The sequence below is a fragment of the Cetorhinus maximus genome, unplaced genomic scaffold (assembly GCF_964194155.1).
Source record: "Cetorhinus maximus unplaced genomic scaffold, sCetMax3.hap1.1 HAP1_SCAFFOLD_215, whole genome shotgun sequence".
NCBI lineage: Eukaryota > Metazoa > Chordata > Chondrichthyes > Lamniformes > Cetorhinidae > Cetorhinus > Cetorhinus maximus.
In genome coordinates, this window is record NW_027596187.1 from 248,290 (window position 1) to 392,468 (window position 144,179).

Consider the following 144,179-nt stretch of genomic DNA (forward strand, 5'->3'; position numbering starts at 1 on the left):
CTGCAGTATTTAAAGCTACCCTGCACTATTTAAAGCTACCCTGCATTATTTAAGGCTACCCTGCACTACTTAAAACTGGCCTGCACTACTTAAAGCTGGCCCGCACTATTTAAAGCTGGCCTGCATTATTTAAGGCTACCCTGCACTATTTAAATCTGGCCTGCACTATTTAAAGCTGACCTGCACTATTTTAAGCTACCCTGCACTATTTAAAGCTACCCTGCACTATTTAAAGCTGGCCTGCATTATTTAAAGCTACCCTGCAGTATTTAAAGCTACCCTACACTATTTAAAGCTGGCCTGCATTATTTAAAGCTACCCTGCACTATTTAAAGCTACCCTGCACTATTTAAAGCTACCCTGCACTATTTAAAGCTGGCCTGCACTGTGTAAAGCTACCCTGGATTATTTAAAGCTACCCTGCATTATTTAAAGCTGGCCTGCATTATTTAAAGCTGGCCCGCACTATTTAAGGCTACCCTGCATTATTTAAAGCTACCCTGCATTATTTGAAGCTACCCTGCTTTATTTAAAGCTTTCCTGCATTATTTAAAGCTGTCCTGCATTATTTAAAGCTACCCTGCACTATTTAAAGCTACCCTGCATTATTTAAAGCTACCCTGCACTATTTAGAGCTACCCAGCATTATTTAAAGCTACCCTGCATTATTAAAAGCTGTCCTGCATTATTTAAAGCTGTCCTGCACTATTTAAAGCTACCCTACACTATTTAAAGCGACCGTGCATTATTTAAGGCTACCCTGCACTATTTAAATCTGGCCTGCACTATTTAAAGCTGGCCTGCATTATTTAAGGCTACCCTGCACTATTTAAAGCTACGCTGCACTATTTAAAGCTACCCTGCACTATTAAAAGCTGACCTGCATTATTTAAAGTTACCCTGCACTATTTAAAGCTGACCTGCACTATTTAAAGCTACCTTGCACTATTTATAGCTACCCTGCACTACTTAAATCTGGCCTGCACTATTTAAAGATGGCCTGCACTATTTAAAGATGGCCTGCATTATTTTAGGCTACCTTGCACTATTTTAAGCTACCCTGCACTATTTAAAGCTACCCTGCACTATTTAAAGGTACCCTGCATTATTTAAAGCTGACCTGCATTATATAAAGCTACCCTGCACTATTTAAAGCTACCCTTCACTATTTAAAGCTACTTTGCACTATTTAAAGCTACCCTGCACTATTTAAAGGTACCCTGCATTATTTAAGGCTACCCTGCTCTATTTAAATCTGGCCTGCACTATTTAAAGCTGGCCTGCACTATTTAAAGCTACCTTGCACTATTTAAAGCTGGCCTGCATTATTTAAAGCTACTCTACACTACTTAAAGCTACCCTGCACTATTTAAAGCTACCTTGCACTATTTAAAGCTACCCTGCATTATTTAAGGCTAGCCTGCACTATTGAAAGCTGGCCTGCACTATTTAAAGCTGGCCTGCATTATTTAAAGCTACCCTGCACTATTTAAAGCTGGCCTGCACTATTTAAAGCTACCATGCACTATTTAAAGCTGGCCTGCACTATTTAAAGCTACCCTGCACTATTTAAAGCTGGCCTGCACTATTTAAAGCTAGCCTGCACTATTTAAAGCTACTCTGCACTATTTAAAGCTACCCTGGATTATTTAAAGCTACCCTGCTCTATTTAAAGCTAGCCTGCACTATTTAAAGCTACCCTGCATTATTTAAAGCTACCCTGCACTATTTAAAGCTGGCCTGCACTATTTAAAGCTGGCCTGCACTATTTAAAGCCAGCCTGCACTATTTAAAGCTACCCTGCACCATTTAAATCTACCCTGCACCATTTAAAGCTGGCCTGCACCATTTAAAGCTGGCCTGCACTGTGTAAAGCTACCCTGGATTATTTAAAGCTACCCTGCATTATTTAAAGCTGGCCTGCATTATTTAAGACTACCCTGCTCTATTTAAATCTGGCCTGCACTATTGAAAGCTGGCCTGCACTATTTAAAGCTACCTTGCACTATTTAAAGCTGGCCTGCACTATTTAAAGCTGGCCTGCACTATTTAAAGCTACCCTGCACTATTTAAAGCTGGCCTGCACTATTTAAAACTACCCTGCACTATTTAAAGCTACCCTGGATTATTTAAAGCTACCCTGCACTATTTAAAGCTAGCCTGCACTATTTAAAGCTACCCTGCACTACTTAAAGCTACCCTGGATTATTTAAAGCTAGCCTGCACTATTTAAAGCTACCCTGCACTATTTAAAGCTGGCCTGCACTAGTTAAAGCTGGCCTGCACTATTTAAAGCCAGCCTGCACTTTTTAAAGCTACCCTGCACCATTTAAAGCTACCCTGCACTATTTAAAGCTACCCTGCATTATTTAAAGCTACCCTGCACTATTTAAAGCTGGCCTGCACTATTTAAAGCTACCCTGCACTATTTAAAGCTAGCCTGCACAATTTAAAGCTACCCTGGATTATTTAAAGCTACCCTACACTATTTAAAGCTACCCTGCACTATTTAAAGCTGACCTGCACTATTTAAAGCTGGCCTGCACTATTTAAAGCTGGCCTGCACTGTGTAAAGCTACCCTGCACTATTTAAAGCTACCCTGCACCATTTAAAGCTACCCTGCACTATTTAAATCTACCCTGCACTATTTAAAGCTAGCCTGCACAATTTAAAGCTACCCTGGATTATTTAAAGCTACCCTACACTATTTAAAGCTACCCTGCACTATTTAAAGCTGGCCTGCACTATTTAAAGCTGGCCTGCACTGTGTAAAGCTACCCTGGATTATTTAAAGCTACCCTGCACCATTTAAAGCTACCCTGCACTATTTAAATCTACCCTGCAATATTTAAAGCTGGCCTGCACCATTTAAAGCTGGCCTGCACTGTGTAAAGCTACCCTGGATTATTTAAAGCTACCCTGCATTATTTAAAGCTACCCTGCATTATTTAAAGCTGTCCTGCATTATTTAAAGCTACCCTGCACTATTTAAAGCTACCCTGCATTATTTAAGGCTACCCTGCACTACTTAAAACTGGCCTGCACTACTTAAAGCTGGCCCGCACTATTTAAAGCTGGCCTGCATTATTTAAGGCTACCCTGCACTATTTAAATCTGGCCTGCACTATTTAATGCTGACCTGCACTATTTTAAGCTACCCTGCACTATTTAAAGCTACCCTGCACTATTTAAAGCTGCCCTGCACTATTTAAAGCTGGCCTGCATTATTTAAAGCTACCCTGCACTATTTAAAGCTACCCTGCACTATTTAAAGCTACCCTGCACTATTTAAAGCTAGCCTGCACTATTTAAAGCTGGCCTGCACCATTTAAAGCTGGCCTGCACTGTGTAAAGCTACCCTGGATTATTTAAAGCTACCCTGCATTATTTGAAGCTACCCTGCTTTATTTAAAGCTGTCCTGCACTATTTAAAGCTACCCTGCACTATTTAAAGCGACCGTGCATTATTTAAGGCTACCCTGCACTATTTAAATCTGGCCTGCACTATTTAAAGCTGGCCTGCATTATTTAAGGCTACCCTGCACTATTTAAAGCTACGCTGCACTATTTAAAGCTACCCTGCACTATTTAAAGCTGACCTGCATTATTTAAAGCTACCCTGCACTATTTAAAGCTGACCTGCACTATTTAAAGCTACCTTGCACTATTTATAGCTACCCTGCACTACTTAAATCTGGCCTGCACTATTTAAAGCTGGCCTGCACTATTTAAAGATGGCCTGCATTATTTTAGGCTACCTTGCACTATTTTAAGCTACCCTGCACTATTTAAAGCTACCCTGCACTATTTAAAGCTACCCTGCATTATTTAAAGCTGACCTGCATTATTTAAAGCTACCCTGCACTATTTAAAGCTACCCTTCACTATTTAAAGCTACTTTGCACTATTTAAAGCTACCCTGCACTATTTAAAGGTACCCTGCATTATTTAAGGCTACCCTGCTCTATTTAAATCTGGCCTGCACTATTTAAAGCTGGCCTGCACTATTTAAAGCTACCTTGCACTATTTAAAGCTGGCCTGCATTATTTAAAGCTACTCTGCACTATTTAAAGCTACCCTGCACTATTTAAAGCTACCTTGCACTATTTAAAGCTACCCTGCATTATTTAAGGCTAGCCTGCACTATTGAAAGCTGGCCTGCACTATTTAAAGCTGGCCTGCATTATTTAAAGCTAGCCTGCACTATTTAAAGCTGGCCTGCACTATTTAAAGCTACCCTGCACTATTTAAAGCTGGCCTGCACTATTTAAAGCTACCCTGCACTATTTAAAGCTGGCCTGCACTATTTAAAGCTAGCCTGCACTATTTAAAGCTACCCTGCACTATTTAAAGCTACCCTGGATTATTTAAAGCTACCCTGCACTATTTAAAGCTAGCCTGCACTATTTAAAGCTACCCTGCATTATTTAAAGCTACCCTGCACTATTTAAAGCTGGCCTGCACTATTTAAAGCCAGCCTGCACTATTTAAAGCTACCCTGCACCATTTAAAGCTACCCTGCACTATTTAAATCTACCCTGCACTATTTAAAGCTGGCCTGCACCATTTAAAGCTGGCCTGCACTGTGTAAAGCTACCCTGGATTATTTAAAGCTACCCTGCATTATTTAAAGCTGGCCTGCATTATTTAAAGCTGGCCCGCACTATTTAAGGCTACCCTGCATTATTTAAAGCTACCCTGCATTATTTAAAGCTGGCCTGCATTATTTAAGGCTACCCTGCACTATTTAAATCTGGCCTGCACTATTTAAAGTTGACCTGCACTATTTTAAGCTACCCTGCACTATTTAAAGCTACCCTGCACTATTTAAAGCTGGCCTGCATTATTTAAAGCTACCCTGCAGTATTTAAAGCTACCCTGCACTATTTAAAGCTGGCCTGCATTATTTAAAGCTACCCTGCACTATTTAAAGCTACCCTGCACTATTTAAAGCTACCCTGCACTATTTAAAGCTAGCCTGCACTATTTAAAGCTGGCCTGCACTGTTTAAGATAAAAGCAAAAAACTGCGGATGCTGGAAATCCAAAACAAAAACAAAAATACCTGAAAAAACTCAGCAGGTCTGGCAGCATCCGTGGAGAGGTGCACAGTTAACATTTCGAGTCCGCATGACTCTTCAACAGAACTAAGGAAAAATACAAAAGGGGTGAAATATTAGCTGGTTTAAGTGGGATAAGAGAGCTGGATAGAGGGCCAGCGATAGGTGGCGATAACCAAAAGATGTCACAGGCAAAAGGACAAAGAGGTGTTGAAGGTAGTGATACTATCTAAAGGAATGTGTTAATTAAGGGTAGAAAGCAGGACGAGCAAGGTACAGATAGCCCTAGTGGGGGTGGGGTGGGGGGAAGGAATCAAAAAAGGCTAAAAGGTAGAGATAAAACAATGGATGGAAATACATTTAAAAATAATGGAAATAGGTGGGAAAAGAAAAATCTATATAAATTATTGGAAAAAACAAAAAGGAGGGGGAAAATCGGAAAGGGGGTGGGGATGGAGGAGAGAGTTCATGATCTAAAATTGTTGAACTCAATATTCAGTCCGGAAGGCTGTAAAGTGCCTAGTCGGAAGATGAGGTGCTGTTCCTCCAGTTTGCGTTGAGCTTCACTGGAACATTGCAGCAGGCCAAGGACAGGCATGTGGGCATGAGAGCCGGGTGGAGTGTTAAAATGGCAAGCGACAGGGAGGTCTGGGTAATGTTTGCGGACAGACCGAAGGTGTTCTGCAAAGCGGTCACCCAGTCTGCATTTGGTCTCTCCGATGTAGTGGAAACCGCATTGGGAGCAGCGAATGCAGTAGACTAAATTGAGGGAAGTGTAAGCGAAATGCTGCTTCACTTGAAAGGAGTGTTTGGACCCTTGGATGGTGAGGAGAGGGGAAGTAAAGGGGCAGGTGTTGCATCTTCTGCATATGCATGGGAAGGTGCCGTGGGAGGAGGTTGAGGAGTAGGGGGTGATGGAGGAGTGGACCAGGGTGTCCCGGAGGGAACGATCCCTGCGGAATGCCGCCGGGGGGGGTAAGGGAAGATGTGTTTGGTGGTGGCATCATGCTGGAGTTGGCGGAAATGGTGGAGGATGATCCTTTGAATGCAGAGGCTGGTGGGGTGATAAGTGAGGACAAGGGGGACCCTATCACGTTTCATGGGAGGAAGAAGAAGGTGTGAGGGCAGATGCATTATTTAAAGCTGGCCTGCACCATTCAAAGCTCAGCTGCACTATTTAAAACAAAACCAGAATTACCTGGAAAAACTCAGCAGGTCTGGCAGCATTGGTGGAGAAGAAAAGAGTCGACGTTTCGGTCCACATGACCCTTCAACAGAACTAAGGTATAGTTAGGAGAGGGGTGAAATATAAGCTGGTCTAAGGTGGGGGGCGGGGGGAGAGAGAGGTTGAGGGTGGGGTGGTTGTAGGGACAAGCAAGCAGTGATAGGAGCAGATAATCAAAAGATGTCACAGACAAAAGGATCAAAGAGGTGTTGAAGGTGGTGATATTATCTAAGAAAAGTGCTAATTAAGAATGGATGGCAGGACACTCAAGGTACAGCTCTAGTGGGGTTGGGGTGGAAAGACTGACAAGGTATTAGTTGTAGATTTAAAAGTAAAGGAAATAGGTGAGAAAAGAAAAATCTATATAAATTATTGAAAAAAAACAAAAGGGAGGGGGAGGAAATGGGGTGGGGATGGGGGGAGGGGGAGTTTAAGATCTAAAGTTATTGAATTCAATATTCAGCCCGGAAGGCTGTAAAGTGCCTAGTCGGAAGATGAGGTGCTGTTCCTCCAGTTTGCGTTGGACTTCACTGGAACATTGCAGCAGGCCAAGGACGGACATGTGGGCAAGAGAGCAGGGTGAAGTGTTAAAATGGCAAGCAACAGGGAGGTTTGGATCTTTCTTGCGGACAGACCGCAGGTGTTCTGCAAAGCGGTCGCCCAGTTTGCGTTTGGTCTCTCCAATGTAGAGGAGACCGCATTGGGAGCAACGAATGCAAACACAAACTGGGCGACCGCTTTGCAGAACACCTGCGGTCTGTCCGCAAGAAAGACCCAAACCTCCCTGTCGCTTGCCATTTTAACACTACATCCTGCTCTCTTGCCCACATGTCTGTCCTTGGCTTGCTGCATTGTTCCAGTGAAGCCCAACGCAAACTGGAGGAACAGCACCTCATCTTCCGACTAGGCACTTTACAGCCTTCCGGGCTGAATATTGAATTCAACAACTTTAGATCTTAAACTCCCCCTCCCCCCATCCCCACCCCATTTCTTCCCCCTCCCTTTTGTTTTTTTTCAATAAGTTATATAGATTTTTCTTTTCCCACCTATTTCCCTTATTTTTAAATCTACAACTAATACCTTGTCAGTCTTTCCACTCCACTCCCACTAGAGCTGTACCTTGAGTGTTCTGTCTTCCATTCTTAATTAGCACTTTTCTTAGATAATATCACCACCTTCAACACCTCTTTGATCCTTTTGTCTGTGACATCTTTTGATTACTGCTCCTATCACTGCTTGCTTGTCCCTACAACCACTCCACCCTCAACTTCTCTCCCCCCGCCCCCCACCTTAAACCAGCTTATATTTCACCTCTCTCCTAACTATACTTTAGTTCTGTTGAAGGGTCATGTGGACCGAAACGTCGACTCTTTTCTTCTCCACCGATGCTGCCAGACCTGCTGAGTTTTTCCAGGTAATTCAGTTTTTGTTTTGGATTTCCAGCATCCGCAGTAGTTTTTTGTTTTTATTTTTGCACTATTTAAAGCTACCCTGCACTATTTAAAGCTGGCCTGCATTATTTAAAGCTGGCCTGCACTATTTAAATCTGGCCTGCACCATTTAAAGCTCAGCTGCACTATTTAAAGCTGGCCTGCACTATTTAAAGCTACCCTGCACTATTTAAATCTGGCCTGCACTATTTAAAGCTACACTGCACTATTTAAAGCTGGCCTGCACTATTTAAATCTGGCCTGCACTATTTAAAGCTACCCTGCACTATTTAAAGCTGGCCTGCACTATTTAAAGCTACCCTGCACTATTTAAAGCTGGCCTGCACCATTTAAAGCTACCCTGCACTATTTAAAGGTGCCCTGCACTATTTAAAGCTACCCTGCACTATTTAAATCTGGCCTGCACCATTTAAAGCTCAGCTGCACTATTTTAAGCTGGCCTGCACCATTTAAAGCTACCCTGCACTATTTAAAGCTGGCCTGCACCATTTAAAGCTGGCCTGCACTATTTAAAGCTACCCTGCACTATTTAAAGCTGGCCTGCACCATTTAAAGCTGCCCTGCACTATTTAAAGCTAGCCTGCACTATTTAAAGCTACCCTGCACTATTTAAAGCTGGCCTGTACTATCTAAAGCTGGCCTGCGCTATTTAAAGCTGGCCTGCACCATTTAAAGCTGGCCTGCACCATTTAAAGCTGTCTTGCACTATTTAAAGCTGGCCTGCACTATTTAAAGCTGGTCTGCACCATTTAAAGCTGGCCTGCACCATTTAAAGCTGGCCTGCACTATTTAAAGCTGGCCTGCACTATTTAAAGCTGGTCTGCACTATTTAAAGCTGGCATGCACCATTTAAAGCTGGTCTGCACCATTTAAAGCTGGCCTGCACCATTTAAAGCTAGCCTGCACCATTTAAAGCTAGTCTGCACTATTTAACCTTAGCTTACGGTATTAAAAGCAGGACTGTCCCATTTAAAAACAGGCTGCCCCATTTAAAGCTGGCCTGTCCCAATTAAATCTCATCTGCACTATTTGACCTTAGTTTGCAGTATTAAAAGCTGGACTGCCACATTTTTTTTCTTTATTCATTTAGGGGATGTGGGCGTCACTCTAGCTCAGCATTTTTATTGCCCATTCCTAATTGCCCTTGAGAAGGTGGGGGTGAGCTGTCTTCTTGAACCGCTGCAGTCCATGTGGTGTAGGTACACCCACAGTGCTGTTAGGGAGGCAGTTCCAGGATTTTGACCCAGTGACAGTGAAGGAATGGCGATATTTTGCGCAGTCAGGATGATGACTCATTTGGAGGGGAACGTCCAGGTGGTGGTGTCCCATCAGTGCAGGCTATTCGCACGCGCTCGAAAGAGCGCAGAAATCTCCCTGAGGCACGGAGCTGCCTCAGGGAGATTAGTTCAATAATAAAGCATTGCAAAAAATGAAAAATTAAAATTACTCAGACATGTCCCATCATGTGACATTGTCACATGACCTGGGACATGTTTATGAATTTTCAGAACACATTTTATTTAATTAATAAACACTTCATGAAACCACATCCCACCCGTGGATGAGGTTTCATGAAAAATGCGAAGGCCGCCTGGACTCTTCGCCTGCCCCCCAACCTTAAGGCTGGATGGGCAGCCCTGACAATCAGTTTAATTAGTTAATTAATGGCCTTAACAGGCCTTTGACAGTTTGGCGGGAGCGCAGCTGACACCAGTGCGCACCAGTGAAGATCAGAATGACGCGTGATGACGGGACCCGACGTCACTGCGCGTCATTTTACATGTCGGCATGCAGGTCCTGCCCCCGCATGCCAAACGGAAGAGTCTGGCCCACGTGTCTGCTGCTCTTGTCCTTCTAGATGGTAGCGGTTGCGGGTTTGGAAGGTGCTATCTAAGCAGCCTTGGCGAATTCCTGCAGTGCATCTTGTAGAGATGTTTTACTTGCCATTTGTCAGCCCAAGCCTGGATATTGTCCAGGTCTTGCTGGATTTGGACAGGGACTGCTTCAGTATCTGAGGAGTTGCAAATGGTGCTGAACATTGTCAGCAAACATCCCCACTTCTGATCTTATGATGGAAGGAAAGTCATTGATGAAGCAGATGAAGATGGTTGGGCCTAGGACACTACCCTGAGGAACTGCTGCAGTGATGTCCTGGGACCGAGATGACTGACCTCCAACAACCACTACCATCTTCCCTTGTACTAGGTATGACTCCAATCAGCAGAGAGTTTCCCCCCCCAACCCGCCCCCGATTCCCATTGACTGTAGTTTTTCTACGGCTCCTTGATGCCACACTCGGTCAAGTGCTGCCTTGATGTCAAGGGCAGTCACTCTCACCTCACCTCTGGAATTCAGCTCTTTTGTCCATGTTTGACCCAAAGCTGTAATGAGGTCAGTAGCTGAGTGGCTCTGGCGGAACCCACACTGAGTGTCAATGAGCAGGTTATTTCTGAGTAGGTGCCTCTTGATAGCACTGTTGATGACCCCTTCCATCGCTTTACTGATGATGGAGAGTAGGCTGATGGGGCTGTAATTGGCCAGGTTGGATTTGTTCTGCTTTTTGTGGATGGGATGTTCTTTGGCAGTTTTCCACATTGATGGTGCCAGTGTTGTAGCTGTACTGGGACAGCTTACCTAGGGGGGCGGCAAGTTCTGGAGCGCAAGTCTTCAGTACTATTGCCAGAATATTGTCAGGGCCCACAGCCTTAGCAGTATCCAGTGCCTTCAGCCATTTCTTGATATCACGTGGAGTGAATGAAATTGATTGAAGACTAACATCTATGATGCTGGGGTGTTCAGGAGGAGATAAAGATAGACCATCCATTTGGCACTTCTGGCTGAAGATTGCTGCGAATGGTTCACTCTGGCCTTTTTCAATGATGTGCTGGGCTCCCCCATCATTGAAGGGGCACTATTTAAAGCCCGAATGCACCACTAAAGCTGGACTGCATTGCTTTATGCTGGCCTGCACTGTTTGTTTGGCTTTTGAAATGCAATCATTACCTGGTGTACTACCTGGCTTGCTGTAGTCACGTGACCTCTGCCATGGGGTAATGTCTGGCAGCAGCATGATCCATCCAGCACGCTAAAGACCTACGATGATGAAGCACTGAAGAAGCACAGCTGTCCTTAAACTTGAAACACGGTATCAGGAAGTGGAGGTAAAACCAATTTTTGAACGCTGGAACTGTTGTAGAGAAGACACAGCTCAGAAAGGCAGACAGAAATGTTTAAATGCAAAAATGCTACTGAAAAATGACTAAAAAAAAGCAAACACAAATCAAAGGCTGCAAGTAAATACTGGGTGAGTGAACATGGCAAATTTTGTAAACTTTCCATCCCAGCTCCAATAGCAATGAAAGCGATATGTGGCAGAATTGGCAGTTTTTCCACTTGCAATGGCAAAGCTCCGAGCTAGCAACAGGATCACGTAATAAGCTGGAACTGATGAGAGTAGCCACACTTCTTGCACTGCTGGGGAGGGACTGCTACAACGTGTATACCACTCTAAATCTAACTGACAAAGACAAAAGATGGCAGAGATTTTGAAAGCTTTGAACAAATGCTTTGAACCCCAAGTGAACGTTACTTAAGAACGCTATCTATTCAACACTAGAGCTCAAGGTGAAAACGAGGCCATTGAACAGCGTATCACTGTAGTAACACAGCTTGTAGAATCATGTGAATTCAGACAGCTAACATTCAAATAGTTTTCAGCGTATGAGACCCCACAGTGAGAGAAAGTCTACTGAAAGAGGAACTTAGGCTCAAGAAAATGATAGATGTGTGTAGAAATCTGGGGCTTGTGAAACATCAGTTAGAGCACACGTATGGCAGAACAGGCCAGGAGACGTGTTATGCTAAGAGACCTTCCAGCCCGAAAGGGCAGAGCAATCGCAGGCAAAGGGTAGAATGCAAGCACTATGGACGACATCACAAAAAGGAAAAGGATTGCCTAGTGTGGGGAAAACCTTGTTTTAACTGCAAGAAGACGGATCATTTTGCACACAAGTGTTTGACTCGCAAGAAGCAAAACAAGCCTATACAGACGGCCACTGGAGAGCTATCAGCAGGAGGATCTGATGAGGAACTATACACGATACAACAGGTTGGTTCCGTCAAGTCAATAGCTGACAACTGGTTTGACTGTTACAATGATGACTGCAGAAGGAGAGTATCATTATTCAAAGCAGACCTGCATTATATAAAGCTAGACTGTATCATTTGATGCTGGCCTACATTATTAAAAGCTGACCTGTACTAGATAAAGCTGACCTATACTATTTAAAGCTGGCCTGTAGTATTTAAAGCTAGCTTGCATTTATTTAAAGCTAGCCTGCATTTATTTAAAGCTGGCCTGCATTTATTTAAAGTTAGCCTGCATTTATTTAAAGCTGGCCTGCATTTATTTAAAGTTAGCCTGCATTTATTTAAGGCTAGCCTGCATTTAATTAAAGTTAGCCTGCATTTATTTAAAGCTGGTCTGCACCATTTAAAACTGGTCTGCTTTATTTAAAGCTGGCCTGCACTGTTTAAAGCTGATCTGCTTTATTTAAAGCTGGCCTGCACTGTTTAAAACTGGTCTGCTTTATTTAAAGCTGGCCTGCACTGTTTAAAGCTGATCTGCTTTATTTAAAGCTGGCCTGCACTGTTTAAATCTGGTCTGCTTTATTTAAAGCTGGCCTGCACTGTTTAAAGCTGATCTGCTTTATTTAAAGCTGGCCTGCACTGTTTAAAACTGATCTGCTTTATTTAAAGCTGGCCTGCACTGTTTAAAACTGGTCTGCTTTATTTAAAGCTGGCCTGCACTGTTTAAAGCTGATCTGCTTTATTTAAAGCTGGTCTGCACTGTTTAAAACTGATCTGCTTTATTTAAAGCTGGTCTGCACTGTTTAAAGCTGATCTGCTTTATTTAAAGCTGGCCTACACTGTTTAAAGCTGATCTGCTTTATTTAAAGCTGGCCTGCACTGTTTAAAACTAGTCTGCTTTATTTAAAGCTGGCCTGCACTGTTTAAAGCTGATCTGCTTTATTTAAAGCTGGCCTGCACTGTTTAAAGCTGATCTGCTTTATTTAAAGCTGGCCTGCACTGTTTAAAGCTGATCTGCTTTATTTAAAGCTGGCCTGCACTGTTTAAAACTAGTCTGCTTTATTTAAAGCTGGCCTGCACTGTTTAAAGCTGATCTGCTTTATTTAAAGCTGGCCTACACTGTTTAAAGCTGATCTGCTTTATTTAAAGCTGGCCTGCACTGTTTAAAGCTGATCTGCTTTATTTAAAGCTGGCCTACACTGTTTAAAGCTGATCTGCTTTATTTAAAGCTGGCCTGCACTGTTTAAAACTAGTCTGCTTTATTTAAAGCTGGCCTGCACTGTTTAAAGCTGATCTGCTTTATTTAAAGCTGGCCTGCACTGTTTAAAGCTGATCTGCTTTATTTAAAGCTGGCCTGCACTGTTTAAAATGGGACTGTACTTTTAAAGCTGATTTGCACTAGTTAAAGTGGACTGCAGTCTTAAAGAGCAGGTGTATTCTGCTTGGAGCAAGTTCCAGAACTGTTTATGGAGGAGATTCTGAGCAGCACGAATTGTGGCACAAGAGAGGAGGGACCACACTCTGACACCGCACTAGATGCCTTGGTGGAGGAGGTGGAGAGGAGGACAGATCTGATCTATCTAGAGGGGGTCAGGAGGCAGTCCAAGCAAAACTTGAAAAGGCAGTGGGATCAGATTGCCTCAGTGGTCAATGCCAGGAGTCAAGCACCAAGTACCTGGAAAGAGTGCCACAAAATGTTCAATGATCGTGCAAGAGTGGCCAAGGACATTAAATGCACCTTTAAATGCCATATTTCACAAACTGTACCACTTGCCTCACACATTTGCCTCAATGCACACAATCCCATTACTGACCGAACAACAATCTCTATCATACCTTCACTTATAGCTTCACTTCCCCCTCACACATTTCGCTGCAAGCCACACACCCATATCTCACAGCTTGCACTGTCAACTATGACAGCCCATCCAACTTCAGCTGCTTCTTCATTGACTAACCCTCCATCATAAGATCAGAAGTGGGGAGGTCCACTGATGATTGCACAATGTTCATCATCATTCACGACTCCTCAGGTACTGAAGCAGTCCATGCCCATGTGCAGCAAGACCTGGACAACATTCAGGCTTAGGGCTTATAAGTGGCACACAAGTTCCAGGCAATGACCATGTTACGATCAAGGTGCGGGGTGGGGTTAATTTAAACAGCCCTGATTTCTCCTCTCGCTACCTGTCCGTAGACAGAAAAGTGTTTTGATTTGCTTCCCTCTTTATAAGCGGCGGCATAATTTTCAACCCCACGGTTTTGGTGTGATCCAATTTTTATTAATAACCCCAAGCAAACTCGTCATAGGATGAACCCAAAGGGTTAGTTTATTTTCACACACTCAAAGCGTTGGAGGGGGGGTCACAACGTAGCCCTCTGTGCACTCATAAAATAAAAGAGGGATAGAGGAAAGAAAGATTTAAACAGGGCAAAGACCACAGGGAAAAGAATTATTGTTTCACGTGGGTCTAGAATCCAGAATCAAAGTCCAATGAGGTATATCTTCATGGAGATCAACGGGCTGTAAACCAATGCTGTATAATTCACTTTTCTGGTGGAGTTGACTCCACCCGATGAGATAGGCACACAGAGATGGTATAGAAGTTCCAATAGAAACAGCATAGATGGGACCAGGTATTCAAACCTGCACAGAACCCCTTTTCTGTGCCGCTGCAAGTTAGATGGTAAAAATGGGAGACTGAGCTTTGCAGCTCCACAAGGCAACATTACTGGTTCCACAAGCTAGGTCCATGTCACATGGCTCTCACCTCTCCACATTGTCTTTGACGAGGATAGCTAATTGTCTCACCCATTAAGGATTGAAAGGAAGGTTGAGGATTCCTTTGTCCTTGCAGATACATAGACTCTGGTTGGCCACCTGGGTTATAAAATGCAAATGGCCATTGTATGGTTCTCTTCGAATTTGGTCTCTGCAGCCCATAATGTATCATTAGTGTCTCTTCAGAGAAAATGAGGTGTAAGTTTCTTTGAAACTACTAGGTAGCTCCTTTTGTTCAGGGTCAAGGACAGGTATAGATGCAACCACTTTAAAAGATCTTTGTCCAGTTATTACAATTTTAGAAATAGCCATGAGGATATCTATATCTATTTTATAAAAATATACAGCATGAGGTCTTAGTCCCTCACAATCATCTCCAACAAGAGAGAATCTGACCATCTCATCTTGACTTTCAACAGTCTCACTATCACTGAATCCCTGATCATCAACATTGTGGGGGTTAACATTGACCAGAAACGGAACTGGACCAGCCATATAAATACTGTGGCTACAAGAGCAGGTCAGAGGCTGAGAATCCTGCAGTGAATCACTTACCTCATGATGCTCCAAAACATGTCCACCATCTACAAGGCACAAGTCAGGAGTGTGATGGAATACTCTCTTCTTACCTGGTCCAACTCAACAACACTCAAGAAGCTCGACAACATCCAGGACAAAGCAGCCCACTTGATTGGCACCCCATCCACAAATATTCACTCCTTCCACCACTGGTGTACAGTAGCAGCAGTGTGTGTACCATCTACAAGATGCATTGCAGGGATTCGCCAAGACTGCTTAGACAGCACCTTCCAAACCCATGACCAATACCATCTAGAAGGGCAAGGGCGGCAGATGCATGGGAACACCACCACCTGCAAATTCCCTCGAAGCCACACACTATCCTGACTTGGAAATATATATATCATTCCTTCACTGTCGTTGGGTCAAATTCCTGGAACTCGCTGTCTAACAGCACTGTGAGTATGCCAACACCACATCTGCCTACAGTGGCTCAAGAAGACGGCTCACCACCACCTTCTCAAAGATGACAAGGAATGAGCAATAAATGCTGGCCTAGCCAGCAATGCTCATATCCCAAGAATGAATAAAAAGAAAGGCACCCACCCAAAGACATTGCACCCTACTCATGGACTCAGGTGCTAGCTCAGCAGAGTTGATGCTGCACATGTGTTTTGCTGCAGAGGACCAGGTGAGTAATTCGATGGGGCAAGCTACATAGGAAAGCTGATGGGCATGCAGAATAAAACATTTCAAGAATTGGCTGAACTGCCAGAAAGCCTGTGTGCAGTGTCAAGGAGCATGGATGAGTCCAGCATTAACCTGACACAGGGCTTTGCAGTTATGGGAGTCCACCCTTTTAAGCATTGAAGTCCACTCGCACAATTACAAGCTTAACCATGTTGTAGCATCTGATGGATGATGCAGAAGTCGCCGAATACCGAATGTTCAGACTTCAGTAATGCAAGGCCAGTTTGCTGCCATGAAAGCTCAGACTGCTGCACTCATCTGCAGACATCACATCAGCATTCAAAGAGGCTCACAGCAATCCAGCAAGCTGTCCTCCGCAGGTTACTAGGGTTTCTGAAGTTTCATCCAGAGGATTGGCAGTGGCTTCACGAAGCACAAGATGGCAAGTCTCCCCTTAGGATGGCAGCATTCATCCTCCTACCGCCGGCACTCTGCCAATGTCCCTGTGGGCTAGCCAGCCCACACTGCTGCCGCCCATGCCGAGATGGTGCTGCCCAAAGTTGGGCCTTCTATGGCCACAACCGTTTGCGGTCATCCTGCAATGGCCATCTGCAGCATCCCCCAATGAAAGCCAGCAACCCTCCACTGGCCATGCTGGAACCACGGCGGGGAAGTGCTGTGTCGCAGCACTAGGACAGGCCAGGGCACACTGAAGACAGGCACGAAGCAAATGAACAAGGGTGATTTGCTGATGTTAGTGTATGAAATGGCTTGGCTTGAAATGGAAATTTGGTTTGAAATGTTTATTCCAAAGGGTTGCCTTTCATTTTTGCACTGTGACCAAGCAGACTGTGTAATAGTCCAGTGACAGAGGAAAGGTAAAACGTGGGACTTGGGGGTTGTGTTTACTGGTATCGCACTTGCTCTTGCACTGACCAGAAAGGGATTGCGTTGGCTGCTGCCTTCCTTTTCCTGCTTCAGCTGGTTGCATATAGCTGGGGCAGGGGCTGTGCTCCCATGATGGCGTGGTCGTGCAGTGTACAGCAGCCCACCACCAATCGTGACTGCACTCTGCGAGAGCAACAAAGTTCCTACAGAGTGGAAGCCTTTTTTTAACCACCCCATTGTGTGCAGGCTGCCCACGTGTGCGTGGGTTGCACATTGGAGTTGTGAGCAACACTAACCATAGCCTTTGTCACACAGTAACCCATCTTCTGGTCAGTCATGTTGGCTCAAATGCTGAAGGCACAGCAACCTGGCGCAGGATGAATGCACCATGGCTGCTGCCAGGATATCACAGCTGGACATTGTAAAATCTCTTCCAGTTGCAATACACCTTGGAGTTGACATGTGGCACCTGCATAGTCATTTGTAGATAGTTACTGGCACTCTGCATGATGGAGAAGCTGTGTGCTCACTCTGCCTCATTCTCTCTGGCAAAAGGGAATGAAATGTATTCAGGTCTCTTGGAATATGGAACCTCAACGACATTTCTTATGCAACAGTGGATGGCAAACTGGCAGGTACTGCAAATATTGTCTGGAAGAAGCAAAGCACATAAAAGTTCATGGCCACCATGTAACTATTGCAATGCCACCCCTGCTTTGCTCTGAGATTGCAGTTGTGGCTGCAATCGGTGGCAGATTTCAGTGAGGGCATCAGATATACTGCTTCTCACTGAGATTCGGAGAGGAGAACTGCTCCCGGAGCATGCTAGACAGATATGGCCTCCTACTGCGAGGCCTTCCCCAACTTCTCCTCCTCCATCTTCCAGCATCCTATCCTGCCCTGTGTCACTTCTGTTCATTGTCCCTGTCCTAGTCCAGGAGAATGCACACTACTGCACTTATGGCTGGGAGCAAGTGGCTTGTGCAGAGTCGCTGGAGTCAGGGCAAACTCCTTCAGCACGTGCCACACCACTCCCCATAAACTATAGCAACTTTAAAGGCCTCTGGAGACCACCGAGCATTTCTACAATCACAGCAATAGCTAACAGAAATCAATCAGCAGTTAACCTGTAAACAGTTGATGATCCCTTTAAGTAGAACTGATGGTGGGCCCTTCCCAACATGTTCAGCTATGTGTGTTTAAGAGACAAATTGCCTTAAATGGAGCGCTGAGACGTAAAATTGCAGCACTGGTGCCAAATCATCACTACACCTTCATCAAAAAAGTATTGTGCAGCTCGCGATGTACCGCGGACACCATTTTGGAGGCAAGAATGCACTCACGGGCACCAAAGAGCTAAATTCGGTGGTTTATAAGTTTAACTTACATTCATGTTATAAATTGCATTTAAGAACATTATTTTTAAATGATTTGGGAGGTGAGTTGATTTAAAAGCCACCAATGCATGTCAAGGTGTCGAAAGGCATTGGGGCTGGATCTTTGTGGGTCCTAATCCCGCCATCAGAGGGACATGTTGGTCGGGGCCCAAGTATGCCGGTGCCGGAATGCAGAGGGTTACTTTCGAGGGGGTAGCCAGTTAAGAGACCGCTTCTCGGAACCCCGTCTAATTAAGGATGGCAGGTGGGTGCCCAAGGCTGGAGAGCCAATACAAGCTCAATAGCGCTGAGAAATTGGCAGCCCCAATGTCAGAGGTGGGAGCTGCCGATGTAAGTAGGAGAAAGAAAGGGCGCCTCAAGATGGAGGTGCCCTCTGGAGATCTTTTACAAACTTTTAAAATAAAGAAAGCCACAGCTACTAGGCTGCCATCGGAGAGGGCAACTTCTCCACTGAACGGCCAGCAGCTGTGGCCCTATGGGTGAAGCTGAGGAGGGGGAATTTCCTAGCTGGATGGACCTCTGGCAGCCTGGTCTGCCAGCCAGGATGTTCCCTTCATCCCTTCATCCCAGTCGGTGTGTGCAAAATGTCCTTGACGGATTTCTTAATTGGCCTAATTGGTTACCTACCATCACCCTCCCTCGATCCTGCCTCTATGAAAATTGCCTGGAGGTAGGAACATGGTGGGAAACCAGCCAGCCGATAATGGGAAATTGGGGGTCCATCCATCTTTGCAGCCGAATGAAACTTCAGTCCATTTAGTCAAAGAAAGATCAAGCAAGAAGAGGATCAATGGACCCAGAGTAAGGGTTAATCCAATTCCAGTGTTGCAATTCTAGTGTCACCGAACACTCAGTCATTAAAACATTGTCCAATCTCTCTACCAGCTCACAGCATTCTTCCAAGTTGTAATCATTTGTCATAATTTAGTGGTTAATCACTTGTTGCTCAGAATAATGAAACAAAAGTAATTCCCTGAAAGTATAATCATATTGTTGAAGAACAAGGAAATTGCATTTTTGCAAAACCTTTCACACACTCAGGATGTCCAGAAGTGCTTCATAGCCAAGGATGTACTTTTGAAGTGTTGTAATGTAGAAGATCGTAGAATCATAGAACAGCACTTAAGAACATAAGAAATAGGAACATAGGGCACCTTGAGTCTACACCAACATTCAATGCATAAATATCTGATTTCCTGCCTACTCCCCATATCCCTCGATTCCATGAGAAACCAAAAATCTGTCTATCGCAGGTTTGAATATTGTCAATGATGGAGCATCCACAACCCTCTGGGGTAGAGAACTTCAAAGGTTCACAATCCTCTGAGTGAAGAAATCTGTTCTCACCTCAGTCCTAAATGATCGGCCCCTTATCCTGAAACAGTGTTCAAGATTCTCCAGCCAGGGGAAACAACCTCTCAGTGCCTACCCTGTCAAACCTCTTCAGAATCTTGTGTGTTTCAGTGAGATGACCGCTCATTCTTCTAAACTCCAAAGAGTATAGACCCAATTTATTCAACCTCTCATCTAGTGAACCTTCAATGTACTGCCTCCAGTGCAAGTGTATCCTTTCTTAGATATGGAGGCCAAATCTGTGCACATTGCTCCAGGTGTGGTCTCACCGAAGCCTTATACAATTGTAGTATGGCTTCCTTATTCTGGTACTCCAATCCCCTCATAACAGAGGCTAATATGCCATTTGTGTTCCCTACTTACTTGTACTTGGATGCGAACCTTCTGTGCTCCTTGTATGAGCACACCCAAGTTTCTCTGAACATCAACGTTTAGAAGTTTCACGCCTTTTAAAAAATATTCTGCTTTTCTGTTCTTACTGCCAAAAGAAATAACCTCACAAGTCCCCACATTATATTCTACCTTTCATCTTGTTGTACACTCACATAGCACATAACCTGTTGAAATCGTATTGCAATTTCTATGTGTCCCCTCACAGCTTACATTCCAACCTAGCTTGTATCATCAGCACACTTGGAAACAGTGCTCTTGGTCTCTTTCTCTAACTCATTGGTATATGTTACGGACAGGAGGGGAGTCCATTCAAACAGCACTATTTCTCCTCTCACCACCTGTCCGTAAACAGAAAGATGTTTTGATTTGTTTCCTTTTTAATAAGCGTTTTGTTTTGTGTAATAACCCCACAGTAAACTCAAGGTGAGATGAACTCAAAAGGTTAGTTTATTGCTCACATTCAAAAACCGTGAAAAGGAGGGTCTGCAACGTTCCCCCCTGCATGCATATAGGAAAGAAATGGATAGAGAAAGGAAGGCTTTACAGTACAGAGACCACAGGGAAAATATATATTGGTTCACGTGAGGTCCAGAGTCCAGAATCAAAGTCCCATGAGGAATTCTGTCATGGAAGTCAGCGGGATGAAAACTGGTGGTGTAAGATTCACTTTTCCAGTGATGTTAGCTTCACAGGATGAAATAGGCACGCAGAAATAAATCAGTTTTTTAGGCGATAGTGCAGAACTTTCGGCAGAGGCAGAGTAGATAGGGCCAGTTGTCCAGCCTGGCCAGAGTTCCTTTTTTGTGGCCTACCATTCAGATGTTAAAGCAGCAGACTGGGCTATGCAGCCCAGGAAGGCAAATAGTAAGCTGTTCAATAAGTCAAGTTCTTAGGTCATGTGACCTTGCCTCGCCACAATATCTTCAACAAAGGATGTTTACCCAGTGTCTGGAAATTGGCATTGTGTTCCAGGCTGATAATGTCCCAGCCATTATGGGCTGAAAGGAGTGCTATTTGTTGAGGGTCTGGTGTTTGGGAAGTCATGGTCTTTGTGGACTCTCTGACTCGGCGGGTTTATCAAATGCAAATAGCCTTTGTGTTGGAAGTTGGGCTGTGCAGTCCCAGGTGGTCTGTTAGTAGCTCCTCAGAAATAACAAGGTATGACATTTCCAAAAATGCAAAGCGGCTTCTTTAGTTCTGGTGACTCACAGACAATAACTCACCGACAGAGGGCCTGCCACCTTAATAGTTTTCGTTCAGCCAAAAGGTCTAGTTTAAAATTAATAAACAGCAATGAGGATGTATTTTTTATATAAATATAGTGTTAGGTTCTGCTCTGTCAGGTTGGAAATTACTGAGGCCTCAGCACTGATCCTTGTGGCACTCCACTAGTTGCAGTTTGCCAACTTAAAAATGCCCAATTTCTCCCTTCCTTCCTGTCTGTTAAAAATGCCCCCATTTCTCTATTTCCTGTCTGTTAACCAATCCTCCACCTTTGCTAATACATTACCCAACTCTATGTGGCTTATCTTGTGTAAAACTCTTTCTGCGGAATCTTATTGAGAATGCCTTCTCAGAATTCAAGTACCCTAAATATATTGCCTTCCGTTAACTACACTACTAGCAACATTGTCAAAAAAATTATAAATTTGTCAAACACGATTTCCCTCTGGTAAAGCCATGTTGAGTTTGTCTGATCATGCCATGATTTTCTAACTGCATCGTTAAGACTTCCTTCATAATAGATTCCTGCTCTTTCCTGCTGACTGATGTCAAGCCAATTGGCCTGTGGTTTCCTGCTTTCTCTTTAGCTCCTTTCTTGAACTGCCATGTTACATTTGCTAACTTCCAATCTGCTGGGACCATTGTAGGATCAAGGGAATTTTAGAAAATCATAACCCACACATCCACTACCTCTGCAGCTGCCTCTTTTTGAATCCTAAGATGTAGGCCACCAGGTCCTGGGAATTGTCAGCTTTTAGTTCCTTAAGTCTCTCCAATACCTTTTTTCTGTTGATATTAATTACCTCAAGTTTCTCACTCTTATTAGCCTGCTGGTTACACTCATTTCTGGTATATAAGTTGTGTCTTCTGTTGTAAATACAGGCACAGAATATTTGTTCAACATCTCTGCCATTTCCTCAGTTGCCATGATAATTTCTCCTGTCTCTGCCCCCAAGAGAACAACCCCTACTTTGGCTACTCTCCTCCTTTTTGTACACTTGTAAAAGATCTTACACTCTGTGTTTTTTTATTCTTGGCTATTTACTCCAATATTCTATATTTTTACTGTTTTATAAACATTTTGGCTGTGCTTTGCTGGTTTCTGAAACTCTTACAATCCTCAAGCTTACTAATATTCTTCACAACATGATAAACCTCTTCTTTTAATCTAATGCTATTCTTAACCTCACTAGTCAGACACAGATGGAACTCTCTGGCAGAGTTTTGTTTTTTAAGGGAATGTATTTTTGTTGAACATTTTGAATCATTTCTTTAAATACTGCAACACCTGATTGGAGGCAATGGCAGAGGTGGTAGAGAATAGAACCATAGAACCATAGAAAAGTTACAGCACAGAAGGAGGCCATTCAGCCTATCTTGTCCATGCCAGCCTGAGGACACCCAGGTGCCCTTTCTAATCCCGCCTTCCTGCACCCGGCCCATAGCCCTGCAGCTTACAGCACTTAAGGTGCAGATCCAGGTACTTTTTAAAAGAGTTTAGAGTTTCTGCCTCTACCACCAACTTGGGCAGCGAATTCCAGACACCCACTACCCTCTGCGTAAAAAAGTTCTTCCTCATGTCCCCCCTACACCTTCTGCCACTTATCTTGAATCTATGTCCCCTGGTTCTAGAATTCTCCACCAAGGGAAACAATTTTATCCTGTCCACTCTATCTATTCCCCTCATAATTTTGTACACCTCAGTCAAGTCATCTCTCAGCCTTCTTTGTTCTAAGGAAAATAAACCCAACCTCTCCAATCTCTCCTCATAGCTAAACTTTTCTAACCCTGGCAACATTCTTGTAAACCTAGAATAGAGAGAAATTGAGGGAAAAAGCAGAGGAATCGTGCACAGCTGATTAGAGACACCAGCAATGATGGCAGCAGAGAATAAAAGAAAGCATGTGAGGGTACAGCATGGACCTGATCAGCAGTGTTTACAAAAAGCAAGAAATGATGTCAAAGGACAGTAGGTAAGCGAGTATTCTTTTTTTAAAACTAGGACACTATGAAGTTTCTCTCCCCAAAACCTGTCCACCATATATAAGGTGAAGCTAGGAGTGTGTTGGTATGTTCCATACTTGCCTGGATCAGTGCGGCTCCAACAACACTCAAGAAGCTCAACACCATCCAGGACAAAGCAACTCACTTGATCAGCACCTCAGCCACCAATTTAAACATTCAACCCCTCCACCACCGATGCACCATGGCAGCACTGTGCGCCATATACATTATACAAGATGAACTGCAGCAACTCACCAAACCTCCTTCGACAGCATTTTTCAAACCCATGACCACTAGAAGGACAAGGGCAGCAGATGCTCGGGAACATCACCACCTGCGAATTCCTCTCCAAGCCACATATCGTCCTGATTTACGACAATATCACCGTTCCTTCATTGCATCAAAATCCTGGAACTCCCTCCCTCATGGCACTGTGGGTATACCAACACCACATGGACTGCAGCAGTTCAAGAAGGTGGCTCATCACCACCTCCTCAAGGGCAATTAGGGATGAGCAACAAATGCTAGCTTTGCCAGTGAAACCAACATTCTATGAAAGAATTTAAAAAATAAGTAGTGTATTAAGTTTAGAGCTTATGTTACAACCGCAGCCACTGTTATTTGCTGACCAAGCTAAATCCCAGAGGGAAACTAGTCTTACTGATCATAACATTTTTTTTGTATTTTGAAAATGAGGGGGAAACTACCGATCCCAGAAGCATAGAATCCAAGTAACACTTTTAGGATTTTAAAATTGAAAGATATATTAACAAGAAAAAAACTTAAACAGACAATTTAAAATTACCCAGTTAAAACAGGCTTACAAAAACATTCCCCAAAAAACCCACTTGGTCAGAGCATACAAGTAAACTACATGGCAACAGCTCCCTTATAGATTTTAACGATAAAAATCCAGTAATATTACCCAAGGCAAAACCAGCTGCTTCTTTAATGAAGTATACCGCGTGACTTCTCAGTCTCTTCCACTCTGCTGTTGGAAAAAACAAACAAAGGAAGTTCAGAAACAGACTATTTTCTGAAAACAAAGATTTTTCTGGTTTGAAAATGGATGGCTGCTTCAAATTCATAACTTCCTTCAGCACAAAGCCATTCTCAGGACATCTCCTCTACACAGCCAACCCAACTTAATTAAACATCGTTCTTTAAATATCTTTCTTTCCCCTTTCATCCTAGACTCCATTGTTCTAAGCACCTCTTTGAACTCAACTTTTCCAAAATATAAAAATCTTTCATGTTTTCCTGTTGCCTCCACTTTCCAGTCACTTATGAAATCATTGTAAATTGTAAAAGTCCCTTAAGCTCCCTTTAAAATTTAACTGCTGAAAAGTCAAGTCCTGACCTCCCATATAATGCAAATTTTAAAACTCAACCAATATACTTGTAATTCCAACTTCATCATAGCCTCTCATTACAAATACATGCATCTAATACTTTTACCTTTCATCACTCTGCTCCCACAAACAAACCATCTTTACTAATCTTACCCCAGTTTAAGCACACACACACACACACACACACACGCCTTCTTTACACAGAATATCACCATATTCCCAAAAATATTTTTAAAAACATCCACCTTCACAACTATTTGAACTAATTAATAACATTTCAATCAGGGTAAGTATAACATTAAGGGAATTCATTTTAAGAACATTAATACAGAGTAGGTTTAGAGGCATTAATTAAAATTAATGGTTTACATGAGATAGTAAGTTGATTCTATAAGGGAACAGCGATTTTTCCTCTGATCATGGATGGACAGCTGAGACCTGGCAATTCCTGTGCCACGTCGGAACCTCAGGATATTTCACGTATGTCATAAGTGCCTCCAACTGTTGAGTTTGAGCTCAGTGTTTCCAAGCTTGAAGTGCAGCTGGAGTCACTGTGGAGCATCAGGGAAGGTCATACATTCCAGGAGGTGGTCACCTCACATTCAGTAAGAGTTCTGGATAGTAGATGGGTGGCCATCCGGAAGAGTAGGAAGAGGCAAGGGGTGCAGGAGTCATCTGGGTGTGTGCCATTCTCAAACAGGTACTCAGCGGAGGAGACCCCTGGGCGTGAGATACCTTGAAGGAGTGTGGTCCAGACCATGAGACTATTAGGTACATGTTGGTACCAATGACATAGGTACAAAGAGGGATGAGGTCTTGCATCAAGAATTCAGGGAGTTAGGCAGTAGACTAAAAAGCAAGACCTCACGGGTTGTAATCTCTGGATTACTCCCAGTGCCACGTGCTAGTGAGCTCAGAAATAGGAGAATAGTGCAGATGAATACGTGGCTTAAGAGTTGGTGCAGGAGGGAGGGTTTTATCACTGGGGCCATTCCTGGGGAAGGTGGGACCTGTACAAGCGGGATGGTCTACATCTGAACCAGAGCGGGACTGACATCCTTGCGGGCGGGTTTGCTAGTGCTGTTGGGAGGAGTTTAAACTAATTTGGCAGGGGGAGGGGACGCAGAATGTTAGCAGAATAGGGACACATCATAATACAGTAAAACAATCAAGTCAGAAGTTGGAGCATTAAGCTTCAAGGGAGTAAGGCAAGGCTGGATGGCCCCTACTTTAATGGCAGGAGTATTACAGGTAAAATGAATCAGTTAAGGGTGAGGATTGACACATGGAATTGTGATACCGTAGCCATTACTGAGACGTGGTTGAGGGAAGGGCAGGATTGGCAGCTCAATATTCTGGGATATAGAATCTTGAGGCAAGACAGGGGAGGGGGTAAAAGAGGAGGAGGTGTTGCATTATTAGTTAAGGAGTCAGTTACTGCAGTGAGGAGAGATGATATCTTGGAGGAGGCATCGAATGAATCTTTGTGGGTAGAGCTTAGGAATAAAAAGGGGCAGCCATATTGTTAGGTGTTTATTATAGAACCCCAGATAGTCAGCAGGAAATTGAGGAGCAAATGTGTGCACAATTTGTGGAGTTGTGTAAAAACAATAACAATAGGGTAATTATATTAGGTGATTTCAACTTTCCCAACATTAACTGGGATGGACATACTGTTAAGAGCTTCGATGAAGTGGATTTCTTGAAATGTGTACAGGAGAACTTTTGAGGTCAATATGTAGAGGGTCCAGAGGAGGTTCACGAGAATGATCCCAGGAATGAAAGGCTTAACATATGAGGAACGTTTGAGGACTCTGGGTCTATACTCGATGGAGTTTAGAAGAATGAGGGGGGATCTGATTGAAACTTACAGAATACTGAAAGGCCTGGATAGAGTGGACGTGGGGAAGATGTTTCCATTAGTAGGAAAGACTAGGACCCGAGGGCACAGCCTCAGAGTAAAGGGAAGACCTTTTAGAACAGAGATGAGAAGAAACTTCTTTAGCCAGAGTGGTGAATCTATGGAATTCATTGCCACAGAAGGCTGTGGATGCCAGGCCATTGAGTGTATTTAAGACCGAGATAGATAGGTTCTTCATTGGTAAGGGGATCAAAGGTTACGGGGAGAAGGGGGGAGAATGGGGTTGAGAAACTTATCAGCCATGATTGAATGGTTGAGCAGACACGATGGGCCGATTGGCCTAATTTCTGCTCCTATGTCTTATGGTCTTATGGGACGGCGCAGCGCTGGACCTAATTCTGGGGAATGAAGCCGGATACGTGGCTGAGGTGATGGTGGGTGAGCATTTTAGTGATAGCGACCAAAACATGGCACAGTTTAAGTTTGTTATGGGCAAAGAAATAGATAAGTTGCAAAAAAATGTTTTGGATTGGGGGAGAGTGAATTTTAGTAAAATAAGGCAGGATCTGGCCAAGGTAGACTGGGAACAGCTACTTGTGGGGAAATCTACAGAGGAACAGTGGGGGGTGTTCAAAAAGGAAATGGGGAGGGTACAGGTTCAACATGTTCCCTCTAGGGTGATAGGAAGGAGTAACAAGCCCAGAGAACCATGGATGACCAGAGAAATTCAGGTTACGATGAGAAGGAAAAGAGAGGCTTTTAGCAGGTACAAGGGAAGCAAATCAGAAGAGGCATTAGTGGAGTACAGAAAGTGCAGGGTGGAGCTTAAGAAAGCAATTAGGAGAGCAAAGAGGGGATATGAGAAATTTCTGGCTGGTAAAAGTAGGGAAAATCCCAAGATATTCTATAAGCATATCAATGTGAAGAGGATAACCAGGGAAAGAGTAGGGCCCATAAGGGACCAAGGGGGCAATCTATGGGTGGAGCCAGAGGACATCGCTAGAGTGTTGAATGAATACTTCACATCCGTCTTCACCCAAGAGAATGAGGATGAAGGTATCGAACTCGGGGAGAGAGACAGCGAGGTTCTTAAGCAAATTGATATAGGGAGTGACAAGGTATTGGAAGTGTTGGCAGGCTTAAAAGTGGACAAATCTCCAGGTCGGGATGATTTGTGTCCCAGACTGCTGAGGGAGGCAAGGGAGGAGATCACATGGGCTCTGACCCAAATTTTTAATTCCTCTCTGGCCACAGGGGAGGTGCCAGAGGACCTGAGAACAGCTAATGTGGTTCCGCTATTTAAGAAGGGTTGTAGAGATAAGCCAGGGAACTACAGACCAGTGAGTCTCACGTCAGTGTTAGGGAAACTATTGGAGAAAATTCTGAATGAGAGAATCTATCTCCACTTGGAGAGGCAAGGTTTGATCAAGGCATAGATTACAAAAGTAGGGAGGTCATGTTGGAGTTGTATAGAACCTTAGTGAGGCCACAGCTGGAGTATTGTGTGCAGTTCTGGTCGCCACATTATAGGAAGGATGTGAGTGCACTGGAGGGGGTGCAGAGGAGATCATAGTCAGCATGGTTTTGTCAGAGGGAGGTCATGCCTAACAAATTTGATTGAATTTTTTGAGTAGGTGACCAGGTGTGTAGTTGAGGGTAGTGCAGTTGATGTAGTTTATATGGATTTCAGCAAAGCCTTTGACAAGGTCCCACATGGCAGACGTATAAAGAAGGCAAACGCACATGGGATACAGAGTAATTTGATAAGGTGGATTCAAAATTGGCTTAGTTGTAGGAGACAGAGGGTGATGACAGAAGGATGCTTTAGTGACTGGAAGCCAGTGTCCAGTGGCGTACCACATGGATTTGTGTTCGATCCCCTATTATTTATCATTTATATAAACGACATAGATGACTATATGGGGGGTAGGATTAGTAAGTTTAAGGATGACACAACGATTGGCTGGGTGGTTAACAGTGAGGTTGAGTGTCTTGAGCTACAGCAAGATGGTCAAATGGGCAGATAAGTAGCAGATGGAATTTAACCCTGAAAAGTGTGAGGTGATATGCTTTGGAAGGAGTAATTTGACAAGGAAGTATTCAATGAATGGCATGACACTAGGAAGCCCTGAGAAACAAAGGGACCTTGGCGTGTGTGTCCATAGATCTCTGAAGGCAGAGGGGCATGTTAGTGGGGTGGTGAAAAAAGCATGTGGGAGACTTGCCTTTATCAATCGAGGCATAGATTACAAAAGTAGGGAGGTCATGTTGGAGTTGTATAGAACCTTAATGAGGCCACAGCTGGAGTACTGTGTGCACTTCTGGTCGCCACATTATAGGAAGGATGTGATTGCACTGGAGGGGGTGCAGAGGAGATTCACCAGGATGTTGCCTGGGATGAAACATTTAAGTTATGAAGAGAGGTTGGATAGACTTGGGTTGTTTTCGTTGGAGCAGAGAAGACTGAGGGGCGACCTGATCGAGGTGTACAAGATTATAGGGGTATGGACAGGGTGGATAGGGAGCAGCTGTTCCCCTTAGTTGAAGCGTCAGTTATAAGGGGGCATAAGTTCAAGGTGAGGGGCAGGAGGTTTAGGGGGGATGTGAGGAAAAACTATTTTACCCAGAGGGTGGTGACGGTCTGGTGCCTGGGAGGGTAGTGGAGGCGGGTTGCCTCACATCCTTTAAAAAGTACCTGGATGAGCACTTGGCACGTCATAACATTTAAGGCTATGGGCCAAGTGCTGGTAAATGGGATTAGGTAGGTAGGTCAGGGGTTTCTCACGTGTCGGTGCAGACTCGATGGGCCAAAGGGCCTCTTCTGCACTGTGATTCTGTGATAGGGAAGGGACTGCATAGGAGGAAAGAGCAAAGCATAGAAATGCAGCTGTTATCGGAGATTCCATAGTTGAGGGGACAGGCAGGCATTTCTGTAACTGTTATTGTGAGCCCGCATGGTGTGCTATCTTTCTGGTGCTAGGGAAACAGGCATCACGACAATGGTGCAGAATATTTTGCAAGTGGAAGGGAGTGAGCCAGAACTTGTGGTATGCGTGAGTATCAATGATATGAAGAGGGCAGGCATAGGGAATGCGTCAATGGTTTGCCACAGGACGATGTTATCTGTCAAGTGCAGTGGCATGATCCACTGCCACTGGCTAGCTAACTGCAAAGCAGAAGCCAAGTGCATAAGTCTCTCCTGCCAGTACACAGCCTCTGCATCACCAGTTGTGCCTCCTCATGGGAACTAGGCACTGTACATACCTAGGCTGAACTGCAATTAATCTTTCCCTCACCCAATCATCCTCAGCCCCGTTTTTCAGCATACTTTCCTTGACCAACCAGGAATTCTCATGTCAGCAGCACACCATTGCATGGTTTTAAATTCCACCTTTGTTGAACTGTCTCTTAAGGCTCCAAGGTTCCAAAGTCTTATCACCTGGGGGAGGGGTGGGGGTGGGCAAGACATTCCAATCCTGTGATTTTTACAGACAGAAACAATTCCTGGAGACAGCCTCGAGGTCTCAGCTTTTTCTGCTGCGAGTATGCTCTTTATTATTCTCTCACGGCCCCGCGACCTTGGCACCTTTTCTATGCTGTGCCCTACTTCTGAGTTTTCCCATTCTATTATGCTGCCAAGACAAGTTCCTAATACAGTTAGATTTTCAAAACAATTCGTATTATGGTTAGTACCCTAATAATCTTACAACATTATCTTCTCCCTACATCAGCTTCAAGAGAAGTGCAGGGAACATCAAACACCACTCTGCGTTGCTTTTGTGGACCAGTAGAAGCTGAGATGAGTGAAAATTGATAGGAAGGTTGTACTGGGAAAGCTGGTTAAGCTCAGAGTGGATAAGTCAAAGGGGACTCGGAGAGAGAGAACAGCCTCTGAGATTACTGGGTGGATGACCCAGGGGTGTCCAGCTGTTGCTCCTCCTCCCTTTGGGTGCCCGAGGGCCCTGGCCCTGGGAAGGACACCTGGAGGGGCGCTGTGGTGCCCTGTTTCCCTCTCGCGTTGCCACTGCAAGAGCTCAGCCATGGCTCCCATGATGGAGTGCTGGTCTGAACACATCTCTGCATTCTAGGGTCTCCATGGCACCTGCCATCCTCCCCATGGAGACCTCCATATGCGCACATGTCACTTTATCAGAGAGCAGGCGGATGCACTCCTCCGACTCGCGAGCCACTCTGTTGAGGGCTTCCAACAGCTCTGTGTGATGTTTCCACACCTTCTGCCAACTCTCCAGGATGAGTTGGAAGGCCAAATCCAGAGGTTCGTCATCTGGCTCAGACTTCACAGATGCGTGTTCTCCAGCCATCCTCCAAGTGCCGGGGAGCTCGGCTGAACCTGCCTCCTCCTGCTGCAGACATGCGTCTATGCAGTGGCCACCAGATTGTGAACCCGAGCCTGCTCTAGATCTACGTCTCACTGAGGTGTGTGTCTCTGTGCTGGTGGAGGGTGTGGATATGCGCTGTGACAGGTCTTCCAGGCTGCCTATTTCCAGCTCTTCAATGGAGGAGGTGTGCTTTTGGCTGGAGTTGAGGACCTGCATGGAGCTCAGGGACTGGCTAGCTGAGGGTGTCAGTCGCTTGGCAGAACTCCCTGTAAACCAAAGTAGAGATAATTCGTGCATTGCAACCCTGTCAAAAACAGGAGAGAGGGATGATGTGGTGCAGGATTCTCACAAGGGTGTTCGCTGCTGATCTCATCATCACCGCAGGCATGGTCCACGTCCTCACCAGTCAGTGCAATGGCAAACTGCTCAAAGTGAGAGGCCTAATGTGGGCCAATCTACCACCGGTCTGGGACCTCTTCCTACTGATGTGAGCAGGCTTCTCCTGCATAGAAACAGTTGGAGAGAGTGTGAGCTGGACACATGGCACTGTGTGGAATGTTTGTGTGGTGAGCAGAGCCATGGATGGGATGAGGACACAAGCTCCAGAGGATATGAGCCTGATGGAGATGTGAGGGTGTGTGAGGTAGTGATGTTGTCCCTTGACGTGTGAGATCCCTGTGGATGTGTGATGGATTTGTGAGTTGAGAGTGATGAGAAGAGTGACTTACCCTGGCGGAACGGATGAGGCCATTCATCCTATAGTGGCACTGGGTGGCTGTCCTCTTTTGCAGGGCGTGATGAAGCGCTGAGATGATGGTGTGGCAGGCAAATGAGAGTCCGCTCACCATCGAAACGGCGTGTTTCCCGGGAATGCATCATTGATGCGGCGGGTTAGGGGTGATACGGCGTGAGAAGCCACCATTGCGGCCGGCAGGTAAAACATCCTTTACCCCACCCGCTACCGCACTTAGTGTAAATTTGGGACGATTTTGCCCCATGCCTCTATTTATAAAGCCAAAAGTTCCATTTGCTTTATTAACCTGTCCTTCCACTTTCAAAGATTTACTGGTATGCACAAAGACATCACCCCCATCCCTCTTTCTTCCTGCATCTACTTTAAGGTAGTACCATTCAGCTTATATCGTCTCTCCTCTTTCTTCCTACCATAGTGTATCACCTCACACTTTCCTGCGCTGGATTTCATCTGCCTTGTGTCTATCCATTTAACCAGCTTGATTACATCCTCTTGAAGTCTGTTATTATCTTCCTCACTGTTTATTACACTTCCCAGTGTCATCAGCAAATTTCAAAATTGTGCCTTGTACCTCCAAGTCCAAGTCATCAATCTATTTATATCAAAACAGTGGTCCTCTTCGGGGACTCCACTGAATATTTCCCTATAAAAAATAGCCATTCACCACGACTCTCCATTTCCCAGCTCATTTTGTATCCATGCTGCTACTGTCACTATTTCCTTTATTGAAAGCCTTTTGAAAGTCCATGTACAGATTAACTACATTGCCCTCATCCATCTACTCTTGCCTAATCAAAAAAACTCTATCAAGTTAGTCAAGCACAATTTGTCCTAACAAATTATTAGTCTGTGGTTGTCCAAGTTGCTGTTAATTTTCTCCCAGATTATTATTTCTAAAAGCTTCTCCACCACTGAAAAATGTAGCTGACAATTTCCCACAAGATCCCACGAAGCGTGGTGAGATAAATGATCAAATAATCTGATTGAGAGGGGAATACTGGGAGAATTCTCCATCTCATCTTCCAGTAGTGCTATAGGACCTTTAAAATGCACTTTAAAAAGATGGGTTAACATTTCATCTGAAAGACGATGCCCTCCAGCAGTGCAGCATTCCCCCGGTACTCCACTGCAAGTGTCACCTAAAATATTGGTGATATAAGTATCTGGAATGGGAACCTCAGACACAGAAGGAAGAGTGCGACTAGCTGAACCAAATGACATTATAGTGTAATTTTACCTTTACGGAATTTGTACAGTGCAGAAGGAGGCCATTTGGCCCATCATGTCTGCACCAGCTCTCCGAATGAGCGATTCACCTAGTTCCATTCACCCGCCTTCTCCCTGTAACCCTGCACATACGTCCTTTTCAGATAACAGTCTAAATCCTTTTTGAATGCCTCGATCGAACCTGCCTCCACCACACTCTCAGGCAGTGCATTCCAAACCCTGACCACTGGCTGCATGAAGAAGTTTTTCCTCATATCGCTATTGCTTCTTTTACTAATTACATCAAACCTGTGCCCTTTCGTTCTCAATCCTTTCCTGAGTGTGAAGAGTTTTGCCCTCTCTGCTCTGTCCAGACCCTTCATGGCTTTGAAACTGCCCAACTGGAATGAGGGGCAGGTGGTGTTTGTGTTGGAAACTTGTTTTACCCACAGTCTGATTTTACTCTCTAATGAAGTCATTTCGAAATCCGACTCAAACCTGCCCCGTTCTGAACAAATGGCTTAGCTCAATATTAACATCAAAAATACTGGAGACCAGCTTCTGCTTGCTTCTGCTAGCTATATCAGCACATGCCAAGAACAACAAAAGATCAAAAAATTTTAAACATGAGTCACACCTAAAACTACTTGCGTTCATGTTTTTCTCTATCTTTTAGGATGCCTCAGGGTTCAATTTTCCTGAGGCAGGCTCCGTCCAGAAAACTGGCCATGTCACTCAGATTAATGTTGTGAGATTCTGCCAACTGCCTGGTTGTGGAAGACCCTAAAATTTCTTTGGCAGATGGGTAGACTCTCAAAACTTTTCATGCCGAAAAATATCTAATTTCCTAAGAACCTGACTAATGTACAGCAATGAAACTATTTAATGTTCTAGCATATTTTTAAGCCAATTTCAGAGGATTCAAGTCAAGTTATTCATAGGTGGAACTCTCTTATTAAAAAAGCATCTTTTTGGCAATAAACCCACCATGTATCAATAAAACAATGCCAGGTTTTAATACCTCAAGGAATACTTATTACTGAAAAGATCTAAAAGGAAATGTTTACGTTCTATTATGCTGCCTGCTAGTGCTGACTGGTAGAATATCTGACCTTTGTGATTGCGCAAAATTAATTTTAACGGAAGCCTAAAGTGCAGCCTTTAAAGTGCAATTTAAAGTGCAACTTCTTGATTGTGTGGAAACTATAACCCAAAGTGTTAAGATATAATATTTCAACCTTCCTGGCTCAATAATGGCATGTTAACGATGCACGCCACTACTAATAAGCAAACTGGCCAGCAAGTACAGGGGAGGAAGATTTACATGAGTTGCAAATCACCAGTACACGCTGGTCGATTTACGCTGTCTACAGTTTGCCTCACACAAATGGCATCTTGCTCTTAGCCTCCCTCTTTTTTTTTGGATTTTGCTGGATTTGCATATTAATTGCCTATTAAAATTAGCAAGAAAGATAGAACTCCCAATTACTATTAAGAACTTTTTAGCGACATGATATTTATGAGAGCAATATAAAACAATTTCACCGTCAAAGAAAGGGAACAATTTAAATTGTTTTGTCTCCTTCGTGCAGGTGGCAAATTTCTGTTAGAGATCTGAAAATTGCAAACTTTAATCTTTTACATTTTTTCCTTTCCTTTCATCTTTTTTTTCCCTCTCTCTTAGTTCAAATCTTTCTTTCCCTCTCTTTATTTCTCTTTCTATACCGGATTTCACTCTCATTCACCCTCCTATTCAACCGTTCCTCATTTCTTTTTCAACCCTTAAATTTCATTGGTTAAGGAGATAACTGACCTGTTGGTCCCACTGTTCATTCAGGTTCCAGTTGCCGAAATGTTGCTGCATTGTTATCAGCTCACAATTCTAGCAAATTACAGTACAACTCATTTTCCAACTTGAAAAGCACTAACGGTGCATGTCCTGAGGCACCTTGCTCCTGCAAAAATACTAAGTTCAATGAAATCAATATCGAAATAGAAAATCTTGGTGCCGCTAGTAAGGGAGTTTTGTGTTGTTGGATGTATCGTCGAAAAAACAAACAGATTAACCGGTCGTTCATCTTGATCTTACTGTGAGAAAACTGGCTGCCATGTTTACCTGCGTTTCCGACATAATTCATTGGCTGTGAAGTAGTTTGCGATGTCCAAAAGACACAAGAGGTGCTGTGGAACTGCTTAATGTATCCTGACCACAGAATCCCACTCTTTCTACAATTTCTCAATATTTTCACTGCTAGTTTCAGGGTTTAGGAACAGGAGACGACCATTCAGCCCCTTGAGCCTGCTCCACATTTCAGTCAGCTCACTGATCTGTGCCCCTACTTCACTGATCCAACTGAAAGGTGATTACACAAAAGGTTAGAAGCTAGTTAAATGGATGCAAAAGGTACATGTGGAATATTGCTATGAACTAAACTGGGAAAATTGAATAATGGGACACAAGGTCAAACTCAGAAATGGTAAATTGAGGACTGATATCAGGAAGTTCTTCACACAGAGAATGATCAACACAGGAAATGAATTCCCTGATAGAGTGGGGAAGGGAAAAAGCGTAGGGTCATTCTGGATAGAAGAACTGAGAATGGTCGAATGGCCTTCCTAAGCAGTAAATCTATTGCAATGTGGGAAAGTGTGAAGTTACCCACTTTGGTAGGAAGAATGGAAAAGCAGAATATTTTTTCGAAGTTGAAAGACAAGTAAATGTTAGTATTCCGAGGGATTTGGTTATTCTTGAACCTGAATTCGGGAAAATTAGCTCACAGGTACAGCAAGCAATTAGGAAGGCAAACAGCAAATGGGACACAATTTCAAAATAAGGAGAGGCCACTTAGGACTGAGATTAGGAGAAATTTCTTAACTCAAATCTTTGAATCTTTGAAATTCTCTACCCCAGAGGTCTGTGGAAGCTCAGTCATTGAGTGTGTTTAAGGTAGAGATTAATAGATTTCTGATTAACAATAACACAAAGCGTTGTGGGGATAGTGTGGGTAAAAGACATCGAAGTGTTCGATCAGCCATGATTGTATTGAATGGCGGAGCAGATTCGACAGGCTGAATGGCTTTCTCCTGTTCCTATGTTCCTATGGCATATTAGAAAATGTTGCAAGGAAATTGGAGTATAATCATAGCAAGACTTCCTTACTGTTATCTCGGGCTTTGGTGAGACTGCACCTGAGAGTACCTGGGAGTAATGTCCCGAGAGCATTACCCTGGTCCAGCGACATTAGCCCTACACACCCACCTCCCCATGTTCTCTCAGCACCATTCTGGAATTGTTCATTCCACTGCACATACAGCACTGTCCCCCAACAAGTGCTCACTTCTCAACCTTATCCACTTTCGAGCAGCTCCCTGCATGCTTCTATCAGGCACCCTGTGCATGCACCCAGCTCCTTATCTGGGCTGCCCCAGCCCTTCACATGAAACCAACCCCTGCCCAAGCAAGAAGCCACACCCCACCCCAGCAATAGCCTGTCAGAGCTTAAATAGTTTTGTTTCAAATTTTCTGACCGTTGAATGTTCGTTCTCAGTGCAGGACAACAGGAAACTAACTGGAGCTGATCGAAACTGAATCTGTGGCTCTTCTGACAGGTAGGAAGCTAAATAATGTGAGGTTTCTGTATAATGACTGTTACAATGGTGAATTAAGTAATTGTTAATTAAATCAGATGGTCATTGTACCCTTAATAATAATCAGAGAGACTATGGCATAGTGGGAATGTCACTGAACTAGCAATCTAGAAGCTGAGGCTAATCCTCTGGAGACACAGATTCAAATCCCACCAGAGCAGGTGTTGGAATTTAAATTAATAAACCTGGAATTAAAAGCTAGTCTCAGTAATGATGACTAGGAAACCATTGTCAATTGCCATAAAAACTCACCCGGTTCACAGATGTCCTTAAGGGAAGGAAATCTGCCTTCCTTGCCTGGCCTATATGTGACCCCAGGCCCATAGCAATGTGGTTGACCCTTAACTGTCCTATGAAATGGTATGGCAAGTCACTCAGATCGAGGGCAATTAGGGATAGGCAACAAACGCTGGCCTTGCCCGTGGTAGCCATATCCCATGAAAGAATAAATTTTAAAAAATCAGAGTCTACCAGGAATAATGTGCAGTGAGTGCCTCCCAGTTTGCCCTGGCTGGATGGCCATCGTTGTATGAAAGCCGTCTCACTGCTGACAGCAGGGACTTGGTAAAATTCAGGGCGTTGGGGGGAGATTGCCTCAGCCTGCGGTCAATAAACAGCAGGAGCACAGAACTCTGGAGCAGATAGCTTTCTGAGTGCTCTCATGTTGTGGCATTTAAATCATTGTAGCAGGAAGACCATGAGGTACCAGGCAAGCAGGCTTTAATTTAAGCCAGGGAAAGAGTTGTGTCTCTCACTGCACTCTGAGTCCACACAAGGATGAGTCCCTCAGTGGTCTGCACTCCTACTATAGACCAGTCCTCACTCACTAGGATGACTAAGGGCTATTCCCCACTTATTCACATGGAGTAGCACTAGTCCTTTTCACTAGACTGCACTAGCACCCTCTCATCCTATCTCTAGTACACACGAACATTAGTATTCTTTCACTGTTCCTCTCTGGTGCTTCCTTGTTGCACTTACACTAAAATTAGAGTTCCACTACATACGAACATATGGATAAGGAGCAGTAGGCCACTCGGCCCCTCGAGCCTGCTCCGCCATTTAATAAGTTGATAGTAACCTGAAACCCTACCTCCAATAACTTATCACCCCCTTATTTACCAAGAATGTATCCGCCTCTGCCTTAAAAATATTCAAAGGCTCCGCTTCCACCACCTTTTCAGGAAGAGAGTTCCAAAGACTCACAAACCTCTGAGAGAAAAAAATTCACCTCATCTCTGTTTTAAATGGACGACCCCTTATTTGTAAACAGTGACCCCTGGTTCTAGATTCTCCCACAAGAGGAAACATTCTCTCCACATCCACCCAGTCAAATCACCTCAGGATCTTACATGTTTCAAACAAATCGCCTCTTACTCTTCTAAACTCCAGTGGATACAAGCCTAACCTGTCCAACCTTTCCTCATAAGACAACCCGCCCATTCCAGGTATTAGTCTGGTAAACTTTCTCTGAACTGCTTCGAGCGCATTTACGCCCTCCCTTCAATAAGGTGACCAATACTGTACACAACACTCCAGATGTGGTCTCACTAGTCCTCTGTATAACTGAAGCATAACCTCACTACTTTTGTATTCAATTCCTCTCGCAATAAATGATAACATTCTATTAGTTTTCTTAATTACCTGCTGTACCTGCATACTAACCTTTTGTGATTCATGCACTAGGACACCCAGATCCCTCTGCATCTCAGAGCTCTGCAGTCTCTCACCATTTAGATAATAAATTTCTCTTTTATTCTTCCTGCCAGAATGGACAATTTCACATTTTCCCACATTATACTCCATCTGCCAGATCTTTGCCCGCTCACTTAACCCATCTATATTTTTTGTAGCCTCCTTATGTCCTCTTCACAAATTACTTTCCTACCTATCTTTGTGTCATCAGCAAATCTGGCATCCATCCCATCCATCCCTTCATCCAACCATTTATATAAATTGTAAACTGTTGAGGTCTCAGCACTGATCCCTATGGCATACCACTTGTTACATCTTCCCAACTTGAAAAAGACCCATTTATGCCTACTCTCTGCTTCCTGTTAACCAGCCAATCTTTTATCCATGTCAGTATGTTATCCTCTACACCATGAGGCTTTATTTCCCACAATAACCTTTGATGTGGCACTTTATCAAATGCCTTCTGGAAACCTAAGTGCAATTCATTCACTGGCTCCCCTTTATCCACAGCACATGTTACTTCCTCAAAGAACTCCAACAAGTTGGTTAAACATGATTTCCCTTTCACAAAGCCATGTTGACTCTGCCTGATTAACCTGAACTTATTCAAGTGCCCTGCTAAAGCTTCTTTAATAATAGCTTTGAACATTTTCCCTATGACAGATGTTAAGCCAACTGGCCTGTTGTTTCCCACTTTCTGACTCCTCCCTTTTTGAATAACGGAGTTACATTTGCTATCTTCCAATCTAATGGGACCTTTCCCGAATCTAGGGAGTTTCGCAAAATTAAAACCAATGCATCAACTATCTCACTAGACACTTCTTTTAAGGCCCCAGAATGAAGTCCATTAGGACCTTGTCAGCCCGCAACTCCAACAATTTACTCAGTACCATTTCTCCGGTGATTGTAATTTTCATGAGTTCCTCCCTCCCTTCCATTTCCTGATTTATAGCTGCTTCTGGGATGTTACTTGTATTCTGTATAGTGAAGATTGATGCAAAATACCTGTTCAATTCATCTGCCATTTCCTTGTTTTCCATTATCAATTCTCCAGACTCACTTTCTGTGGGACTAACACTCATTATGTTAACTCGTTTCTTTTTTAAATATTTATAGAAACTCTTACTATTTGTTCTTGTACTTCTGCCTAGCTTTCTCTCGTACTCTAATTTTTCCCTCCTTATTAATCTTTTAGTCATCCTTTGCTGTTCCTTATATTACATCCAGTCTTCTGGCCTTCCACCTATCTTTGCACAATTATATACTTTTTCTTTAAGTTTGATACTCTCTTTAACCTTTCTAGTTAACCACGGATGGTGAGTCCATCCCTTGGACTTTTTCTTACTCGTTGGAATGTATTTATTCTGCGTATTCTGAAATATCCCCTTAAATGTTTGTCACTGCATCTCTATTGACATCTCCCTTAACCTAATTTGCCAATTCACTTTAGCCAGCTCTGCTTTCATGCCATCATAATTACCCTTACTTAAGTTTAAAAACATAGTCTCGGACTCACTCCTCTCTCCCTCAAACTGAATGTAAAATTCAAGTATATTATGATCACTGCTACCTAGGGGGTGCCTTCACTATGAGATCATTTATTAATCCCCTCTCCTTGTCTAGTGTAGCCTGCTCTCTGGTTGGCTCCAGAACATGCTGTTCTAAGAAACTATCCTGGGAGCATTCTATGAACTTCTCATCTAGGCCACCTTTGCCCATCTGACTTTTCCAGTCTACATGTAGATTAAAATCTCCCATGATTATCACCAAACTTTCTGACAAGCTCCCTTTATTTCTTTGTGCTCCATTCTACTATGTGGTTACTATTAGGGGGCCTTTATACGACTCCTGCAAGCGACTTCTTGTTGTATTCTAACCTATAACTAATGCCCTTTCATTACATGCTCACTAGTAATCTTTAAATTCCCACTCATAGATTCACATCTTGTCCCCTCACTGAACTCTGACTCATTCGGGACTTGGCGTGTGAGAAGGATGACACATCAATTCTTGAGTCAGTTTAAAACAGCCTGCAGGTTCTGGGCTGAGTGTGGATGAGCTGGTTGTAACCACCTCCGTGCAGAAAAAAAATGTTGGTGGGATGTGGATGAGGCTGGCAAGGCCAGCATTTGTTGCCCATCATTAATTGCCCTTTAGAAGGTGATTGTGAACCATCTTCTTGAACCACTGGCGTCCATGTGGTGTAGGAACACCCACAGAAGAACATAAGAAATAGGAGTAGGATTAGACCATGCAGTCTATCTGACCTGCTCTGTCTTTCAATATAATCATGGCTGACCTCTGACTTCATCTCCAGTCTCCCACTCACTCCCCATTTCTCTCGATTCCCCGAGGCCCCAAAAATCTGGCTATCTCAGCCTTAAATATATTCAATGATGGGCCATCCACAACCCTGGAGGGTAGAGAATCCAAAAGCTTCAAACCCCTTTGAAGTGAACAAATTTCTCCTCGTTCGCAGCACTGTTAGGGAGGGAGCTCCAGGACTTTGGCCCAACAACAGGACAGGAATAGTCGATATATTTCTAAGCCAGGACGATGAGTGACTTCGAGGGGAACATTCGGGTGGTGGTGCTCCCATGCGCCTGCTGCCCTTGTTCTTTTATGTGCTAAAGATCCCAGGTTCAAAAGGTGCTCTTGCACAAACTGTACTTTACTGTGGACTGCATAGCAACCCTGAGGCTGAGGCTGAGGCGAGGGCTAGGGTTGGGGGAAGAAGTGGTGGGAACCCGTGGGACCTCGTGTCACACAGACTCTCGGCAGGGAAATCTCTTGCGAGAAGCCCAGGACTCCAGCCAACGGTGGGTTTTCCTGTGCATGTTGTGATGGGCTGAGAATGTCTCCAGGCAGGATCCCATTGCATTCCAATCAGCTGGGTATTCTGCAGAAACTGATTCACCTCCTCAGGGCCTTTACACCATTCACAGTCATCTGCTGCTGGTTCCTAAAAAATAAAGAAAGGGAACGGTCTATAAAAAACCTAAAAGGCAACCTGTGTGTGGAGGGGGAGGATGTTGGTATGGTTCTCAATGAATACTTTGTGTCTGGGTTCACAAAAGAGGGGGGACGATGCCGACATTGTAGGTAAGGAGGAGGAGGAGTGTGAAATGCTGGATGTGATAAACATAGGGAGAGAGGGAGGATTAATGCAACTGGCATCTTTGAAAGTGGATAAGTCACCATGGCCAGATGAAATGTAGCCCAGGCTGTTAAAAAAGTCAGAGAGGAAATTGCGGAGGGTCTGGTCATCATTTTCAAATCCTCACAGGATACAGGTGTGGTCCAATCTCTCCTCATACAACAATACTGCTATTCCAGGAATCAGCTGGTGAACCTTCGCTGCACTCCCTCTATCTTCATCTCTATCTCTCTCATCAACCAGGGCGCTCCGGATTTATTTGTCCTACCTTTCCCCCTCAAAGTAATATACCTCTACATTTGCCTGCAATACTTTTAATTTGAAGGTGGCCCATTGTTTAGCCACCGTCTTTTCTACCAACATTTGATTCCAACTCACTCGACTCAGATGCATCTCATCCCATCGAAGTTGGCTTTCCCCCAATTTATATCCCCTCCTGTAAATTGTTCCTTGTCCTTTTCCATGGTCAACCTAAAACTTCTAATACAATGGTCACTGTCCCCTAAATACTGTCTCACTGATATTTCATCCATTTGGGCCATCTCATTCCCCAGAATCAGGTCCAACAGTGCCTGACCTCTTGTTGGACCGGAAACATACTGCTGCAGGAAATTATCTTGAATGTACTCCAGGAACTCTCGCCCCTCTTGTCCCCCCATTATAATTACTCTATAATTTTTTCACCTCTCTGTAAGTTCTTTGCAAATTTATTTCTCTACATCCATTCCACTAGTTGGTGGTCTTTATACCACATCAATCAATGTTATTGCACCTTTTTCATTCCTTACCTCTAGCCAGAGAGATTCCATCCTTGATCCCTCTCTCTCCAGGACTGTAATGCTATCTTTAATCAATACTGCCACTCCCTCACCCACTTTTCTTCCTTTCCTGTCTCTCCTAAACACCTTGTAGCCAGCAATATTTAACACCCAGTCCTGCCCTTCTTTGAGCCAGGTCTCTGTTATAGCAATAATATCATAACACCATTTGCCAACCTGTGCCTGTAGTTCACCAATTGTATTAATGACACTCCATGTATTCACATACATGCACATTAACCCTGATTTAGGCTTTTTTACTTTCCCCTCATTCTGGCCCCATCTAATGCCTTACTGTTAACAATTGATCACAACTCCTTTCCCGTGAGTTATCCGGTTTTTTCTGCATCCTCCTATCCTCTCAATTCTACTCAGGCACCGCACTCAAATGCCCATTCCTCATGTCAGCCCATATGTGATGGTCATTCTCCTCTTCCTTCTCAAGGGATACTGGATGCAACCGTAATTCCCCAAGAATCTCCATCACTGGGATCATTCCCCACTTACCAAGTGGGGCTTGACCCTGAGAAGCCTGTGCTCTATGTAGTTCAGTTACTCAGTGGAAGGTGGCTTTCTCTTGCTGACTCAAGCCTTCAGAGAACATTGGGTGTGGTCAAACTGGTGCTCTGGGCGTTGCAGAACATCCCTGGCTTATCTGAACCACACATATACAGTGTTCAAGGGCGATCAGGGACCAGGGCTGTTTATTGACAACACTGCTCAGTTCAGCTAGTTCATCCTGTCAGATTGAGACTGACTGGACTCACATCAACTAGAGTTAGGTGAACTGGATTTAGACAAACGGTAGTTAGAAAGACCAGAAGCAGACAGAGTTGGGTACTCAGGGTTATATTATTTTGAGTTAGAGAAACTGGAGTTTGACAAACCGCAGAATTTGATAAAGGGAAGTGGGATGAATTGCAGTTTAAGTAACTGGAGTTAGACAAATCTTTATTATTTGATTATTCTCATCCTGTCTTCTATTCTATCCATTCATTGTACTGCACATGGGTCCATTCCTAGCTTACTGTACCAGGCCTCTCTCTCTCTCTCTCTCCCCCTGGGTTCCAGCACGCGGCCTCTCTCTCCCTGGGTCACAGCACCCAGCCTCCCTCTCTCTCTCTCCCTGGGCTCCTGCACCAAGCCCCTCTCTCTCTCCCTGGGTTCCTGCACCCAGCCTCTCTCTCTCTCTCTCTCTCCCTGGGTTCCTGCACCCGGCCTCTCTCTCTCTCTCTCCCTGGGTTCCTGCACCCAGCCTCTCTCTCTCTCTCTCCCTGGGTTCCTGCACCAAGCCCCTCTCTCTCTCCCTGGGTTCCTGCACCCGGCCTCTCTCTCTCTCCCTGGGTTCCTGCACCCAGCCTCTCTCTCTCTCTCTCCCTGGGTTCCTGCACCAAGCCCCTCTCTCTCCCCCTGGGTTCCTGCACCCAGCCTCTCTCTCTCTCTCCCTGGGCTCCTGCACCCAGCCTCTCTCTCTCTCTCCCCTGTGTTCCTGCACCCAGCCTCTCTCTCTCTCTCCCCCTGTGTTCCTGCACCCAGCCTCTCTCTCTCTCTCTCCCTGGGTTCCTGCCCAGCCTCTCTCTCTCTCTCTCCCTGGGTTCCTGCACCCAGCCTCTCTCTCTCTCTCTCTCCCTGGGTTACTGCACCCAGCCTCTCTCTCTCTCTCCCTGGGTTCCTGCACCCAGCCTCTCTCTCTCTCTCTCCCTGGGTTCCTGCACCCAGCCTCTGTCTCTCTCTCTCTCTCCCTGGGCTCCTGCACCCAGCCTCTCTCTCTCTCTCCCCCTGTGTTCCTGCACCCAGCCTCTCTCTCTCTCTCCCCCTGTGTTCTTGCACCCAGCCTCTCTCTCTCTCTCTCCCTGGGTTCCTGCCCAGCCTCTCTCTCTCTCTCTCTCCCTGGGTTCCTGCACCCAGCCTCTCTCTCTCTCTCTCTCCCTGGGTTACTGCACCCAGCCTCTCTCTCTCTCTCCCTGGGTTCCTGCACCCAGCCTCTCTCTCTCTCTCTCCCTGGGTTCCTGCACCCAGCCTCTCTCTCTCTCTCTCTCTCCCTGGGCTCCTGCACCCAGCCTCTCTCTCTCTCTCCCCCTGTGTTCCTGCACCCGGCCTCTCTCTCTCTCCCCCTGGGTTCCTGCCCAGCCTCTCTCTCTCTCTCCCCCTGTGTTCCTGCACCCAGCCCCTCTCTCTCTCTCTCCCTGGGTTCCTGCCCAGCCTCTCTCTCTCTCTCTCCCTGGGTTCCTGCACCCAGCCTCTCTCTCTCTCTCTCTCTCCCTGGGTTACTGCACCCAGCCTCTCTCTCTCTCTCTCTCTCTCCCTGGGTTCCTGCCCAGCCTCTCTCTCTCTCTCTCCCTGGGTTCCTGCACCCAGCCTCTCTCTCTCTCTCTCCCTGGGTTCCTGCACCCGGTCTCTCTCTCTCTCTCTCCCTGGGTTCCTGCACCCAGCCTCTCTCTCTCTCTCTCCCTGGGTTCCTGCACCCGGTCTCTCTCTCTCTCTCTCCCTGGGTTCCTGCCCAGCCTCTCTCTCTCTCTCTCCCTGGGTTCCTGCACCCGGCCTCTCTCTCTCTCTCTCTCTCCCTGGGTTACTGCACCCAGCCTCTCTCTCTCTCTCTCCCTGGGTTCCTGCCCAGCCTCTCTCTCTCTCTCTCCCTGGGTTCCTGCACCCAGCCTCTCTCTCTCTCTCTCCCTGGGTTCCTGCACCCGGTCTCTCTCTCTCTCTCTCCCTGGGTTCCTGCACCCAGCCTCTCTCTCTCTCCCTGTGTTCCTGCACCCAGCCTCTCTCTCTCTCTCTCTCCCCCTGGGTTCCTGCACCCGGCCTCTCTCTCTCTCTCTCTCTCTCCCTGTGTTCCTGCACCCAGCCTCTCTCTCTCTCTCTCTCCCCCTGGGTTCCTGCACCCAGCCTCTCTCTCTCTCTCTCCCTGGGTTCCTGCACCCGGTCTCTCTCTCTCTCTCTCCCTGGGTTCCTGCACCCAGCCTCTCTCTCTCTCTCTCCCCGTGGGTTCCTGCACCCAGCCTCTCTCTCTCTCTCTCCCCCTGGGTTCCTGCACCCAGCCTCTCTCTCTCTCTCTCTCTCCCTGTGTTCCTGCACCCAGCCTCTCTCTCTCTCTCCCTGGGTTCCTGCACCCGGCCTCTCTCTCTCTCCCTGGGTTCCTGCACCCAGCCTCTCTCTCTCTCTCCCTGGGTTCCTGCACCCGGCCTCTCTCTCTCCCCCTGGGTTCCTGCACCCAGCCTCTCTCTCTCTCTCCCTGGGTTCCTGCACCCGGCCTCTCTCTCTCTCCCCCTGGGTTCCTGCACCCGGCCTCTCTCTCTCTCTCTCCCCCTGGGTTCCTGCACCCAGCCTCTCTCTCTCTCTCCCCCTGTGTTCCTGCACCCAGCCTCCCTCTCTCTCCCCCTGGGTTCCTGTACCCAGCCTCTCTCTCTCTCTCTCCCCCTGTGTTCCTGCACCCAGCCTCCCTCTCTCTCCCCCTGGGTTCCTGTACCCGGCCTCTCTCTCTCTCTCTCCCCCTGGGTTCCTGCACCCAGCCTCTCTCTTTCTCTCCCCCTGTGTTCCTGCACCCAGCCTCTCTCTCTCTCTCTCCCTGGCTTCCTGCACCCGGCCTCTCTCTCTCTCTCTCCCCCTGGGTTCCTGTACCCGGCCTCTCTCTCTCTCTCTCCCCCTGGGTTCCTGCACCCAGCCTCTCTCTCTCTCTCTCTCTCCCTGTGTTCCTGCACCCAGCCTCTCTCTCTCTCTCTCCCTGTGTTCCTGTACCCGGCCTCTCTCTCTCTCTCCCTGGGTTCCTGTACCCAGCCTCTCTCTCTCTCTCTCCCTGGGTTCCTGCACCCAGTCTCTCTCTCTCTCCCTGGGTTCCTGCACCCAGCCTCTCTCTCTCTCTCTCTCCCTGGGCTCCTGCACCCGGCCTCTCTCTCTCTCTCCCCCTGGGTTCCTGCACCCGGCCCCTCTCTCTCTCTCTCTCTCCCTGGGTTCCTGCACCCGGCCCCTCTCTCTCTCTCTCTCTCCCTGGGTTCCTGCACCCAGCCTCTCTCTCTCTCTCTCCCTGGGTTCCTGCACCCAGTCTCTCTCTCTCTCCCTGGGTTCCTGCACCCAGCCTCTCTCTCTCTCTCTCCCCCTGGGTTCCTGCACCCGGCCTCTCTCTCTCTCTCTCCCTGGGTTCCTGCACCCGGCCTCTCTCTCTCTCTGCCCCTGGGTTCCTGCACCCAGCCTCTCTCTCTCTCTCTCCCCCTGTGTTCCTGCACCTGGCCTCTCTCTCTCTCTCTCCCTGTGTTCCTGCACCCGGCCTCTCTCTCTCTCTCTCCCTGGGTTCCTGCACCAAGCCCCTCTCTCTCTCCCTGGGGTTTTTCACTTGGCCTTTCTCTCTCTCCCCCTGTGTTCCTGCACCCAGCGTCTCTCTCTCTCTCTCCCCCTGTGCTCCTGCACCCGGCCTCTCTCTCTCTCTCCCTGGGTTACTGCACCCAGCCTCTCTCTCCCTGGGTTCCTGCACCCGGCCTCTCTCTCTCTCTCTCTCTCTCCCTGGGTTCCTGCACCCAGCCTCTCTCTCTCTCTCTCTCTCTCCCTGGGTTCCTGCACCCGGCCTCTCTCTCTCTCTCTCCCTGGGTTACTGCACCCAGCCTCTCTCTCCCTAGGTTCCTGCACCCAGCCTCTCTCTCTCTCTCTCTCCCTGGGTTCCTGCACCCGGCCTCTCTCTCTCTCTCCCTGGATTACTGCACCCAGCCTCTCTCTCCCTGGGTTCCTGCACCAAGCCTCCCTCTCTCACTCTCCCTGGGTTCCTGCACCAAACCCCTCTCTCTCTCCCTGGGGTCTTTCTTTGGCCTCTCTCTCTCTCCCTGGGTTACTGCACCCAGCCTCTCTCTCCCTGGGTTCCTGCACCCGGCCTCTCTCTCTCTCTCTCTCCCTGGGTTCCTGCACCAAGCCTCTCTCTCTCTCTCTCTCTCTCCCTGGGTTCCTGCACCCGGCCTCTCTCTCTCTCTCTCTCTCTCCCTGGGTTCCTGCACCCAGCCTCTCTCTCTCTCTCTCCCTGGGTTCCTGCACCCAGCCTCTCTCTCTCTCTCTCTCTCCCTGGGTTCCTGCACCCAGCCTCTCTCTCTCTCTCTCTCTCTCCCTGGGTTCCTGCACCAAACCCCTCTCTCTCTCCCTGGGGTCTTTCTTTGGCCTCTCTCTCTCTCCCTGGGTTACTGCACCCGGCCTCTCTCTCTCTCCCCCTGGGTTCCTGCACCCAGCCTCTCTCTCCCTCTCTCCCTGGGTTCCTGCACCCGGCCTCTCTCTCTCTCCCCCTGGGTTCCTGCACCCAGCCTCTCTCTCTCTCTCCCCCTGGGTTCCTGCACCCAGCCTCTCTCTCTCTCTCTCCCTGGGTTCCTGCACCCAGCCTCTCTCTCTCTCTCTCTCTCTCCCTGGGTTCCTGCACCCAGCCTCTCTCTCTCTCTCTTTCCCTGGGTTCCTGCACCCAGCCTCTCTCTCTCTCTCTCTCTCTCCCTGGGTTCCTGCACCCAGCCTCTCTCTCTCTCTCTCTCTCTCCCTGGGTTCCTGCACCCAGCCTCTCTCTCTCTCTCTCTCCCTGGGTTCCTGCACCCAGCCTCTCTCTCTCTCTCTCTCTCCCTGGGTTCCTGCACCCAGCCTCTCTCTCTCTCTCTCCCTGTGTTCCTGCACCCGGCCTCTCTCTCTCTCTCTCCCTGGGTTCCTGCACCCGGCCTCTCTCTCTCTCTCTTCCTGGGTTCCTGCACCCAGCCTCTCTCTCTCTCTCTCTCCCTGTGTTCCTGCACCCAGCCTCTCTCTCTCTCTCTCTCTCTCCCTGGGTTCCTGCACCCAGCCTCTCTCTCTCTCTCTCTCTCCCTGGGTTCCTGCACCCAGCCTCTCTCTCTCTCTCTCCCTGGGTTCCTGCACCCGGCCTCTCTCTCTCTCTCCCCCTGGGTTCCTGCACCCAGCCTCTCTCTCTCTCTCCCTGGGTTCCTGCACCCAGCCTCTCTCTCTCTCTCTCTCTCTCTCCCTGGGTTCCTGCACCAAGCCTCCCTCTCTCACTCTCCCTGGGTTCCCGCACCAAACCCCTCTCTCTCTCCCTGGGGTCTTTCTTTGGCCTCTCTCTCTCTCCCTGGGTTCCTGCACCTGGCCTCTCTCTCCCTCTCTCCCTGGGTTCCTGCACCAAACCCCTCTCTCTCTCCCTGGGGTCTTTCACTTGGCCTTTCTCTCTCACTCCCTGGGTTACTGCACCCGGCCTCTCTCTCTCTCTCTCCCTGGCTTCCTGCACCCGGCCTCCCTCTCTCTCCATGTGTTCCTACACCTGACCTCTCTCCCTTGGGTTTCTGGGCAAACAAATTGTTCCAAATATACCTGACACTTTTTCCTTTACAGAGCAAAACTGAAAATGGGGATCTTCTTGCACAGTTGCCCATTTCTGTTGCGAGTCCCTCGTGTCTTTCTCCAGAAAGCAGGTTTATCTCTCGGCATCTATGCTCAGCGTTGCCCTGTGGCTTCCCGCAGCCTGGCGACCACTGCTGTCAACTTGCAATGGGTAAAGGAGAAGGACCCATCTGGTAAGGACGATCATACTGTTGTGGGGGGTTTTGATGATACGGTGATCTTTTTACAGGGAATTCCTAACCTGTCTGATTGATTCATCCATAAAAGCTCTCAAGGTTGTTATAGCACAGTAGATACCAACTCCAACTCCCTCTACACTGTCCCCATGAAACACTCCCAGGACAGGTACAGCATGGGGTTAGATACAGAGTAAAGCTCCCTCTACACTGTCCCCATCAAACACTCCCAGGACAGGTACAGCACGGGGTTAGATACAGAGCAAAGCTCCCTCTACACTGTCCCCATCAAACGCTCCCAGGACAGGTACAGCACGGTGTTAGATTCAGAGTAAAGCTCCCTCCACACTGTCCCCATCAAACACTCCCAGGGCAGATACAGCACGGGGTCAGAAACAGAGTAAAGCTCCCTCCACACTGTCCCCATCAAACACTCCCAGGACAGGTACAGCACGGGGTTAGATACAGAGTAAAGCACCCTCTACACAGTCCGCATCAAACACTCCCACGACAGTCACAGCACGGGGTTAGATACAGAGTAAAGCTCCCTCTACACTGTCCCCATCAAACACTCCCAGGACAGGGACAGCACGGGGTTAGATACAGAGTAAAGCTCCCTCTACATTGTCCCCATCAAACACTCCCAGGACAGGTACAGCAAGGGGTTAGACACAGAGTAAAGCTCCCTCTACACTGTCCCCATCAAACACTCCCAGGGCAGGTAGAGCATTGGGTTAGATAAAGAGTAAAGCTCCCTCTACACCGCCCCCATCAAACACTCCCAGGACAGGTACAGCACGGGGATAGATACAGAGTAAAGGTCCCTCTACACCACTCCCCTCAAACACTCCCAGGGCAGGTACAGCATGGGATTAGATGCAGAGCAAAGCTCCCTCTACACTGTCCCCATCAAACTCTCCCAGGACAGTTACAGCACGGGGTTAGATACAACGTAAAGCTCTTTCTACACTGTCCCAACAAACACTCCCAGGGCAGGTACAGCATGGGGTTAGATACAGAGTAAAGCTTACTCTACACTATCCCCATCAAACACTCCCAGGACAGGTACAGCACGGTGTTAGATACAGAGTAAAGCTCCCTCTGCACCATCCCCATCAAACACTCCCAGGACAGGTACAGCACGGTGTTAGATACAGAGTAAATCTTCCTCTACACTGTCCCCATCAAACACTCCCAGGACAGTTACAGCACGGGGTTAGATGCAGAGTAAAGCTCCCTCTACACTGTCCCCATCAAACACTCCCAGGACAGGTACAGCATAGGGTTAGATACAGAGTAAAGCTTACTCTGCACTGTCCCCATCAAACACTCCCAGGACAGGTACAGCATAGGGTTAGATACAGAGTAAAGCTTACTCTGCACTGTCCCCATCAAACACTCCCAGGACAGGTACAGCACGGTGTTAGATACAGAGTTAAGCTCCCTCTGCACCATCCCCATCAAACACTCCCAGGACAGGTACTGCATGGGGTTAGATACAGAGTAAAGCTCCCTCTACACTGTCCCCATCAAACACTCCCAGGACAGGTACAGCACGGTGTTAGATTCAGAGCAAAGCTCCCTCTACACTGTCCCCATCAAACGCTCCCAGGACAGGTACAGCATGGGGTTAGATACAGAGTAAAGCTCCCTCTACACTGTCCCCATCAAACACTCCCAGGACAGGTACAGCACGGTGTTAGATTCAGAGTAAAGCTCCCTCTACACTGTCCCCATCAAACGCTCCCAGGACAGGTACAGCATGGGGTTAGATACAGAGTAAAGCTCCCTCTACATTGTCCCCATCAAACACTCCCAGGACAGGTACAGCATGGGGTTAGATACAGAATATGGCTCTCTCTACACTGTCCCCATCAAACACTCCCAGGGATGGTACAGCACGGGGTTAGATACAGAGTAAAGCTCCCTCTACACCACTCCCATCAAACACTCCCAGGGCAGGTACAGCATGGGGTTAGATGCAGAGCAAAGCTCCCTCTACACTGTCTCCATCAAACACTCCCAGGGTAGGTACAGCATGGGGTTAGATGCAGAGCAAAGCTCCCTCTACACTGTCTCCATCAAACACTCCCAGGGTAGGTACAGCATGGGGTTAGATACAGAGTAAAGCTTCCTCTACACTGTCCCCATCAAACACCCCCAGGACAGTTACAGCACGGGGTTAGATACAGAGTAAAGCTCCCTCTACACTGTCCCAACAAACACTCCCAGGGCAGGTACAGCACGGGGCTAGATACAGAGTAAGGCTTCCTCTACACTGTCCCCATCAAACATTCCCAGAGCAGGTACAGCACGGGGTCAGATACAGAGTGAAGCTCACTCTACACTGTCCCTATCAAACACTCCCAGGGCAGGTACAGCACGGGGTTAGATACAGAGTAAAGCTCCCCCTATACTGTCTCCATCAAATACTCCCAGGAGAGGTACACCACTGGGTTAGATACAGAGTAAAGCTCCCTCTACACCGTCCCCATCAAACACTCCCAGGACAGGTACAACACGGGGTTCGATCCAGAGTAAAGCTCCTTTTTGCTTGGTCTAATTCAACACTTTATGTGCGGGTACAACTTGGAATTCTCAATGTGTACTGACTATAGGCGGTCTCTGTTGTCTTTTTGCAGCCCTACAACTTCAATAATTGAGCTTCACGAACCAGTAATGATTGTGCATAAAATATATCATGTAAAACCAGACAATGGCAATAAACTCTGTGCTATAAAGCTGTGATGAAATCTGGGGGAACAGTCTAGCTCCTTCCCCTGTTTAACCAGCAGGCTGTCACTGGATGCCCATTTGTGTTTGTCTTTCAGGTCCAGGGACTTTGATCTCAGCGTGGCTTTCCCCTATCAGGGCAATGGTTCAGCCCTCCAGCCAGATGGCTGCACCCACTACTGCCAGCTTTAATGCCAACTGCCCTTTTGTGGAGTCTGAGATCAAAAAGGGTTTTAGCATGGTCTTTCGCAAAGCAAGCCTGGCAGTGCAAGAGGATGTGGCAGATACGAGCTCTCAGCAAGGTGAGTGAGTGGAAGTGGCAGCCCATGAAACTGGGAATCAGAGGGTTAAAAATAAAGCAAGAGAGTCGTGAATTTCATCAGTGCCTTTACGAGCACAGGCTGCCCCAAAACATTTCACCCTTAATGAATGTTCTGAGGTATAGTTACTGTTTTAGTGGGTGAAAAGTGGCAGCTAATTTATACACAGCAAGATCCCACAAATATGTTAATCCGATTCTCCGTTTTCGTGGCCAGGAAGCGTTTCCCTGGTTTTCTTCAAATCGTGCCGTGGAATATTTTCCATCCATCTGAGCAGATGGGGCCTCAATTTAATATCTGAGACACGGAGTCTCCAACAGCGCAGCACTGTCTAGCGGTTTGGTGGTCTTATATTTAGAATAATGGATGTCTGAGAGCGAGTTCAGAGGAATCTAATCAAGAGGTTCATGGGGTTTCTATTTTAAATAACGGATGCCCAAGGTGGAGGTGGCAGGGTGGTGAGTTAGAGGATGGAATCTAGTGGAGAGGGTCAAGTAGCTTACATGATGAAAACAGACATCTGAGAGTGAGTTAGTGGAATCGAATTGAACAATTTATATATCGAATAACAAATATCCAAAAGTAAGTCAGAGGATTTGAATTGAGGAGTTTGTGGCTTATCTGTAGAATAACAGATAGCTGGGACTCCATTGGAAGAAAAATGACAAGATTTTAAATGGAGTGAATTTGCAGAAGGAACTCCGTGTGCAGGCAGAAAGGATACCAATAGTAACAGTGCACAGAAAACTAACGCTTGTTGAACTTATTCATACTTGTCACCTCTAGACCCAAGTGGCCAGCCTTCCCAAGCTCTATTTATCAAAAACACTGCTGCCTTTATCCTAGCTTGCTCTACATCCCCTATCACCCTCGGTCACTGGCTCCATTTTCTATCAGTTCCCCAACCTGTCAAGTTTAACATTCTCGCTTTCGTATTTAAATCACTTTGAAGCCTTGCCCTTCCCTATAATTGCAACATCTTCAAATCCCCAACCCCCTCCCCTTGAATTGTCCGTTCCTCCAGTTCTGGCCTCCTTTGCATCTCCTACTCCCTTCCCACCATTTGTGTCCACGACTTAAGCTGCTAAGTCCCGTGCTCTGGAATTCCCTTTCCATTCCACCTCCCTTTCAGCGTTTAAAGCCTTCCTTAAAATCTGAATCTGTTTCCAAGCATTTGGACGTCCCTTTGGCTTGGCAATCAGTTTGGTCTGATCACAAGTCTGGGAAGTGCCATTTCAATATGAAAGGTGCAATGCAAATGTAAGTTGTTGATTTAATCCATAGTTAGCCACATTGCATGCAGCTTTGGCATACCCTTAATAGGAAGATTATAAAAGTAATGGAAAAGGTGCAGCACAGATTTCAGAGCAAGGGTACAGTTATAAAGGGAAACTGACAAATGCAGCTTGAGCTCTGAAGGTTAACAGAGGTCTTCAATATCTTGGTCAACATCCAGGCTTGGGCTGATCTGAGACAAATAACATTCAAGCTTTAAGTGCCAGACGAAAGTCAACTCCAACAAGAGAGAATGTAACCTCTCCCCTTGACATTCAATGGCATTACGTTCATCAAATCCCCCAACATCAACATCCTGGAGTTGCCACTGATCAGAAACTCAAGTGGACCAGCTACATTAATGCAGTGGCTTCAAGAGCTAGGTCAGAGGCTGCGTATTCAGCAGCGAGTAGCTTCCTGACTCTTCAAATACTCTCCGTGACTTACACGGCACAAGTCAGGAGTGTGATTGAATACAATCCACTTCCTGGAAGGATGTTGCTGCAATACGACACAAGGAGCTCTGTACCATTCAGGTAAAAGCAACAGACAGCCCATCCAGCGATTTAATCAGCCCAGTCTCTCCATCACTGGTGCACAGTGGCTGCAGTACTATCTACAGGGTGCAGTGCTGAAGTTTCTCCGACTGCACCTCTCAAAGCTGTAATCTCTTCTGGAAGAGCTATAGGCCCCTAGACACATCACCACCTCAATGAGGTTGTGCTATCACCTGTTCCATTACCATTATGGCTTATAATCCTAGAACTTGCTACCGATCAACACAATGGGAGTCCCTTCACCACATGAACTGCAGTGGTTTTGCCCGAGGGCCTTTATTTAGACTCCTGGTGCATCATACCTGGGCATCGAATCAAAAATAGTCAGAAATTACAAAAGAAAGAAAGGTTCGCATTTCAAATGCGCATCTCACAACCTCATTTTTCCCCAAAACACTTTACAGCTTATTTGCACACAACAAGAACCAATTAACTGCTCTGTGCTAATAACTAGATAATCTATTTTAGTGGTGCAGGTTCAACAGAAATATTAGCTTAGAACACCAGATAGAAATCTATTGCGCTTCTCCTGGCGTCTTTTACAACCATCTGAAAGGGCAGATGTTCAATGTCTCTTCTAAAAGTTGAGACAGTTACAGCAGTTCTGCACTCAAAGAATCACATAGTGCAGAAGAGGCCCTTCGGCCCACTGAGTCTGCACCGACACGTGAGAAACCCCTGCCCTACCTACCTCATCCCATTTACCAGCACTTGGCCCATAGCCTTGAATGTTATGACGTGCCAAGTGCTCATCCAGGTACTTTTTAAAGGATGTGAGGCTAACCCGCCTCCACCAACCTCCCAGGCAGCGCATTCCAGTCCATCACCACCCTCTGGGTGAAAAAGTTTTTCCTCAAAACCCCCCTAAACCTCCTGCCCCTCACCTTGAATTTATGCCCCCTCGTGACTGACCCTTCAACTAAGGGGAACAGCTGCTCCCTATCCACCCTGTCCATGCCCCTCATAATCTTGTAGACCTCGATCAGGTCACCCCTCAATCTTTTCTGCTCCAACGAAAACAACCCAAGTCTATCCAACCTCTCTTCATAACTTAAATGTTTCATCCCAGGCAACATCCTGGTGAATCTCCTCTGCACCCCCTCCAGTGCAATCACATCCTTCCTATAATGTGGTGACCAGAACTGCACACAGTACTCCAGCTGTGGCCTCACCAAGGTTCTGTACAACTCCAACATGACCTCCCTACTTTTGAAATCTATGCCTCGATTGATAAAGGCAAGTGTCCCATATGCCTTTTTCACCACCCCATTAACATGTCCCTCTGCCTTCAGAGACCTATGGACACACACGCCAAGGTCTCTTTGTTCCTTGGAACTTCCTAGTGTCATGCCGTTCATTGAATACTTCCTTGTCAAATTACTCCTTCCAAAGTGCATCACCTCACACTTTTCAGGGTTAAATTCCATCTGCCACTTATCTGCCCATTTGACCATCCCGTCTATATCTTCCTGTAGCCCAAAACACTCAACTTCACTTTTAACCATCCAGCCAATCTTTGTGTCATCCGCAAACTTACTAACATAGTCATCTATGTTGTTTATATAAATGACAAATAATAGGGGACCCAGCACAGATCCCTGTGGTATGCCACTGGACACTGGCTTCCAGTCACTAAAGCATCCTTCTGTCATCACCCTCTGTCTCCTACAACTAAGCCAATTTTGAATCCACCTTATCAAATTACCCTGTATCCCATGTGCATTTGCCTTCTTCATAAGTCTCCCATGTGGGACCTTGTCAAAGGCTTTGCTGAAATCCATATAAACTACATCAACTGCACTACCCTCATCTACACACCTGATCACCTCCTCATAAAATTCAATCAAATTTGTTAGGCATGACCTCCCTCTGACAAAGCCATGCTGACTATCCATGATTAAACTTCCCTCTCTAAGTGGAGATAGATTCTCTCCTTCAGCATTTTCACCAATAGTTTCCCTACCACTGACGTGAGACTCACTGGCCTGTAGTTCCCTGGCTTATCTCTACAACCCTTCTTAAATAGCGGAACCACATTAGCTGTTCTCCAGTCCTCTGGCACCTCCCCCATGGCCAGCGAGGAATTAAAAATTTGCGTCAGAGCCCCTGCGATCTCCTCCCTTGTCTCCCTCAGCAGTCTGGGACACAAATCATCTGGACCTGGAGATTTGGCCACTTTTAAGCCTGCCAACACCTCCCATACCTTGTCACTCCCTATATCAATTTGCTCAAGAACCTCACAGTCTCTCTCCCCGAGTTCGATACCTTCATTCTCATTCTCTTGGGTGAAGACGGATGTGAAGTATTTGTTCAACACTCTAGCCATGTCCTCTGGCTCCACCCATAGATTGCCTCCTTGCTCCCTAATGGGCCCTACTCTTTCCCTGGTTATCCTCTTCCCATTGATATACTTATAGAATATCTTGGGATTTTCCCTACTTTTATCAGCCAGAGCTTTCTCATATCCCCTCTTTGCTCTCCTAATTGCTTTCTTAAGCTCCACTAATGCCTCCACTGATTTGCTTCCCTTGTACCTGCTTGTTCCCTTAGTACTACACTGGGAGTGCCAGCTGGGTTATGGGCTCATGTCTCTAGAGTGGGGTTTGAAAACTACAGCCTTCTGACTCAACAACTGAGCCGCACTGATGGAAATATTAGAAGATAAAATAATCTGACAGCGTAAGAAGGCTGGAATGAATAAAGGTTGTTTTGACTATTGAGAGCTGGTGGTTCAGTCTAGATGAAAAAGTTCATTGCTGTCGGCTGTTACATTATGCAACTTAACTCTTCTTTTGCAGAGTCTTCCAAGAGCTTGGAAATTTTTGGCTTGCAGTCTGGTCGGGTTGAGAGGCTCCAAGATTCTTTGCCTTCAGTTTGCAATGACAAGTTGGCTGTTACCCATCTCCTCCAGGACAACATGACCAAGGGTACATGTAGGACTTGTGTATTTTATCAGTTATGTCACATTCAATTATACTGTTATACATCAGGAGGAGTATAAATAACTCCCCTATTCTACCGCTCCAGGTCTGACTACAACAGGGTTTCTTTGAGAATTTAAGAGAGGATGCCCTTTGCCAATACTGCTGGTGTCCTACTATTTATGCTTTCAGTTTGTAAAGAATCAGTTAGACAGGTTTTCATAGGTTAAAGAAAGAACAAGATAAGCTTATTGAATCAATTCATACATCACATATGCTCGCCTGGGCCCACACACATATTAGTACAGATGGCAGATTAACAGGATAGGTTTATAGATTTTTTACAGTTCATGAAGAAGATAAAACAAATAATATACGGTTAGCTGCAACTTGGCTGATCTCAATGCGGTGATTCCATGGTAAGGCCATTTTGTTCCGTTGTCTTTCTGGCTGTAGCTGAAAAGAGCAGATTTCCACATTTTATTCCCAAAAGATCTTGGTTTGCAGTAGATTTCTCTTCTCCAGATGGCTACTTTGCAAATCCAGGCACAACACTTCTGAAGAAGCAAACAGTTTCAGCCTATTTCAGTACAGCATTGTCCTGATCTCTCTGCTGCTTGGTAAACAGTCTCTTAAAGTACCCTGCTGGCAATATGTTCCAGAGAAATTCTATTAGCCCATGTCTGCTGTAGTCATTGTTTTAGAACAGGTAATTGCATTCTGATGTCTCATCTCAGGAACATTTGCAAAGTTTCAGGATCGTGTAAAGCCAACAGGAGATGGGGTCTAACACACTCGACACGGGATTGAGTGTCTTTTTTCTCCATCCCACTTGGTGGAATGCAAGCTATATATTGTAGCCATCTGAGCAATCTCCGTTGTCTTTGCAGGATTTCAGTTTCTTTTTAAATACAGCCAGAAAAAGAAATTTTGGAAATTTGATTTTTCAGAAAGGAAAGCACAACCTTGTAACAATATTCCAGCAGAAAACATTGCTTAGTTTGACTGGCTGTGTGTTTTTAAAAATCGGTGCTGGTTGTTTGGTTATATCTTTGGCTAATTGGACATTTGATTGCAAGCAAGAATGTTTGGTCAGTCTGGCTGATTGATTAGTTTGATTGGCTGGTTGGTGATTTTGAAGATTAAAAGTATCTCGAAATCACAAGGATGAAGCATTTCACCCAACCAGTTTGTCTCTGTTTCCCCTCCAGGAAATTTTGTTGGCTATCTGGTTATGGATGTTGGCTTGGCTAATAAGTTGGATTGGTTAAATGGCGGGTTATTTGGTTGGATGATTAGCTATTTTGGTGGCATGATTACTTTGGTTAAGGTTAGTTTGATTGCATGGCTAATTTGATTGTATCACTTTATGGTTGGGTATGTTGGGTCTCAGGTTACGTGATTGGAGACTCGTTTGCTTATTAAGTTAGCTGTTCAGTTCCTTCATTGGTTTCTGCGGTTGGTTAGCTTAGTGAGCTGCATCAACAGTTTGATTAGCTAGCTGAATAGTTTGGATGGTTGACTGGTCAATTCAGTTTGTTTCATTACTTATTTTGTTTTGGAAGCTGGTCAGTTGTTTGCTTGTTTAATTAATTTGGTTGATTGCTGATTCATTTGGCCCACTGCTTAGCTGGTTATCTTTATCCTGGCTCATTTGACACAAAACGCCTTCCATTTCTTGTTGGCAGAGCTGCCCATCTTTGATTACGATGAATTTTTTGCCCAGAAGATTGAAGAAAAGAAGAATGACCATACTTATCGTGTGTTTAAAACTGTGAACAGAAAGGCAGAGGAATATCCATTAGCAGAGTTCTACGAGCCACTGGCTGATAAGAAGAAAGTGTCAGTGTGGTGCAGCAACGATTACCTGGGGATGGGCAGTCACCCCCGTGTCCTGAAAGCCATCATGTAAGTAGACCCAGAAGACCACACATACTCGTATATGAACATTTGCATGCACACAGCTCTGCACAGGCACAGGACTGGAAACAGGGGAATGTAGCGGCAGTATACTGAGTTTCTGTTGTAGTGGGTAACCCAGCCAGTTGTCTATATCAGAAAGTCCTGGCTGAATTGGACACTCCAAAACTTGGCAGAAAATTGCTGTCTACAAGATCCTTTTAACAGCGCTTATCCTTTTGTCACAATCCTTTTGTGGCAACTTTTTACTTAAAATCCCACATCCACTTTAATATTGCTGAAAAGAGAGCCATGTTGCCAAAACTTCTCATCTTCTACCCATCAGGGCAAATGTAGGAATGCCAAATTTCAAACAATCACAACAATTTATACTACAGGAAAAGAGGGTGCTGATTGGCCGAGGCATCACCATGGAAAAAGCAACAGGGGGCTTCAGGCTCCTGAAGCTCCAGGGTCATTCAAAAAAGGCTCGAGGCTTGAACATATTTCTTTTTTGGTCCCTGTGTATGAAATGTGTTGCTTCTAGCAAGTGTAGATGAGCCATGTTACAAGCTCGACTGATTATCTTAAATTGTTTGTTAGTGTAGCTTTAGTGCACTCAGGATTGTTCAGCTAGTGCTGTCCAATCACAGAATCACATCTAACAGTCGACATTTTGTTTTGGGTTTTGCAAGCACAGGCTGGTTGAGTACAGTCTGTGCTCTGCCTATTTTGAACAACCGAAGGACATGCTATTTCATCAATCAGCCAACCTTTCCGATGTACAGCATACGTGCCTGGCATCACACCTGCTCTGAAATTCATATATGACGTTGCTCATTGTGTGGTTGGCTGAACATCCTTTTGGACTGACAGCAACGTCCTGTTAGTGGAAAATACCATTCGCATAGCTGCTGCTTGCAGTATTGTGAAACGGCTTAACCTGTTGTACAAATATTTGCCTTTCCAGGGTAATTTGAGGTAGACTGTGCATTTTCCAGGTCCAAAAGCAGCAGCATCCAGCCCATTTGTAAGTTTGCACAATACACAGCGAATAATCTGATCAGGGTAGCCACTGTCCTGCAGGATAGCTTTGATGCGGTCTATTTCTGTGTCAAGCTTGCAAGGTGAGCAAATCGCTAGGGCCATATTTACAAGATTGCTGGTAAGGCCAATCTTATGGCACATGAAGCTATACGAATCCTAACGTATATATTGACTGGTGAAGGTAGGAGCATGGTAGACAGTACTGGAGAACCCATTAGTGGATTTCTCAACTAGCACATCGAGGAAAGGGAGTGAGTTAGACTCCTCCATCTCAAAAGTGAATCTGAGCGCAGGACGGAGCATATTAAGGTGTGTAAGGAAATCCTTACCCGTGCAGATTCAACGATCGCAAATGTATCGTCTACATATTGGAAATATGCATGGGTTAGGAGGTTAGGGCTCCACCTTTGTATTGGAAACTGCCATGTAAATAAGTAGTGCTGTAATTACATCCTCATGCCAGTGGTGCTGTTGTAAGACCTCAGTTTGGTTCTCCATAGTTTTGTCAGTATTTTCCAGAACATAAAAACAGGAGCAGGCCATTCAGCCCCTTGAGCCTTTGCTCTATTCTATTAGATCTTGGCTGATCTGTGTCTCAACTCCATTTACTTGCCTTCACTCCATATTCCTTGACAGTCTTACCTAACAAAAATCTGATCATGGTGTTGAAAGCTCCCAACTGACCCAGCACCCAAAGCCATTCCATGGGAGAGAATTTCAGACTTCTACTAGTTTTTGTGTGAAGAAGTGTCTCCTAATTTCCGTTTTGAACAGCGTAGTTGTAATTTTAAGATTATGTCCCCATATCCTGGATTTCCCCCTCCAGACGAAATTCTTTATCTCTATCCATCCTAGTGATCCCTTTTACCATTTTAAACGTACTGACCAATCAGTCCCCAATCTTCCATTCACAAAACAAAATAAAAGCCAGGTTTATGCAACTTTTCCACGTAATTTAACCCACTGACCTCCGGCATGCTCCGACTAACTCTGCTTCCTATCGTGCTTTACACTTTGCTATTTATCTGTGAATCATACCAAATCAAATCAAAGTATAAGGACAGAATGTAGGGCCTTAAACATTCAAACCACAAAGTTAAGCACAGCAAGAAAAGGGAAAGCCACCTTTATTACAAGGGTATTGGAGTACAGCCAAAGAGTGAAGTCATCTTACACCAGTTGTACCGAGCCTTGGTGAGATCACACCTGGAGTACCACGTACAGTTTAGGTCTCCTTATCTAGGCAAGTATATACTTGCCTTAGATGGAACGTAATGAAGATTAACTAGATTGGTTCTTGGGATGAGGAGGTGGTCTTTTGAGGACAGATTGAGTAAACCAGGCCTATTCTCCCTAGGATTACATCTGTGTATTTTAGAAGAATCTAAGAAGACGTAGCAGAGGCATTATTAAACATTAACTCATTGGAGAAAGTAGTGCCAGAAGACTAACAAGATAGCTAACGCTGGACCAGTGTTTAAGAAGGTAGATAGAACATGTCCAGTAAAGACCAGTCAGCTTAACATTGGTGGTAGGAAAATAATGAAGAGAATATTATAATAATGAATACAAGTTGATTGAAGGTTTTCACTACGAGAGTTGAGTAAGATTGGATTTCAAAAGGGAAAGTCTTGATTGACCAACCTCATTGAACTTTTTGAAGAGGTAAGAGCGAGTAAACAAGGCTAATACAATCGGTGTAATTTACCTAGATTTTCAAAAGGCCTTAAGTAAATACTATACAATTGACTAATGAATAACAAAATTGCAAGAAGGTCATGGATTTGTCACCAAGAATAAGACCATCCAATCAGCTGCCTCTGCCACTTCCCTCCCTCCCTCTAGTCCAGCAGGCCGAACCTCCTGTAAGGCTTCCCACTGGCAGAGCCCTGAACTTGTATCTTTCCCTAGTTTCTCTCCCATCACCCGTCAGGCCCTCTTCGAGCTCATTTTGTCCATGGGACCCATCTCCTGCTCTCTCAACCCCATTCCCACTAAACTACTGACCACTCACCTTCCTCTCCTGGCTGTCACATTAGCTGATATTGTTAACGGTTCTCTCTTCAGGTTTTGTCCTCCTCTCTGTCAAAGCTGCTGTCATCACTCTCTCCTCAAAAAAAACAACTCTTGACTCCTCCATCCTTGCAAACTACTGCCCCATCTCCTCCTCACTAAAGTCCTCAAAGGTGTTGCTGCCTTCCAAATTCATGCCTACCCAACCCAGAACTCCATGTTTGAATCCCTGCAATCAGGTTTCTGCCCCGCCACAAGATCGAAACAGCTTTCGAAGTCACAAATCACATCCTGTGTAACTGTGACAAAGGCAAGCTATCCTTCCTCAGCTGGTCTGCAGCCTTCAACACAGTTGATCCATATCATCCTCCTCCAATGCTTCTCCAGGGTCACCTAGAATGGTGGGACTGTTCTCACATGACTGTGTTCTTATTTATCTGTTTCCAAAGAATCACCATCAATGACTTCTCTTCCCATTCCCACACAGTCACCTTTGGAGTCTCCAAGGATCACTCCTTGGCCCCCTCCTATTTCTCATCAACATGCTCCTCTTAGTGACATCTTCCAAAACACGATATCAGTTTCCACTTATATGCTGACAACATCCAACTTTAACTGAGCACCATCTCTCCACTGTCTCTAAACTATCAGGCCGCTTGTCCAAAGTTCAGTACTGAATGAGCAGAAATTTCGTCCAATTAAATATTGGGAAGACTGAAGATATTGTCTTCGGGCCCACTTCCTCACCATCAACTCTATCCCTCTCCTTGACAATTGCCCGAGGCTAAACCAGACACTTTACAACCTTGTAGTCATATTTGACCTCGAGATGAGCTTTCATCCACAAATCCACACCGCGACTAAGGCCACCTATTTTCTACCTCTGTAACATTATCCAACTCTGCCCCTGCCTCAGCTGTTCTGTTGAAATCCTCATCCATGACAGACCTGACAAATCTAATACAACTTCACTGGTCACCATAACTGGAATATCCAAAACTCTGGTACCCATGTCCAAACTCATGTTACATCCCATTCACCTGTTTGCTCACACTCTGGTTTCCTGTTAAGTCCTGATTTTAAGATTTGCATCCTGCTTTTAAATCCCTCTGTGGCCTGGCCATCCCTACCTCGGGAATCGCCTCCAGCCCTACAACTCTGAGCTATCTGTGATCCTCTAATCCCAGCTGTCGAGCATCCCTGATTTTAATCGCTCCACTCCTGGTACTTGTGCTTCAGCTGTCTAGGCCCAAAGCTCTGAAACTCCCTCCCTAAAACCTCTCCATCTTGCTCTCCTCCTTTAAGGCACACCTTAAAACCCATCAAGGTATTCCTTAAAACGCTTTGACCAAGCTTTTGGTCACCTGTCCTAATATAAACTTATGTGGCTCATGGTCATATTTTCTTTTAAAATGTCCCTGTGAAGCACCTTGGGCTTTTTAGTTCCATTAAATTATAGGTCCATGTGGAACTGGCTGGTTCCAAGTCCCACATCTCCCTCTCAGCCAATAATTTTTCATTAAAATGTGCTATATAAATACAGGTTGGGGTTATAGTTGTTGAATAAGGTCTGAGAATGTTAGGTGACAAGTTGCACAATGGATAGCTAGCTGGTTTCAAGCCAAAAGCCGGGAGTAGAGGTGAAGTGTAGAGATAAAGGGTAGTTATTCAGAGTGGCAGAAGGTGGGAGCTGGTGTTCCACAAGGATCAATGCTGGGACCGCTGTTAGTCACAATTTATATTAACAATTTATGCATTGGAATAAAAAAAAAATTCTGAATTTGCAGATGACACCAAATTGCAGAGGACGATCACTGCAACAAATTACAGGAAGTTATTAACAAGCTTGCAAAATTCGCAAATAAATTCTGTTACATACTAACCAGAAAAATAACAATCTAAATGGGGTGGGGATGCGAAATCAAAGGGATACATACCTAGGATCTTATTCTTGGATGCTGGAGGTAAGGTTCATCCAGAGATCGTTAATCAAAATGGAAATCCCTATTAAGTAGCACCTCGTATTAATACGGTGATAAATCAAAAGCAGTCAAACACAAGGGTGCACTTCTAAAGGGGTGGAATTGAAAAGCAAAGAATCTTTGCCAAACTAGGATAGAATATTTGTTAGACTACACCCAAAGTGTGTACACAATTCTGATCAACATATTATAAGAAAGATATAGAAGCACTGGAGAGGATGCAAAAATTTTTTACAAGGATGATACCTAAACTGTGGAATTATACCTATCAGGAGACGATGAACAGGCTGGGTCTTTTTTTTTCTTGAGAAAAGAAGGCTGAGGGGCGAGCTAATAGATTGAAGCAAACAATATAGATTTATTTAAGGGAAGACTGGATAAACTTCTGAGAAGGGAATTCAGCGTTATGCTGATAGAGTTAGATGAGGAAAGTTGGTGGAGGAGGTTTGTAGAGCATAAACACCAACATGGAGGACGGGCTGAATGGATATAAAGCACATTAACAGGCCACACAATTTAGGAGAATAAGAAGCAATCTCATTGAAACATATAACGTTCTTAAGAGGCTTGATAGGGTACATGCTGGGTACATGAGGATGTTTCCCCAGGCTGGGAAGTCTAGAACTAGAGGGGCCATAGTCTCAGAATAAGGGGGTCAGCCACTTAGGATTGAGGCGAGGAGAAATCTTTTGGCTCAGCGTGTTGTGGGTCTATGGATACTCAGCCCGAGTGTATATTCGAGACAGGGATCGAGACAGGATTTTTGGATACTAAGGAATACGGGAATAGTACAGGAAGGTGGAGTTGAGGTAGAAGTTCAGCCATGGTTGTATTGGATGGCAGAGCAGGTTCGAAGGACTGAATTAGCCTACTCCTACTTCTTATGCCTGGAGGCCCTGCCCTAAGTGTCCCCCACCCTCAAATAGTATTTCCCGGATAATTGCAATTGGTCTTGGTTCCCATATCATAAAACTATGGAAAAATCGACTGATATACTGAAAATGTAAAAATATAATAACTTCCTAGCTGACTACTGGAAGAGGAGGTGCGGGGGAGGGGGAGCTCTCCAGGTGCCAACATCTCACTCTCAGCCAATAATACCAACAAACTGTTTATTCATCACTTTGCAGTGCTGACTCCATTTGCCTATAACAGTGATTGCACTTCATTAGTTGTAAAACACAATAGGACAATCTGAGTGCCTGAGACGACCATTTTGAAATGCAGCTTCATAATGTCGTGTAAACATTCCTCAATCTGCTGTCTGCAGGGAGACGGTGCAGGAGTATGGTGCAGGAGCTGGTGGGACTCGGAATATCTCCGGAACCAGCAAGTTCCACGTGGACCTGGAGTCGGAGCTGGCCAGCCTTCACCAAAAGGATGCTGCACTTCTCTTCACATCCTGTTACGTGGCTAATGACTCGACTCTCTTCACTCTGGCCAAACTGCTTCCAGGTACAGGACCGAGAAAACAGAGATTAACCATTACTTGGTGAGGAGGACAAGGGCTAGGGAGGTCAAAACTTGCGGGAGGAAGACAGAGGGAAAGGGAGGGAGTGCGTCAGGGAGAGAGAGAGAGAGAGAGAGAGCACAGACAAATGGCGAGGGAGAGTGTTCCCAATGAGCCTCAGTTTCCTGTATGTTTGAAGTAGGGAATTCCAGAACAAGCAAATGGTTAAGAAACTGTTTGAATCCCACAGGCTGTGAGATTTACTCGGATGCTGGGAATCACGCATCCATGATCCAGGGGATCAGGAACAGCGGAATCCCTAAGTTTGTTTTCCGGCACAATGACGTCGAACATCTGGAGCAGCTGCTGAAGGAGTCAGACCCAAAGGCTCCCAAAATCGTCGCATTTGAGACGGTGCATTCAATGGATGGTAAGAAATCCGGCGCAATATTGCGGTGCCAGTTCAAGAGATCATGGCGCAAGGAGAAGAGGAGGGAGCCCCAGTGTCAGTGTCGCTCAGTTAAATACACAGCAGCTTTTCATTGTGTTACTACATTTATTTTAGAAAATAATATTTTGGGATGCAGTATATGAGCCATTTAAGACACCAAGTGGTGCCTGTAGCATGCCTGGGATGTATACAGCTGATTTTGGGCCTATGGTTCCCAAAGTTCCTCATCACTGGGGTTTTCCACAACTCATGTCTTGGCTTGTTGTGGATTAAATGATCAAAATAGATCGCTGTGAATAGTTATCAGCTCCAGTCTCTGGTGCAGCCCCAGGTTTCAACCTTCCATGCAAAGTCTGGACAACCCCGAACCGCTTGAGGACCATCCGGGAAAGATGTGGCTGTTTGCTCCACAAACGGGGGAACATAAGAAACAGCTCAAATTGTGACTGTGGCCATCCAAGTCAGGCCATCACCCATACACTGAACTTCTGCCCCAAGAGATTCATTCCTGGTGGCATCACAACCATTCATTATATGTCAGCTGAAGCCGTTGAATGGATTGTTAACCTCGACATCGATCGATAACCACATCCCCAGCCATACAAATATCAAAAAAAAACTTCATTATCATCTAGCAATTTGTATGCGTTAGAATCAATCTTTGACCTTCGAGATGTCACTTTGGAGGGGGTGGAATTTTACCTGAGGAGAGGGGCCTTGCTCTGTGGTGGCAAAAGTTGGCGATGTCGGCATGTTGCTCACCATTCCTCTAGTTAGAAAGTTGTGGCACATTTCTGGTTTACCTGGTCAATTTGAGGAGGGTCCAAAGATTCATAATTGGCCCCTCGAGAATCCAAGAAAGGAGGAACTTGCGTTTCTGTAGCACCTTTCATGACCTCACAACATGCCAAGGAATTTCACAGCCAACTAGTTTACACCAAAGTGCAGTCAATGCAGTGACATAAGGAAGTACAGTAGCCAATTTGAGCTTATCGAGTTCCTATAAAGAGAGTTTTGAAATGGGTGGTCAGATAATCCATTTGACAGTGGTTTGACAGAGGAATGTGGCCCCAGGGGCGCCGGGAGAACTCCCACTTTTCTAATTTAAAGAGTAGCTGTGGGATCGTTAATTCCAACCGAACAAGCAAACGTCTGAAAGGCGATGCTTCCAAAAGTGCAGCATTCCCTCAGTAATGCACTGGGAATCAGCCTAGATTATATGGTGAAAGTCACCTTGCTATCTAACTGAGAACTAGGAAAAACCAACATCTCAGCTAGGGTTAGAACGGTGGGGTGTGTGTCAATCAACCGCTGCTCAGCCTCCTAATCTGGTAACTGTGCACTGGGAACACAGATTAAAGGAGGATAATGTAGTGGCAGGGTGGCAAAGCAACTCTCAAGTTTCACAGTGCTAATGGTAGCCTGCCTTGCATTTTATTGATTTATGAAGGTAATGAAACTTATTCTCTAACTGTACAGAGCTACCATTCATTCACTGTAACTGCACAGAGCTACTATTTGTGCATAGTAGCGGTCATTTACTGTGTGACTGTATCGAATGGTTGAAACCAGTCATTAAACTGTCACTTCCTGTAACCTAGGTGGCATCTGTCCATTGGAGGAGCTGTGTGATGTCGCTCACAAATATGGAGCCATTACCTTTGTAGACGAGGTGCATGCTGTGGGTTTGTATGGAACTCATGGAGCTGGGGTCGGAGAGCGAGATGGCATCATGCACAAAATAGACATCATATCTGGAACACTGGGTGAGTCAGCATCTCGGTTGCACTTTGCACATTGTTGAGGGCCAGAGCTCATTTATTTGGGGGAGAACGCAAAGCAGACTAAGGCAAGCTTGGAGTGCGTCCGCTTAAACACACACAGTGTGGTGAATAAGGCTGGTGATGTGCAGGCACATTGGAACTATGACACAGCAGCACTAATGAAGACCTGGCACAAACAGGGAGCGGATTGGGAACTTAATATTCCTGGACTGCAAGGTATTCAGGGAAGGCAAGGGAAGGAAAGAAAGGAGGGAGGAATAGCACTATTGATCAAAGATACTGCTGCAGCACTGGGAAGGGATCATAAATTCGCGGGTTTAAAGTCAGAATCTATTGGTTAGAATTAAGGAACAATATTACACTGATAGGTGATGGTCGCCAAATAGTGGGAAAGAGACAGAGGAGAAAATCTGCAGGAAAGTGCAAGAAGTTTAGAGCAGTGATAATGGAATTCCATTAGAATAATGGAATAGGAAATAACAGAGGCAAGACAATAGTGTAAAAGGCAAATGGGGAGGAATTCCTGAAATATATACAAGAGCTTTATTGATCAGTATGTTTCCAGCCCAAAAAAGGAACAAGTAGTGGATCTGGTTCTAGTTTAAGGAAGAGATAGATAGATTCTTGATAAACAAGCGGGTGAAAGGTAGCGCACAGTGTTGTTTCCCAGGGATCAATTTTAGAGCTACTAACCTTTTCCATAGGTATACAGGGCATAATTTCAAAGTTTGCGATATAGTCTGGAATATAGTTAACAATGAGGAGAATAATGATAGACCTCAGGATAACAACAGACTGGCGAAATAGACAGACACTTGGCAGAAATTTAACACAGAGCTGTGTGAAGTGATGCATTCCAGTAGGAAGGAAGGACAGAGGCAATAGAAACTAAATGGTAACATTTTAAAGTGCGTACAGGAACAGTGAGATCTGGGAGGGTATGCGCACAAATCTTTGAAGGTGACAGAATAAGTTGAGAAATCTGTTGAAAAGACATACAGGTTCTTTGGCTTTACAATAAAGGCACAGAATACTAAAGCAAGTTAGTTAAGCTAAACCTTGATAAAATACTGGTTAGGACCTATTGGAGTATCGTGGCCACTTCTCGGTAGAACTATCAGGAAAGCTGTCATGGCCTTGGCCACTTAATCGGAAAAGGGATGCGGGACTTCAGTTATGGAGAATGACTAGAGAAGTTGGAATTGTTCTCCTTAGAGCAGAGAAGGTTAAGGGGAATGGAACACTCCAATTGGCTTCAGTACGTCTGACTTGGAATGGCAGGAGGGTTCCTGTGCCTGATCCCTCTCGGTTGATGCCTGTTGCATGGGCAACAAGGAATGAACAGAAGCAGTCTGGGGTGCAATGTGGTTGAATAGGTTGCCGATGTTCACTGTATAGTCATTCATGGTGGGTCACTCCTCAGAACAATATTAATGGGCACCCCCTCCCCCTCAACATGGCTAAAAATACATGTAGGGAGTTGACAAGGCACCAGGACTGGATGAGATACATCCAAGGATGTTGAAGGAAGTGAGAGTAGAAATTGCAGGGGCACTGGCCATGAATCTCACCTAGACTCAGGGGAGGTTGCAAACATTACGCCCTTGTTCAAAAAGGTTGTAAGGATAAGCCCAGCAATTACAGACCAGTCAGTTTAACTTCGCCAGTGGTGAGCGAGATTCTAGAAACAATTATTCAGGATAGATTAGTAGTCCGTATGGAAATATATAAATATATGGATTGGTAAGGAAGAGTCAGCGTATATTTCTAAAGGGGAAATTGTGTTTAAGTGACTTGCTGGAGTTTTTGAACAGGTAATAGAAAAGGCTGATAAGGGTAATGCTGTTGATGTGATGTACATGGGGTTTCAAATGGCATTCGATGCAGTGCCACACAATAGACTTGTGAGAAGTTATTGCTCATGGAATAAAAGGGACAGTAGCAAAGTGGATACAAAGTTAGCTGAAAAATAGGAAGCAGAGAGTAATGGTCAATGGACATTTTTCGGGCTGGGGGAAAGTATGTAATGGAGCTCCCCAGGGGTTGGTATTGGGGCCCTTGCTTTTCCTGATATATACTAATTATCTAGATCTTGGTGTGCAGGGGACAATTTCAAGGTTTGAGGATGATATGAAGCTTGGGAGCGTTGTGAACTGTGAGCACAACTGTGTGGAATTTCAAGAGAAAATAAACAAGTTGGTGGAGTGGGCAGGTAGATGGCAGATGAAGTTCAATGCAGAGGAGTGTGAGGTGATGCATTTTGGTAAGAAGAACATGGACAGACAATATAAAATAAGGGGTGAAATTTTGAAGGGGGTGCAGGAGCAGAAAGACCTGGGTGTATATGTGAATAGATCATTGAAGGTGGCTGGACAGGTGGAAAGAGCAGTTAATAAAGCGTATAGTATCCTGGGCTTTATTAATAGGGGCATAGAGTGCAACAGCAGGAAGGTTATGCCGAGCTTATATAAGACACTCATTAGACCTCAGCTGGAGTATTGTGTACAGCTCTGGGCACCACATTATAGGAAGGATGTGAACACATTGGAGAGAGTGCAGAAGAGGTTTACAAGAATGGTTCCAGGGATGAGAAACTTCAGCTATAAGGATAGATTGGAGAGGTTAGGACTGTTCTCCTTGGAAGAGAAGAAGGCTAAGAAGAGATTTGATAGAGATGTTTAAAATCATGAGGGAGAAGCTGTTCCCGCTCGTAAAAGGTCAAGAATGAGAAGGAACAGATTTAAAGTCATTTGCAAAAGAAGCAAATGTGACACGAGAAAAAACTTTTTCACCCAATGAGTGGTTCAGATCTGGAACGCACTGTCTGGAAGTGTTGTGGAGGCAGGTTCAATCGAGGCATTCAAGAGGGCATTAGATGATTATTTGAATAGAAACAATGTGCAGGGGAACGAGGAAAAGGCAGGGCAATGGCATGAGGTTATAATGCTCATCTGGAGAGCCGGTGCAGACATGATGGGCCGAATGGCCTCCTCCTGTGCCGTTAAAATTCTGTGATTCTGTGGGAGGGAGGGAACAGCTGCCGAGAAGGGGAGATTGACTCTGGAGGAAGTAAGTGGAGATGGGACTTGGGCCTTTATTGCTGGGTGTGCCCAAGTGTTACACGGGGCCCGCTATTTACTCCCCAAGTCATGCAGGACTGAAATTGAACGTTAATCTTTCATCCTTTCCAGGTAAAGCTTTTGGCTGTGTGGGCGGATACATTGCCAGCACAGCCTCGCTCACAGATACAATACGATCCTATGCTGCAGGCTTCATCTTCACCACAGCACTGCCTCCAATGGTGCTGGCTGGTGCCTTGGAGTCCGTGCGTACCTTAAAGAGCGAGGAGGGTCAGGCGCTGCGCCGGTCTCACCAGCGCAACGTCAAGCACATGCGGCAGCTGCTGATGGATGCAGGTCTGCCGGTCATCAACTGTCCCAGCCACATCATCCCCATACGGGTAAGTGATCAGAGTCTTGGGCAGCATCAACTCACCATAGAACAAGTGACACTATCCAACAATGGCACAGGGCTGTGTTGGGTTAATCTCACTGTATAACCAGTGACACAGGGCTGTAACAATGTAATCTCACTGTATAACCAGTGACAGGGCTGTAACAATGTAATCTCACTGTATAACCAGTGACACAGGGCTGTAACAATGTAATCTCACTGTATATCCAGTGACACAGGGCTGTAACAATGTAATCTCACTGTATAACCAGTGACAGGGCTGTAACAATGTAATCTCACTGTATAACCAGTGACAGGGCTGTAACAATGTAATCTCACTGTATAACCAGTGACACAGGGCTGTAACAATGTAATCTCACTGTATAACCAGTGACACAGGGCTGTAACAATGTAATCTCACTGTATAACCAGTGACACAGGGCTGTAACAATGTAATCTCACTGTATAACCAGTGACACAGGGTTATAACAATGTAATCTCACTGTATAACCAGTGACAGGGTTGTAACAATGTAATCTCACTGTATAACCAGTCACACAGGGCTGTAACAATGTAATCTCACTGTATAACCAGTGACACAGGGTTATAACAATGTAATCTCACTGTATAACCAGTGACAGGGCTGTAACAATGTAATCTCACTGTATAACCAGTGACACAGGGCTGTAACAATGTTAACTCACTGTATAACCAGTGACACAGGGCTGTAACAATGTAATCTCACTGTATAACCAGTGACACAGGGCTGTAACAATGTAATCTCACTGTATAACCAGTGACACAGGGTTATAACAATGTAATCTCACTGTATAACCAGTGACAGGGTTGTAACAATGTAATCTCACTGTATAACCAGTCACACAGGGCTGTAACAATGTAATCTCACTGTATAACCAGTGACACAGGGTTATAACAATGTAATCTCACTGTATAACCAGTGACAGAGTTTTAACAATGTAATCTCACTGTAAAACCAGTGACACAGGGTTGTAACAATGTAATTTCACTGTATAACCAGTGACACAGGGATATAACAATGTAATCTCACTGTACAACCAGTGACACAGGGATATAACAATGTAATCTCACTGTATAACCAGTGACACAGGGTTATAACAATGTAATCTCACTGTATAACCAGTGACACAGAGTTTTAACAATGTAATCTCACTGTATAACCTGTGACACAGGGTTATAACAATGTAATCTTACTGTATAACCAGTGACAGGGTTGTAACAATGTTATCTCACTGTATAACCAGTGACACAGGGCTGTAACAATGTAATCTCACTGTATAACCAGTGACAGGGTTATAACAATGTAATCTCACTGTATAACCAGTGACACAGGGTTGTAACAATGTAAAACAAAATGAAAACAGAATTACCTGGAAAAACTCAGCAAGTCTGGCAGCATCGGCGGAGAAGAAATCAGTCAACGTTTCGAGCCCTCATGGCGCTTCAGCAGAACTGAAGCATAGTTTCAACAAGGGAGAAATATAAATTGGTTTAAGGTGGGTGGGGGGGAAGAGACACATTGAGGGTGTGGTGTGAGCAGATAATCAAAAGATGTCAGAGACAAAAGGGTCAAAGAGGTGTTGAAGGTGGTGGTCTTTGTCTGAGAAAAGTGCTAATTAAGAATGCAAGACAGGATATTCAAAGTACAGCTCTAGTGGGGGTGGGGTGGAAAGACCTAAAGGTTTTAGTTTTAGATTTAAAAATAATGGAAATAGGTGGGGAAAGAAGAATCTATATAAATTATTGAAAAAAAAGGCGGGTGGGGGGGGGAAAGAAACGGGGTGGGGATGGGGGGAGGGGGAGTTTAAGATCTAAAGTTGTTGAATTCAATATTCAGCCCAGAAGGCTGTAAAGTGCCTAGTCGGAAGATGAGGTGCTGTTCCTCCAGTTTGCGTTGGGCTTCACTGGAACAATGCAGCAAGCCAAGGACAGACATGTGGGCAAGAGAACAGGGTGGAGTGTTAAAATGGCAAGCGACAGGGAGGTTTGGGTCTTTCTTGCGGACAGACCGCAGGTGTTCCGCAAAACGGTCGCCCAGTTTGCGTTTGGTCTCTCCAATGTGTCTCTTCCCCCCCACCCACCTTAAACCAATTTATATTTCTCCCTTGTTGAAACTATGCTTCAGTTCTGCTGAAGGGCCATGAGGGCTCGAAACGTTGACTGATTTCTTCTCCGCCGATGCTGCCAGACTTGCTGAGTTTTTCCAGGTAATTCTGTTTTTATTTTGTTTTGGATTTCCAGCATCCGCAGTAGCTTTTAGCTTTTTGTTTTTATCTTTGTAACAATGTAATTTCACTGTATAACCAGTGACACAGGGATATAACAATGTAATCTCACTGTATAACCAGTGACACAGGGTTATAACAATGTAATCTCACTGTATAACCAGTGACACAGGGTTATAACAATGTAATTTCACTTTATAACCAGTGACACAGGGCTGTAACAGGTAACCTCGCCGGATCACCAATGACACAGGACTATGTCTCATTGTATAACGAGTGATACAGGGTTGTGCAGTGGTAATCTCACTGTATAACCAAGGACACTGGCCTGTGCCAGGGTAATTGCACTGTCTAAAGAGGGACACAGGGTTATGTCTCACTACACTCTCATTAAGTGTAATTACTGTTAACTGTATCTATTAACCTGACCTTGAACAGACCCTGTCTGAATGATATTGGATGCTTCTGAAATGATATCCCAGTCTGACAGGAAAGAAAAATGAAGTTGGTGGAAGCAGCCTACGTCATATAAAGGGAGCTCGACAGAGTTTGCAACTGGGCTGGTCAGCAGCAAATTAATACAGTGCAGACAAATGTAACTTGCTGAGTATTGACGATAAGAACATGAGGCACTTGTACTCCAAAGATGGGAGTTGAAAGACATCCAGGGCATTAACTGAGTTGTCGCTTACCATTTCCAAACAGTATGAGGTGAAGTGAAAGTGTGTATTACATGATCCTCGGGCCTATATATAATAGAGGAGTTCAGTTCAACAGACAACATTCTGAGACAGTGAAACGCCCTGGTCAGGTTGCCCCTGGGGTATCAGGGAAAGCTTTAATCACCAGAACACACAGAAATAAAACAGAGGAACCCCAACATGGGAGGGAAGAAAAAGGGGAACTCGATGCAAGGGCTTTCCAACCTCCCAAACAGATGAACCTTAGAGGAAGATAACATATAAATAGGATAAATTAAAGCTGGAATAATACTCCCAAATAACTCCCAAAGCAGCAAGGAGAAAAGGGTCAGGGTACAAAGAGCAATTTTAGGATCAAGGCCAGGAAACATTTTGCAGCTCAGCAAGTGGAAAGGTGTTTAGCAAGGGGTGTTTTTTTAAATGGTATTCTCTCATGGGATGTGGGCGCCAATGGCAAGACCAGCATTTGTTTCCCATCCCTATTTGCCCTTGAGCTGAGTGGTTTGCTAGGCCATTTCAGAGGGCAGTCGAGAGTCAACCACACTGCTGGTGCGACTGGAGTCACGTGTCGGCCAGACTGGGTAAGGACGGCAGATTTCCTTCTCCAAAGGGCATTAAGTGAAGCAGAAGGGGTTGCACGCCAATTGATGACAGTTTTAGGGTCACCATTACTGAGACCAGCTTCATATTCCAGATCTATAAACTGAATTTAAATTCCACCAGCTGTTGTGACAGGATTTAAATCCCCGTGTCCCAGAGCATTAGCCTGGACCTCTGGGTTACTAGCACAGTGATATTTACCATTACACCACCTTCTCCCTGTCAATGGTTTGGAGACTGAACAAACACTGGAGTGTGGGTAAAGGGAGGGTTATATTTTGGAAGGGGGAGATCTGAGAGCTGCGGGAGCTAATCATGTTTAATTGGCTGCTGTTTCTCGAAGGTGTGTGATGCTGCAAAGAACACGGAGATCTGCAACATCATGATGAGTCGACATGACATCTACTTGCAGGCCATTAACTACCCGACTGTCCCCCGGGGAGAGGAGCTCCTCCGACTTGCCCCCTCCCCACATCATGAACCTTGGATGATGGACTACTTTGTGGGTGAGTAACAGAGATGTGCAATGGAGTGCGACAGGGAAACCCCAGGGTTGCTTCCTGGTGCCTGCTGAGAGACACTGATCTCCGTGAGGCTGTTAGCAAGGGGCAACCTAAATGAAGGCAGTGTCCCTGGACTCAGAATTCACTTTGGGTTTCTTGTTGTTGGGTCCTTTCTGTATGTGAGGAGGAGGCAGGATTGTGTTGGGCTGCGGCACTCAGTCACGTACCACACAGACTCACGTCACTGTTCATGCAGCCAGAACAGGAATTGGGGGGAGCAGTGGCAAGAGATCTGGAGGGAACAAAGAACCAGGCCCCAGATCTCAGTGTTACTGATAAATCAGCACCAGAAGTTTTACGGTGCTACAGCTGTATCTCTGCAACATCACATTGTCTGCCAAAGTGGACAGGGTTTGACGCATTAAACATTCGACCATTGATACCACTAGCAGCCGCTCCAGGTCATGGGTTTGAGCTGCACTTGAGGATCTGAGCACTTCAACGCACCCCTGTGGGGGTACTGCACTGTCTGAGGTGTTTGGATGAGAGGACATCCTGTCTGCCTGTTCAGTTGGATGTGAAAGATCCTTTGGCCACGATTAGAAGAGAAGCGATAGTTCTCGCGGTGTCCGAGGGCTGAAATTATCCCCTCAACCGTCAGAAAAAAAACAGATTCGGTGACTGTTTATTCCTCTACATGGAATTTTGCTGTGCAGACACTGATTGCCAGGTTTTCCTAAACCTTCATCAACTCTAAAGCACTTGGGCAAGTCCCAAGATTGTGAAAAGTATTGCAGAAACGCAGGTTCTTGTATTTTTCCACTTCTCCTTTAAATCTACCATGGATTTTGCTTTCCCCACTATTTCTGGTCAGAGATTGCATATCAAAAATGGTGAAAATAATGCTCCCCTACCCTCTCCCTTCATCTTTTATGTGGTGATCTTAAACTGGTGCTCTTCAGTAACAGACCCACAACCAGAAGAAATATTCTTTCCTGGTTTACGTACAAAAAAAATCCCTGCTGACCCCTTTATATGATCTCCTGTTCACCTTCACTGTTTGAATGAAAATAGCCCCAGTCTCTCTCACCTCTCCTCAGAAGTAATCTCATTTCTTTGCAGGTTGCCTGGTTGATGCTTGGAAGGAGGTGGGGCTTCCCATCCAGTCCCTGTCCTCGGCAGCCTGCAGCTTCTGTCACCGACCCCTGCATTTCGAGCTGATGAGCGAATGGGAGCGCTCCTACTTCGGCGGGATGGAGGGACGATATGTCACCCTGTGCGCCTGAACCGAAAGCTCATGGAATTCGACTGAGGACACTATTCTGAACACAATTAAATTACAAGCAGTGGATGAATAATCATCTACGCACCTCACTGAAGTACTAATAAACCCTTTGAGCATAACACTGTGTGACAAATCCCAGATCCTCACTAAGAGTCGGACAAATCGTACACCCCTCACTGTGACACTCTGATATATCCCACACCCCTCACCGTAACACTCTGACATACCCCACACCCCTCACTGTAACACTCTGATATACCCCACACCCCTCACTGTGACACTCTGATATATCCCACACCCCTCACCGTAACACTCTGATATATCCCACACCCCTCACTGTAACGCTCTGATATATCCCACACCCCTCACCGTAACGCTCTGACATACCCCACACCCCTCACTGTGACACTCTGATATATCCCACACCCCTCACCGTAACACTCTGATATATCCCACACCCCTCACTGTAACGCTCTGATATATCCCACACCCCTCATTGTAACGCTCTGATATATCCCACACCCACCCCTCACTGTAACGTCCTGATATATCCCACACCCCTCACTGTAACGCACTATGTCCCACACCCCTCATTATAACAGTGATGTACCCCACACCCCTCACTGTAACGCACTATGTCCCACACCCCTCATTATAACAGTGATGTACCCCACACCCCTCACTGTAACACTCTGATATACCCCACACCCCTCACTGTAACACTCTGATATATCCCACTCCCCTCACTCTAACACTCCGATGTATTCCACACCCCTCACTGTAACACTCTGATATACCCCACACCCCTCACTGTAACACTGATACATCCCACACCCCTCACTGTAACACTCTGGTATACTCCACACCCCTCACTGTAACACTCTGATATATCCCACACCCCTCACTGTAACACTCTGATATACCCCACACCCCTCACTGTAACACTGATACATCCCACACCCCTCACTGTAACACTCTGATATACCTCACACCCCTCACTGTAACACTCTGATATACTCCACACCCCTCACTGTAACACTCTGATATATCCCACTCCCCTCACTCTAACGCTCCGATGTATTCCACACCCCTCACTGTAACATTGATACATCCCACACCCCTCACTGTAACACTGATACATCCCACACCCCTCACTGCAACACTGATACATCCCACACCCTTCACTGCAACACTGATATATCCCACACCCTTCACTGCAACACTGATATATCCCACACCCTTGCTGAAATTCCAAACAACTCTGATATATCCCAGATCCTTCATTAGAACACCAAGTTTCTAATGGAGACTGTTTTCTGTAAATGCTGCTGCTCTCCTCTTCCCCTGCCTGTGGTGGTGCTGTGACTGTCCCTTGGCCTGGGCTGCTTAGAAGAGTCTACGATGCAACTAACTTCATTACTCTGCTTCCCAATTAACCAAGTTTTGCAACTGCATTATATAAAAAAACAAGGAGAGAATGTATTATTTTAAATTGGGTACAGAATATAGTCCACAGAAAATACTATGGATGATCAGCAATCTGTAACATTACCAGCATTTGTCTCTCCACAAGCACTGCCTGATCTGCTGAGTAATTCCAGCATTTTCTACTTTCATTGTATATGGTTTGCAGACCCTGATTAAGTAAGTCAGCACACCTCTTCATTTTTCTCCACTTCAACTGAAGACTACACTTAGCCTCAACTCCCCTTGCTAAGGGAAAGCAATACACAAAGTGACAAGATGGGCCGAGTGCTTCGGTCCTATTATGAGTAGCCCCAGACAATACAAAATTCCCTCAGACCCTCTCAATCTCCTTGCACATCCCACTCACACTGTACCTTTCTCCCCTACAATTCCCTCACTTCCGAAGGCACCAACTCTTTCTGTACTTGGGGGTGGGTAGCATTCCAAACTTTACTTACCTTCTTCTTGGACCTCACCCGATGATCAATGCTTTGCCTGTGGGCTTAGATTATTGAACCATGGGTGTGAGGGGGGAATATTAGAGCTGAGCATAATCCTCTGCTGATCCCAAGACACGTACACTCGTTAGCAAGGGTCACCGGGTAGTAATCAAGAGCAGGAATGAGGTTGGTTTTTATATCCTTCCCCAATCGCAACATCTCTTCCCTCGACTGTGGTCTATCAGCTAATTCATCACAGGCCAGAGACACAACCTGGGCCATTCCCGGTCTGTGCGGCACAAAAATCACACCAGGCGGTCACATCAAACCAAGCCACACAGTCATGATTTATTTCCTCAAACAACAACTGGAAAGCTTTCATACGCCAAATTTAAACTGAAACAATGAAAGTAAACAGCCAAAACAATTCTGCAATCCTCAGCACTGTGCAGTATTACAGTACAATCACACAAACATCCCGACATGAAAGTTTATACTCTCGATACTGAAGGAAGATCGCAGGCCTGATGAACAATCTTGGAGAGACTAAGGTCCACAGTGGGTTAAACACTGGACCTTAATGTTGGGGGCTGGGACCAAATCTAGAGCAGATGATTGGCATGACATTATATGCTGTAATCGGGCAATGTCAGTGCAGGGCCGAGCACTAACGCGAGAAAGTGGAAACTGTCACATTGCTGGAGAGAGCACACACTCTGTGACAGTGCCTTACTCTGTACACAAGTGCTGCATTTGTCGATGGGACAGTGTAGAGGGAGCTTTACTCTATCTAACCCCGTGCTGTACCTGTCCTGGGAGTGTTTGATGGGGACAGTGCAGAGGGACCCTGCAGTCTCTCTTGAGTGGTGCTGCCAATAGCAGGAACCCTTACATTGTGACTCTACACAATCCGAGAACTGATTGAACCGAATTACAAATCAGAACCTTGCAGCAGACAGGAAGCAGTTTCATCGCGTCAGTGAAGTATGCGTTGAAACTCAGTCCCCAGACAGAAAAGGATGGCATGCTAACCTGTGGTACCAAGCTGGCACTGAATGCCACCCATGAAGCCTCCCCATGTCATTGATCCAAACCCCTGTGTCCTTCAGTGTCGAAGTTGTTTTCAATAGGATGCTTGTGAAATCAAGAAAATTAGGATTTTAACATTATCTAAAACTCAGTTCCACAAAAGAGACTGTCACCATGATGGCTGGATGGGGAAATCATTTAACCATCCCCAGGAGTGGGGATGAAGGGGAGGATGCTGACCTCCAATTGTCCTGGAGTTGGCAGAAGGAAGTTCCTTTTGTCACGCGCTCTGGTGTCCGATAACTTTGTGTTTCTGCCGCAGTAGAGCCTGGTACTCTGCCTTGGTGCTCACAAGGCTGCTCTGGAGAGTTGCTACCTCGGCTGCGATCTCCATAACTGGGGAAAAATGGGAAAAGTGAGGCACAGTGTGCAACACAGGGTGAATAACACATACACTTCACAGATAGCGGCAGCAGTAAAAACACATGTGGGTCATGCAGAGACAAAACAAGCATGAAAAACGTGAACACTGCGGATAATAGAAGGAAGAAAACAACCCAGATCAAAAATAGGCCATGTCACATGGAGACAGCATGGAGAGGAAAACAACACAAGTCACAAGCAAGGGGTAAACGAACAATTGTGAAGCAGGTACAGAATTGAGAGCAAAATCATAAAAACTCTTATAACTTCAATTATCTATTTCCTCGTGCAGACAGCCTCACAACTCTGTCCCCTCGCACGCACAGCCTCCCCGCTCCTCCTCCCTGCGCGCCCAGTCTCCTCGCTCCGTCTCCCAGCACGCACGGCCCCCCACCTCCTCCCTCCCCCACCCACCCCCTTCACCCCCCCACCCATCCATCGCCTCCATCCCCCAACCCATCCATCCCCCTCCCACCCACCCCCTCTCCCCCCACCCATCCACCCCCCTCCCCCTGACCCCCTCCCCCACCCCCCTCTCCCCCACCAACCCCCTCCATTCCCCACCCATCCATCACCTCCACCCCCCAACCCATCCACCTCACCCCCACACCTCCTCCCCTCCACTCTCCCCCCACCCCCCCTTCTCCCCCCCACCCCCCCCTTCTCCCCCCCACCCCCACCTTCTCCCCCCCACCCCCACCTTCTCCCCCCCACCCCCACCTTCTCCCCCCCACCCCCAACCCCACCCATCCATCCCCTCCACCCATCCCCCACCCCCCAACCCATCCATCCCCCTCCCACCCACCCCCTCCTCCCCACCCCCTCCCCCTCACCCCCTACCCCCCCACCACCTCCCCCACCCCCCACCCACCGCCCCCCCCCACCCATCCATCCCCCTCCCACCTCACCCATCCCCTCCCCTCCATCCCCTCCCCCACTTCGGTGACAGCCCCGCCTCCCCTCTTCTGGATAATTGCTGTTTCAGACCCCGCTTTTCCTTCTCGCTTTCCCCATTCCAGGTACCTTGTTAGGATTAGGGTTCTGGGATCTGTACCTTCTTTAAATGAAGCCTGAGCGATTTTCAAACTCCGTGGCACCAGAACTCCGAACCACCTGAGAGGGTCCTGACTGGGCACAGGTCCCTCCCTCTGCCCCGCAGGCGTGTCTTCCTCACCAGTGCTTTCTTTCAAAGCCTGTGACCTGCCTGCCAGCTCATCGTCAGACAGCAGCTTCTGCTCCTCCTCTCCACTCCTCCTGGCTTTTCTCCTCCTTACTGCAGAGGACAAGAGGCTAAAGTTCAAGTTGCTTTCAGTCACACAGCAAAACCACATTACACCCTCTCCTTCCCCCATGTGAATGTATGGCACAGGGGGAGATAAAACCCTCTTCTCCGTTGTTCAGTGCTGGCCCCACCACCTGAGGCTGTTGAATCTCACGGGGGTGCCAGCTCCACACAATTCTATTCTTTGAGTGCAAGTGGAGACCCAGTTTCAACAGGATATTCAGCTGCTTGGGGCATCATATTCTGTCCTCCCACCTCCTGTCACATACTAGCCAGTGAGTCCTGATAATAATTAAGAACTGAAACACTGGATGATGTTTCTCCCTCCACCGTCTAATCCATCAGGTGACCTCCAGGCACTTAGCACCATGCTGCCTCCCAGAAGATGGGATTTTGGGTGTGAAAGGGGGATGGATTTCCTGAAACAACACAAGGCATGTTCTGCTGATAGGTTGCTGTCTCACTGAGCTGAATACTCACCCTGCTCTTTGGCTCCAACCTCCACTATCTCTTTCTGTTCTTCCTGAACAGCTCCTGTCCTTTTCACTTCACCGGAGACCACTCTCTCTACTTGGAAACCACAGCGACCATCTTCCTTCAGACTGCAACAAATATATTAGTCGAGTTACAAGTAGTAGACGCTTGGAAGCATTTAGTGATGGCCCCATTATGCTGCCCTGCCGCCCCCATCGCCCGCACCTTCCCACCTCCCCCATTCACCGCGCCGTCCCCATCACCAGCCCATCTCCGCACCGCTGCCCCCATCATCGCACCGTCCCCATCACCACCCCCATCTCCGCACCGCTGCCCCCATCATCGCACCGTCCCCATCACCACCCCCATCACCGCACTGCTGCCCCCATCGTCACGCCATTCTTCTTGACCCACTGCAGGCCATGTGGTGTAGGTATGTGGTGTGTCCATAGATCTCTGAAGGCGGAGGGGCATGTTAGTGGGGTGGTGAAAAAGGCATATGGGGCACTTGCCTTTATCAATCGAGGCACAGATTACAAAAGTAGGGAGGTCATGTTGGAGTTGTACAGAACCTTGGTGAGGCCACAGCTGGAGTACTGTGTGCAGTTCTGGTCGCCACATTATAGGAAGGATGTGATTGCACTGGAGGGGGTGCAGAGGAGATTCACCAGGATGTTGCCTGGGATGAAACATTTAAGTTATGAAGAGAGGTTGGATAGACTTGGGTTGTTTTCGTTGGAACAGAAAAGACTGAGGGGGGTACCTGATCGAGGTGTACAAGATTATGAGGGGCTTGGACATAATGGTGGATAGGGAGCAGTTGTTCCCCTTAGTTGAAGGGTCAGTCACGAGGGGACATAAGTTCAAGGTGAGGGGCAGGAGGTTTAGGGGGGATGTGAGGAAAAACCTGTTTACCCAGAGGGTGGTGACGGTCTGGAATGTGCTACCTGGGAGGGTGGTGGAGGCGGGTTGCCTCACATCCTTTACAAAGTACTTGGATGAGCACATGGCACGTCATAACATTCAAGGCTATGGGCCAAGTGCTGGTAAATGGGATTAGGTAGGTCAGGTGTTTCTGACGTGTCGGTGCAGACTTGATGGGCCGAAGGGCCTCCTTTGCACTGTCTGATTCTGTGATACCCACAATACTGTTAGGAAGGGAGCTCCAGGGTTTTGACCTGACGATAGTGAAGGAACGGTCAGATATTTCCAAGTCAGGTGAGTGGCTTAGTGGGGAACTTCCAGGTGGTGGTGTTCCCATGTGTCTGCTGCCCTTCTAGTTAGTCGTGGTCATGGGTTTGGAAGGCACTGTCTAAGGAGCCTTGGTGAGTTTCTGCTCTACATCTTGATGGTACACACTGCTGCCACTGTGCGGTGGTGGTGGAGGGAGTGAATGTTTGTGAATCGGGTGCCAATTTAGCAGGATGCTTTGTCCTGGATGGTGCCAAGCTTCTTGAGTGTAGTTGGAGCTGCACTCATCCAGGCAAATGGAGGGTATTCCATCACACTCCTGACTTGTGTCTTGTGGATGGTGAACAGACTTTGGGGAATCAGGAAGTGAGTTACTCGCCGCAGGATTCCCAGCCGACCTGCTCTTGTAGCCACAGTATTTATATAGCCAGTCCAGATCAGTTTCTGGTCAATGGTAACCCCCAGGATGTTGATAGTGGGGGATTCAATGATGGTAATGCCACTGAATGTCAAGGGGTGATGGTTAGATGCTTTCTTTACCACCTTATCCATCTGTCCTGCGACCTTCAGGGACCTGTGGATATGCACTCCAAGGATTCTCACTTCCTCAACCCCTCTCAATATCCTCCTGTTTACTTAGTATTCCTTGCTTTGTTTGCCTTCCCCAAATGCATTGCCTCACGCTTTTCCGGATTCAATTCCATTTGCCATTTTTCCACCCACCCAATCAAAACATTGACATCTTTCTGGAGACAACAGCTATTCTCTTCACTATCACCCATATAGCCAATTTTTGTGTCATCTGCAAATTTCCCAATCATGCCTCCTATGTTTATGTCCAAATCATTAATATATACAACAAACAGCAAGGGCCCGAACCCTGAGCCCTGTGGAGCGCCACTGGAAACTGCTTTCCATTCGCAAAAACATCCAATGACCATTACCCTTCGTTTCCTGTCGCTGAGCTAATATTGCATCCAACTCGCCACTTTCCACTGTATCCCATGGGATCTCACTTTTCTGACCAGCCTGCCTTGTGAGGCCTTGTCAAATGCCTTACTGAAATCCATGTAGATAACAACCACTGCACCACCCTCATCAATCCTCCTTGTTACTTCCTCAAAAAATTCTATTCAGTTAGTAAGACACGACCTTCCCCTAACAAAACCATGCTGACTATCCTTGGTCAACCCGTGCCTAAGTGACAGTTTATCCTGTCTCAGAATTGATTCCAATAATTTGCCCACCATTGAAGTCAGACTGGCCTGCCTACAATATAACCTCCTGTATCTAGTGAGGATTGGAAAATGATCCTCAGAGCATCTGCTATTTCCCCCCTGGCTTCCTTTAACAACCTGGGGTACAACCCATCTGGCCTTGGTGATTTATCCACCTTCAAAGATGCCAGCACCTCCAGTATTTCCTCACTCACTATGCTTATTTTATCTAATATTTCTCATTCTTCTTTAACTAGAAAGTCAGCATCATCCTTCTCCTTACTGAAGACAGAGACAAAGTACTCATTGAGAACCCTACACACATCTTCAGCACAACACACGAGTTGCCATGTACATCTCTGATAGACCCTACCCTTTCCTCAGTTATTCTCTTGCTTTTAATGTACTGTAAAACATTTTTGGGTTTTCTTTCATTTCACCAGTCAATTTTTTTTGTATCCTGTTTTCCCAATTTCCTTTTTTACTTCACTCCTGTACTTTCCTATGCTCTTCCAGGCTTTCTACAATATTAAACTTTTTGTGACTGCCAAAAGCTTTCTTTTTCTGCTTTATTTTGCCCTGTATACTTCTGGATAACCAGAGGGCTCTAGGTTTGTCAGTATCACCCTTTTTCTTTGCAGACATGTCTACACTGGGCCCACAGAATCTCGCTTTGGTTTTGAATACCTCCCACTTATTTGACACCATTTTCCCTTCTAATAGCTATATCCAGTTCAACTCTCGGCTTTGTAAAATTTGTCATCCTCCAACTTAGAACTTTTACTCCTGTTCTATCTTTAGCCTTTTCTATAACGATGCTAAATCTAACTGTATTATGGTCACCATCTCGAAAATGGCCATCCACTTCTACTTCATCCACTTACCAAGCTTCATTTCCTAAGACTAAATCTAGAATAATGCCACCTCTCCTTGGGCTTGTTACTTGCTGGCTGAAAAGCTCTCTTGAATGCAGTTCAAGAGTTTTGTGCCCACTATGCTCTTCACACTGTTTGTATCCCAATTGATATTCGGGTAGTTAAAGTCTCCAACTATTATTGCCCTATTGTTTTTGCATTCAAATTTGCTTATATATTTGCTCTTCTAACTCCCTTCCACTATTTGGGGGTCTAAAGTACATTCTGAGCAGTGTGGCTGCCCCTTTTTTATTTCTGAGCTCAGCCCGTAGGGCCTCATTTGATATATCATCCTTCCTCACAGCTGCAATTGTTTCTTTAACTAATAATGCTACACCCGCACCTTTTTTATTCCCCTCTCTATCCTGCCTGAGAACTCTATATCCAGGCATGTTGAACTGCCATTTTTGCTCCTCTTTAAGCCAGGTTTCCGTTGTAGCGATGATATCATGCTGCCACGTGTCTACCTGTGCCCTCAGCTCATCGGCTTTATTTGCTATATTCCTTGAATTTACATATACACCTTTTAACACTGCCAAATTCATGTGCTGTACACTTTTTAACATGTGCTTCTTCTGTTTTTTTTAGAGTCACTCACTAATTCTCCATCTCCCGTTCTCTGCTTTGAATTTGCCCACAGATTCCCAGGTGCCTCACAGGCTTTGTAAAGCAAAATATTGCACTAAGCCAGTTAGAGATATATTAGGGCAGGCGACCAAAAGATCATTCAAAGAGGCAGATTTTAAAGGAGAGGTTGAGAGTTAAAGGGGTTTAGGGAGGGAATTCCGGATCTTAGGGTCCAAGCAACGTATGGCATGGTTGCCAATGGAGCAGCAATTTAAAATCGCAGCTACCCAAGAGATCAGGATTAGAGCAAATTGCCACAGATGCTGGAATCTGAAATAAAGCAGAAAATTCTGGAAGTACTGAGCAGGTCAGGCAGCATCTATGGAGAGAAACAGAGTTAACCTTTCAGGCCGATGACACTCCATCAGAATTGACCAGTCATTGGGCCTGAAATGTTAAACCTATTTCTCACCATACATGCCTGATCTGCTCAGTATTTCCAGCATTTTCTGTTTCTGTCTCAGAGGGTTGGGGGGCTGGAATGGATCAGAGGGAGATTAGAGAGAGAGAGAGGTGGGGTGAGGATATTGAGGGATTTGAAAACAGGATGAGAAGTTTAAAACGGGCGCAATGCCTGATGGCAATCGGATGGCGTCTTTGGCACGTGCACTCACTTCTCACGGAGTCTGTCCAGAAATGCAGTTTCGCCCACCCTGGCATGCGCCTGTCAGCCTCTTCAAGGTTGCTAGTCTGGGTTTATGCCTGTGACTGGTGATGTCATGGCGGGCATTCCATCAGGAACCCAGTTTCTCAAAACTAACTCTCTCACTAGTGCATCCGATAACTTTCCAACTGCAGGCTCCACCAGAATATTTCAAATTTTCAAATCAGTGAAATAGTGTCACAGATACGCAAGAACATTCATCTCCAATTTATTGGTCAAATTTATTGGGAAACGTTATGTTACGTGTGAGAGGTTCAAAGGCTCTGGGGCTGCCGGGCTCCCCTTTCTGTGAAACTGGATCTGTGTCCATTCATTGCTGTGCTTCACCTCCCCCCTCTATGATCAATGCTTCCATTTTCTCAGTTTCTCTGCCTTTAACAATGGACAATATTTTAGAGATTGCAGTATTTTAATGTAGCTTCCACCAAACATGTCCAAATGAGTCACCTTCTGCCCATCCCCTGATCACATGCTACTGGATTACCAGCTTTATCTCTCGAAAGTATGTTCCATGGCCAGGCATGGTTTGTCCTGTACTACAAGCAATGTCCCTTCTGCTTGAGCTTCTCATTATATATGAGTGCTGACAATGTTTGGCTGGATTGTGGAGGGAGATAATCAGCCAGCTCTATAGCGGATCACCGTTGCTGTCCAGCGTGCATCCTCTGGCTTGATGCTGTCACTGAACGATTGCTGAACAGACAACTGGCAGAGGATGAAGGTATCGTGCTGCTGCCAGGGTAACAGGCATTTACCAGCGCAACGAGCTGGGTGTAGTCACACAATGAACCAGGGTGCCAATACGTCTCAGTGCTCACTAAACCATGTGTATGCAGTCTGCTCTCCTGGCTTAGAGCCTCTCACCCCCTAAATGTAGCAATAGATAGCCAACGGTGACATGCTAGCCATGTCACCTGTCGCATTGGTGGGCATCCCTTTGTGCTGCTGAATGCATGTTCATTTCTGCGTGTTTACTACAGGATGGTAACCCAATTGTCCAAATCTGAGAAGGCAATGCTGACCTCATGACAGCTTTAGCCTCCGACTGACAGGATCTGCCTACTCTGCATTCTTGTGGACAAAGCTTGTAACACATGAGCTCCCATCCTCCACCACACCAGAAGTAGGCATAAGCGACACAGATGCCACTTTATTTCTAAATTGGCGCCTATGGCACTTGAATTGCTGACGCTACAGAGCTGAATTTTCCATCCTTTAAATTTCAAGACAGGCTTGCCATGATGAAATCAGGGTCAAAGGCCTCTGTTGACATCTTGGTATTAAATGTGAGTCCATGGCCAGCTCATATAGAATCAAGTGGGAAACCCTGAAATCGCGAGAGGAACAGACGGAAGTGGTGGTGGATCATGAGTGGAACAACGAGGAGTGGTCTCTCTGTAAAACAGGCAAGAATCTGTGAAAACATCTGAAGAAACGATGTTAGAGTAGCTGTGGTGCTCGAGGAACTGCTGCTAAGTATCTCATTTCATCACCTAGTCATGGCTACAATTGATCATATAATTGAGTTTAGTGCTTCATGAATTTAGCAGATCTAAGGCACAGTATGAAAAATAACAAAATAGAGGACATCGGCGTGAAAAGATTCAGAAGTTGCATTAAAGGATGAGCTGAGATATAACAATGAGACTAGGTTCAGCAAACTGAAATAAAGGAGCTAGTGAACAGAAAAGCATCAGAGTAAATGAAGAGAGACAGAACAGTTTAAAAAGAGCCTCATACAGTTACATAATAAAATAAATTGGGAATAGCAAGATAAAGCACCTGCTCCACTCCTCCGCATCCATGAAGGAACATATCTTAAGGCTGGTTTTCCACAATGATGTCCTGGGTCAGGAGCGCTCCTATTCCACATTTCTGAAGGGAGGTTCGAATCGCAATCATTCAATGGAGGATTCACCAGTCATGCAGTGAAGCTGAAGCACAATAATCATAGTTACCTCCAACAATTGAGTGACAAGCAGCAGATCGTGGGCAGTGTGCCTGAGTTCTGGTGACAAGAACTACACACTGCAGAAGATGATGGCCTCTGCTGCAACGTTTGGATTCAGAATTTGCTGCCCCATCTTGCGCTGAGGTATCTGGGCTCGTCTCTGGAGAAACTTGTCTCCAAAAGCAGGCGGTGAATATCTTGATCACTCACTGAGGCAGGCATGGCTGCTGCAGTTGTTGTCAACCCTGAGCAGCATCAAGAAATACTGGGGAACTGCAGACATTGTACATTACATCTACATTACATCTTGTCCAAGTTGAGCAGGGAGGACGTCAGCCTCGTGCCACCATCCCTGAACGACAATGACCCTATCCTCTTGGCCTAATGAACTGCTGGACCATGTATACACCTTTGTCTGCACACCATTCCACTTCCATCTTCTCTCTGCGCTGCCACACTGGGAGAGCTAAGGACTTGCGGGTCACACGAATGGAAGAAAACAATGGCCCTTGTAGACAAACGCCTGCTTCCTCATGGAGTCCCATCTCCGAAACAACTATACAGAGCATCCTGAAGCTCTGTGGTTGTCAGCTGGTGTATGTCAAACAGCGGTGTCGACTGAAGGGATCAGCCGCCTGGGAAGCATTCAATACATAAAAGAAAACCTAACTGTGCAGCTTGTGCCATAGTTAGGGGTCTGTCCAAACAGAGTCCATGGTTTCATGGGCGAAGTTCGAGCATGGACACTCTCGGTTTCACCTTTGTGACTTCCCACCTGGAGAGGACACCCCCAACATTCAGTGAGAGCACTGTAATGTCACGATTGTGCCTTGATCAATGACTGCTGCCACCGACAAGGAAAATGTTGTTGAGTCTTTGGAAGTCGGTTCTTTTGTGAAAACCAGTAAAAATAGCGATGTTTTGATATAGAAGCGTGTCACATTGGTTTTCATTCTGCTAACGGGTATCTCAGCTCAAGGGTATCTGACATCAGTTTCTCTACCTGACAGAAAGGCTGCCTGGAGGTGCTACAGTTATGGTTCTTGACAGTGTTAGAATCCTCCAAGCCCCAGTGCTCTAAGGTTCACACCGGTGGAGCAGACAGCCCCATCCCAATGCTTAATCCACGATATTCACAGCGGTAGGGCCACCGCACCAGTCATTCACGCTGATGGGAGCCACAGCCTTAACACAGAGTTTTAACACATGATAGTCACATTGCCAGTGCCCACAGCCTCATCCCGCTGCTCTAACCCACAACGTTCACAGTGGTGAGGTCCACAGGCTTGTCCCACAGCTTCCACAGATTTTTTTTTGTTTGTAGGATTTAGCGTTGCTAAATTGCCCATCCCTAACTACCCTTGAAAAGCTGAGAAAAGGAGAGTCATCTTCTTGAAGCACTGCAGTCCATATGGTTCATGTACCGTTAGGGAGGGAGTTCCAGGATTGAGATCCAGTGACAGTGAAGGAATAACAATATAGTTCCAAGTCAGGAAGGTGTGTAACCCTTCAGGGGTGGTGTTCCCATGTGTCTGCTGCCCTTGTTCCTCTAAATGGCAGAGGTCAAGGGTTTGGAAGGTGCTGGTGTAGAAGCCTTGATGCACTAATGCAGTGAAACTTCTACTGCTGGTACTGTGCATCAATGGTGGAGGGAATAAATGTTTAAGATGGTGGATGGAGTGCTGACCAAGTGGGCTGCTTCATCCTGGATTGCATCGAGCTTAATGAAAGTGGATAGCATTCGATTACACTCCTCTCTAGTGTCTTGTTGATGGTGGAAAGGCTTTGGGGAGTCAGGTGGTGAGTTACTCACCACAGAATTCCTAGCCTCTGATCTGCTCTTATGGCAACAGTATTTATATGGCTGGTCCAGGTAAGCCAATGGGAACCCCCCAGGGAGTGCACTGGGGTAGAGTGGAATTACTGCGAGTTTGGTGAGAAGGGAGTGAAATTTTAAATTTTAAAGGTTAATCTTTTCTAAAATCTAGTGCTGCTTGCCTGCAATTTAGTATTTTGCTTACATTGACTATTTTTAAGTTTTAAGTTTCTCAGAGGCTTGGGCAGTGCTAACCAAACAAAGCATGCCCTCTGTGGGAGAGGTGAGATCAGCAGTTATGTAACTGCCAGGTTCATCTGAATCTCACTAATGTAAATTAGAGATGTTAAGATTTTTTCTCTTTATTGTTTCACGGGATGTGGGCGGCACTGGCAAGGCCAGCATTTGATACCCATCTCAAATTTCCCTTGAACTGACCTTTCTAGATCATTTCAGAGGGCAGTTAAGAATCAACCACATTGCTGTGGGTCTGGAGTCAGGCCAGGTAAATATGGCAGATTTCCTTCCCTAAAGGACGTTAGTGAACCAGATGGGTTTTTACGACAGTCAATGATAGTTTCATAGTCCCCACCACTGGGGCTGGCTTTATATTCCAGATTTATTAATTGATTTCAAATTCCACCAGCTGCTGTGGTGGGATTTGAACCCGTGCCCCCACAGCATTAGCCTCGGTCTCTGAATTACTAATTCAGTGCCATTAACACTACGTCATCGTCTCCCTGCTGTCACAGAGTGCACGATGATAGATGGTATTACTGCGCATTTGGTGAGAAGGGAGTTCGGTGAGGAGGGGAGGGAAGTGCTCTTTCCTTTTTCTTTCTCTATCCTTCTCAGCCTGCAGGAGGCCAGGAGTTGAAAAGCTGCATGAGAGGGCAGGCTTTTGAAAACATCCAAGAGTGACACTGGAGGAGAAACATGAGTTTGTCGGTTGGTGAGAAACTGCAGTCAGGGAGGGTCTTCCAAGTAGCTGAAAATTAGAAAAACACATTCTTTTTAAAAGAAGGAGCTACTTAGATTTCAGTAAGAAACACAAGCAATAGCCAAGTCAAGGCCAGGTAAAATAAAGTAGTATAAGTAAAGCAAAGTAAAATAAGGTTAACGTAAGGGAAGTAAATTGAAGTCATGGCAGGACAGCTTGGCTGTGTGTAATGCGTGTCCCGTAACACGTGGGAAGTCCTGGATGCTTCCAGTGCCCTGGACAACCTCGTGTTGGAAGTGTAACCAGTTGCAGAACCTTGAGTTCCGGATTTCAGAGCCTGAACCGCGGCTGAAGTCACTGTGGCACATCCGTGAGGCTGGGAGCTATGTGGATAGCACGTTCAGAGAGATGGTCACATCACAGCTTTGGGGCTTGGAGGCAGAAGAGAAATGGGTGACCGCCAGGCAATCCAAGAGAACTAGGCAGGTAGTGGAGTCTCCTGGGGTCCTGCTCACCAATCAGTTTTCCATTTTGGAAGCTAGTGAGGGTGTTGGTGCCTTGGAGGATTGCAGTCAGGTCCAGGTTTGTGGTACCACAGGTGGCTCTGCTGTACAGGAGGGGAGGAAGAAAAGGGGAAGAGGAGTAGTGATAGGGGATTCATTAGTTAGGGGAACAGACAGGTGTTTCTGTGCCCATAGATGTGAATCCAGGACGGTACGTTGCCTCACTGGTGCCAGGGTCAAGGATGTCACGGAGTGGCTGCAGGACATTCTTCTGCGGGAAGGTGATCAGCAGGAGGTTGTGGCCCAGATTGGTAACGATGACTTATTAGGAAAAGGGATGAAGTTCTGAAAGCAGATGTTAGGGAGCTAGGAAGTAGACTGAAAAGCAGGACCTCGAAAGCTGTAATCTCAGGATTACTCCCAGTCCCATATGCAAGCGAGCATAGAAATAGGAGAATTGACCGATTGAACACGTGGCTGCAAAGCTGGTGTAGGAGAGAGGACATCAGATTTCGGAGGCATTGGAACCAGTTCTGGGGAAAGTGGGACCTGTACAAGCCAGACAGTCTACACCTAAACAGGACCGGGACGAACAGCTTCGCAGGGAGATTAGCTAGTGCCATTGGTGGGAGGGGGTTAAACTAGATTGGCAGGAGGTTAGAAACCTGAGGGCAAAATCAGAGCAGGGAATGGGAGATGGAGAATTACTGAGTAGCTCTGAAAGGCAGAAGCAGCACAGGTTAAAAAGTGTTTTACACAGGAATTTGGCAGTGTTAAAAGGCGTATATGTAAATGCAAGGAGTATGGCAAATAAAGCCAATGAGCTGAGGGTACAGATAAATACATAGCAGTATATCATTGCTATAATGGAAACTTAGCTTAAAGAGGGGCAAAAATGGCAGTTCCACATCCCTGGATATAGAGTTTTCAGGCAGGATAGAGAGGGGGATAAAAAAAGGTGTGGGTGTAGCATTATTGGTTGAAGAAACAATTACAGCTATGAGGAGGGATGAAATACTAAATGAAGTATCAAATGAGGCCATATGGCGACAGCTCAGAAATAAAAAAGGGCAGCCACATTGCTAGGAGTGTACAAGAGACCCTCAAATAGGGGAAGAGAGTTAGAAGAACAAATGTGTAAGCAAAGTTCTGAGTGCAAAAACAACAGGGCAATAATAGTTGGAGACTTCAACTACCCGAATCTCAATTAGGATATGAACAGTGTGAAGGGCACAAAACTCTTGAGCTGCATTAAAGAGAGCTTTTCAGCCAGCACATAACAAGCCCAATGAGGTAGGGGGGGACACAATTCTAGATTTAGGGCTGGATTTTCCACACCCACTGCAATCTTCTGGTCCCGCCGCAAGTCAATGGACTTCTGGCTGGGGTGTCAACTCGCCAGCGGCGGGTACCGCCCGCGACTGGGCCGGAAAATCCCGGCCTTACTCTTAGGAAATGAAGCTGGGCAGGTGGAACAAGTAGCGGTGGGTGACCATTTTGGAGGTGGTGACCATAATACAGTTAGATTTAGCTTCATTATAGAGAAGGATAAAGGGTGAACAGGAGTAAAAGTTCTAAATTGGGGGAATGCAAATTTTACAAAGTTGAGAGGTGAACAGGCGAAAGTGGGTTTGATGCAGCTACTAGAAGGGAAAACGGTATCAAATCAGCGGGAGGCATTCAAAAGCGAGATTCTACGGGCACTGTGTAGACATGTCTCCAAAAAGAGAAAAAGAGTAGTACTGCCAAATCTAGACATCCCTGGTTATCCAGAAGCATACAGGGTAAGTTAAAGCAGAAGAGGAAAGCTTATGACAGTCACAAAAAGCTTAATACTGCAAAAAGCCTAGAGGAGTTTAGAAAGTACAGGGGTGAAATCAAAAAGGAAATTAGGAAAGCACAGAGAAGATACGAAAAAATATTGACAGGTAAAATCAAAGAAAACTCAAAGAGGTTTTACAGTACATTAAAAGCAAGAAAATAACTGAGGAAAGGGTAGGGCCTATCAGAGATGTACATGGTAACTTGTTTGTTGATGATGATGATGATGTGAGCAGGGTTTTCAATGAGTACTTTCCTGTCTTCACTAAGGAGAGGGACAATGCAGATATTCTAGTTAAGGAGGAAGTGTGTGAAATATTAGATACAATAAGCATAATGAAAGAGGAAGTACTGGAGGGACTAGTATCCTTGAAGGGGAATACGTGGCCAGGGCTGGAAGGATTGTACCCCAGGTTGTTAAAGGAAGCCAGGATGCTTTGAGGATCATTTTCCAATCCTCACTAGATACAGGCGGTTATATTATAGGATGGTCAGCCTGAGTTCGGTGGTGGACAAATTATTGGAATCAATTCTGAGACAGGATAAGCTGTCACTTAGAAAGGCATGGACTAATCAGGGATAGTCAGCATGGTTTTGTTAGGGGAAGGTCGCATCTTATTAACTTAACAGAATTTTTTGAGGAAGTAACATGGAGGATTGATGAGGGTTGTGCAGTGGGTGTTGCTACATGGATTTTAGTAAGGCACTTGACAAGGTCCCACATGGTAGACTGGTCAGAAAGTGGGATTCCGTGAGATACAGGGGAATGCAGCGAGTTGTATCCAAAACTGGCTCAGCGACAGGGAACAAAGCGTAATGGTCGATGGATGTTTTTGCGAATGGAAAGTGGTTTCCAGTGGCGTTCCGCAGGGCTCAGTGTTGAGGCCCTTGCTGTTTGTTGTATATATTAATGATTTGGACATAAATGTGGGAGGCATAATTGGGAAATCTGCAGATGACACAAAAATTGGCCACATAGTTGATAGTGAAGAGAATAGCTGTTGTCTCCAGAAAAATGTCAATGGTTTGGTTGAGTGGGTGAACAAGTGGCAAATGGAATTGAATCCGGAAAAGTGTGAGGCAATGCATTTGGGGATGGCAAATAAGGCAAGGGAATACTCAATAAACAGGAGGATATTGAGAAGGGTTGAGGAAGTCAGAGACCTTGGAGTGCATATCCATATGTCCCTGAAGGTGGCAGGACAGATGGATAAGGTGGTCAAGGAAGCATATGGAATGCTTTTCTTTCTTGGATGAGATATTGAGTACACAAGGATGTAACGATAGAACTGTATAAAACGCTGGTTAGGTCACAGCTGGAATTGTGTACACAGTTCTGGTCACGCGACAGGAAGGCCATAATTGCTCTGGGGAGAGTACAGAGAAGATTTGCAAGAATGTTGCAAAGGCTGGAAAACTGCAGCTATGTGGAAAGGTTGGATAGGGTAGGGTTGTTTTCCTTAGAACAAAGGAGGATGCAGGATGTGGCGTACAAAATTATACGGGGATGAGATAGGGTAGACAAGACCGACCTGTTTCCCCTAGTTGAGGGGTCAATTATCAAAGGGCATAGATTTAAGATGGTTGGCGTAAGGATTAGAGGGGACATAAGGAAAAACGTTTTCACCCAGAGGATGGTGGGGATCTGGAATTCACTGTCTAAATTGGTGGTTGAGGCTGAAACGCACAACTCATGTAAAAGGTACCTGGATCTGCATCTGAACTGCTGTAACCTGCAAGGCTACAGACCAAATACTAGAAATTGGAATTAAGAATGAGCAGCTAGTTTCTTTTTTCTTCTTTTTTTGGTTGGCACAGACTCAATGGGCTGAATGGCCTATTCCTGTGCCTCACCTTTTCTATGGTTCTGTGTTGATAATAGAGGAATTCAGCGATGGTCGTGCCAAGGGGAGATGGTTAGATTCACTATTGTAGGAAATGTTCCTTGCCTGGCACTTGCATCATTTGGCACTTAGTTTTTGGAGCCTCCTCCTCCACTAGTTGTTTGATTGCTCGCCACTATTCACGACTAAGTATGTCAGCTGGTTAGGGAATTGCTCCGCTCTGTCTACTGCATGCTGTTTCCACTGTTTAGCATGCATGTAGTCCTGTGCTGTAGACTCACCAGGTTGGCACCCATTTCTAGGTATGCCTGTGCTGCTCCCCAGCATGTTGCCCTGCAGTCCTCAATGAACCATTGTTGGTCCTCTGCATTGATGGTGATGAGAGATGGCGGCGTTGTGTGATCATGAGGTTACTGTTTGTGGTTGAATACAATTCAGCTGTTCCCGACAGCCTTCAATGGACGCCTAGATTTGAGCTGCCACATCTGTTCTGAATTTATCCCATTTAACATGTTGGTAGTGCCACACAATACGATGGAGGGTATTCTGAATGTGAAGATGCGATTTCGCCTCCACAGGGATGGTGCGGTGCTGACTCATGGACAGATGCATCTGCGACAGATGGACTGGAGAGGCAGAGGTGATGTAGGCTTTTCCCTCTTGTTGGTGTTCTCACTGCCTGCTACAGGGTCAACCTGGCAGATGTATCCTTCAGGGCTCTGCCAGCTCAGTCAGTAGTAGCACTACTGAGCCATTTTTGATGATGGACACTCAATTTCCATACCCACAGTACATTCTGAGTCCTTGCTACCCTCAGTGCTTCTTTCAAGTAGTATTCAATATGGAGTATTGAGTCATTAGCTGAAGGAGGTATCGTTGCCACTGTTTGACTTGATGTCATAAGACTTCATGGGGTCGCTATTGAGGACTCCCAGCTCCTCTCCCTCCCAACACTGCCACCACTGTACTTGGTCTGCCCTGCTGGTGGGACAGGACATAACTAGGGATGGTGATGGACAGTCTGGAGAGTATGATTTCATGAGCGTAACTATGTGAGCCAGCTCTCCAAATTTTGGCACAAGGACCCAGATCTTAGTGAGGAGGGTTTTCCATGGTCATAGGGCATGGTGTGCCTTTGTTGTTGCTGATAATCTGGCTGCTTTTATTCTTCTTCAACTTTTCTGGGGTGGTTTGATGTAACTGAGTGCCTTGCTAGGCCATTTCAGAAGATGGTTAAGAGTTAACCATATTGCAGTGGGTCTGGAGTCACATGTAGTCCAGGAAAGGACAGATTTCATTCCCTGAAAGACATTAGTGAACCAGATGGGTTCATACGTCAATCCAGTAGTTTCATTATGGTCATTACTGATGTGCACTTTTTAGGGACATTTTGCTCCATTAAAGTTGTGACCTAAATGCAAGTTGTTGCTGATGGCGACAGTCACCACTGGACTTTACTGCCTGTTGCACTTGTCTATTCCTCGACAATCAATCATTGGGCACAGCGCTCTAACCCACAACACAGGCACAGTTAGGTCTCGATGCGAAACCCCTTACTGTAGCCCATGCTGTGTTTGAAGGTGGGGCTCACTGCCACCCTATCCCACTGCTCTAACACAGGGAATACAAACCCATGTACCCACCACCCCATCCCACTGCTCTAACACAGGGAATACACACCAATGTACCCACCACTCCATCCTACTGCTCTAACTCAGGGAATACACAGCAATGTACCCACCACCCCATCCCACTGCTCTAACACGGAATACACACCAATGTGCCCACCACCCCATCCCACTGTTCTAACCCAGGGAATACACACCTATGTACCCACCAACCCATCCACTGCTCTAACACAGGGAATACACTCCAATGTACCCACCACCCCATCCTACTGCTCCAACCCAGGGAATACACACCAATGTACCCATTACACCATCCCACTGCTCTCACACAGGGAACACACACCAATGTACCCACCACCCCATCCCACTGCTCTAACCCAGGGAATACACACCAATGCACCCATTACACCATCCCACTTGTCTGCTTATCCCTCAGACCAATTAGAGTACCATTTTGAGACTGCTGCAGAGTAACGGGTGCATACCTTTACTTGCGTGCAATGCTTAACCCACAAAATCACACTGTTTTACTCTATACCTCTTGAAATGACAGCGACACATGTACTCCCAGGTGAGCAATGTACCATGGTTAGGAATTTGCTGGGTTCACTGTTCATCCCTGGGCACATTAACCCTCCTGGTACGTATGGATTTCAGCTCACAGAGACTTAACCTGTTTATGAACACAACAACAAAACGATTGTGTGTATAGCCTGAACTACCGCACTGCGCCAGTGGGTCTCCATGCCAGTATGGCCATCAAGCCTGATTGCTAAACAGCCAGATTGGAAAACCAAAAGGCAAAGTTAAACAAAAATGTCTGCAGCAATAAGAGAGGCAACAAGAGAGTATGGGAAGAGATTAGCAGCTAACATAAAATGGACATCAAACTTCTTCTATAGGCACATAAGTAGTAAAAAAAACCAGTAAGAGGAGGAGTGGGCCAGATTAGGGACCAAACAAAAAAGAAACTGATGTGCAGGGACAGGGGGCATGGCTGAGAAAATAAATAAGCACTTCACCTCTGTCTTTAGCAAGGATGAAAACGCTGCCGAAGTCATAATGAAAGAAGAGGTAGTTGAGATGTTGGACGGAATAAAGAGCTGGCTGTAATTAAAGTTAATAAGTCACCAGGACTGGACAGTGTGCATTTGTGGATTGTGAGAGGAATAACATTGCAAATGACGAAGATACTAGACGTAATTTTCCAATCCACCTGAGGCAAGCAGTGCAGGTGGGGGTGGGGGGGGTGGGGGGGGGGGGGGGGGGGTGCGGAGGGGCAGTGGTGGCAGTGCCAGTGGGCTGGAGAAGTGCACTGTTACACCCTTGTTCAATAAAGGATGCAAGGATAAGCCCAGTAACTACAGGCTACTCAGTTGCTTTTAGAAGCAATAATCTGGGACAAAATGAACAGTTGCTTGATAAGCTAGCAGAGAAGGCTGATGAGGCTAATGTGGTGCATGTCGATTTCCAAAAGACATTTGAGAAATTGCCACATAATAGGCTTGCTAGCAGAGTTGAAACTCGGAATAATAGGGACCAATGTAGCACGGATATGAAATTGGCAGAGTGACAGGAAACAGAGTAGGTGTAAACGGTTGTTTTTTGGAATGGGGTTGAGTTTCCAGGGGGTCAGTGTTAGTACCCCTGCTTTCCTTGATATGACCTAGACCTGGGTATACAGAGCACAGTTTCAAAATTTAAGGATGACAAAACTTGGAAGTATTCTGAACTGAGGAAGATAGCGTTAAACTGCAAGAGGACACAGACAGGATGGTGGAATGGACGGACAAGCGGCAGATGGAATTTACTGCAGAGAAGTGTGATTCGATTCATTTTGGCAGGAAGAATGAGGAGAGGTAATATAAATTAAAGGGCACAATTCGAAAGGGGATTTCAAGTTTTGCAGCTGATTAGTTGGTGCTCTCCAGAATATACCCACCAAGGTAATGGTGCCTCAATTGTTTCTTAGCTGTAACCAAATAACTGGCCTCAGTCCCTCTTGGGCATCCTCTCTCCAGCACTGTAAAGTTCCTCAATCAACACTGCCACCCCTCCTCCTCCCTATCTTTCCTGAACATCTTGTACCCAGGAATACTTAATGTCCAGTCATGCCCTTTGTTGAGCCAGGTCTCCATAATCGCCATCATTTTTCCATGTGACTATCCGCAGCTCACCAGCCTTATTGAGCACACTCTACATTCATATACACGCACAGTAAACTATTTTCCCGCTTACACTGCCTTACTATATAATATTCTGGTGCTAACTGTCTCTCCCAGTTCTTTACACACCATAGTTTTCCTCTCCAATAGTACCTCCTGGTTTCTATACCCCTGTCAAGTTAGCTGAAACCCTCCACACCTGCACTAGCAAGTCTTCCAGCAAGGACTCCTGTCCTGGTTCTGTTCAGGTGCAACAGTCCAGCTTGTACAGGTTCTATCCTCCCCCAGAACCAATCTCAATGTCTCAGGAATCTAAAGCTCTCTCTCCTGTGCCATCTCTCCAGCCACTCATTCGTCTGCTCTATCCTATTTCTAGACTCCCATGGTACCAGGATTAATCTGGAGGTTATTACCGTTGATATCCTGCTTGCCACTTCCTTTCCTAGCTCCCCAGGCGGACTGCCACCTCATCCTACCTATGTCATTGGACGGATATTATCCAGGACCGCTAGCTGTTCACCATCTCCCTCTTCGTACACTCTGGAGCCACTCAGTGACATTCTTGATATAAAAATAGAAAATGCTGGAAATACTCAGTAAGTCTGGCAGCATCAGAACTGATGAAAGGTCACAGCTTGAAATTTTAACCCTATTTCTTTCTCCACAGATGCTGCCAGACCTGCTCAGTATTTCCAGCATTTTCTGTTTTTTCCCTTCAGATTTCCAGCATCCGCAGCATTTTGCTTTTGGATCGGTGACAACCTTGACTCTGGCACCGGAGAGGCAAAATGCCATCCTGGATTCATGTCTGCGATTGCAGAAACGCTTCCCTTCTACTTCGAATTCGCTATCTCGATTGATTTTCCAATCTCTCTGCTGCATCCCCTTACCTACCTTACGTCAACTTGAGCCGAAGGCACCATCTCCGGTCCGTATTGGAGTGACGAAACCCACTTGTTCCCCATGGAGTAGCGAGCTTTAGAGAGCGAGAACCAGCCCTAGGGTAGAGGGAATCTAGGTTAGAGCAGCACAGCACCTGGAACAGCCTGCTCCCACTCCCAGTTTGGCGAGGGGGTGTAGGGGGGGGAAAACAAAAGTGGCAAACATTGCACCCAACCTACAATCTAAACTCTCAGTATGAGCCCAATGGCTCAATAGGTGAAGGCACCATCGAGCATGGTTCTGAGCCTTGTAGGAAGCCTGTGCTGAGTGAGTGGAATTCAAACAGAGCAGGAACTACGTTTAGTGCCACAGGGCTTAAGGAGATTAAGGAAATCAGCGACAGCCTCCATCCAAGAACGTAGCTCCAGTTATGGGAGCAGAGATTGTAAAACACAGTACACAGCAAAGTTAATGAGCTTACCCCAGGCCTGCATACTTCTATAGCTCAGAGAGCAGTTAAAACTCTTATACCCTTCTTCCAAACAAGCAGAGGATCAGGGGAAATTACAGCACAGGAGACCTACTGCACCTGTGACACTATCGCCTCTAATCCCATTTCCCCGTATCTTCTTACTAAATGAAATGCAAAGAAAAAGTTGCATTTATATAGTGCCTTTCATGACCATCGAACTCCCTGAAGCACTTTGTAGTCAATGAAGTGTCACAGTATCTTTACAGTGCAGAAGGAGGCCATTCGGCCCATCGATTCTGCACTGACTCTCTGAAAGAGCATTCCGCCTAGTTCCACTCCCCTGCCTTGGCCCCGTAACCCCGCACATTATTTCTTTTCAGGTAGCAATCCAATTCCCTTTTGAATACCTCAATAGAACCTGCCTCCACCACCCGCTCAGGAAGTTTGTTCCAGACTCCAACCACCCTCTGGGTGAAAGAATTTTTCCTCGCATCACCCATTTACTCCTTTTGCCAATTATTTTGAATCTGTGCCCTCTAGTTCTTGATGCTCTCTTGAGTGGGAACAGTTTCTCACTATTTATCCTATCCATACCCCTCAGATTCTTGAATATCTCTTATCAAGTCTCCTCCCTGCCTTCTTTTCCCCCAACGAAAACAGTCACAACCTTTCCGATCTATCCTCATAGCTACAGTTCTTCATCCCAGGAATCATTCTTGAGAATCTCCTCTGTACTCTCTACTACTACTACTAAAGTGAAGGCATTGGAAAGTTCTGGACTGTAGGAAACATGGCAGCCAACTGACACGTGGCAAACTCCGGTTTTTGTGATGTTAACCAGGGAATGAATACAGGCCCAGGACACCAGGGATAACATCCTTGTTCTCCGAAATATAGTAATTTGTCACTTAACATTGTAGTTCAACTGCTAATCTGCAGCTTTAAAATGCAACTTTAAGTGAGACAAAGTGAAGCAGAGCAGAATTTCCCCATGATAACTGATGTAAAAGCTGCAGTCAGATTCTGGAGAACCCTTCTTGTCAGAGAAAAAAATTAAAACATTACACTCTGCAAGTATAAATGCTACACATTCCTAAATTCCCATATTCGTGAATGAAATAATCAAATTATAAGTATAAAAGAATTATGCTAACTCTTTCTACTTGACTATCGCCTACCCACTCCGCTCCCCTCCGTAACTCTCTCACTCGCTGCCTCCGATTCTCCCGCTCGCCGCCTCTCCCGCTTCCCTCCCTCGCCGCCTCTCCCGCTTCCCTCCCTCGCCGCCTCTCCCGCTTCCCTCCCTCCCCGCCTCTCCCGCTTCCCTCCCTCCCCGCCTCTCCCGCTTCCCTCCCTCCCCGCCTCTCCCGCTTCCCTCTCCGACTCCCCCGCTTCCCTACCTCCCCGACTCCCCCGCTTCCCTACCTCCCCGACTCTCCCGCTTCCCTACCTCCCCGACTCTCCCGCTTCCCTACCTCCCCGACTCTCCCGCTTCCCTACCTCCCCGACTCTCCCGCTTCCCTCCCTCCCCGCCTCTCCCGCTTCCCTCCCTCCCCGCCTCTCCCGCTTCCCTCCCTCCCCGCCTCTCCCGCTTCCCTCCCTCCCCGCCTCTCCCGCTTCCCTCCCTCCCCGCCTCTCCCGCTTCCCTCCCTCCCCGCCTCTCCCGCTTCCCTCCCTCCCCGCCTCTCCCGCTTCCCTCCCTCCCCGCCTCTCCCGCTTCCCTCCCTCCCCGCCTCTCCCGCTTCCCTCCCTCCCCGCCTCTCCCTCCCCGCCTCTCCCTCCCCGCCTCTCCCGCTTCCCTCCCCGACTCCCCCGGTTCCCTCCCTCCCCGCCTCCCTCTCTCCCCGACTCTCCCGCTTCCCTCCCTCCCCGCCTCTCCCGCTTCCCTCCCTCCCCACCTCTCCCGCTTCCCTCCCTCCCCGCCTCTCCCGCTTCCCTCCCTCCCCGCCTCTCCCGCTTCCCTCCCTCCCCGCCTCTCCCGCTTCCCTCCCTCCCCGCCTCTCCCGCTTCCCTCCCTCCCCGCCTATCCCGCTTCCCTCCCTCCCCGACTCTCCCGCTTCCCTCCCTTCCCACCTCTCCCTCCATCCCCGACTCTCCCTCCCTCCCCGACTCTCCCGCTTCCCTCCCTCCCCGCCTCTCCCACTCACTGCCTCTCCCACTTCCCTCCTTGACTTTCCCATTCACTGCTTCTCCCGCTTCCTTCCCTGGCTTCTCCAGCCCCTTCATTTACTCTATTTAAACCCTTCATGAGTTTAAACACATCTTCACATCTCCTCTCAGCCTCCTCTGTTCTAAACAGAACCACCCCAGCTTCTCCAGTCTATCCGCATAAATCTGGAGCCATTCTATAAATCTCTTCTACACCCTCCGCAAAGCCTTCACACCTTCCTGAAGTGTGGTGCTTAGCATCGGACATAATATTCCAACACAGGCCAAACCAATGTTTCATACAGGCTTAACTTCCTGACCTTTGTCCTCAATTTATAAAGCCCAGATTCGCAATGGTCTAACTTGTAAACTGGTTTTGTACACAACCACCCCCCCAAGGCCTCTTTCTTCTTTCACTTCCTTTATCATTTAACACGTATGGGGAGGAGGAGGAGAAGATTCAATATATCAGCTCGAACTCTTCCGGATTGAACTTCATCTGTCGTGTGCCATCCTTACCCAGTCTGGCTTAAACATGACTCCAGACCCACAGCACTGACTCTTAACTTCCCTCCAGCAAGCGACTCAGTGTCATTCAAAAATATGGCTCACCACCACCAAGCTCCGAAGGGCAATTAGGGATGGGTATTAAACACTGGCCTTACTGGACATGCCCAAATCCCGTTAATGATTGAAAAAGAAATTTCAGGGTTTGTGTCTTCTGCAAATTTCAAACGTGTGCCTTTCACCCACAATTCCAAGCAGTGGCCTTAGTGCTGAGCCTTGGAAAGCACCATTGTTTTGAACTGGAGAGAGGTATACAGTCATTCATTACAACTCTGTTTTCTATTCCACAATTTTGTATCCATGCTCCTCCTCCTCCTTTATCACTTTGCTGACAAGCTGAATAAGTGGCACTTTATCAAAATCCTTTCGAAAGTCCAAATGCACAAATTCAACTATACCTGCCCAAATTCACCTCATTACCTCACCACAAAACTCCATCAAGATGGTCAAACATGATTTTCCCTTAACAAATCCACACTCTCTCTCCTTTATTAGTCTACACTTTTCCAAATACATCCTGCCTTTTCCAGTCTTCTCCAGCCCCTTTGTAAATTGTTACAGTCTCTACCTCAATTGCAGTAAAACCTTCCCTGTTCCAAAAACCTTCTGCATGGAAACAATTCTTCGAACTTCCCCTTTCAATCTTCCAATGGTGAACCCCCATTTTCAATGATCTTTCACCATTTACTCTCACAAAAAATTTTGTCATTTCGAAAATCCCAGACTGAGCTCACTGTCCTCGGTCTGCAGCGATGACCCAGAGAAGCTCAACACCAGCATGTGGAGCTGCACCTTGCTCCCGGACTGAGCTCCCTGTCCTCGGTCTGCAGCGATGACCCAGTGAAGCTCGACACCAGCACGTGGAACTGCACCTTGCTCCCGGACTGAGCTCTCAGTCCTCGGTCTGCAGCGATGCCCCAGTGAAGCTCGACACCAGCACGTGGAACTGCACCTTGCTCCCGGACTGAGCTCTCTGTCCTCAGTCTGCAGCGATGACCCAGTGAAGCTCAACACCAGCACGTGGAACTGCACCTTGCTCCCAGACTGAGCTCCCTGTCCTCGGTCTGCAGCGATGACCCAGAGAAGCTCGACACGAGCATGTGGAACTGCGCCTTGCTCCCAGACTGAGCTCTCTGTCCTCGGTCTGCAGCGATGACCCAGTGAAGCTCAACACCAGCACGTGGAGCTGCACCTTGCTCCCGGACTGAGCTCTCTGTCCTCGGTCTGCAGCGATGTCCCAGTGAAGCTCGACACCAGCTTGTGGAACTGCACCTTGCGCTCCCAGACTGAGCTCCCTGTCCTTGGTCTGCAGCGATGTCCCAGTGAAGCTCGACACCAGTACGTGGAACTGCACCTTGCTCCCAGACTGAGCTCCCTGTCCTCGGTCTGCAGCGATGTCCCAGTGAAGCTCGACACTAGCTTGTGAAACTGCACCTTGCTCCCAGACTGAGCTCTCTGTCCTCGGTCTGCAGCGATGTCCCAGTGAAGCTCGACATGAGCACGTGGAACTGCACCTTGCTCCTGGACTGAGCTCCCTGTCCTCGGTCTGCAGCGATGACCCAGAGAAGCTCAACACCAGCATGTGGAGCTGCACCTTGCTCCCGGACTGAGCTCCCTGTCCTCGGTCTGCAGCGATGACCCAGTGAAGCTCGACACCAGCACGTGGAACTGCACCTTGCTCCTGGACTGAGCTCTCTGTCCTCGGTCTGCAGCGATGACCCAGTGAAGCTCGACACGAACATCTGGAGCTGCACCTTATCTTCCGCCGGGGCACCCTAACATCAGACTCAACACCGAATTCAATGACTTTAGACCATAGCCTCTGCCTTCACCTCTTTTGTTTTAATGTTTTGCAGCTTTGATAAAAGGTCATCTCCACCTGGGAGGTTAATTCTGTTCCTCTCTCTCCACAGAGGCTGCCTGACTTGCTCCTGGCTCCAGCCCCGCCTCCCACACCTGCCTCACCTGCTCCAGCCCCGCCCCCAGACCAGCTCCAGCCCCACCCCAACACCCGCCTCACCTGCTCCAGCCCCGCCCCGACACCCGCCTCACCTGCTCCAGCCCCGCCCCCCACACCCGCCTGACCAGCTCCAGCCCCGCCCCCCACCCGCCTGACCTGCCCCAGCCCCGCCCCCCACACCATCCTGACCTGCCCCAGCCCCGCCCCCCACACCCGCCAGACCTGCTCCAGCCCCGCCCCCGAACACCCGCCTGACCTGTCCAGCCCCGCCCCCACACCCGCCTCACATGCTCCAGCTCCGGCCCCCCACACCCGCCAGACCTGCTCCAGCCCCGCCCCCGAACACCCGCCTGACCTGCTCCAGCCCCGCCCCCACACCCGCCTCACATGCTCCAGCTCCGCCCCCCCACACCCGCCTCACATGCTCCAGCCCCGCCCCCACACCCGCCTCACATGCTCCAGCCCCGCCCCCACACCCGCCTCACATGCTCCAGCTCCACACCCGCCTCACCTGCTCCATCAGCCTCTCCAGCCGTTCCCGCTTCTCCCTCAGACTCTCCAGCTCCCGGAGGTACCGGAGCAGCTGCCGGTCCAGCCGCTCACACAGAGGCCCCAGCTCGCTCTCAGTCCCCATGTCGGCTCCGGACTCACTCCGCCAACCGCCGCTCCTTTCCCGCCCCCTTCCCCCGAGTGACAGATCAAAGAACCAATCCGGCACTGCGTCTCGCCGAGCTCTGCCAATCCCGGCGGATCCCACTTCGGATTGACATCGGCTTTCACCAATAGCTTACGGCGTCCCTTGTCCGCGCCCCTGCCTCTCAGCGCGCGATCCGCTCTCCAACCGACGCCGCCCTCCGTCAAGAGCACCGGGTGGGGGGGGGGGCATCGCTTGCCTTCTCGGCCAATCGGACGACATCACTTTTTGATTGACAGCTGTCTGCACTTATAATGAACGGCCCCGCCTATCCTACCGCCCATCGCTCCTGTACATGCGAACTCGCTCGCGAGCTCTCTCTGACTGACAGCGCCTTTCGCCCATGGGGCGGGGCGATCGTGCCCACTTCGCCAATTAGACTGCCCTTCCATTTGATTGACATCGCCGTGAACCAATAAAGAGCCGCTGTCCGTTCCGCCCTCTCCAGTAAGAGCTCGCTCAACGCCAGCTGCCTCCGCCAATAGCGCTCTTGCCCACTCGGCCAATCGGACGTACATGCTCTTAGATTGACAGCTCGTTTCACCAATAACGCTTCGAGCACTGACCAATGGCGACGCAGGGATCGGACTAGAGCGTTTCAGGGAATATGGCGAGCTGCAATTGGTTGGTGGGGTTTCAGCGAATGAAAAAAATGCCTGGTGATGTTGGGGGCGGGGAGAAGGAGGATTTACATGTTTACAGTGTCTTTCAGTGCAGAGTGAGGGTGTTTGGGACAGTAAGGGTTAATATTGGGGAACTAGTATCACCGACATTATAATGTAGAGACTCACATGGGAGCAGCACATCCTTCATGGGATGTGGGCTTCACTGGCTGGGCCCAGCATTTATTGCCCATCCCTAGTTGCCCCTTGAGAAGGTGGGGGTGAGCTGCCTTCTTGAGCCGCTGCAGTCCATGTGGTGTAGATACACCCCCAGTGCTGTTAGGGAGGGATCTCAGAATATCACAGTGCAGAAGAGGCCCTTCAGCCCATCGAGTCTGCACCAACCCGTGAGAAACACCTGACCTACCTCCCTAATCCCATTGACCAGCACTTGGCCCATAGCCTTGAATGTTATGACGATGCCAAGAGCTCATCCAGGTACTTTTTAAAGGGTGTGAGGCTAACCCGCCTCCACCACCCTCCCAGGCAGCGCATTCCAGACCATCACCACCCTCTGGGTAAAAAAGTTTTTCCTCACATCCCCCCTAAACCTCCTGCCCCAGGATTTTGACCCAGCGACAGTGAAGGAACGGCGATATATTTCCAAATCAGGATGCTGAGTGGCTTGGAGGGGAACTTCCAGGTGGTGGTGTTCCCATGTTTCTGCTGCCCTTGTCCCTTTAGGTGGCAGCTGTCACGGATTTGGAAGCTGCTGTTGTGAGTTGCTGCAAGTGCATCTTGTAGATGGTACACACACTGCTGCCACTGTGTGTCGGTGGTGGAGGGAGTGAATGTTTAAGGTGGTAGTTGGGGTACTAATCAAGCAGAATATTTTGCCCTGGATGGTTTTGAGCTTCAGGCATTGTTGGAGCCGCACTGATTCAGGCAAGTGGGGAGTATTCCATTATACATCACATCCTGGGGGTTACCATTGACCAGAAACTGAACTGGACTAGCCATATAAAACTATGGCTACAAGAGCAGCTCAGAGGAGAGGCTGGGAGTCCCACGGCAAGTAACTCACCTCCTGACTCCCCAAAGCCTGTCCACCATCTACAAGGCACAAGTCAGGAGTGTGAGGGATTACTTTCCACTTGCCTGGATGAGTGCAGCTCCAAGAACATTCAAGAAGCTCAACATCGTCCAGGGAAAAGCAGCCTGTTTGATTGGTACCACATCCACAAGCATTCACTCCCTCCACCACCGACGCACAGTAGCAGCAGTGTGTGTACCATCTACAAGATGCACTGCGAAGAATTTAAGGCTCCTTAGACAGCACCTTCCAAATCCACGGCCGCTACCATCTAGAAGGACAAGGGCAGCAGACACATGGGAACACCACCACCTGGAAGTTCCCCTCCAAGTCACTCACCGTCCCGACTTGGAAATATATCAGCCGTTCCTTCACTGGCGCTGGGTCAAAATCCTAGAACTCCCTCCCTAACAGCACTGTGGGTGTATCTACACCACATGGACTGCAGCTGCTGCAGTCCATGTGGTGTAGGTACACCCACAGTGCTGTTAGGGATTTTGGCCCTGTAGTAGTGAAGGAATGGTGATATATTTCCAAGTCAGGATGGTGAGTGGTTTGAAAGGGAATGTCCAGGTGGTGGTGTTCCCCATCCATCCGCTGCCTTTGTCCTTCTACATGGTGGTGATGTGGGTTTGGAAGCTGCTGTATGGGTTCCTGCAGTGCATCTTATAGATGGTATACACTGCTGCTACTGTGCGTCAATGATGGAGGGAGTGAATATATGTGGATGTGGTGTCAATCAAGCGGACTGCTTTGTCCTGAATAGGGTCGACCGTCTTCCGTGTTGTTGGAGCTGCACTCATCAGGCAAGTGGAGACTATCCCACTCCTGACCTGTGCCTTGTAGATGGTGGACAGGCTTTGGGGAGTCAAAAGGTGAGTTACTTGCTGCAGGATTCCTAGCTTCTGATCTGCTCTTATAGCCACAGTATTTATATGGTCCAGTTCAGTTTCTGGTCAATGGTAACCCCCTGGATGTTGATAGTGGGGGATTCAGTGATGGTAATGCCATGAATGTCAAGGGGCAATGGTTAGATTCTCTCTTTTTGAAGATGGCCATTGCCTGGCACTTGTGTGGCACGAGTGTTACTTGCCACTTGTCAGCCCAAGCCTGGATATTGTCCTAGTCTTGCTGCATTTGGACATGGACTGCTTCAGCATCTGAGGAGTTGTGAATGGTGCTGAACATTGTGCAATCATCAGCAACCATCCCCATTTCTGACCTTGTGATGGAAGGAAGGTCATTGATGAAGCAGCTGAAGATGGTTGGGCCGAGGACACTACCCTGAGGAACTCCTGCAGTGAAGTCCTGGAGCTGAGATGACTGACCTCGAACAACCACAGCCATCTTCCTTTGTGCTAGGTATGACTCCAACCAGTGGAGAGTTTCCCCCTGGATTCTCATTGACTCCAGTTTTGCTAGGGCTCCTTGATGCCACACTTGGTCAAATGCGGCCTTGATATCAAGGGCAGTCATTCTCACCTCACCTAGTGAATTTAGCTCTTTTGTCCATGTTTGAACCAAGGCTGTAATGAGGTCAGGAGCTGAGTGACCCTGGCGGAACCCAAACTGGGCATCAGTGAGCAGGTTATTGCTAAGCAAGTGCCTCTTGATAGCACTGTTATTGACCCCTTCCATTACTTTACTGATGATGGAGAGTAGACTGATGGGGCAGTAATTGGCCAGGTTGGATTTGTCCTGCTTTTTGTGTACAGGACATATCTGGGCAATTTACCACATAGCCAGGTAAATGCCCTTGTTGTAACTCTACTGGAACAGCTTGGCTAGGGGCGCAGCAACTTATGGAGCACAAGTCTTTAATACTATTGCTGGAATATTGTCAGGGCCCATAGCCTTTGCAGTGTCCAGTGCCTTCAGCCATTTCTTGATATCATGTGGAGTGAATTGAATTGGCTGAAGACTGGCATCTGTGATGCTGGGGACCTCCAGAGGAGCCCGAGATGGATCATCCACTCGTCACTTCAGGCTGAAGATTATAGCAAATGCTTCAGTCTTATCTTTTGCAATGATGTGCTGGGCTCCTCCATCATTGAGGATGGGGATATTTGTGGAGCCCCCTCCTCCAGTGAGTTGTTTAGTTGTCCACCACCATTCACAACTGGATGTGGCAGGACTGCAGAGCTTAGATCTGATCTATTGGTTGTGGGATTGCTTAGCTTTGTCTATCACTTGCTGCTTGTGCTGTTTGGCACACAAGTAGTCCTGTTTTATAGCTTCACCAGGTTGACGCCTCATATTTAGATATGCCCGGTGCTGCTCCTGCCATGCCCTCCTGCACGCTTGATTGATGTTGATTCCCTGGCTTGGTGGTAAAGGTAGAGTGGGGGATATGCCGGGCCATGAGGTTACAGATTGTGTTCGAGTACAATTTTGCTGCTGCTGATGGCCCACAGCGCCTCATGGATGCCCAGTCTTGAGTTGCTAGATCTGTTTGAAATCCATCCCATTTAGCATGGTGGTAGTGCCACACAACACGATGGAAGGTATCATCAATGTCAAGGCAAGACTTCGTCTCCACAACTGTGCGGTGGTCACTCCTACCATTACTATCATGGGCAGATGCATCTGCGGCAGGCAGGTTGGTGAGGATGAGGTCAATTGTGTTTTCCCCTCTTGTTGGTTCCCACACCACCTGCCGCAGACCCAGTCTAGCAGCTATGTCCTTTAGGACTCGGCCAGCTCGGTCAGTAGTGGTGCTACCGAGCCGCCCTTGGTGATGGACATTGAAGTCCCCCACCCAGAGCACATTCTGCTCCTTTGCCACCCTCAGTTTCAGTGTATTGATAAAACATCTTTGAGTTCTCCTTGATTTTACTTTTCAATACTCTTTCATGTCCTCTCTTTGCTTTCCTAATTTACTTTTTTTGTCTCGCCCTGGAACATTTCTATACTCTCAGCTTTCTGTAGCACTGAGTTCTCGGTGTCGTAACTAAGCTTTCTTCTTCTGCTTTTTCTTACTCTGTGAGCCCCTTGCCATCCAGGCGGCTCTAGATTTGGCCATCCCACCTTCCTCTTTGTTGGAATATGTTTACTCTGAGCCCCTTGAAACTCCCACTGCTCTGACACTGATTTACCTTCAAGTTACTGTTTCCAGTCTACTTTTGTTAAATCACCCCTCAGCTTAATAAAATTGGCCTTGCCCCAGTTTGGAGCTTTAACTCCTATTTTATCTTTGTCCTTTTCCATAATTATGTTAAAATTAACTGAATTATGATCACTATCACCAAAATGCTCCCCCACGGTGTCTCCTTCCAGCTTCCCAACTTCATTTCCTAAAACTAAGTCCAGAACCGCACCCTCTCTTGTTGGACTTGCTACATACTGGCCAAAAAAAAGTTCTCCTGAATGCACCTTAAGAACTCTGTTCCCTCTATTCATTTCATACTAAAACTATCCTAGTTAATATTGGGGTGGTTAATATCCCCTCCTATTACTGACCTGTTGGTTTTACACTCCTCAGAGATTTGTCTACAGATTTGCTCACGTTCTTCACTCTGACTGTTTGGGGATCTATAGTACACCCCCAGAAGTGTGACTGCTTCTTTTTTGTTCCTAAGCTCAATCCATATGGCCTCAATTGATGATCTTTCTAACATATCATCCCTCCTCACAGCTGTAATTCTTTCTTTGACCAAAATTGCAACCCCCTCTTCTTTATGCCCCTCTCTATCTCACCTGAAACCCTGTAACCAGGAATGTTGAGCTGCCACTCCTGTCCCTCGTTAAGCCACGTTTCTGAAATAGCTGTGATATCACACAGCCACATTTCTACCTGTGCCCTCAGGTATTATTTGCTACACTTGTTTTTTGAAGTTTTTACCCTCAAGCCAAACTCTCTTTTTTTAATTTTCTATCTTTTGTTTCCTCTGTCTTCCAGAGTCACTCACTGATTTTCTGCCTTCCATTACCATTTCAGATTTTACCCCATCTGAATCTACCCTCAGGTTCCCATCCCCCTGCCAAAAGTAGTTTAAATCCTCCCCAGCAGCTCCAGCAAACCTCCCCACAAGTCTCTATGTCCCAGCCCTGATGAGGTGCAGACAATCCAGCTTGTGCAGATCCAACCTCCCCATAACAGGTCCCAATGCCCCAGGAATCTGAATCCTCCCTCCTACATCATCGCTCCAGCCACGCATTCATCTAATCTAACCTCCTGTTTCTATGCTGACCAGTGTGTGGCGCTGGGAGTACTCCAGAGATTACTATGTTTAAGGCCCTGCTTTTTAATGTCTTACTTAGCTCCCTCAATTCTGACTGCAGGACCTCTTTATACCAATGTCGTTTTTGCCAATGTTGACCATCCCCTCTGGCTGTTCACTCTCTCCCCTCAGGGTGCTCTGCAGCCACTCAGTGCCATCCTTGACCCTGGCACCAGGGAGACACACCATCCTGGAATCAGGCCTGCAGGAACAGAAACGCCAGCCTTTCCCCCAAATATCGAGCTTCTATCACTATCACTCTTCCAGACTTCCTTGTACTCCCCATTACAGCTGAGCCACCCATGGTGCCAGGGACTTGGCTCCGGCTGCATCCCCCAGGTGAACCAATACTCTCATCAGTATTCAGAACTGAAAATTGGTTGGTGAGTTGGGTTTCACTCAGGGGATTCCTGTGCTACCTGCCTGTTTATTTTTAAAGAAAAGTAAAGTCCCACCCTCCCTCTCCGTGCCTTAGGTGCCCCGTGACTGGATTGTGACCTCAATGGCTGTTTGGTGAGTTGAGGAAATCTTAAATCTCTTTCTAAAAATCTAATATTGTTTGTATTTAACATTTAGCATTTAAATGCAAGCACTGTTTAAACCCCAAGTCTGATCCAGGGGCCTTAGCAGGGAGACGGAAACTATCCACTGGAGAACAGCTGTAGATAGTTAATTAAGAAAAATAGCTTAAACTGGTTTTTTTTCTGTACCTGGGCTCAGGTGATGCTTTTAATTTCAGAACATATAAATTCAGACACATCAGTGCGACCTTGCACTGGGGTGTGACCTCAACGGAGTGCCAACAGTTTGGTGAGTTGAGAGAGTTAGGGGAGGAGGAGGGAGGTGCTCCTTTGTTTTTTTCTAACTTTTTCACCCTTTTGGAATTGGATCTTGCCCTACTGCAGGGGAAGACGGTTTGGTTAGTATCTAGTGAGTGGTTAAGGTCTATTCTATTCCTAAGGTTTAAAATAGTACAGAAATTTGTAGTAGGGTTCATAAAATACATAAAATAAAATAAATTGAAGTAAAAAAATGTAATTAATGAAAACACATAAGGATGGCAGGACAGGTGATGTGTCATGGCTGCAGCATGTGGGAGCTCCTGGACACCAGCATAATCTGGAGCAAAGACATCTGCAGGAAGGGTCTGCAGCTTGAGGAGCTTTGGCTCAAGATCATGAGCATGAGGCTGAGCTATAGACACCGTGTCACATCAGGGAGGGGGTAAGTTACCCGGATGCTTTGTACCAGGAGGCGGTCATACCCCTCAGGATAGGGTCTTCTGACTTGGAAGGTGGTCAGGGGCAGGAGGGTGTGACGGCAGCTGAGACAGGTAAAGTGGCCCAGAGGGCAGGTGTGTCAGCCTCTACAATTGTCCTACAGGTTTGGGGTTTTTTTTCAGCTTGTTTGGATGAGAGTGGGTGTTGCAGGCTCGATGAGCTGACTGACCATGGCACTGTGGTACAGGAAACCATTCAAGTGGGGGGTAGCAAAAATGAATGTAGTCACAACAGGAACAGTAAAGCAAGGAGGATTGACACTGTTCAGCATAGAGTGAGAGTCCAGACAGCTGTGCTGCCTGCCTGGTGCCAGGGTTCGGGACTTTTGCTCAGGGCTGGACAGGCACTCATAATGTGCCATGGTCCATATAGGTACCAACAACATGGGCAGTAACGAGGAAGGAGGTCATGCATCATCAGTATGAGGACCTAGACACCAAATTAAGAAGCAGAACCTCAAAGGTAACAATCTCTGGATTATTACTTGAGCCACATGCAAGTTGGCATGAGGCAAACAAGATAAGAGACATCAAATGTGGCTCAAAGACTGGTGTGGGAGAAATGGGCTCTGGGTCGTGGGGGACTGACACCAGTACTGGGGAAAGTGGGATCTGCTCTGTTGGGACGGTTTACACCTGAATCGTGTTGGGGTTTGTGTCCTAGCGAGCTGCCTAATGGGAGGAGTATAGAGGGTTTGAAACTGAGTAGTGGGGGTAAGGGATCAAATTTGGGAAGATGTGGTAAACCAAAATATAGAGACAAGGCAAGAAAGACAGGTATTAATATGGAAAGCGATGAACAAACCTAGAAAGGAAGGGACAGAGAGTACAAACTTATGATTAAATCAGCAGATAAGGCTAGACGTTACTAAAATAATAAAAGGACAAAACTAAAGGCTCTGTACCTGAATGCACGTAGTATTCGAAACAAAACAGATGAACTGAGCACACAAGTAGAAATAATTAAGTATGACCTAATAGCCATTACATAGACATGGCTACAGGATGACATACATTGGGACTTGAATATTGGTTTGTGTTGAGATGAAAAATCACAAAGGCAAGAAGTCACTTGTGGGAGTGGTGTTCAGGCCCCCTACACAGTGGGATAGAGTATAAAGGACAAGATAATGGGAACTTATCAGAAAGGTACAGCGATACTCATGGGAGATTTTAATCTATATATAGACTGGAAAATTCAGATGGGCAAAGGTAACTTAGATGAGGAGTTCATAGAATATTTTCGGGATAGTTTTTGAGAACAGCACGTCCTGGAGCCAACCGGAGAGTTGACTATTTTAGACCTGGCATTGTGCAATGAGATAGGATTAATTGATAACCTCATAGTGAAGGCACTCCTAGGTAGCAGCGATCATAATATGATTGACTTTTGCAGTCAGTTTGAGGGAGAGAAGAGTAGGTCCAAGACTAGTATTTTCAACGTAAATTTAGGCAATTATGAGGGCATGAAAGCAGAGCTAGCTAAAGTGATCTGGCAAATGAAGTTAAGGGTTAAATCAATAGAGATGTAGTGGCAGACGTTTAATGGGATATTTCAGAATACACAGAACAGATACATTACAATGAGAAAGAAACATTCCAAGGGGAGGACCCACCAAAAAGTTAGAGAGCATCAAGCTTAAAGATAAAGCCTGTACCTGCACATAGATGGGTGGCAGGTCAGAAGATTGCACAGAATATATTAAAAAATCAAAGAATGACTGAAAGATTAATGAAGGGGGAAAAATTAGAGTACAGGTAAAAGCAAGATAGAAATATGAAGACAGATAGTAAGAGTCTGTACAGATACTTAAATAAGAAAAGAGTTAACAAAATGATTGTTTGTCCAATAGAAAGTGAATCTGGGGAATTAATAATGGCAAAAAAGGAGATGGCAGACATATTGAACAGGTATTTTACATCAGTCTTCACTATAGAGGACACGAGTAACATCCCAGAAATAGCTGTAAATCAGTAATTGGAAGGAGGGAGAAATCTCTGGAAAATTACAATAATCAGGGAAGTGTATTGAGCAAATTGTTGGAGCTGCGGCCTAACAAATCTCCGGGCCCTTATGGACTCCATCCCAGGGCCTTAAAAGAAGTGACGAGTGAAATAGTTGATGCATTGATTTTAATTTTCTTAAATTCCCTAGATTCGGGGAAGGTTCCATTAGATTGGAAAATAGTGAATGTAATCCCTTTGTTCTAAAAGGGAGGGAGACAGAAAGCAGGAAACTACAGGCCAGTTAGCCTAACATCTGTCATCGGGAAAATGTTCGAAGCTATTATTAAAGATGTTATAGCAGGGCACTTAGAAAAATTCAAGGCAATCAGGCAGAGTCAACACGATTTTGTGAAAGGGAAATCATGTGTAACTAATTCATTGGAGTTCTTTGAAGGACCCATGCTGTGGATCAAGGGGAACTGGTGGATCTACTGCACTTAGATTTATAGAGGCATTTGATAAGGTGCCATGTCAAAGGTCATTGTGGAAAATAAAAGCTCATGGTGTAGGGGGTATCATATTGGCATGGATAGAAGATTGGCTAGCTGGCAGGAAACATGGAGTAAGCATAAATTGGTCTTTTCCTGGTTGGAAGGGTGTGCCACAGGGATCAGTGCCTGTAGATCAACTATCTACAATTCATATAAATTACTTGGATGAAGGTACTGAAGGAATGGTTGCGAAATTTACTGATTACACAAAGATAGTGTGGGAAAGTAAGTTGTGAAGAGGATGTAAGGAGGCTATAAAGTCCCCACTATCAGCGGCAGGAGTGAGAATGTCTCTGGGTGTAAACAGTGTAGAGCGAGTGAATAAAGAGCGGGGGCAAGAGACAGAAGCCCCACTATCAGCGGCAGGAGCGAGAGAGGGTCCTGGGTGTAAACAGCGTAGAGCGAGTGAATAAAGAGTGGGGGAGAGAGACAGAGGCCCCACTATCAGCGGCAGGAGCGAGAGAGGGTCCTGGGTGTAAACAGTGCGGAGAGAGAGTGAATAAAGAGTGGGGGAGAGAGACAGAGGCCCCACTATCAGCGGCAGGAGTGAGAGAGGGTCCTGGGTGTAAACAGTGTAGAGAGAGAGTGAATAAAGAGCGGGGGAGAGAGACAGAGGCCCCACTATCAGCGGCAGGAGTGAGAGAGGGTCCTGGGTGTAAACAGCGTAGAGCGAGTGAATAAAGAGCGGGGGAGAGACAGAGGCCCCACTATCAGCGGCAGGAGTGAGAGAGAGTCCTGGGTGTAAACAGCGTAGAGGGAGTGAATAAAGAGCGGGGGCGAGAGACAGAGGCCCCACTATCAGCGGCAGGAGTGAGAGAGGGTCCTGGGTGTAAACAGTGTAGAGAGCGAGTGAATAAAGAGCGGGGGTGAGAGACAGAGGCCCCACTATCAGCGGCAGGAGTGAGAGAGGGTCCTGGGTGTAAACAGTGTAGAGAGCGAGTGAATAAAGAGCGGGGGTGAGAGACAGAGGCCCCACTATCAGCGGCAGGAGTGAGAGAGGGTCCTGGGTGTAAACAGTGTAGAGAGCGAGTGAATAAAGAGCGGGAGCGAGAGACAGAGGCCGCACTATCAGCGGCAGGAGTGAGAGTGGCCCTGGGTGTAAACAGTGCGGAGAGAGAGTGATTAAAGAGCGGGGGAGAGAGACAGAGGCCCCACTATCAGCGGCAGGAGTGAGAGTGACCCTGGGTGTAAACAGTGCGGAGACAGGGGCCCCACAAACAATGATTCAACCCAACACTGAAAAACAAAGTGATGATGTCACAGGGGAGCAGGCTGGTGATTGGCTGGTGAGTATTTCAGCTTTTAGCTTTGTTTTAGGTTGAAATTAGCAGCTGAGTAACTATCACTTGTTGATTATTATTAAATTAGTAACTTAAGGATAGAGGGAAATTAAATATATAATGAAGGTAAAATGAAAATAAAGAGTGGAGTGGCTGTATAAAGAGCTGGAGTTTACCTGTGAGGGAGTGGAGTGGCTGTATAAAGAGCTGGAGTTTACCTGTGAGGGAGTGGAGCGGCTGTATAAAGAGCTGGAGTTTACCTGTGAGGGAGTGGAGCGGCTGTATAAAGAGGAGTTTACCTGTGAGGGAGTGGAGCGGCTGTAAAAAGAGGAGTTTACCTGTGAGGGAGTGGAGCGGCTGTATAAAGAGGAGTTTACCTGTGAGGGAGTGGAGCGGCAATATAAAGAGGAGTTTACCTGTGAGGGAGCGGAGTTTACCTGTGAGGGAGAGGAGCGGCTGTAGAAAGAGGAGTTTACCTGTGTGTGAGCGGGTGTATAAAGAGCTGAGCGGAGTTCACCTGTGTGAGTGCGGGTGTATAAAGAGCCGAGCGGAGTTTACCTGTGAGGGAGAGGAGTGGGTGTATAAAGAGCTGAGCGGAGTTTACCTGTGAGGGAGCGGAGTTTACCTGTGAGGGAGAGGAATGGCTGTATAAAGAGGAGTTTACCTGTGTGGGAGCGGGTGTATAAAGAGCTGAGCAGAGTTTACCTGTGAGGGAGCGGAGCGGGTGTATAAAGAGCTGAGCGGAGTTTACCTGTGAGGGAGTGGAGCGGGTGTATAAAGAGCTGAGCAGAGTTTACCTGTGAGGGAGCGGAGCGGGTGTATAAAGAGCGGGAGCGGAGTTTACCTGTGAGGGAGCAGAGCGGCTGTATACAGAGCTGAGCGGAGTTTACCTGTGAGGGAGCGGAGTTTACCTGTGAGGGAGCAGAGTTTACCTGTGAGGGAGCGGAGTTTACCTGTGAGGGAGCGGAGCGGCTGTATAAAGAGCTGAGCGGAGTTTACCTCTGAGGGAGCGGAGTTTACCTGTGAGGGAGCAGAGTTTACCTGTGAGGGAGCGGAGTTTACCTGTGAGGGAGCGGAGCGGTTGTATAAAGAGCTGAGCGGAGTTTACCTCTGAGGGAGCGGAGTTTACCTGTGAGGGAGCGGAGTTTACCTGTGAGGGAGCGGAGCGGGTGTATAAAGAGCTGAGCGGAGTTTACCTGTGAGGGAGCGGAGTTTACCTGTGAAGGAGTGGAGTTTACCTGTGAGGGAGCGGAGTTTACCTGTGAGGGAGCAGAGTTTACCTGTGAGGGAGCGGAGTTTACCTGTGAGGGAGAGGAGCGGCTGTATAAAGAGCTGAGCGGAGTTTACCTCTGAGGGAGCGGAGTTTACCTGTGAGGGAGTGGAGCGGGTGTATAAAGAGCTGAACGGAGTTTACCTGTGAGGGAGCGGAGTTTACCTGTGAGGGAGAGGAGCGGGTGTATAAAGAGCTGAGGGGAGTTTACCTGTGAGGGAGCGGAGTTTACCTGTGAAGGAGAGGAGCGGGTGTATAAAGAGCTGAGCGAAGTTTGCCTGTGAGGGAGCGGAGTTTACCTGTAAGGGAGCGGAGTTTACCTGTGAGGGAGCGGAGTTTACCTGTGAGGGAGCGGAGCGGCTGTATAAACAGCTGAGCGGAGTTTACCTGTGAGGGAGCGGAGTTTACCTGTGAGGGAGTGGAGTTTACCTGTGAGGGAGTGGAGCGGGTGTATAAAGAGCTGAGTGGAGTTTACCTGTGAGGGAGTGGAGCAGGTGTATAAAGAGCTGAGCGGAGTTGACCTGTGAGGGAGCCGGATAAGTATGACAAGTTTCAGGAACCTTGGATAACGAAGAATATTGTGAGATTAGTCAAAAAGAAAAGGGAAGCATTCATAAGGGCTAGAAGGCTGGGAAAAGATGAAGCCCGTGGAGAATATAAAGAAAGTAGGAAGAAACTTAAGCAAGGAGTCAGGAGGGCTAAAAGGGGTCATGAAAAGTCATTGGCAACCAGGATTAAGGAAAATCCCAAGGCCTTTTATACATATGTAAAAAGCAAGAGGGTAGCCAGGAAAAGGGTAGGCCCACTCGGGGACAGAGGTGGGAATCTGTGTGTGGAGCCAGAAGAAATGGGAGATACTAAATGAATACTTCTCATCAGTATTCACCAAAGAGAAGGACTTAGCGGTCGATTTGTCTAGGGAAGAGTGTGTAGATAGCCTGGATCATGTTGAGATCAAAAAAGAGGAGGTGTTAGGCGTCTTGAAGAATATTAAGGTGGATAAGTCCCGAGGGCCAGATGGGATCTACCCCAGAGTACTGAGGGAGGCAAGGGAGGAGAGTGCTGAGGCCTTGACAGAAATCTTTGTATCCTCACTGGCTACGGGTGAGGTCCCAGAGGACTGGAGAATGGCCAACGTTGTTCCATTGTTTAAGAAGGGTAGCAGGGATAATCCAGGAAATTACAGGCCGGTGAGCCTTACGTCAGTGGTAGGGAAATTATTGGAGAAGATTCTTCGTGACAGGATTTACTACCACTTGGAAGCAAATGGGCGTATTGGTGAGTGGCAGCATGGTTTTGTGAAGGGGAGGTCATGTCTCACTAACTTGATCGAGTTTTTCGAGGAAGTGACACAGATGAACAATGGTGGAAGGGCAGTGGATGTTATCTACATGGATTTCAGTAAGGCCTTTGACAAGGTCCCTCATGGCAGACTGGTACAGAAGGTAAAGTCGCACGGGATCAGAGGTGAGCTGGCAAGATGGATACAGAATTGGCTTGTTCATAGAAGACAGAGGGTAGCAGTGGAAGGGTGCTTTTCTGAATGGAGAGCTGTGACTAGTGGAGTTCCGCAGGGATCAGTGCTGGGACCTTTGCTGTTTGTGGTATACATAAATGATTTGGAGGAAAATGTAACTGGGCTAATTAGTAAGTTTGCAGACGACACTAAGGTTGGAGGAGTTGCAGATAGTGAAGAGGATTGTCAAAGGATACAACGGGATATAGATCGGTTGGAGACTTGGGCGGAGAAATGGCAGATGGAGTTTAATCCAGACAAATGCGAGGTAATGTTTTTTGGAAAGTCTAATACGGGTAGGATTTATACAGTCAAGGGCAGAACCCTTAAGTGCATCGACGGGCAGACGGATCTGGGTGTACAGGTCCACAGGTCACTGAAAGTGGCAACACAGGTGGATAAGTTAGTCAAGGAAGGCATATGGCATGCTTGCCTTCATTGGCAGGGGTATTGAGTATAAAAGCTGGGAAGTCATGCTGCAGCTGTATAGAATTTGAAACACTGTACATATATGTGCAGCACTGTGCATCCCCAGCTGACATAACTTGCACAATGGAAGACATTGCTAAATATAAAATTCTACAATGTAGAAATTCAATTATTTTTACAATGTGCAGTGCACAACTGAAGCACACAGTATTTTTAGATGGAACAGGCACCATTTAGTGTTACTTAACAGCTAAAAGCACAATGCTGCGAATCCTGGCAAACAGAAATAACGAAGGAAAGTGCTGGAAGATCTCATGAGGTGATGCAGCATATGTGGATAGAGAAACAGAGTTAATGTTTCGAGTCCAATACTTCCACAAGATTCGAAGAAGAGTCACTTTTGATTTAAAACGTTAGTTCTGTTTCTCTCTCTGCACAGATGCTGCCTGAGCTGCTGTGAGCATCTGCCTGCAGTGACCCACCTCGGCCACCGGATGGGGTCCAGGACCTAGTGCGAGTCCAGGAGGCGGAGGCAGGATCGGGAGGCACTCAATACCTGACCAGGAGGACTCAGTTCACCATAAGGGCTGGGAGGTCAGGGTGGGTGTTGGGGGGTGGGTGAGCGGAATTGGCGTGGGGGAGCAAATGGGACTGAGGGCGAGGGCGGGAGCACGACGAGAAATTCAAGGCTGTAGACAGGCCACAGGAGAGGAAATCTGTGGAAAACAACATTGAAGTGAAACTGCCCATATTAAAGGAATTGACTGAGACTATTTCGCCAATAGCAACGTCAGTAAACGTCACCTGGGTGGATGCTAAACCAGGTCTTACTGTGTGGTAACAGCCTTGCGTGCGTTTGATGGGTATGGTTTAGAGCAAGTCTTCCCCTTTACCAAAAGCCCGTGCTGTACCTGCCCTGGGAGTGTTTGATGGAGACAGTGTAGAGGGAGCTTTACTCTGTATCTAACCCCGTGCTGTACCTGTTCTGGGAGTGTTTGATGGGGACAGTGTAGAGGGAGCTTTACTCTGTATCTAACCCCGTGCTGTACCTGTCCTGGGAGTGTTTGATGGGGACAGTGTAGAGGGAGCTTTACTCTGTATCTAACCCCGTGCTGTACCTGTCCTGGGAGTGTTTGATGGGGACAGTGTAGAGGGAGCTTTACTCTGTATCTAACCCCATGCTGTACCTGTCCTGGGAGTGTTTGATGGGGACAGTGTAGAGGGAGCTTTACTCTGTATCTAACCCCGTGCTGTACCTGTCCTGGGAGTGTTTGATGGGGACGATGTAGAGGGAGCTTTACTCTGTATCTAACCCCGTGCTGTACCTGTCCTGGGAGTGTTTGATGGGGACAGTGTAGAATGAGCTTTACTCTGTATCTAATCCCGTGCTGTACCTGTCCTGGGAGTGTTTGATGTGAACAGTGTAGAGGGAGCTTTATTCTGTATCTAACCCCGTGCTGTACCTGCCCTGGGAGTGTTTGATGGGGACAGTGTAGAGAGAGCTTTACTCTGTATCTAACCCCGTGCTGTACCTGTCCTGGGAGTGTTTGATGGGGACAGTGTAGAGAGAGCTTTACTCTCTAACTAACCCCGTGCTGTACCTGTCCTGGGAGTGTTTAATGGGGACAGTGTAGAGGGAGCTTTACTCTGTATCTAACCCCGTGCTGTACCTGTCCTGGGAGTGTTTGACCTGGATAGAGTAGAGGGTGATTTCTCCTGTATCTAACCCCATGCTGTACCTGTCCTATGTAAAGCACACAACTTCTCTTTCTGTTGGACTGTTGAAAATAGCATATCTTTTTATGTTCTGTTGGACAGGGAGTTTATAATTGCAATGGCAGCACATTGAACGAGATGTCCACAGGAACGAGATGAGGGTTATATACAATGTTGCCGTCCTGGAACAGAGTATGCTATGAAAGACAGGGTGGTGCCAGAAATGAGTACTGGAAGAAGCGAGCTGCCTGATAACAATGTTTTAATGAGCTCCTGACCAGCTGTCCAGGTTTAGTGTGAGAAACAGTGAAGTAGAATAGGTCCTAGCGTTAAAGGAACAAGACCTAAAACCTCTTTCTCCTGTGTGTGGAAGATTCCAGTAGTTGCACAATAATGGCTGGCTGGCTATTCTTCTCATATCTCTATAACCTGCTTTCTCTCTGAAAAGCCCTGTCAAGAGGCAAAAGGGGAAAATCACTCTTACAGAGATTGAAAGACACGAGCTAATCCAGTGAAGTAGATATTGAAAGTGCTGGAAGATCACCCAGTGTTATCAAACAGAACTGAAAGGAATTTGAAGAGACCAATCAAACTCAACCCATCGAATCCCCTACTCAGAAATGGGCACTATAGAAGTGTTTCATCTCACCCTGAAAACCCATGTTTCTGTGTGTTGCATGTGTCTTGTATTTGTGTGTGCAAAGCGATTTAAGGAGGGGTTGAATGTAGGTTACAGATTTTGAAATGAGCAGTTCATATTTCTTTCCATTGCCATTGCTCAACGACAGTTTGTTCAATAACAAGTCACTCACTGATTAAGTTTACAAACCTGCTGCTCGTATCCTGTTAACCTCAATTAAACCATTTGGTAGAATTGGGGCAAGCTCATGGGCTGTTCAAACTCTTTCACATTTATCACAGCTTGGGATAGCTGGGGCTCGATATCACAATGCACTATCCCCAGGGATTCGTGACACCTAGGAGGGTTTGATGGGGACAGTGTAGAGGGAGCTTTACTCTGTATCTAACCCCGTGCTGTACCTGTCCTGGGAGTGTTTGATGGGGACAGTGTAGAGGGAGCTTTACTCTGTATCTAACCCCGTGCTGTACCTGTCCTGGGAGTGTTTGATGGGGACGGTGTAGAGGGAGCTTTACTCTGTATCTAACCCCGTGCTGTACCTGTCCTGGGAGTGTTTGATGGGGACAGTGCAGAGGGAGCTTTACTATGTATCTAACCCCGTGCTGTACCTGTCCTGGGAGTGTTTGATGGGGACAGTGCAGAGGGAGCTTTACTATGTATCTAACCCCGTGCTGTACCTGTCCTGGGAGTGTTTGATGGGGACGGTGTAGAGGGAGCTTTACTCTGTATCTAACCCCGTGCTGTACCTGTCCTGGGAGTGTTTGATGGGGACAGTGCAGAGGGAGCTTTACTATGTATCTAACCCCGTGCTGTACCTGTCCTGGGAGTGTTTGATGGGGACAGTGCAGAGGGAGCTTTACTATGTATCTAACCCCATGCTGTACCTGTCCTGGGAGTGTTTGATGGGGACAGTGTAGAGGGAGCTTTACTCTGTATCTAACCCCGTGCTGTACCTGTCCTGGGAGTGTTTGATGGGGACAGTGTAGAGGGAGCTTTACTCTGTACCTAACCCATGCTGTACCTGTCCTGGGAGTGTTTCAACTGCAAGGCTCCTATTCCTTACGCCTCACTTTCGTATTAAGTCTTTGACAGTGTTTTCGTTGGCCTCTCCTTTGCTACCAAATTCTTCCTGCTCACTGCCGCATGTTCATCTCTCAATGGAGTCAGGCAGAGCCTGCACGGATTACGACTGAGTGCTGCTATTGAACCACGTAGGGCATCATAACCTGTCCACGTTGTGATCTCCTTCGACTCACCCTTGGCATGAATTCTATCAAACTCTTCACCCCCTCAGCATCCTACTGACCCGGCATTGTCTGAGGTCTAGAGGCACGGTCCCCCATTCTTGCGTGTCTGTATTACAACTGTGCACACACTGATCCCGTTTCTAGTGTGCCAGTTACCACGTTGGGCAGCTGGCATTCCCTTGCCCATGTGCTGCTCATCCAATTATTGAGGGGAGAGTTCTGCGCTAGCCCCCACACTGGACTTGAACACTTTCCCTCCAGTCAGTGAAATGCTTGAAATGTTCCTCTCAGCATCTGAAGAGTAAAGTGTGATGTCTGTGAGATGGAGCAGACAGCCCAGGAGGCCTGATATTAACATCTGCATCATAACATCATCTGCTCTTGTCCTCACTCTGCCGCCCAAATGTGCTGCGCAGTTACTGCTCGAGATTCCTGCCTGGTCTTTACTCGGGTCCCACCAGCCTCCCTGAGAACCGCGTGAGTCTCTTTTTGGCTGCTCTGTTCCCTTTACCGGCGGCAGGAGTGACCAAAATGCCTTCGGCCATCAACAGGCCAACACTGGGGCTCTGACACCATAGATGGACACATCTACCTTGGATTGAAATGTGACTTCAGGGCAGTGAAACTGTGAAGAAATATAAGTTGCAGCGTTTCAGGGAGTTGGGGAAGGGATGAAGGATCCAGAGAGAGGTCTGTCCGGCTGTGTGCCAGCAAGAACTGGGCAGCTCAGCGAGGAACCCGAATGGCAGTGAGATGGAGACAAACTGCAGCCAGGAATATTGCCAGGGCCATGCGCTGACCAAGGCCTCGCCACTGGCACTGGCGTTTCATCCACATCATTCGAAGTAGATATTTCATGGACTGGGGAAATGTCCTTTTCTGAAGTGAAAATCCATTCCAGCTGCCCAGATGTTCAATTCTTCCATTTCTTATTTCCTGTTTTCACAGAACAAAAAGACATGAGCCTCATAGCCGAGGGTTCTTTGGGGAAGGCCCACATGTTGAAGTGTGCACACAGACACAGGAAACAGCAGCATGGTGAGACCATGTGGCCCCCCGAGCCTGCTCTGTCCCCAGCTCCAGCTTTCTGTTCCTCCCTGCTAAGGGATGTGGATGTTTTACCGTTGACATTTCCTTGCCTGACCCACAGCTGGACAGCTAACGCTGCCAGATTCTCAGTGTTAGAGAAAAGGGATTTACTGTGCTAAGGTACTTGTGTTTTAAAATTTGTTCCAGCCCCCGAGTTTTGGATTCGACTTGGCTCTTTTATATCAGATTTGGCTCGTGCCTTACTTGCACTCTGTTCAAATCCAAATGAGTGTTCCTGGATTTGAACTAACAATTCCTGTTACAGACAGGATGGGGGTTAATATATGTGCTGGCGCATTTCTCGCCCCCTCAGTTTTGGTGTAAACCACTTGTCTATTAGTAGTCCCACGCAAAGATAGGATGAACTCAAAGGGTTAGTTTATTTGCACACACTGGAAACAGGAAAAGATGGTTTGCCACGCCCTCACCACCCCCACCCCCAGCTCCATTGCATTCGTACAGTGGAAGGTGGTAAGAGAAAATAAGGTTTCACACTGCAGAGAAAACAGAAAAATAAATCTTGGTTCACCTGGCTTCCAGTGCTCAGAATCAAACCCAATGAGATATTTCTTCACAGAAGTCGGTGGGCTGAAAACTAATGCTGTGTAATTCACTTTTCCAGTGGTATTGACCTTGCATAATTAGATAGACACACTGGAATGAATCTGCCTTGTCAGTAATGGTACAGAGTTCCCAGCAGATGCAGTGTGGATGGGGCCAGATGTTCAACCTGGGCAGGGCTCCTTTTCTTTGAGGCTACTAGTTTGATGGTAAATGGCAGACTGACACTTTGCAGTTCAGCAAGTCTATGTTACTGGTCCCATAAGCCAGAGTCCCATGTCACATGACTCCTCCCTTTCCACAATGTCTTTAACGAAGGATGCGTCTGGTTCCTGAGATTATTGAATGTCTCAGTGATTAAGAATTGAAAGGAAGGTTGTGGGGCGCTGTGTTGTAGCAGGCGGGCTTCCCCCATATTACCTGGTAGCACCTATTGCCGCTGGGGAGGCGGGGTTGCTGCAGATGCACATGTATTCCGCTATTTTAAAGCTCTTTGTCAATTCTGAAATTCTTAGAAGTAGCAGTGGGGGGAGGCGATGGTGTAATAGTATTGTAGTGCATTGTGGCTAGGCCAGTAATCCCAGGGACCCAGGGTAATTTCCTGGGGACCCAGGTTCGAATCCCACCACAACAGATGGTGGAATTTGAATTCAATGAAAATCTGGATGACCACGGAACCATTGTCCATTGTTGTAAAAACCCATCTGGTTCACTAATGTCCTTTACAGAATGAAATCTGCCACCCTTACCTGGTCTGGCCTACATGTGACTCCAGACCCACAGCAATGTGGTTGACACTTAACGGCAAAAACCTAGGCACTAGAACAGACCTTCACTGTCACTGGATCAAAATCCTGGAACTCCCTAAATAACAGCACTGTGGGTGTACCTACACAACATGGACTGCAGCGGCTCAAGAGTCAGCTCATTACCACCTTCTCAAGCGCAACTAGGGACAGGCAATAAATTCTGGCCCAGCTCACATCCCGTGAATGAATTTAAAAAAAAAATCTCTATATATTTTAGGTCTTATTCCCTCAGACAAAAATGGATGACATCGACAAATGGATGGACCCTCATCCATTAAATACCTTTATTTTAGTGTTTATTGTTATGCTTCTTTGTTATGAACCTTGTGAAACAATGAAAAAAACATTCAAAATCTCCAAAAGCAGTACATTCCATGCAAAAACAAAACCTCAGCATGGAATCCCCATCCGTGACTCGCTCAGGAAGTTAGAGATGGTATTAGATTGAAAGAAAATGCTTACAATAATACAAAAAAGAGAGAAACGGATTGGAGTTTTGGGGCTGTTTTGGAACCAGTAAAGGACAAACGGAAGATAAAAGCGGAATATTGTGGATGCTGGTGATCTGAAACAAAAACAGAAAATGGTGGGAAAACTCAACAGGTCCAGCAGCATCTGTGGAGAGAGAAACAGAGTCAAAGTTTCAGGTCTGTATGGCCCTTCCTCAGAGCAAGGGCAAACAGAAGGTAGCTGAAAAGGTAGATGTAATAGGAAATGAGAGTAAATTGACCATTAATATAAACACAGATTGCAAGAACTTTTTATCAATATATAAAAATAAGAAGAATAGTTAAAGTTAACTTTGGCCCATTAGAGTCAGAGTCAGGAGAAATTATCATTATAAGGAAATGGCAGAGGCATTGAACAAATATTGTTTGTCTCTCTTCACAGTAGAAAACACAAGTCTTATTCCAAAACCAGACGCTAAGCCAGGGGCTAAAAAGAGTGAGGAAATTATGAAAATGAATATCAACAGCGAAAGGTATTGGAAAAACTTAAGGCACTGAAACCTGACAAATCCCAAGGGCCTGATGGTTTACACTCTAAGGTCCTGAGGGAGATCGCTCCAGAGATAGTGGATACACTGGCTGTGATTTTCCAGAATTCATTGGATTCAGTAACGGTTCCATCAGAACGGAAGTTGGCAAATGTCACCCTGCTTTTCGCGAAAGGAGGTGGAGATAAAATATGGAAGAACAGACCAGTTAGCCAAAAGTCAGTTGTTGAGGAAATTCTGGAATCTAGTGTAAACAATGCACTTAGAAAAGCATAGGATGACTAAACCAAGTCAACATGATTTAATACAGGGAAAGGTTGAGAATGTGACTAGTAAGATAGATAAAGGGGAGCCAGTAGATGTAGTGTATCTGGATTTCCAAAAGGCTTTCGGTAAGGTGTCACCCGGAAGGGTAATAGGCAAGAAGAGTCTGCATGGAGTTGGTGGTAAGTTATTAGCATGGATTGAGGATTAGTTCACAGTTAGGAAACAGAGAGTGGACAATCTATACTAATGACTTAGACAAAGAGGAGGAGAGTAATGTATCAAAGTTTGCTGATGATACAAATGTATCTGGAAAGGTAAGCTGTGGGGAGGATACAGAGAAGCTGCAAAGAGATAAAGGCAGGTTAAAGAGCGGGCAACAGCTGGATTCCAATGGAAGGAAGTGTGAAGTTATTCACTTTGGTCAAAGGAATCGAAAAGATGATTTTTTTTAAACGGCAAGCAACTTATAAGTTTTGATTTTTTAAGAGAATTGGGGAAGTAATTAACATACAGACACAGCAAGCAATTAGGAAATGGAAATGTGTCTGTTATTGCAATGAGACTAGAGTACAGGAATAAAAAGTCTTGCTAGAATTATACAGGTTTTTGGTGAGACTGCATCTGGAGTATTATGTGCAGTTTGGGCCTCCACAATTAAGGCAATAAATACTTGCACTGGAGGCGACAGTGACTGTTCACTAAATCGGTTCCTGGAACGTGGTAGTTTCTGATGATGAGAAGCTGAGCATACTGTGTCTCTGGAGTTCAGAAGAATGAGAACCAATCCCATGGAAATGTACACGATTCTGAAGGGGCCTGATAGCGTGGACAATGAGAGATTGTTTCCGTTGGTCGGAGAATCTAAAAGACAGGGACACAGCCTCAGGATAATAGGCCAACTATTTAGAACTAAAATGAGGGTGAAATGCTAAACCAAGAGGTTTGTGAATCTTTGGAATTCTCTGCCCCAGAGGCTTGTGGATGTTCCATGGTTGAATAAATTTCAGGCTAGGATAGACGGATTTTTTGGTCTCTCAGAGAATCAATGGATATGGGGAGCAGGCAGGGAAGAGAATGTGAAGCCCAAGCTCAGCCAGGGTCATCCCACTCCTGACTTGTGCCTTGGAGGTGGCGGACAGGCTTTGGGGGGTCAGGAGGTGAGTTACTCTCCGCAGGTTTACCAGACTCTGACCTGTTCTTGGAGCCACAGCAATGACTGCTCCCAGTGTGGCCGGATGGCACAAACTCTTTCACAACTGGTCCCATGATTGGTCTCTCCCACTCACGATCAGGGATTAAGGTTTAATCCTCTGCTTGCCTGTCCTCTGTCTGTGAGTATGGGCCAATGATTACACAACAGCCACACTCCCCACTGTATTTCCCGCAGTGTACACACAGCCACACTCCCCACTGTATTTCCCACTGTGTACACACAGCCACACTCCCCACTGTGTTACCCACTGAGTACACACAGCCACACTCCCCACTGTGTTACCCACTGTGTACACACAGCCACACTCCACACTGTGTTACCCACTGTGTACACACAGCCACACTCCACACTGTGTTACCCTCTGTGTACACACAGCCACACTCCCCACTGTGTTACGCACTGTGTACGCACAGCCACACTCCACACTGTGTTACCCACTGTGTACACACAGCCACACACCCCATGTGTTACCCACTGTGTACACACAGCCACACTCCCTACTGTGTTACCCACTGTGTACACACAGCCACACTCCCCACTGTGTTACCCACTGTGTACACACAGCCACACTCCCCACTGTGTTAACCACTGTGTACCCACAGCCACACTCCCCACTGTGTTACCCACTGTGTACACAGAGCCACACTCCACACTGTGTTACCCACTGTGTACACACAGCCACACACCCCACTGTGTTACCCACTGTGTACACACAGTCACACTCCACACTGTGTTACCCACTGTGTACACACAGCCACACTCCATACTGTGTTACCCACTGTGTACCCACAGTCACACTCCCCACTGTGTTACCCACTGTGTACACAGAGACACACTCCCCACTGTGTTACCCGCTGTGTACACACAGCCACACTCCCCACTGTGTTACCCACTGTTTACACACAGCCACAATCCACACTGTGTTACCCACTGTACACACACAGTCACACTACACACTGTGTTACCCACAGTGTACACAGAGCCACACTCCACACTGTGTTACCCACTGCGTACACAAAGACACACTCCACGCTGTGTTACCCACTGTGTACACAAAGCAACACTCCACACTGTGTTACCCACTGTGTACACACAGCCACACTCCCCACTGTGTTACCCACTGTGTACACACAGCCACACTCGCCACTGTGTTACCCACTGTGTACACACAGCCACACTCCACACTGTGTTTCCCACTGTGTACAAACAGCCACACTCCCCACTGTGTACACACAGCCACACTCCCCACTGTGTTACCCACTGTGTACACACAGTCACACTCCACACTGTGTTACCCACTGTGTACACACAGCCACACTCCACACTGTGTTACCCACTGTGTGCACACAACCACACTCCACACTGTGTTACCCACTGTGTACACACAGCCACACTCCACACTGTGTTACCCACTGTGTACACACAGCCACACTCCCCACTGTGTTACCCACTGTGTACACACAGCCACACTCCACACTGTGTTACCCACTATGTACACACAGCCACAATCCACACTGTGTTACCCACTGTATACACACAGCCACACTCCACACTGTCTTACCCACTGTGTACACACAGTCACACTCCCCACTGTTTTACCCACTGTGTACACACAGCCACACTCCCCACTGTGTTCCCCACTGTGTACACACAGCCACACTCCCCACTGTGTTACCCACTGTGTACACACATCCACACTCCCCACTGTGTTACCCACTGTGTACACACAGTCATACTCCACACTGTGTTACCCACTGTGTACACACAGTCACACTCCCCACTGTGTTACCCACTGTGTACACACAGCCACACTCCACACTGTGTTACCCACTGTGTACACACAGCCACACTCCCCACTGTGTTACCCACTGTGTACACACAGCCACACTCCACACTGTGTTACCCACTGTGTACACACAGCCATACTCCCCACTGTGTTAACCACTGTGTACACACAGCCACACTCCCCACTGTGTCACCCACTGTGTACACACAGCCACACTCCGCACTGTGTTACCCACTGTGTACACACAGTCATACTCCACACTGTGTTACCCACTGTGTACACATAGCCACACTCCACACTGTGTTACCCACTGTGTACACATAGCCACACTCCACACTGTGTTATCCACTGTGTACACACAGTCACACTCCCCACTGTGTATCCCACTGTGTACACACAGCCACACTCCGCACTGTGTTACCCACTGTGTACACACAGCCTCACTCCCCACTGTGTTACCCACTGTGTACACACAGCCACACTCCACACTGTGTTACCCACTGTGCACACACAGCCACATTCCCCACTGTGTTACCCACTGTGTACACACAGCCACACTCCCCACTGTGTTACCCACTGTGTACACACAGCCACACTCCCCGCTGTGTTACCCACTGTGTACACACAGCCACACTCCACACTGTGTTACCCACTGTGTACACACAGCCACACTCCACACTGTGTTACCCACTGTGTACACACTTCCACAATCCCCACTGTGTTACCCACTGTGTACACACAGCCACACTCCCCACTGTGTTATCCACTGTGTAAACACAGCCACACACCCCACTGTGTTACCCACTGTGTACACACAGTCACACTCCACACTGTGTTACCCACTGTGTACACATAGCCTCACTCCACACTGTGTTACCTACTGTGTACACACAGTCACACTCCACACTGTGTTACCCACTGTGTACACACAGCCACACTCCACACTGTGTTACCCACTGTGTACACACAGCCACACTCCACACTGTGTTACCTACTGTGTACACACAGCCACACTCCCCACTGTGTTACCCACTGTGTACACACAGCCACACTCCCCACTGTGTTACCCACTGTGCACACACAGCCAATATCCACACTGTGTTACCCACTGTGCACACACAGCCAAAATCCACACTGTGTTACCCACTGTGCACACACAGCCAAAATCCACACTGTGTTACCCACTGTGTACACATTGCCACACTCCCCACTGTGTTACCCTCTGTGTACGCACAGACACACCCCCCAATGTGTTACCCACTGTGCACACACAGCCACACTCCCCACTCTGTTACCCACTGTGTACACACAGCCACACTCCCCACTGTGTTACCCACTGTGTTCACACAGTCACACTCCACACTGTGTTACCCACTGTGTACACACAGCCACACTCCCCACTGTGTTACCCACTGTGTACACACAGCCAAACACCCCACTCTGTTACCCACTGTGTACACACAGCCACACTCCCCACTGTGTTACCCACTGTGTACACACAGCCACACTCCCCACTGTGTTACCCACTGTGTACACACAGCCACACTCCCCACTGTGTTACCCACTGTGTACACACAGCCACACACCACACTGTGTTACCCACTGTGTACACACAGCCACACTCGACACTGTGTTACCCACTGTGTACACACAGCCCCACTCCCCACTGTGTTACCCACTGTGTACACACAGTCACACTCCACACTGTGTTACCCACTGTGTACACACAGCCACACTCCACACTATGGTACCCACTGTGTACACACAGCCACACTCCCCACTGTGTTACCCACTGTGTACACACAGCCACACTCCACACTGTATTAACCACTGTTTACACACAGCCACACTCCCCACTGTGTTACCCACTGTGTACACACAGCCACACTCCCCACTGTGTTACCCACTGTGTACACACAGACACACTCCCCACTGTGTTACCCACTGTGTACACAGAGCCACACTCCCCACTGTATTACCCACTGTGTACACACAGCCAAACTCCACACTGTGTTAACAACTGTGTACACACAGCCACACTCCCCACTGTGTTATCGACTGTGTACACACAGTCACATTCCACACTGTGTTACCCACTGTGTACACACAGCCACACTCCCCACTGTGTTACCCAATGTGTACACACAGCCACACTCCACACTGTGTTACCCACTGTGTACACACAGCCACACTCCCCACTGTGTTACGCACTGTGTACACACAGCCACACTCCCCACTATGTTACCCACTGTGTACACACAGTCACACTCCCCACTGTGTTACCTACTGTGTACACACAGCCACACTCCCCACTGTGTTACCCACTGTGTACACACAGCCACACTCCCCACTGTGTTACCCACAGTGTACACACAGCCACACTCCACACTGTGTTACCCGCTGTGTACACACAGCCACACTCCACACTGTGTTACCCACTGTGTACACACAGCCACACTCCCCACTGTGTTAACCACTGTGTACACACAGCCACACTCCACACTGTGTTACCCACTGTGTACACACAGTCACACTCCCCACTGTGTTACCCACTGTGTAAACACAGATACACTCCCCACTGTGTTACCCACAGTGTACACACAGCCACATTCCACAATGTTTTACCCACTGTGTACACACAGTCATACTCCACACTGTGTTACCCACTGTGTACACACAGCCACACTCCCCACTGTATTACCCACTGTGTACACACAGCCACACTCCACACTGTGTTACCCACTGTGTACACACAGCCACACTCCCCACTGTGTTACCCACTGTGTACACACAGCCACACTCCCCACTGTGTTACCCACTGTGTACCCACAGCCACACTCCCCACTGTGTTACCCACTGTGTACACACAGCCACACTCCACACTGTGTTACCCACTGTGTACACAAAGCCACACTCCCCACTGTGTTACCCACTGTGTACACACAGCCACACTCCCCACTGTGTTACCCACTGTGTACACACAGCCACATTCCCCACTGTGTTACCCACTGTGTACACACAGCCACACTCCCCACTGTGTTACCCACTGTGTACACACAGCCACACTCCCCACTCTGTTACCCACTGTGTACACACAGCCACACTCCACTCTGTGTTACCCACTGTGTACACACAGCCACACTCCACACTGTGTTACCCACTGTGTACACACTTCCACAATCCCCACTGTGTTACCCACTGTGTACACACAGCCACACTCCCCACTGTGTTACCCACTGTGTACACACAGCCACACTCCCCACTGTGTTACCCACTGTGTACACACAGTCACACTCCACACTGTGTTACCCACTGTGTACACACAGCCTCACTCCACACTGTGTTACCTACTGTGTACACACAGTCACACTCCACACTGTGTTACCCACTGTGTACACACAGCCACACTCCTCACTGTGTTACCTACTGTGTACACACAGCCACACTCCACACTGTGTTACCTACTGTGTACACACAGCCACACTCCCCACTGTGTTACCCACTGTGTACACACAGCGACACTCCCCACTGTGTTACCCACTGTGCACACACAGCCAAAATCCACACTGTGTTACCCACTGTGCACACACAGCCAAAATCCACACTGTGTTACCCACTGTGCACACACAGCCAAAATCCACACTGTGTTACCCACTGTGTACACACAGCCACACTCCCCACTGTGTTACCCTCTGTGTACACACAGACACACTCCCCAATGTGTTACCCACTGTGCACACACAGCCACACTCCCCACTGTGTTACCCAATGTGTACACACAGCCACACTCCCCACTGTGTTACCCACTGTGTACACATAGTCACACTCCACACTGTGTTACCCACTGTGTACACACAGATACACTCCCCACTGTGTTACCCACTGTGTACACACAGTCACACTCCCCACTGTGTATCCCACTGTGTACACACAGCCACACTCCGCACTGTGTTACCCACTGTGTACACACAGCCTCACTCCCCACTGTGTTACCCACTGTGTACACACAGCCACACTCCCCACTGTGTTACCAACTGTGTACACACAGCCACAATCCACACTGTGTTACCCGCTGTGTACACACAGCCACACTCCCCACTGCGTACACACAGCCACACTCCACACTGTGTTATCCACTGAGTACACACAGTCACACTCCCCACTGTGTTACCCACTGTGTACACACAGTCACACTCCCCACTGTGTTACCCACTGTGTACACACAGCCACACTCCACACTGTGTTACCCACTGTGCACACACAGCCACACTCCACACTGTGTTACCCACTGTGCACACACAGCCACACTCCACACTGTGTTACCCACTGTGTACACACAGCCACACTCCCCACTGTGTTAACCACTGTGTACACACAGCCACACTTCCCACTGTGTTACCCACTGTGTACACAGAGCCACACTCCGCACTGTGTTACCCACTGTGTACACACAGCCACACTCCCCACTGTGTTACCCACTGTGTACACACAGCCACACTCCCCACTGTGTTACCCACTGTGTACACACAGCCACACTCCCCATGTGTTACCCACTGTGTGCACACAGACACACTTCACACTGTGTTACCCATTGTGTACACACAGCCACACTCCCCACTGTGTTACCCACTGCGTACACACAGCCACACTCCCCACTGTGTTACCCACTGTGTACACACAGCCACACTCACCACTGTGTTACCCACTGTTTACACACAGCCACACTCCACGCTGTGTTACCCACTGTGTACACACAGACACACTCCCCACTGTATTTCCCACTGTGTACACACAGCCACACTCCCCACTGTGTTACCCACTGTGTACACACAGCCACACTCCCCACTGTGTTACCCACTGTGTACACACAGCCACACTCCCCACTGTGTTACCCACTGTGTACACACAGCCACACTCCCCACTGTGTTACCCACTGTGTACACACAGTCACACTCCCCACTGTGTTACCCACTGTGTAGACACAGCAACACTCCCCACTGTGTTACCCACTGTGTACACACAACCACACTCCCCACTGTGTTACCCACTGTGTACACACAGCCACACTCCACACTGTGTTACCCACTGTGTACACACAGCCACACTCCACACTGTGTTTCCCACTGTGTACACACAGCCACACTCCCCACTGTGTTACCCACTGTGTACACACAGCCACACTCCCCACTGTGTTACCCACTGTGTACACACAGCCACACTCCCCACTGTGTTACCCACTGTGTACACACAGCCACACTCCACACTGTGTTACCCACTGTGTACACAAAGCCACACTTCCCACTGTGTTACCCACTGTGTACACACAGCCACACTCCCCAATGTGTTACCCACTGTGTACACACAGTCACACTCCACACTGTGTTACCCACTGTGTACACACAGCCACACTCCACACTGTGTTACCCACTGTGTACACACAGCCACACTCCACACTGTGTTACCTACTGTGTACACACAGCCACACTCCCCACTGTGTTACCCACTGTGTACACACAGCCACACTCCCCACTGTGTTACCCACTGTGTACACACAGCCACACTCCACACTGTGTTACCCACTGTGTACACACAGCCACACTCCCCACTGTGTTACCCACTGTGCACACACAGCCAATATCCACACTGTGTTACCCACTGTGCACACACAGCCAAAATCCACACTGTGTTACCCACTGTGCACACACAGCCAAAATCCACACTGTGTTACCCACTGTGTACACACAGCCACACTCCCCACTGTGTTACCCTCTGTGTACACACAGACACACTCCCCAATGTGTTACCCTCTGTGCACACACAGCCACACTCACCACTCTGTTACCCACTGTGTACACACAGCCACACTCCCCACTGTGTTACCCACTGTGTACACACAGCCACACTCCACACTGTGTTACCCACTGTTTACACAAAGCCACACTCCCCACTGTGTTACCCACTTTGTACACACAGCCACACTCCCCACTGTGTTACCCACTGTGTACACACAGCCACATTCCCCACTGTGTTACCCACTGTGTACACACAGCCACACTCCCCACTGTGTTACCCACTGTGTACACACAGCCACACTCCCCACTCTGTTACCCACTGTGTACACACAGCCACACTCCACTCTGTGTTACCCACTGTGTACACACAGCCACACTCCACACTGTGTTACCCACTGTGTACACACTTCCAAAATCCCCACTGTGTTACCCACTGTGTACACACAGCCACACTCCCCACTGTGTTACCCACTGTGTACACACAGCCACACTCCCCACTGTGTTACCCACTGTGTACACACAGTCACACTCCACACTGTGTTACCCACTGTGTACACACAGCCTCACTCCACACTGTGTTACCTACTGTGTACACACAGTCACACTCCACACTGTGTTAACCACTGTGTACACACAGCCACACTCCTCACTGTGTTACCGACTGTGTACACACAGCCACACTCCACACTGTGTTACCTACTGTGTACACACAGCCACACTCCCCACTGTGTTACCCACTGTGTACACACAGCCACACTCCCCACTGTGTTACCCACTGTGCACACACAGCCAAAATCCACACTGTGTTACCCACAGTGCACACACAGCCAAAATCCACACTGTGTTACCCACTGTGTACACACAGACACACTCCCCACTGTGTTACCCTCTGTGTACACACAGACACACTCCCCAATGTGTTACCCACTGTGCACACACAGCCGCACTCCCCACTGTGTTACCCAATGTGTACACACAGCCACACACCCCACTGTGTTACACACTGTGTACACATAGTCACACTCCACACTGTGTTACCCACTGTGTACACACAGCCGCACTCCCCACTGTGTTACCCACTGTGTACACACAGTCACACTCCCCATTGTGTATCCCACTGTGTACACACAGCCACACTCCCCACTGTGTTACCCACTGTGTACACACAGCCTCACTCCCCACTGTGTTACCCACTGTGTACACACAGCCACACTCCCCACTGTGTTACCCACTGTGTACACACAGCCATACTCCACACTGTGTTACCCGCTGTGTACACACAGCCACACTCCCCACTGCGTACACACAGCCACACTCCCCACTCTGTTACCCACTGTGTACACACAGCCACACTCCCCACTGTGTTACCCACTGTGTACACACAGCCACACTCCCCACTGCGTACACACAGCCACACTCCCCACTCTGTTACCCACTGTGTACACACAGCCACACTCCCCACTGTGTTACCCACTGTGTACACACAGCCACTCTCCCCACTGTGTTATCCACTGTGTACACACAGCCACACTCCCCAATGTGTTACCCACTGTGTACACACAGCCACATTCCCCACTGTGTTACCCACTGTGTACACACAGCCACACTCCCCACTGTGTTACCCGCTGTGTACACACAGCCACACTCCCCGCTGTGTTACCCACTGTGTACACACAGCCACACTCCACACTGTGTTACCCACTGTGTACACACAGCCACACTCCACACTGTGTTACCCACTGTGTACACACTTCCACAATCCCCACTGTGTTACCCACTGTGTACACACAGCCACACTCCCCACTGTGTTACCCACTGTGTACACACAGCCACACTCCACACTGTGTTACCCACTGTGTACACACTTCCACAATCCCCACTGTGTTACCCACTGTGTACACACAGCCACACTCCCCACTGTGTTACCCACTGTGTACACACAGCCACACTCCACACTGTGTTACCCACTGTGTACACACAGCCACACTCCACACTGTGTTACCCACTGTGTACACACAGCCACACTCCACACTGTGTTACCTACTGTGTACACACAGCCACACTCCCCACTGTGTTACCCACTGTGTACACACAGCCACACTCCCCACTGTGTTACCCACTGTGCACACACAGCCAATATCCACACTGTGTTACCCACTGTGCACACACAGCCAAAATCCACACTGTGTTACCCACTGTGCACACACAGCCAAAATCCACACTGTGTTACCCACTGTGTACACACAGCCACACTCCCCACTGTGTTACCCTCTGTGTACACAGAGACACACTCCCCAATGTGTTACCCACTGTGCACACACAGTCACACTCACCACTCTGTTACCCACTGTGTACACACAGCCACACTCCCCACTGTGTTACCCACTGTGTACACACAGCCACACTCCACACTGTGTTACCCACTGTTTACAAAAAGCCACACTCCCCACTGTGTTACCCACTGTGTACACACAGCCACACTCCCCACTCTGTTACCCACTGTGTACACACAGCCACACTCCACTCTGTGTTACCCACTGTGTACACACAGCCACACTCCCCACTGTGTTACCCACTGTGTACACACAGCCACACTCCACTCTGTGTTACCCACTGTGTACACACAGCCACACTCCCCACTGTGTTACCCACTGTGTACACACAGCCACACTCCACACTGTGTTACCCACTGTGTACACACTTCCACAATCCCCACTGTGTTACCCACTGTGTACACACAGCCACACTCCCCACTGTGTTACCCACTGTGTACACACAGCCACACTCCCCACTGTGTTACCCACTGTGTACACAGAGTCACACTCCACACTGTGTTACCCACTGTGTACACACAGCCTCACTCCACACTGTGTTACCTACTGTGTACACACAGTCACACTCCACACTGTGTTAACCACTGTGTACACACAGCCACACTCCTCACTGTGTTACCCACTGTGTACACACAGCCACACTCCACACTGTGTTACCTACTGTGTACACACAGCCACACTCCCCACTGTGTTACCCACTGTGTACACACAGCCACACTCCCCACTGTGTTACCCACTGTGCACACACAGCCAAAATCCACACTGTGTTACCCATTGTGCACACACAGCCAAAATCCACACTGTGTTGCCCACAGTGCACACACAGCCAAAATCCACACTGTGTTACCCACTGTGTACACACAGCCACACTCCCCACTGTGTTACCCTCTGTGTACACACAGACACACTCCCCAATGTGTTACCCACTGTGCACACACAGCCGCACTCCCCACTGTGTTACCCAATGTGTACACACAGCCACACTCCCCAGTGTGTTACCCACTGTGTACACACAGCCACATTCCCCACTGTGTTACCCACTGTGTACACACAGCCACACTCCCCACTGTGTTACCCACTGTGTACACACAGCCACACTCCCCACTCTGTTACCCACTGTGTACACACAGCCACACTCCCCACTCTGTTACCCACTGTGTACACACAGCCACACTCCACTCTGTGTTACCCACTGTGTACACACAGCCACACGCCACACTGTGTTACCCACTGTGTACACACTTCCACAATCCCCACTGTGTTACCCACTGTGTACACACAGCCACACTCCCCACTGTATTACCCACTGTGTACACACAGCCACACTCCCCACTGTGTAACCCACTGTGTACACACAGTCACACTCCACACTGTGTTACCCACTGTGTACACACAGCCTCACTCCACACTGTGTTACCTACTGTGTACACACAGTCACACTCCACACTGTGTTAACCACTGTGTACACACAGCCACACTCCTCACTGTGTTACCCACTGTGTACACACAGCCACACTCCACACTGTGTTACCTACTGTGTACACACAGCCACACTCCCCACTGTGTTACCCACTGTGTACACACAGCCACACTCCCCACTGTGTTACCCACTGTGCACACACAGCCAAAATCCACACTGTGTTACCCACTGTGCACACACAGCCAAAATCCACACTGTGTTACCCACAGTGCACACACAGCCAAAATCCACACTGTGTTACCCACTGTGTACACACAGCCACACTCCCCACTGTGTTACCCTCTGTGTACACACAGACACACTCCCCAATGTGTTACCCACTGTGCACACACAGCCGCACTCCCCACTGTGTTACCCAATGTGTACACACAGCCACACTCCCCACTGTGTTACCCACTGTGTACACATAGTCACACTCCACACTGTGTTACCCACTGTGTACACACAGCCACACTCCCCACTGTGTTACCCACTGTGTACACACAGTCACACTCCCCACTGTGTATCCCACTGTGTACACACAGCCTCACTCCCCACTGTGTTACCCACTGTGTACACACAGCCACACTCCCCACTGTGTTACCCACTGTGTACACACAGCCACACTCCACACTGTGTTACCCGCTGTGTACACACAGCCACACTCCCCACTGCGTACAAACAGCCACACTCCCCACTCTGTTACCCACTGTGTACACACAGCCACACTCCCCACTGTGTTACCCACTGTGTACACACAGCCACACTCCCCACTGTGTTATCCACTGTGTACACACAGCCACACTCCCCACTGTGTTACCCACTGTGTACACACAGTCACACACCCCACTGTGTTACCCACTGTCTACACACAGCCACACTCCACACTGTGTTACCCACTGTGTACACACAGCCACACTCCCCACTGTGTTAACCACTGTGTACACACAGCCACACTTCCCACTGTGTTACCCACTGTGTACACAGAGCCACACTCCACACTGTGTTACCCACTGTGTACACACAGCCACACTCCCCACTGTGTTACCCACTGTGTACACACAGCCACACTCCCCACTGTGTTACCCACTGTGTACACACAGCCACACTCCCCATGTGTTACCCACTGTGTGCACACAGACACACTTCACACTGTGTTACCCATTGTGTACACACAGCCACACTCCCCAATGTGTTACCCACTGCGTACACACAGCCACACTCCCCACTGTGTTACCCACTGTGTACACACAGCCACACTCCCCACTGTGTTACCCACTGTTTACACACAGCCACACTCCACGCTGTGTTACCGACTGTGTACACACAGACACACTCCCCACTGTATTTCCCACTGTGTACACACAGCCACACTCCCCACTGTGTTACCCACTGTGTACACACAGCCACACTCCCCACTGTGTTACCCACTGTGTACACACAGCCACACTCCCCACTGTGTTACCCACTGTGTACACACAGCCACACTCCCCACTGTGATACCCACTGTGTACACACAGTCACACTCCCCACTGTGTTACCCACTGTTTCGACACAGCCACACTCCCCACTGTGTTACCCACTGTGTACACACAACCACACTCCCCACTGTGTTACCCACTGTGTACACACAGCCACACTCCACACTGTGTTACCCACTGTGTACACACAGCCACACTCCACACTGTGTTTCTCACTGTGTACACACAGCCACACTCCCCACTGTGTTACCCACTGTGTACACACAGCCACACTCCCCACTGTGTTACCCACTGTGTACACACAGCCACACTCCCCACTGTGTTACCCACTGTGTACACACAGCCACACTCCACACTGTGTTACCCACTGTGTACACAAAGCCACACTCCCCACTGTGTTACCCACTGTGTACACACAGCCACACTCACCAATGTGTTACCCACTGTGTACACACAGCCACATTCCCCACTGTGTTACCCACTGTGTACACACAGCCACACCCCCACTGTGTTACCCACTGTGTACACACAGCCACACTCCCCGCTGTGTTACCCACTGTGTACACACAGCCACACTCCACACTGTGTTACCCACTGTGTACACACAGCCACACTCCACACTGTGTTACCCACTGTGTACACACTTCCACAATCCCCACTGTGTTACCCACTGTGTACACACAGCCACACTCCCCACTGTGTTACCCACTGTGTACACACAGCCACACTCCCCACTGTGTTACCCACTGTGTGCACACAGTCACACTCCACACTGTGTTACCCACTGTGTACACACAGCCTCACTCCACACTTTGTTACCTACTGTGTACACACAGTCACACTCCACACTGTGTTACCCACTGTGTACACACAGCCACACTCCACACTGTGTTACCCACTGTGTACACACAGCCACACTCCCCACTGTGTTACCCACTGTGTACACACAGCCACATTCCCCACTGTGTTACCCACTGTGTACACACAGCCACACTCCCCACTGTGTTACCCACTGTGTACACACAGCCACACTCCCCACTCTGTTACCCACTGTGTACACACAGCCACACTCCCCACTCTGTTACCCACTGTGTACACACAGCCACACTCCACTCTGTGTTACCCACTGTGTACACACAGCCACACTCCACACTGTGTTACCCACTGTGTACACACTTCCACAATCCCCACTGTGTTACCCACTGTGTACACACAGCCACACTCCCCACTGTGTTACCCACTGTGTACACACAGCCACACTCCCCACTGTGTTACCCACTGTGTACACACAGTCACACTCCACACTGTGTTACCCACTGTGTACACACAGCCTCACTCCACACTGTGTTACCTACTGTGTACACACAGTCACACTCCACACTGTGTTAACCACTGTGTACACACAGCCACACTCCTCACTGTGTTACCCACTGTGTACACACAGCCACACTCCCCACTGTGTTACCCACTGTGCACACACAGCCAAAATCCACACTGTGTTACCCACTGTGCACACACAGCCAAAATCCACACTGTGTTACCCACAGTGCACACACAGCCAAAATCCACACTGTGTTACCCACTGTGTACACACAGCCACACTCCCCACTGTGTTACCCTCTGTGTACACACAGACACACTCCCCAATGTGTTACCCACTGTGCACACACAGCCGCACTCCCCACTGTGTTACCCAATGTGTACACACAGCCACACTCCCCACTGTGTTACCCACTGTGTACACATAGTCACACTCCACACTGTGTTACCCACTGTGTACACACAGCCACACTCCCCACTGTGTTACCCACTGTGTACACACAGTCACACTCCCCACTGTGTATCCCACTGTGTACACACAGCCACACTCCGCACTGTGTTACCCACTGTGTACACACAGCCTCACTCCCCACTGTGTTACCCACTGTGTACACACAGCCACACTCCCCACTGTGTTACCCACTGTGTACACACAGCCACACTCCACACTGTGTTACCCGCTGTGTACACACAGCCACACTCCCCACTGCGTACAAACAGCCACACTCCCCACTCTGTTACCCACTGTGTACACACAGCCACACTCCCCACTGTGTTACCCACTGTGTACACACAGCCACACTCCCCACTGTGTTATCCACTGTGTACACACAGCCACACTCCCCACTGTGTTACCCACTGTGTACACACAGTCACACACCCCACTGTGTTACCCACTGTCTACACACAGCCACACTCCACACTGTGTTACCCACTGTGTACACACAGCCACACTCCCCACTGTGTTAACCACTGTGTACACACAGCCACACTCCACACTATGTTACCCACTGTGTACACAGAGCCACACTCCACACTGTGTTACCCACTGTGTACACACAGCCACACTCCCCACTGTGTTACCCACTGTGTACACACAGCCACACTCCCCACTGTGTTTCCCACTGTGTACACACAGCCACACTCGACACTGTGTTACCCACTGTGTGCACACAGACACACTTCACACTGTGTTACCCATTGTGTACACACAGCCACACTCCCCACTGTGTTACCCACTGCGTACACACAGCCACACTCCCCACTGTGTTACCCACTGTGTACACACAGCCACACTCCCCACTGTGTTACCCACTGTTTACACACAGCCACACTCCACGCTGTGTTACCGACTGTGTACACACATCCACACTCCCCACTGTATTTCCCACTGTGTACACACAGCCACACTCCCCACTGTGTTACCCACTGTGTACACACAGCCACACTCCCCACTGTGTTACCCACTGTGTACACACAGCCACACTCCCCACTGTGTTACCCACTGTGTACACACAGCCACACTCCCCACTGTGATACCCACTGTGTACACACAGTCACACTCCCCACTGTGTTACCCACTGTGTCGACACAGCCACACTCCCCACTGTGTTACCCACTGTGTACACACAACCACACTCCCCACTGTGTTACCCACTGTGTACACACAGCCACACTCCACACTGTGTTACCCACTGTGTACACACAGCCACACTCCACACTGTGTTTCCCACTGTGTACACACAGCCACACTCCCCACTGTGTTACCCACTGTGTACACACAGCCACACTCCCCACTGTGTTACCCACTGTGTACACACAGCCACACTCCCCACTGTGTTACCCACTGTGTACACACAGCCACACTCCACACTGTGTTACCCACTGTGTACACAAAGCCACACTCCCCACTGTGTTACCCACTGTGTACACACAGCCACACTCCCCAATGTGTTACCCACTGTGTACACACAGCCACATTCCCCACTGTGTTACCCACTGTGTACACACAGCCACACCCCCACTGTGTTACCCACTGTGTACACACAGCCACACTCCCCGCTGTGTTACCCACTGTGTACACACAGCCACACTCCACACTGTGTTACCCACTGTGTACACACAGCCACACTCCACACTGTGTTACCCACTGTGTACACACTTCCACAATCCCCACTGTGTTACCCACTGTGTACACACAGCCACACTCCCCACTGTGTTACCCACTGTGTACACACAGCCACACTCCCCACTGTGTTACCCACTGTGTGCACACAGTCACACTCCACACTGTGTTACCCACTGTGTACACACAGCCTCACTCCACACTGTGTTACCTACTGTGTACACACAGTCACACTCCACACTGTGTTACCCACTGTGTACACACAGCCACACTCCACACTGTGTTACCCACTGTGTACACACAGCCACACTCCACACTGTGTTACCTACTGTGTACACACAGCCACACTCCCCACTGTGTTACCCACTGTGTACACACAGC

General features: G+C 47.3%; 2 protein-coding genes across 3 annotated transcripts; one reads left to right on the forward strand and one right to left on the reverse strand.

Moving 5' to 3' along the window:
- Positions 1-36,058: 36,058 nt before the first annotated feature.
- LOC144673042 (5-aminolevulinate synthase, erythroid-specific, mitochondrial-like) lies at positions 36,059-75,776 on the forward strand. Of its 2 annotated transcripts, XM_078535038.1 has the most exons (11): positions 36,059-36,198; positions 48,235-48,416; positions 51,251-51,454; positions 56,103-56,231; positions 57,914-58,133; positions 64,437-64,621; positions 64,867-65,046; positions 66,669-66,833; positions 70,043-70,311; positions 74,213-74,375; positions 75,495-75,776. In XM_078535038.1, exons 2-11 carry the CDS (start codon positions 48,248-48,250, stop codon positions 75,656-75,658), a joined length of 1,848 nt encoding a protein of 615 aa, XP_078391164.1. In that variant the 5' UTR covers positions 36,059-36,198; positions 48,235-48,247; the 3' UTR covers positions 75,659-75,776. The 2 variants fall into 2 exon arrangements, with proteins under 2 accessions (XP_078391164.1, XP_078391165.1); XM_078535039.1 differs by lacking the exon at positions 48,235-48,416 and having other exon boundaries at positions 36,090-36,198.
- A 2,113-nt stretch (positions 75,777-77,889) lies between these two features.
- Positions 77,890-105,102, reverse strand: vma22 (vacuolar ATPase assembly factor VMA22). The gene is made up of 5 exons (XM_078535040.1): positions 104,594-105,102; positions 98,948-99,051; positions 80,779-80,900; positions 80,071-80,289; positions 77,890-78,989 (listed from the first exon to the last, which is right to left on the reverse strand). Exons 1-5 carry the CDS (start codon positions 104,714-104,716, stop codon positions 78,874-78,876), a joined length of 684 nt encoding a protein of 227 aa, XP_078391166.1. The 5' UTR covers positions 104,717-105,102; the 3' UTR covers positions 77,890-78,873.
- Between the last annotated feature and the right edge of the window lie 39,077 nt (positions 105,103-144,179).

What these genes read in the sequence shown, in the direction of transcription:
- LOC144673042 (XM_078535038.1), top strand. Translation starts at nt 48,248, where the DNA reads ATGGGGATCTTCTTGCACAGTTGCCCATTTCTGTTGCGAGTCCCTCGT. An exon ending in TCTGGCCAAACTGCTTCCAG is followed by an intron (nt 64,622 to 64,866) that starts GTACAGGACCGA and finishes TGAATCCCACAG; the next exon opens with GCTGTGAGATTTACTCGGAT. An exon ending in GCCACATCATCCCCATACGG is followed by an intron (nt 70,312 to 74,212) that starts GTAAGTGATCAG and finishes TGTTTCTCGAAG; the next exon opens with GTGTGTGATGCTGCAAAGAA.
- vma22 (XM_078535040.1), bottom strand. Translation starts at nt 104,716, where the DNA reads ATGGGGACTGAGAGCGAGCTGGGGCCTCTGTGTGAGCGGCTGGACCGG. An exon ending in TCGGCTCAAGTTGACGTAAG is followed by an intron (nt 80,901 to 98,947) that starts GTAGGTAAGGGG and finishes TATTTGTTGCAG; the next exon opens with TCTGAAGGAAGATGGTCGCT. An exon ending in GGTTGGAGCCAAAGAGCAGG is followed by an intron (nt 80,290 to 80,778) that starts GTGAGTATTCAG and finishes TGTCCTCTGCAG; the next exon opens with TAAGGAGGAGAAAAGCCAGG.